Source organism: Oryzias latipes, chromosome 7 (assembly GCF_002234675.1).
Source record: "Oryzias latipes chromosome 7, ASM223467v1".
Classification (NCBI taxonomy): Eukaryota; Metazoa; Chordata; class Actinopteri; order Beloniformes; family Adrianichthyidae; genus Oryzias; species Oryzias latipes.
In genome coordinates this window covers 31840476-31950200 of record NC_019865.2, presented here as the reverse complement: position 1 = coordinate 31950200, position 109725 = coordinate 31840476, and the positions used below count along the sequence as shown (strand labels likewise).

General features: G+C 45.2%; 3 protein-coding genes across 5 annotated transcripts; 1 reads left to right on the top strand and 2 right to left on the bottom strand.

Moving 5' to 3' along the window:
• The first annotated feature begins 32302 nt into the window (after positions 1-32302).
• Positions 32303-52895, top strand: bcap31 (B cell receptor associated protein 31). Its single transcript, XM_004086333.4, has 8 exons — positions 32303-32433; positions 33875-33974; positions 36413-36513; positions 38558-38702; positions 48040-48175; positions 50484-50610; positions 51029-51129; positions 52387-52895. Exons 2-8 carry the CDS (start codon positions 33883-33885, stop codon positions 52411-52413), a joined length of 729 nt encoding a protein of 242 aa, XP_004086381.1. The 5' UTR covers positions 32303-32433; positions 33875-33882; the 3' UTR covers positions 52414-52895.
• A 6566-nt stretch (positions 52896-59461) lies between these two features.
• slc6a8 (solute carrier family 6 member 8) lies at positions 59462-91553 on the bottom strand. Its single transcript, XM_023957060.1, has 13 exons — positions 90668-91553; positions 76758-76889; positions 70778-71048; positions 70560-70692; positions 65986-66120; positions 65543-65646; positions 62751-62875; positions 62029-62141; positions 61740-61877; positions 61553-61655; positions 60608-60708; positions 60356-60526; positions 59462-60257 (listed from the first exon to the last, which is right to left on the bottom strand). The coding sequence occupies exons 1-13, from the start codon at positions 90972-90974 to the stop codon at positions 60123-60125; spliced, it is 1968 nt and encodes a 655-aa protein (XP_023812828.1). The 5' UTR covers positions 90975-91553; the 3' UTR covers positions 59462-60122.
• Positions 91554-96589: 5036 nt separating this feature from the next.
• Positions 96590-109420, bottom strand: slc35a2 (solute carrier family 35 member A2). 3 transcript variants are annotated; one of them, XM_011472975.3, is made up of 6 exons: positions 109039-109420; positions 107244-107426; positions 105085-105236; positions 104574-104696; positions 102575-103152; positions 96590-97877 (listed from the first exon to the last, which is right to left on the bottom strand). In XM_011472975.3, the coding sequence occupies exons 1-6, from the start codon at positions 109100-109102 to the stop codon at positions 97850-97852; spliced, it is 1128 nt and encodes a 375-aa protein (XP_011471277.1). In that variant the 5' UTR covers positions 109103-109420; the 3' UTR covers positions 96590-97849. The 3 variants fall into 3 exon arrangements, 2 of the variants coding, with proteins under 2 accessions (XP_011471277.1, XP_011471278.1); XR_908387.3 differs by lacking the exon at positions 96590-97877 and adding an exon at positions 100144-102288 and having other exon boundaries at positions 102371-103152; positions 109039-109418; XM_011472976.3 differs by lacking the exon at positions 96590-97877 and adding an exon at positions 100144-102288.
• Positions 109421-109725: the final 305 nt, after the last annotated feature.

Here is a 109725-nt window from a genome sequence, read left to right as displayed (position 1 = left end):
AGCAAAGAGATGTGCAGTCCTGCATAGCCGCTGTGGCCAACCCAGTACATTGGGAGACCGTGGCAAAAACTGGGAGCAGATTCGTTCGTTGTGGAAAATCACTGGAAATCGCTTTGCTTACAACTACAAAGTCATCAAACATCCTCCACTACTAAAAATTCATCATTGCACGCCACGGCATTCCAAAACAGCAGGGGACAGACAGTGGTCCTCAGTTCTCTGGAGCCATTTTTGCAGAGTTTGCCAAATTTTAGGGCTTACATCAAATTACCAGCAGCCCAAACTATCCACAGAGGAATGGTGAAGCAGAATGAGCGGTAAAGACCATAAAATATCTCCTGAAGAAAGCTGCTGATAACTAACTTGTACTGCTTGCATACAAATCTACTCTGCAGAATAGATGGAGGGAGGAGGCTTTGCACCACAGTGCCAACATTTCCAGCTTGACTACAACCTGCTCCTCCCGAAAAGCAAGATGTTTCTAAAAAGTAATAAAAGAGGAGGATGAGGGATGCACACCAGTAAAACCAACGCCATCGAACACAGGACCTTGACCAACTCATTCAAGGACAAGAAGTGTCGATTCCAGATCTAGGATCAACTGGAGCGGTAGTCAGCAGCCACACAGCTCCTCGCTTGTCCGTGGTCAAAGGAACTTATGGAACTTTAGGGAGAAATCGTTGTCATTTTATTGCCATGAAGACTTCACCTGAACAGAGCAAGAGTGACACAGAGGAACTGGTTTCAGGTTGTGCTCCAGAACAATAACCAACAGAGTCAATGATCTAGTACTCATATGAACTGAGATCCACACTGTTTTTTTCAGAAATAGGTTGAATATTGTACAGACACACTTTCCAACCACCAAGCAGAGTACTTTGTAAGGCTTATTAATCGATTGTCGTTTACCCATTGCTTGTTTTATTTTTTAAAAAGGGGAGATGGCCAACATGGCTCACACAACGCGCAAAAGAAACAACACAATGGCATAACCCGGAGCGCAACGACATAACCAGTAGTGCACAGCATAAGCCGCAGCACAACGGAAGTCGAATACAACGGAAGTGAAGAACGGACTTATTTACTGGGAAAAAAAATTATTCCGTTTCAAGCTATTCAGTACTGAGCCCGGGATCTGACAAATCTTCTTAACTCCTCTGCCGCTTCCCGCACGGATTCATACACTTTCACCCCAGCGTCCCAATGGATTTTCAGCTTGGTGAAAGGGGTCTGGAAACGGACCCCCTTTTCCTTCAGCGCTTTTTTTATTCCGCTGTAAGCTTTGCGCTTTTGGACCACCTCTGTCGGGTAATCATGGTCAAAAATCAGCCGTCTCCCCTCCTCCTCGATTTTCTTCTGCCAGGCTGCTTTGAGAACCATCTCTTTTGTTGTGGATTTGAGAAAATTGACAATGATGGACCTCGGGGGAGCATTGCGGTTTGGCTTTTGGGTGAGCACTTGGTGGGCGCGCTGAATCTTGAGGTTGGTTTCTGGAGGCAGGGAGAGTTTCTCCATGAGGAGTTTTGTAACGTAGTCTGTTGCTGAGCTTTTTTCCTTGTCCTCCGGTATTCCAAATACGCCTAGGTTATTACGCCTGCTTCTTCAATCGATGTCAGTGAGCCGCTGTCGTAATATTTTTTGTTGCTTTAGCGATTTAGAGAGGGCCTCCTTCACCTCCATGTTCCAGGTTTCTATGTCCGCGATGCGTTCTTCGGCCTCGACAATCTGGGCTCCGTGTGTTTGGAGAGTTTTATTGTTTGTCGCTAGTTGTTGGTATATTTCTTGTTTTAATTCCTTCATTTCCATCTTGACATCTTCTGTAATTTGCTCCTTCAAGGAGTTCATGTCCTTTTTCATGTCAGCTCTTAGGTCGCGGATTTCCTTGCTAATGGAGTCGAGTCCACAGCGCATGGTTTCAGCTAGCTGGTTAGCTCCAGAGAGTTCGTCTCCGTCTTCTTCTGTTTTATCCACATTTCATCCTTTTATCTGATCTTGTTTTTTCATTTTTCATCTGGTTTCTACTCCTCCTTTCATTGATTGTTTTTCTCTGTTTGTTAATAATGAATTTTGAGGAGTCTATTTGCTATTTTGTTGGGAGCAGCAAATTACACAGGCATCACGTCCGCCATCTTATCTGAAGTGTTGCTTTGTTTTTCTTATCGCAAATTTGTCATCAACCGTTTCTTTTAACTCTCTCCCACTAACTTACAGCTCCTCATAACCCTAAGCTGACATTAGCGGACTACAAAAGAAGCTTTTTAGCTGTAGAGTTTTGAGTCGGATTTCAGCTCAGACCAGGAAGAAAAAAGCGTTGATGGATTTGTTTGTCTGCAAGTGGATGCATTGGAATGGAGCAGAGAAGGGAGACTTTGGCCCGCCTGTGGCAGTTAATGTGTCACAAACCCGAGCTTTTTCTAACCGTAGGTTTTCATCTGCTCCTGATTTATCACGATTTGAATAAAGAAATACTCAGAAACGCAGTTTTAGTCTAAAATACCTATATATATGTCCTCCATCAGCAGTGAAAGGCTTCTAACATGTTAAAAACACCAAAACACCTTTTTCATTGAAGTCTGTCTTCAAGGTCTCCAGCTAAAAACTCAAAGGCAATGTCTTCTTCACAGTTAAATTTTTTTTTTAAATAGCCAACATTCACTTTCTCTAAATGGTTCTGCTTAATTTAATACACACATTTTATTTAATATATATATGAGTATTTAGAAAACAACAAGACTTTCAATTAAACATTTAAAATAGGATAAATAAATAAATAATTTATTATTAAATGATATCATAACTAGTGAGCTAAACTAGTGAATGATGTCATTGCTCCCAGAACATAAACCAGTGGACTCTGTTAACATGAATGATGTCATCATGTCATCATGATGTCATGATTTCATTTGACATCATGACATCTGGTAACATTTGATGTCATCAGATGTCATTTGACATCACACAATGACATCATTTGAAGTCAGAAGGCTTCCGAGAAAACTCTTGTATACGTGTGCTTTCAAGCTTGTTACAGTTCTGAATGAGCACGTGAAAAAAGCTGGACGAGAGCACAAAGATGTCCAACCACACAACAAAGACAGCCACCAACGTTCCAACCCAGACAAAGAACGGAGAGGCAACACAGAGTCTGGTCTTCATCAACACCCACTTTAAGACACCGTATCAAACACCAACAATGTCTGTGAACACAGATTTCAAAAAGGTGAACCCTAAGGTGTCCGTTCAAAAAACTGAAAGAGTGGGAAAACGGTCTCCAAAAAAGACAGACGCCAATGTTCCAACCCAGGTCAATAACGGAGAGGTCAAAAAGAAGAAAAAGGTCTTCAATAATGCCCATAAAGTAGTGTATAGTTTCATGTCAACATCTGAGAACAGGAACTTGTTCAGGACAGCCCCAGAGGGGAGCAATCACTACACTAAAAATAACACTAAACATGTTGAATATTGGACCAAAAAAGACGGATATCAGCCTCAGAAGAAAATGGAAACAGAGAACGACCTCCAAAAACAGATCGAGACATTGAAAGAGAAACTGCAGAAGAAGGAAATTTTTCTAGATCTGGAAGAACAGAGGAGACGTTCAGCTCAGATAGATTTGGACCTGTACATCCCAGTATTGGCACAGATGGAAAAAGAGTTCCAGGTGGAGCATGAACGTGGGCAGGTTTTGGAGAAGGAAATCTCCAAACATAAACAGGTCATTGGTGATTTCCAGAGTCATGAGGTTGAATTTACCAAAGAAGTTCAACCTGCTCAATCAAAACTCAAGAAAGGACAGAAAACTCTGTGTTTGAATGAGCTCGATGACTTTGGGGAAGTTGAAGAATTGAAAAATCTCAATTCACAACTTGATGAGTTGGTGATTTCCACTCTGGACCTGAAAACCAAGTTGAAGCTGCAGGAAAAGGAAACAAAAAGGCTTCAAGAGCAAGTAACTGAGCTCACCAAACAACTGGATGGTTTCAGCCGTGAGTAATTGGGATGTCATGGTTACGGGGGGTTAGAGTTGAAATGACTGTAGGTCATTCAGCTGTAAATGGTTAGGTTGTTATGAATACAGGGGGTCAGTTAGAGTTGAAAAAACTGGAGGTCATTAAGCTGTAAATAATTGGGTTGTCATGGTTACAACCCAACTATTGGTTAGGGTTTTAGACAATTTGGGCTGCAAAGAAAGGTGTGTACTTTAAAAATACTGTAAATCAGGCCTGCTCAATCCTGGTCCTCTGGATCACTTTTTAGATTATTATAGATGATAAAACACACAAAGGCAAAGTTTTTTATAATTGTGGGAAAATGAACTTAAAAAAGAAAGACTGTTCACTATGGGGGGGGTTGAAAAAACAGGGCGGCACGTTGATTTGTTTAGTCGACTGAATCACTTGTCAGGTACAGATACATGTCACCACACTAAACATTGGGTTAGATTAAGGATTTCAGAAGCTAAGTACACAGAGGTTTTGGCTGTGAATATATAATTGGCGCTTAAAAAAACAGGGCAGCACGTTGGTTTGTTGGGTCAACCTTATTACCTGACAGACCCGTCCGTGTCTGTGTGGGTTTTCTCTGAGGGCTTCAGTTTCCCCCACTCATCCAAATTTACTTGTGCTGACAAACTAAATGTATCTACAAACAAAACAATCAGTCACCCAAAATGATTGGTAACAAATTAAAAGAGGTTGAGCGGGCCTGTGGGTTTCCCCCGAGAACTTCGGTTTTCCCACACAAATTCTTAGTAATTGGCTAACAAACAAAATTTTCCCCTCCCTGAATCGCCACCTTATCGTGGTGGAGGGGTTTGAGTGCCTGTGAATGTACCCCCTGGAGCAATGTTGTTAGGTGCATTTGCCCTGCTCCTGCAGGACAAATGCCCCATCATGACGGTGTTGCTCCTGGGAGACTTCAGGCAGGACCAAGGGCGATTCAAAAGATCCTCAGAAAAACAGAAACAGCAGAGATCCAGTTCCCATGTCCTAAACAAAAGTCACCACCAACTCAAAAGGTTCCTTTCATGTTTGGTCAAAAAATAAAGAGACTGATAATGGTATGCCTGCTTTAGCAGGTTAGGGTTCGATTCCCTACGGCGCTCTGCAAATAGTTGGACTTTTATACATGAAAAGATGAGCATTGCAACCAGAAAGCTGGATCAATGCTTATGTCCACCTGAGGATCAGAGATGAGTATGAAGACGGCTTTCGTTAACGCAGTGGAAGGGTTTGAAGGCTCAAGTGATCCCAGGAGCAAAGCTTTCTGGGTCTTTTTACACTGGTAGGGTCTCCAATGCCAGACAGGCTAATTATCCCTTCATCAATGAGAGGTGGTGTGCTCACAACTCTGCATGAAGGTCACTAAAATGCAGGGAACTTGCACATCAGTTGCTGTGGTGGCCCGAATTATTAAATGAGTTAGATCTCTACTGCCCCATCTGCAGCAAAGAGATGTGCAGTCCTGCATAGCCGCTGTGGCCAACCCAGTACATTGGGAGACCGTGGCAAAAACTGGGAGCAGATTCGTTCGTTGTGGAAAATCACTGGAAATCGCTTTGCTTACAACTACAAAGTCATCAAACATCCTCCACTACTAAAAATTCATCATTGCACGCCACGGCATTCCAAAACAGCAGGGGACAGACAGTGGTCCTCAGTTCTCTGGAGCCATTTTTGCAGAGTTTGCCAAATTTTAGGGCTTACATCAAATTACCAGCAGCCCAAACTATCCACAGAGGAATGGTGAAGCAGAATGAGCGGTAAAGACCATAAAATATCTCCTGAAGAAAGCTGCTGATAACTAACTTGTACTGCTTGCATACAAATCTACTCTGCAGAATAGATGGAGGGAGGAGGCTTTGCACCACAGTGCCAACATTTCCAGCTTGACTACAACCTGCTCCTCCCGAAAAGCAAGATGTTTCTAAAAAGTAATAAAAGAGGAGGATGAGGGATGCACACCAGTAAAACCAACGCCATCGAACACAGGACCTTGACCAACTCATTCAAGGACAAGAAGTGTCGATTCCAGATCTAGGATCAACTGGAGCGGTAGTCAGCAGCCACACAGCTCCTCGCTTGCCCGTGGTCAAAAGAACTTATGGAACTTTAGGGAGAAATCGTTGTCATTTTATTGCCATGAAGACTTCATGAACAGAGCAAGAGTGACACAGAGGAACTGGTTTCAGGTTGTGCTCCAGAACTGTGAAGAAACTGGATTCTCTAGAAAGGACTGTATTAAATTTTAGTTCGTAACCCCCGTCAGTTTCTTACACACAGAAATAATGAATAACGACTCAGAGACAAAACTTATCTTTTGTGGAGGTTTTACTTCGCACAAACACGAAGGGGACAGACATGAACATGGTACATTCAAAGTCCGAACCAACGAGCTCAGGGATGGGCTTTGGTATAAAAACCCTGCATTTGCATATTCAGAAGATCGTCCGATGGGCCTCGTGTGAAAAACACGCCCACAGGTTACTGGTGGAGAGGAGCTCCAAGGCAGAAAATAACCAACAGAGTCAATGATCTAGTACTCATATGAATAAAAAAAAAAAAAAAAAAAAAAAAACAATCATATGAACTGAGATCCACACTGTTTTTTTTGTTGCTGTTTTTTTCAGAAATAGGTTGAATATTGTACAGACACACTTTCCAACCACCAAGCAGAGTACTTTGTAAGGCTTATTAATCGATTGTCGTTTACCCATTGCTTGTTTTATTTTTTAAAAAGGGGAGATGGCCAACATGGCTCACACAACGCGCAAAAGAAACAACACAATGGCATAACCCGGAGCGCAACGACATAACCAGTAGTGCACAGCATAAGCCGCAGCACAACGGAAGTCGAATACAACGGAAGTGAAGAACGGACTTATTTACTGGGAAAAAAAATTATTCCGTTTCAAGCTATTCAGTACTGAGCCCGGGATCTGACAAATCTTCTTAACTCCTCTGCCGCTTCCCGCACGGATTCATACACTTTCACCCCAGCGTCCCAATGGATTTTCAGCTTGGTGAAAGGGGTCTGGAAACGGACCCCCTTTTCCTTCAGCGCTTTTTTTATTCCGCTGTAAGCTTTGCGCTTTTGGACCACCTCTGTCGGGTAATCATGGTCAAAAATCAGCCGTCTCCCCTCCTCCTCGATTTTCTTCTGCCAGGCTGCTTTGAGAACCATCTCTTTTGTTGTGGATTTGAGAAAATTGACAATGATGGACCTCGGGGGAGCATTGCGGTTTGGCTTTTGGGTGAGCACTTGGTGGGCGCGCTGAATCTTGAGGTTGGTTTCTGGAGGCAGGGAGAGTTTCTCCATGAGGAGTTTTGTAACGTAGTCTGTTGCTGAGCTTTTTTCCTTGTCCTCCGGTATTCCAAATACGCCTAGGTTATTACGCCTGCTTCTTCAATCGATGTCAGTGAGCCGCTGTCGTAATATTTTTTGTTGCTTTAGCGATTTAGAGAGGGCCTCCTTCACCTCCATGTTCCAGGTTTCTATGTCCGCGATGCGTTCTTCGGCCTCGACAATCTGGGCTCCGTGTGTTTGGAGAGTTTTATTGTTTGTCGCTAGTTGTTGGTATATTTCTTGTTTTAATTCCTTCATTTCCATCTTGACATCTTCTGTAATTTGCTCCTTCAAGGAGTTCATGTCCTTTTTCATGTCAGCTCTTAGGTCGCGGATTTCCTTGCTAATGGAGTCGAGTCCACAGCGCATGGTTTCAGCTAGCTGGTTAGCTCCAGAGAGTTCGTCTCCGTCTTCTTCTGTTTTATCCACATTTCATCCTTTTATCTGATCTTGTTTTTTCATTTTTCATCTGGTTTCTACTCCTCCTTTCATTGATTGTTTTTCTCTGTTTGTTAATAATGAATTTTGAGGAGTCTATTTGCTATTTTGTTGGGAGCAGCAAATTACACAGGCATCACGTCCGCCATCTTATCTGAAGTGTTGCTTTGTTTTTCTTATCGCAAATTTGTCATCAACCGTTTCTTTTAACTCTCTCCCACTAACTTACAGCTCCTCATAACCCTAAGCTGACATTAGCGGACTACAAAAGAAGCTTTTTAGCTGTAGAGTTTTGAGTCGGATTTCAGCTCAGACCAGGAAGAAAAAAGCGTTGATGGATTTGTTTGTCTGCAAGTGGATGCATTGGAATGGAGCAGAGAAGGGAGACTTTGGCCCGCCTGTGGCAGTTAATGTGTCACAAACCCGAGCTTTTTCTAACCGTAGGTTTTCATCTGCTCCTGATTTATCACGATTTGAATAAAGAAATACTCAGAAACGCAGTTTTAGTCTAAAATACCTATATATATGTCCTCCATCAGCAGTGAAAGGCTTCTAACATGTTAAAAACACCAAAACACCTTTTTCATTGAAGTCTGTCTTCAAGGTCTCCAGCTAAAAACTCAAAGGCAATGTTTTCTTCACAGTTAAATTTTTTTTTTAAATAGCCAACATTCACTTTCTCTAAATGGTTCTGCTTAATTTAATACACACATTTTATTTAATATATATATGAGTATTTAGAAAACAACAAGACTTTCAATTAAACATTTAAAATAGGATAAATAAATAAATAATTTATTATTAAATGATATCATAACTAGTGAGCTAAACTAGTGAATGATGTCATTGCTCCCAGAACATAAACCAGTGGACTCTGTTAACATGAATGATGTCATCATGTCATCATAATGTCATGATTTCATTTGACATCATGACATCTGGTAACATTTGATGTCATCAGATGTCATTTGACATCACACAATGACATCATTTGAAGTCAGAAGGCTTCCGAGAAAACTCTTGTATACGTGTGCTTTCAAGCTTGTTACAGTTCTGAATGAGCACGTGAAAAAAGCTGGACGAGAGCACAAAGATGTCCAACCACACAACAAAGACAGCCACCAACGTTCCAACCCAGACAAAGAACGGAGAGGCAACACAGAGTCTGGTCTTCATCAACACCCACTTTAAGACACCGTATCAAACACCAACAATGTCTGTGAACACAGATTTCAAAAAGGTGAACCCTAAGGTGTCCGTTCAAAAAACTGAAAGAGTGGGAAAACGGTCTCCAAAAAAGACAGACGCCAATGTTCCAACCCAGGTCAATAACGGAGAGGTCAAAAGGAAGAAAAAGGTCTTCAATAATGCCCATAAAGTAGTGTATAGTTTCATGTCAACATCTGAGAACAGGAACTTGTTCAGGACAGCCCCAGAGGGGAGCAATCACTACACTAAAAATAACACTAAACATGTTGAATATTGGACCAAAAAAGACGGATATCAGCCTCAGAAGAAAATGGAAACAGAGAACGACCTCCAAAAACAGATCGAGACATTGAAAGAGAAACTGCAGAAGAAGGAAATTTTTCTAGATCTGGAAGAACAGAGGAGACGTTCAGCTCAGATAGATTTGGACCTGTACATCCCAGTATTGGCACAGATGGAAAAAGAGTTCCAGGTGGAGCATGAACGTGGGCAGGTTTTGGAGAAGGAAATCTCCAAACATAAACAGGTCATTGGTGATTTCCAGAGTCATGAGGTTGAATTTACCAAAGAAGTTCAACCTGCTCAATCAAAACTCAAGAAAGGACAGAAAACTCTGTGTTTGAATGAGCTCGATGACTTTGGGGAAGTTGAAGAATTGAAAAATCTCAATTCACAACTTGATGAGTTGGTGATTTCCACTCTGGACCTGAAAACCAAGTTGAAGCTGCAGGAAAAGGAAACAAAAAGGCTTCAAGAGCAAGTAACTGAGCTCACCAAACAACTGGATGGTTTCAGCCGTGAGTAATTGGGATGTCATGGTTACGGGGGGTTAGAGTTGAAATGACTGTAGGTCATTCAGCTGTAAATGGTTAGGTTGTTATGAATACAGGGGGTCAGTTAGAGTTGAAAAAACTGGAGGTCATTAAGCTGTAAATAATTGGGTTGTCATGGTTACAACCCAACTATTGGTTAGGGTTTTAGACAATTTGGGCTGCAAAGAAAGGTGTGTACTTTAAAAATACTGTAAATCAGGCCTGCTCAATCCTGGTCCTCTGGATCACTTTTTAGATTATTATAGAGATAAAACACACAAAGGCAAAGTTTTTTATAATTGTGGGAAAATGAACTAAAAAAAGAAAAAAAAGACTGTTCACTATGGGGGGGGGGTGAAAAAACAGGGCGGCATGTTGATTTGTTTAGTCGACTGAATCACTTGTCGGGTACAGATACATGTCATCACACTAAACATTGGGTTAGATTAAGAATTTCAGAAGCTAAGTACACAGAGATTTTGGCTGTGAATATATAATTGGCGCTTAAAAAAACATGGCGGCACGTTGGTTTGTTGGGTCAACCTTCTTACCTGACAGACCCGTGTCCGTGTGGGTTTTCTCGGAGGACTTCAGTTTCCCCCACTCATCCAAATTCACTTGAAGTTGACAAACTAAATTTATCTACAGACAAAAAAAACAGTCACCCAAAATGATTGGTAACAAATTAAAAGAGGTTGAGCAGGCCTGTGGGGTTCCACCGAGAACTTTGGTTTTTTCACACAAATTATAAGTAATTGGCTAACAAACAAAATTTTCCCCTCCCTGAATCGCCACCTTTTCGTGGTGGAGGGGTTTGAGTGCCTGAATGTACCCCCTGGAGCAATGTTGTTAGGTACATTTGCCCTGCTCCTGCAGGACAAATGCCCCATCATGTCGGTGTTGCTCCTGGGAGACTTCAGGCAGGACTAAGGGCGATTCAAAAGATCCTCAGAAAAACAGAAACAGCAAAGATCCAGTTTCCATGTCCTAAACAAAAGTCCCCACCAACTCAAAAGGTTCCTTTCATGTTTGTTCAAAAAATAAAGAGACTGATAATGGTATGCCTGCTTTAGCAGGTTAGGGTTCGATTCCCTACGGGACTCTGCCAAATAGTTGGACTTTGATACATGAAAAGATGAGCATTGCAACCAGAAAGCTGGATCAATGCTTATGTCAAGCTGAGCATCTTCATTGTTTTTTGTAGTGCTTTGTTCATGTACACCTTGATGTTGATTTTCTCCAGGAACTATTTGCATATTAAAGCAGAAAAATGTGAGCTCCACTCTCCTTTAATCAGCTTTCTTGGATAGATTTTGGTCTCTGAAACATTCAGTTCTCTGAAAAACAAGTTCTCTTCTGCACCAATTCTGACCCAAGCTGACCCTGAAAAGCCATTTGATGTAGAAGTGGACCCATCCGACTCTGCTGTGGGTTCTGTGCTCTCATCATTTTCTGACTGATCACAGTCATGTGCTTTCTTCTCCAGCAAACTGTCCTTTTCTGTAAAACCACAGCATACGGGACAAGGAGCTACTAGCCATTAAACTGGTGCTTGAAGGCTCTAGGCGCAGAACAGCCATTCACAGCCATTCACAATCTGGACTGGTCATAAGAACCTCTCTAACCTGAAAGACGGGAAATGCCTAAATCCCCGGCAAGCCAGAGGGTCTTTGTTTCTCTACCGCTTCCCTTTCCCTGTTTCCTTCAGAACTGGAACCAAGAACCAGAAATCTGATGCCGTCTCTGGACAATATTCCATGGACTATGACTTCCTTTGAACCAGAACCCATCTAGCCTCTCTACTGTGTCATTGCTGCGTCACCTGGGACATAGAATCAGTGGTGAAAAAGTAAAAAACCACTGAACCCAAAGACCAACGCTGACTTCCAGAAGCTACACGCTCCCTGATGTTGAAGTTATTTTTTATGTCATCCTGGATTTTTAGAATGATGGTGTAATTGTTTATACTAAAGACCAATTTTCCATGATCTTTATAAAAATAAAGCAATTAATGAACTTTAACTTGTACATAGCTACTTTAATAAAGTGTCTGAGAACATATAACTGCAGAAAAACTATCGAAGATATCTGCCCAGCTCTGATTGTGGAGTTAAAGACATCTGAGCAGACGGGATGTGGGCCATGTGCTGCTGGTTTCATCGTAGAAGAGGAAGTTCATCGCTGTCTGCAGCTCCTCAAGCTCCAGGTTACTCAGGAAGCTCCTCTTAAGCTCCGCCTCCTCTCCTTTTCCCATTGCAGCCCTTCAGGAGAACCACAGCAGACTGGCATAGTAATCAATCGGCCAGCTTTGTCATGAATCTATGGCAGTGGTCCCCAACCTTTTTGTCACCGCGGACCGGTACAACGCAAGACACGTTTACCGACCGCGGACCGGTGGGGGGGGGTTTGAGGTGCAACGCAAGGCATGTTTACCGCTGCCTGTTAAAGGCAGATTTCCCTTTTTTAGCGGGTGCAGGTTCCTCTTCTGTCCCTTCATTGGACCGTTTCCCCTTGTCAAAGCAACTTTCTAAAGAAGTTTGTTTTTTGCTCATTTTGGTTGTTTGGGTTTAATTTTAGCGGGGTGTATCACATGATGTTTGGTGTGTCGCGACTTTGACGTGCGTTAAGTTTAACGCATGTAACAGAGAGAATCCAGTCACTTTTCAAAATAAAACGTTATTTCGAGAAAAACAATAAAATGGAAATTATTTTTTCTTTCTGTTCGTCACGGTGCCAAAATTTCCCGGTGCCAAGTGTCCGCGGCTGGGTACCGATCCGCGGCCCGGTGGTTGGGGCCACTGATCTATGGTGTTGTAGTCTGTCATGCACTCGATGCCTCTCAACAAACTCTGGGGATTATTGGATGTAAAATGTTTCTGGATCCTCTGAGCACATGCAGCTTCCACCCTCTTCACTCCAGTGTGCAGCTCCCTTCTTCCTGCTCTGAGTGCCACCTCCTCAAGAGACCGGAACACAGCATTCCTAGCTTTCAGGAGAGAGCGCACATCTGCATTCAGCCAGGGTTTCTGGTTAAGGTAATCCGTTGCAGTCCTGGTGCTGATGATGTCCTCCGTGCAGTTCCTGATGTACCCGAGGACACCTGATGTGTATTCTTCCAGGTCCACCTCTCCCTCTTGCAAAGCTGCCTCCCTGAAGATCTTCCAGTTTGTGTGCTTTATTGTTAGTATAGCCTTGATTGACACTTCAGTCTATTTACATTTTGCTGTGACGAACATATCTGTTTTTTCATTTTTATTTAACCTTTATTTTTACCGGGAGGATGAGAACAAAGTCTCATTTACAATGATGACTTGGCAAGTAAGCCAAGTAAAAACAGGGGAAAACATGGAAAGAGTACAGTATACAGGCTGCCACTGACAGTGGGATGTAGCAAGATAAGTGCTTTTGGACTTAAACAGGCTGCAGAACTGGTGGTTGGAGGTAGGGTGCCTGTGGCCCTGGCTACTGTTATGTCTCCTTGACCCTTGTGCTATCCTAGATGACCCCCCCTCCCCCCTTACATTGACGTGTTCTCCCTACCATGACAAAGGTGGATAAAGGTGGAAAGATTTCATGTAATCATGGACACCAGTGAAGATCACAAATCATTGAAGAAAAAAGGTTCAGAGCACTGTCTAGTGGGTCTAGATGACTCAACTCCCAATGTTAAAGTGTCTAGGATAGCACATGGGTTAATCTGTGCTATCTCTGCAATAAGTACATATAAGAATAATTAAAATAATTTTAAAAAATACCAAATGTCCATGACAGACAAAGGTCTGTTGAGCCGGGTGGTGAGACATGCCCAGAGCACGTCCCTGGTCGCAGCAGCAGTTGTCTGGTTGGCCCTGTCGATCCTCCGGATGGGGTCCTAACCAGACAGTGAAAGCAGAGGCCAGTATTTCGTCCTTGACACACAATCCCCTGAGCGTCTCCAGTAGGATACTCACACACGTGGCAGGGATCATACCCTGTAACCACATCCGAGATGGTTGGATTCAGTGAATGTGAGACTCCCTCTAACAGAAGAGGGTGCTCCATTCTGTGGAGGTTGTTTATCAGACTCCAGAAGAAGCTGATCTCCTTTCACTAACTCTTCGGACCCAAGCTAATGTTTGAGCTAACCTTCTACACACAAAAGCCCCCAGTTAAGCACAATTAGGTACAGTGGAGTAGAGCTGCTGCCCCTTGAAGACCAGAGGAGCCAGTTGAGGTGGCTTGGGCATCTGCTTCCTGGATGTCAGCCAGGCGAGATGCCCTGGTCATGCCCTATTGGGTGGAGGTCCCAGAAAAGACCCAGGACTCGCTGGAGAGACTATTTCTCTTGGCTTTCCTGTGAACCCCTCGGGGTCCCCCCAGAGGAGGAAATAGATGGAGAAAGGGAATTCTGGGCATCTTTGCTTAGACCGCTTCAACCTGGTCCCGGATAAGTGGAAGAAGTTTGATGGATGGATGGATGGATGGATGGATGGATGGATGGATGGATGGATGGATGGATGGATGGATGGATGGATGGATGGATGGATGGATGGATGGATGGATGCATGGATGCATGGATGGATTGGTATTTTCACAACAAAAAAAATGTTTTTTGTGCTCTATTTTCAATCACTGCAGAATCAATTTTGACATTATAATTATAGAATCACAACTTTTCAGACTTTGGACTAACCATAAATAGGGACAAACTACATTGAAATTAAATACAAATTCTCACTGTTATGACTTTTGCATATTAACAAAGAGAAGAACCACAAAGGATATGAGAACTTTTTGGTCTTCTGCAGAAGGAGAAGCGGTCTGTCACAGAGGAGTCCCGTCTTCCTAGTGCGGAGCCTCTTTTTATTGGCAACTGAAGGTTGCAGACATGAACGTGGGTCATTCAAGCAGGCAGAACAGGAACATCATATCTTCTATAATCAGCACTTTTCACGTCAGTGTTTTTCTACTGAAAGATAGAACTGAGACAATGATATTATGGGGATAATAGAGTGTAAGTAAATGATAATTATGTAACCCTAACAAAAATCTATTTTTTCTGATTTGAACCTCAATCTAGCACAACCTCCTTGACTCCTGTCAGAATTTGGGATTAATATCCACCATTCAAAACTAAAGATTTGGTGGTAAATATTTCAGGAGTAACAGAGAAGAAAAATTAAACAATGCTTAGGTTTGTTAAAAAGAAAACAGAATATATAGTCAAAGGCAATGCAATCCTTTTTGGTTTGTCATGAACATCAGGATCTGTCTGATCAGAAAGCTGGGCAGGGGTGTGGTTTTTTTGGGGGGGGTGGAGGTGGGTTGCCATCATACACCGGGTTAATCAAAACTGGAGCAGGTGCACAGTTACCACAAGAGAAATGTTTTTCAAAGGCTCATCTTTATCTGCTTAACATTATCGAAAATGATGAATCATCAGTATTTAAAGACCAAAGATGTTTCTGCGTGTGTTTTTTGGTGCGCCCCCATCTGTTCATGCATCTGTTATTTCTGTCTTCTCATCCTTTCATTTCTTCTGTTACCCATTGAAAGCCAAATAAAAATCTCAACAAAGGAAGCAGGAAAAACACTGTTAAGACCAATGCACAAATGTGCACATACACAAACACAGACACACAGAAACACACATACACGTGTTGTTCTCAGTAGAGATGCAGTCAATTAGTTAATGGCTCGTTATAGATGATCTCTATTAAGGCTTTCTATCAATCAATTAAACAGAACGAATGAGAATTTAATTGATATACATCAGCTTTCCTATTGACCTCCTGATACTGTCACCATGGCAACCACATGGGACATAACTGATGACGAGGCTGAGTCAGCAGGATTCATGTGTGTGTTACACAATGAGAGTGCAGCAACATTTGTAGAGATGCAGCGAAAGGTTTGGGATTATTTTCACAAACATTTGGACCCTAAGATTACAAATTGAAGATGTTTTTTCAAAACAGAATGATTACCCCTAATAATCAATTTTTTCAAAAAACGATAAAAATTTTGGTAATCTCACAATATAAACAAAATCAAATTAAAAAAACAATTCTTTTCTTGAGGTAACAGTCTCAAAAAAGTAACCCCAGACCCTATGAACGTATCAACTGAACTGTTTTGAGTTTAACTGCTCTGCTGAAAGACGGGCAGTGCAGCACCGCGGAGGAATGGTCAGAAAAGCAGCAAGCTTTGAGACTGTGCTGCAGAGCAGAAACTCCATGTAGAAACGGAACTCAAAACGGAGAAAGTGTGTTTGAAAAACAGGAATCTCTGCTGCATGGTTATTTCACAGCTGTTTTTTTTTTTATGTGGAGTTTGCATGTTCTCTGCGTGGGTCTCCAGTTTCTTCCCACAGTCCAAAAACTTAGTTCATATATCAAATAGTGTGGAACAGTCACTAACGTTACAAAGGAAATCTGAGACTTTTACCGTTTTTACTTCCATTAATGAGTAACGAGAGACATACAAATCCTCCTTTAGTCTTACACATTTAAAACTTCATGAAGGGCTGCTGTAGTTGGTTTTGGTTCTGGGTCAATAGAAGGATGGCTAGTGATCTTCAGCTGAGACCAAAGTCCTGTTCCAGCTGAACTTCCTCATGGAACCACAGTATCAGGATGGAAGGTTCTTGCTGATTCTGCAATCCAACCAGGCTTTGTTTCCCAGGGGGCGCAATGAGCTTTTCCCAGTATGGCTACTTAAACAAGACCCCTCAAGCTACTGTCGGCACAAGGTGGCTCAAGTCTGGGTCTCTCTGTGCCTGTCCCCAGCCCGGATAAAATACAGGGTTGTGTCAGGAAGTGTGGAAACCACTGAAGGGATATGCAGAAAAGTGAACAACAGGGTTGCTGGAGCCTATCCCAGATACTGTTGGGCAAAAGCCATGGTAACACCTTGGAGATACTTATTCATGCATTTGTCTCCAGCAGGTTAGATTACTTCATACCATGGTCCGGGTGAATACTCGATTCTGATTGGCTGCTGGGTGTGCATTAAAAAGTGATAACTGCACGCCCCAACAAGAAGTTCCGGTCACATACAGTATCTCAAATCTTCTGTATAAGAAACGGTTCAGGCTTCCACGGCGTGCGTTAAAAAGTGATAATGCACACGTCGTCGGCCATAAAACCATCCAGAACGTTGCTGCTCGAGTCCTGACCAGAACCAGGAAGTACCATCACATCAGTCCTGTGCTGCAGGCATGCAGTCACACATAAATGACCTACCACACTTGAAGTTGATCATTTCTACACAAAGAAAATAAACAGGTTTATGCATTAAATGTATATCTGTATGTGTTTTCCACTTGCATCAAAAGGAAATTTGAGGGATAAGCTGCAGAGGCAAATAAAAACAGAGTCCTTGACCACACTATGGATTCAAACATATTCCAGTCTCAGGGCAGACACTCTTTCTTTAGGCCACTGAGCTGGTTGGGGTAGAAGTGGAAAGCAGAGAAGACATAGACTTGAAATGATGGAAGGAAGTGAAGCAGCCCAGGGAGATGAAGAAAATGTGTTGACAGCTTCCTTAACCCTTGTGCGATCCTAGGCACTTTAACAAAAGCTTACATGTAAAAGAAACAGTTAGTTTTGTCAAACAATCGTTCATTTGTATTATTCAGTTACAGTCAAAGATTCAACATATAGGACGTGGCAAACGTTCCTTAACCCTTGTGCTATCCTAGGCACTTTAACATTGGGAGTTGGGTCATCTAGACCCACTAGACAGTGCTCTGAACCTTTTTTCTTCAATGATTTGTGATCTTCACTGGTGTCCATGGATTACATGAAATCTTTCCACCTTTATCCACCTTTGTCATGGTAGGGAGAACACCTCAATGCAAGGGTGGGGTCATCTAAGATAGCACAAGGGTTAAGTGCGACTAAGACGGAGGGAGAACTTTGAAGAACTGATGAATGAAGAACACCTTGGAGAACCCAGAGGAGAACGTGTTGTGCATTAAATTAAATTAAATTAATTTTATTTATATAGCACATTTCAGGATAAGAAAGACAGCTCAAGGTGCTGTACATAAAAACAAAAACAAATACAATAAAATATATTAAATTAGCCCCGCACAATAAAACACAAAAAGACAAACATCAGTGGAAAATAAATAAATAAAATAAAGAGAAACCAGAATAAAGAGAAACCAGAATAAAGAGAAACCAGAAGGCGCCGTCTGCCCTGTCCTCCTATTGGCAGGGGCGTCAGTATAGACCCAAACACTCCAGCCGAGGGTGAGTAAAACACTCGTTAACAGTCTAATTTGAAATAAAATAAATATGTGGTAAAATATCATAAAAAGTATACATTAGGAAGTAGCATAGATCAGTGAGGCTGGAATGAGGAAGAAGAGGATGGAGAGCGGAAAGGCAGTTGGTTCTGAAAACATGTCTGTATGGAGGTATGGCTGAGTTTGAGTTGAGAGCAGAGGTGTTACCCAACTCTAAGGTCTTAGAGAATGAAACAGCATTTGAGGAGAGGAGCAGGAATGTACTGGTGCCCATTTTTCAAAACAAACTGCAGAGTTTTTAAAATATGAAGGAAAGATCAGTAGGGATCCTTTGTGAGCTGCAGAAGGATTTCTTTTCCTAGGAGGCAACATTTGATTTAAGAATGCTGGGAGCATAGCAAACTGCATCACGTCTTTGTAGATTCAGAGACTGAGGCTGATAGGAAACTGAGAGAGGAGCTGTGCTTCATGTGAGGAGGTCTGGACTGCTGTAGGACATGAAGGAGAGCTGAGAGCCTAGCAACACCAGTTATGATGACGTCAGCTCCAGCTTCAGCAGCAGAGGATGGTGACATCTAAAATAAGAGCAGAAAACTCTGTGTAGATAATGTACAAATACTCAAAGTTTTTGTTTCTGGGCAGAACATAAAACAGAGTTGGAGGAAGGAGCCAGAAATAGCAGAAGAACACCCAAATGAAAATTCCACACTCCAATAACCGGTAGCCACAAAGAGTGTGGGGTGATGGGTAACTTGGCGACCCACCCAAGACAGACAGAAAAGGCCCTGATGACCCCTCATTAGCAAGCACAGAGGAGAAACATAGCATGAACCCCCATGGGAACATGGGGAGGAGAGCATCCCTGGCAATCCTCTCTGGCACAGGTGAGCTGACGAAGGCAGCCACAGGTGGCCTCCTCAGAACAGGTGATCAGAAATGATAGGAGGCTTCAGGGACGTCTGGACATGGCGTGGCATGACATGGCAAACTTGCTGTAGAGTAAGAGGACTGACACTGCAGTGAAGGATCTCCTGCTGGCTCCATAATAGTCCCATTGTCAGGAAATGTTTAGTGAGGGGCTCAAATGCTTACAGAAACTTAAACACTTTAGGTTTTTTTATGCTTAATAAAAAACAAACTGTAAAGGAGCCACCACTCCCACATTCCCCCCATTTACTTACTCAGCCATCCTTGCTGTAACAACTGTGTTGTACTTGCACTACTGACTTGTGGGAACACAAATCATGAATGGGGGGGGGCAAAAGAAAAGCACTGGTCCACACAACATGAGCACAGGATTTATTACACTGATATTTTTAACACATTTCACAGTCCTTTTGTTTCATACACCAGGGGCTCTTTACTAGCTAATGTATTCTATATTAGACAAAAATACAGAATATCAATTTTATCCAAACATGCACCGTCAGCTTTTTTTTGGGCTGAGACCTACTTTTAACAAGTTTCTCTCACTAGAGCCCTCCCTTATGCCCTGTTTGGATGGAGTCTGAGAGGACAGACGAACACACACAAAAAAAAACGGAAAAATCTGCTATAACAACAAGACAAATGATGTTACTTTGAAAAATGCATTCATGGTTGTGAAAGGGAGGATAGAGGAGGTGTTTGGTGCAGACAACGGCCAGTGCATCCCAGAAAGCAGCACGACAAAAGACTCTGAATCAGTCTACATTAACATTAAGCTTCATTAAAATCTAACGCTAAATAAACAATGGACCAAAAGAAAAAAACACTTATTTTAGTATTGTACACAAATTCATGAAAAAGCAGAAGTTTGACGGACACATTCTCTGCTTTTTCAGAAATAAACAAACAAAAAGATAAACCTCTGATCTTCAAAGCTGGTGAATATGTCTGACAACAAAACAGTCATTTTACAAGAGGAAAAAAATACATGAAAAATGAAGTGGAGAAACTTCAGCTTTGTTCTCTGAAAATGAGCTTGTCTTGCCGTCTAAAAGTCAGGAGCTCCAGAGGTGACATCATGGCGGCATGAGTCATACAGAAGCTGTATCAATGATGAAGGCGGTCTCTGTGCCAGCATAGAATATTCTATCCGACTGTCCACTCAGTCTGTCATCATTAATACATGCCATCCTTTCAGCCTGAGTGTTTCCAGCCGGCACACATGTTTGAAGCGTCTTGTGCTTCACTTTCTAAATTCTGTCAAGACTATTCAAGCAGTTATAAAGACTACGCCAAATCCTCAGTTAAGGCAAACCCATTGACTGTATGTGAGAACTGGACTGAGTGACTCCACCGCCCTCGTGTTCCAATCAGGAAGTACCGGCTGGTTCAAAGAATTCAAAAACCCATAAGCTTTTACTTAGAAATAAGCAGCTGTTACTCAGCCACTCTATTGGTCAGAATGGTTATTCTTACTCAGATACCTTTCTTGATAGTCCTCTTTTTTTCTCTATAACTTTTCTGTAGTTAAAGTTATTTGGGTTTCATACCATGGTCCAGGTAATTACTAGATTCTGATTGGCTGCTGGATGTGCATTAAAAAGTGATAATCCACAGGGATGATGTACACCTAAAAAAGTAGTTCCAGTCACATATCTTAAATCTTCTGTAACACTGCTCTGGCTTCTTTAAAACAAACTTTATCATCATCATCTGGACAAAAACAAGTGGTTTGAGGAGAACTTTCTCTCTGATCTGATGCTTTATTTAACCATCGTGACCATCAGCATAGATATCGCTTTCCTAGCGTGTCGTCATGTTACCCTGACAATGCGCCGCATCACTTATCAAATAGTCCGCTTTTTGTGAAAAAAGCGATCTAATCCCAAAAAATAACAAGAATAAAGTAGTAAAAGCCGAATGAATATTTATGTTTTTTGTAAGTATAGGCAGGTTAATGACCCTCGAAGTGTGCATTATCAGAAAGTAACGCACTCCACTTTGTGTTGGATGGTTCAGGCTTCCACATCGTGCATTAATTTCTGATAATGCACACTTTGAAGGCCTTTATCCCTTACAGAAACTGACCAATCAAGCGCCACAAAAAAAGTAGGTGGTGCCCACTGGCCAACACGTCCAACGTTCGAGACATTTTGTTTGACAGATTCTCCTGAGCCTGCTTTCAAGTGGTAAGGGTGTGGACTTTCCACAAACTCACTGAGAGTGGTTTCCATAGAAACAACTCAGACCAATCATTGCTTACCGACATTGTCTGGCTTCAACATGGCGGCAACCATTTCAGGAAAAATGGACTTCATTTTGTTGTAACTAAAAGTAAAGCATTTTCTGTCATTCTCACTAGCTCCACCTCTCTTATGCAGTCAATTGTCTAAGCATAGACTCAACCAGGGGCCAGTAGAGTATTTGGAACCAAATGTCTTCCCAGTGGTACCCACCCAAATCACCAATGCCTTTCTGTTTGACTCAGCTTTAAGGATTGGGGCTCAACAAGAAAATGACAATGAACTAAATGTGGATATATTAAATAGGGGTTGAATTTGTGTAAATGTATGTACGCTGTAGGTCAGACCCAGAATTAATCTTGTGATGATGTCTCCCTGCAGAGTGCTGGTCAACCATAGAGCTGCTTCATATAGTTAAAGGCAATGTTCGGGTCAGCAGCGCCCCGCCTGTCTGTCGCAGGACTGTCTCAGAAAGCTTTCAGTAGCTGGGAAGAGTCTATGGGTCTAAACTGCCTGGCAACAGTAAAGAAGTTGCATTATTTATGATTGGGTGCGTGCTAGTCGTGTACTGTGCTGTTTCATATTTAATGAAAGGTGTCTAGTCACCATGTTCAAAATTTAAGTTACAGACACTGGTCTGTTTTTTAACAAAGCAGAACTCATTCCAGGTGTCAGATCACCTCTCTACTTTTTTATGAAAACATAAACAGCAGAAATTGCAAATAAAAGAATATTACATTAAAACACAATGTAGTTCTTCAAGTGTGGCAGGACCTTGTTTGTTGAGCATGTTATAGATAACAGTATTTTTTGCAACATAAAAACCTCCAAAATCACACAGTTCCACAATATTTGATAGATTCTAAAGACCTGAAAGTGGTCATTTGTTAAATTTACTGCATTAGACGGTAATATTTACTGAAATCCAAAGCCAGTCCAATTAAAAACATCTTAATTTTGAACATAGGAGCCCTTATTTTGTAGCAGCTTCACATTTCTTTAATCCATTGAACTTATGAGTTTTTGGAGTTGCTTGAATTTCTTTGCAGGATATCAGAAAAGCCTCCCAGAGCTGCTGTTAGGATGTGAACTCCCCCCCACCCTCATGGGTATTTTGCTTAAGGATGTTCCAAAGGTTCTCCATATGGTTAAGGTCAGGGGAGGAGGGGGCCCACACCATCAGTTCCTCTCCTTTTATGCCCATAGAGGCCAATGATGCATTGGTATTCCGTGTAGAATAAGATGGTGAAGCCTTGATTGAAAACTTAAGCCAGACTGATAGATCGGCACATACCTGCTGCCAGAGAGCCTGGACAGGCATGCAGAACCATAGTGCATGCATGTAATTGTCGGGTAGATTACCGTCACAGTGCTGACAAATGTCTGAGTTTCTGAGACCCATCTTGAACATCCTCTGTCCAGTGTAGTAAATTCTGTGAAGAGTTTTGAGATGGATTAGCTGCAGATTTGGACTTTTTGTCAGTTTAAAGGTGTTTAGACAAAGTTCTGACCAGAAGCTTTCATCTGTGCTGATGCTCAAATCTGATCCCATTTATTTATTGGGAGTGAAATATTATTATCTAGGTTGCATAAGAGTTTGTATATTTTGGAGAGAGTTTTATTCATTGAAAAATAATTCAAAGAGGTGACTATTTCTGGTAGTTTTAGGTTGTTGTCTTTATTGTTCCGTAGGGAGCTTGATATGGATGAGTCTAATGTTTTGAACCACTTTAATTGCAGTTGTGTGGGGATCATACAGAAGAGATAATTAAATTTTATATTGATGCAAATATTGCCACATGAAGTATCGGAATAGCCCCTCAGAACCATGGCATACATTGACCTATTAAATTCAGCGTTTAAGAAAATTAGATGAGGATGATGATCTTTTTGCAAAAATACTAAATATATTTCAAGATGCAAGTGAAAAACCATCCCATTATCTTCATCAACTGTAGACAGCCTTGACCAAAGCTTGAAAAGAGGTGGTGTTTCAGCCACTGAGGCAGACCGACACCTATTATGCCAGCTCTGTCGTGGATGTTGGAATAATGCTCTTCTTTCAGACCCCAGCTGAATGAAAGAAAGATCATCCTCCTCCCTTTGGCAGATATACTGCCATGGTTAAGGATAGAAGAAGATAAGTGGATGGCTGAGGAGAACAAAATGAAAAAAACATCTTGCAGCCTGTACAGGACCTGTTCAGGGCCGGCGACTTGGCAGGCCAGTCAAGCACTGTGACGGCGTGGGCATCAAACCAGGTTTTGGTGCTATTGGAAGTATGGGCAGGCCCCAGGTCCTCCTGGTAGAGGAAATCTGCATCTCCATCCAGCAGAGGGAATCATGTCCTCCAGAACTTTCTGCTAGACTGTTGCAGTGATTTTGGATTGAAGAAAACAGAGTTTACCAACACCAGTGCTGGACAAATTTCAGCCCAAATCCTGACTGACTGGAGATTTCACTCTGGACCTCCAGCAGCTTGGGTTCTGCTCCTCACCAGTCTTTCTCCAAACCCTTAGACCTTGATTCCCAAATGAAAGACAGACATTCATTTCATCAGAAAACAGGACCCTGGACCACTGGCCAACAGTCCAGTCCTTCTTCTCTTCAGTCTAGTTGAGGCATTTCCTCTGTGTGTCCAAGCTCAGAGGTGTCTAGACCCAAGCAACACAACAGTTTTTAGCCCATCTCCTGAATGTGGTGGTTTCTGGAGCTGTTCCTTCACCTCATTCCACTTTTTTTGAATGTCTGCCAGGTTCTTGACCTTTTGATAATTGACTGAAGCCAACGGTTGTTTCTTTTGCTGCTGAATTTTCTCCTGCCACATTTTGTAACCAAGGTGGCGTCGGTGTGTGCGGCTGCTCGTCTGTTTCTTTTCATGTGGTGTTGTTTTTAATGATGGTCTTCTGACTAGTTGAACCCAAATGAGACAACGGAACCAATTTGAACCAATTTACACGACACTGCTTAACAGACGAGCAGCACCTGGCCATAGCACCTTTAGGTTGGTAGCAGGCAGTCAGGTGTTGCAGGTGAACTTGGTGAGTCTCAAAGTTTCATCAGCAGATTTACATCAAGACACAGAACTACTGTCAGTTTGTGACAGACCTAGGAGTGGATCCCTGCCAGTGACAGACGACACACATGACCAGAACCTAAAGACCTCTGACCTCTGACCCCCAACCACCCTCACATGGGGATCGGGCTGAAACTCGGTGCCAAGTGACACCAGTACTGTGTAAAATACTGATTTTGGTGCTTTGTTTTGGACCAGTCAATTGGTTGTTTTCTATTCAGTTTTGCTGTACAATTTTAGCCAATCATGTATCTTTTCAGTGATTGTGGGTGGGGTCATAAGAATGGGTGGAGCTGTGAGGGTGTGAGGGGCTTCAGTCCAAATGGGTGGAGCACAGGAAGGTACAGTATATGCGTTTACTTCTGTTTTTGAGAAGACAGAAATGCAGACCTGTAGTGACTGTCAAAGAATGAAATACAGACCCATTTATGTGCTCTCCTTTACGATGTGAAGCTGCTTTTGGAAAATAAAATGGCATACTTTGTTATTGGTTTTACATTTTTGAAGCACCTATTCCACCCTTTAGAGACCATAAGTGTTTTAATTAACCATCAATCTTCATTTATGCAGCACTTTTCATAGTTGGTGACCAAAAATGTTCTGTACACTAAGAAAAATATTACAAAATAAGCAAATTAGTTTAAAGATAGGGTCACCCCCTTATCCTTCCCCCAACCCACCATGAAATCTAAATCCATCTTTAATCTTACCTCACTGATCAGTTTTCATCCTTTCCTAATTTTCCTTTGTGGCTAAGAAAAAAGAAAAAAAACTCAACTGGTATTTTTTTGCGTCCCCTAGATAATCCTGCCGGAGCAAATGAAGCTTCATGAAGCGTTGCACTGGAGTGAACCAATTGGATGAAAAGCTTCAATGCTTTGTGAAGCTTCATTTGCCCATTACTAATTCTTGTGACATTTGATATTTGACTGTTCAAAATCAGTAAACGTCAAGCTTCAGTTCTGTCCTCCATAATGGGTGGTTTGAACATTGTCTGATGACCTTCAGTGTGGAAGGTATTTCTGTCTTTTCCTGAAACAGTAAGAAGTACTTTCAGAGGCTTCAAACGAGCTCAGAGCTCCCGGATCATGGTCTTTGTGTGAAGTATGAGGTGATGACATTGTATGGTGACACAGCCCCATTTAAGGACTACAATGAAAATGAATGAGTTTAATCTACAGGATTTTAATTGTCCTCGTGTTAAGTTAATCAGCATGAAATGAGTGGCAAAGTGGCTCCCTTTTGTTTTCTTTCATGTCTTCTAAGCATCTAGGAAACACGAATGACTCCTTCCTTTTACCTTTTATATCTCCTTTCTTCTTTCCCTTATTGTTGTACCTGTTTCCTCTCATTTATTCTGCCTTGGTTCCCTCTATATTTCCTCCCTTTTCTTGCCCTCAATCATTTCCTGTTTCTTTTTTCCTCATGCCTGTTTTTCACTAATCGTTTTATTCATGCAGTATGATTCAAATGCACGCACGCACAAACACACACACTCACACACACCCCCACACACACACCAGAAGGGCACATTAGCCGCTGTATGAACTGTCTGAGCTCTGCCAGGATCGGGGGCTGCAAGGCACTGATAACACTCTCACTTGTCTCCGGTTTCACGCTGCAGCCAATCGATCGATTGGTCTGAAATATAATTCCCCCCGAACAGACTATTACTGAAAAACAGAACCAGAGATGAGATGTGCAGGATGGTGATATATGCAACCAACGGTAAACACTAAGGAACCGAACACGAACATGTAAAAAAAAAGATGTGTGACACCAGAGAGGATGGAGAACCACAGACTCTGGTGTCACTTTATCAAACACATCCTGGCAGAATGTGAAGCTCTGACACTGCCCTCTATAGGAAGTATTTTACATTACATATTAGATGGTCCTAAACGTCAATTCTGATTTACCTTCACAGCTGAAAAGCCTTTATGTTTTTAGTGGCCCTAAAGTTATTCAATTGGCTAAAACCTTTGTCTACAAAACTGTGAAAATTTCTTGTTTTATGTGCTCAACAATGCAAAAACAGTCCCCCTAGAAATAAGTCAACAAAATATTTCTAAAATGTTTCTTTATAAAAGGACAAAAGCCAAAGGGTTTAAGAAATGGTCTTACAAAAAAATCTTATTTAAAGGAAAACTCTGGTCATGTTTTCTTAAACTAATATTATAATTGTTGTGTTGGTGGCCTTTGGTGATGCACAAATCAATCATCAGGCGGACTTGGAAGCTCAGTACTTTTATCCATGCTCCACAGCTTCAGCACTCTCTTTCGTCTTGCTGAACAGTTCCTTAAAACATACAGGTGTCCCCTTATGGTCGCCAACATAATAACAGTTGTAGCATATAACATTTCCTCCCCACTTAAAGAGACTGTAGTTACAGAGAAGCTTCGACTTATCTTCAACAATAAACAACATGGTTGTAACCCCTTTTTCTTTTTTACTGTCCAAACTCTAATCACAGAATCCTGCAGGTGGTTTAGTTTTCTCAGTGGATAATGTCTTTACAGGCTCCATCAAAGGAGTGACTTCAGCCTGAGGTAACTCAGGTGCATCAACCAGCCCTGTCTTTGTGGATACTTGATTTGTATTCTCTCCCTCATTAGTTGTAACCATGTGATCGGGATAACCCTTAGCAGTGTTACCTGAGGGTAATTCCAGCTGACTAGATGATGATTTCACAGCAGAGTCTTGCCCATCCCGATGCTCTGGTTCTGAGCGTGACAGCATCTGATTAGCCTGACATCTCCACAATCCTTGCTCTCCAACTTTCACTTTGTAAGACACAGGCCTGGTTTGCTCCTGAACTACACCTTCTGTCCAGTTTTTCTTCCCCACTGCGGTATTCACGAATTAAAACTGGTTCACTCGCCACAAACTGTCTCTCTCTAGAGTGACCTTGACGACGTAGCAGTTGAGAATCTTGAGACTCTCGTAACGCTCCTCTCACACTTGGCTTAATGAGATCCAGAACAGCATTGCTGGAGCCTCCCTTGTTGTGGCATGGAGAGTGTTGCGATAAGTCAACAGAAAGGTGTTGAACAGAACCCATTCCTCTCAGCGATTTTAGTGTATGTTTAAATGTCTGGACAAAACGCTCTGCCAAGTCATTGGTGGCAGGGTGACAAGGTGCTAAGCGAATGTTCTTTACACAGTTGGACCTCATAAACTTGTCAAACTCCTCTGAACAGAACTGTGGTCCGTTGTCGCTGACTTCGTGCCAAACCTTTCATTTTCACCACACCCGGGTGAGCGGTTTGCAGCTCCTGTAACACACACGAACGTAGCTTGTGCGGTACCACAACACGACTACACCACATCAGGCATGCCCTGTTGTATTGTGAGCTCATCTCGGTGCAGCAGAAAAGGTGCCAACCCCTCAGCATCTTTGGTAGCAGGAAAACATCATGTCGCGACCATCTCCATCACTCTTGACAGGACAGGGTCAGACAAAGTCTCCCGACGGATCTCAGCGCTGATAATTGGCAATGTTTCTAACTGAGATGGATAGAACACCTGCACTGTGTCTGTCTTAGTTTTCTTTGAATGTGGGAGTGGCAACCTTGGGAGACCATCTGCATTAGCATGAGCCTCTCCTTTGCTGTACTCGATGGTGTACTCTTTAGCTGACAACAACAAAGCCCAACGTCACATTCTAGGAGCAGCCATTGATGGAATACTTTTTAGAGGGCTCAGAATGGAAGTCAGAGAGCGTTGAGCTAACTGGTCCAGTACGCAAAAAATCCATAAATCAGCCACATCATTGAATAAGCCGCAGGGTTGAAAGCGTGTGACAAAAGTACCGGTTTATAATCCGGAAATTAAAAATTGTGATTTGAGATGTTTTAATTCTTCAACTTCCCCAAAGTCATCGAGCTCATTCAAACACTGAATTTTCTGTCCTTTCTTGAGTTTGGATTGAGTAGGTTGAACTTCTTTGGTAAATTCAACCTCATGACTCTGGAAATCACCAATGACCTGTTTATGTTTGGAGATTTCCTTCTCCAAAACCTGCCCACGTTCATGCTCCACCTGGAACTCTTTTTCCATCTGTGCCAATACTGGGATGTACAGGTCCAAATCTATCTGAGCTGAACTTCTCCTCTGTTCTTCCAGATCCAGAAACATTTCCTTCTTCTGCAGTTTTTCTTTCAATGTCTCAATCTGTTTTTGGAGGTCATTCTCTGTTTCCATTTTCTTCTGAGGCGGATATCCCTCTTTTCTGGTGTGCTGTGTCTCTATTCCATACCACAGACCACTTGTCCTCTGAGCTGTGACTTTGAGGAACAACATTACAACAGAGGGTTATGAATCTTCTGACACACAAGATGTATAGTTCTATAAACTCCTTTTGTATTTGAGGCTAAACTTTAAACTTAATTTATATTCATTATGTGTGACCGGATGTAACAGAAAAAGAGAGGAAGAAAGTGGGATGTTAGAGATGGGGGATAAGGGTACAAAAGAAAGGTGAGAGAAAGCAGGTTAAAAAAGTTGGAGGATGGTTACAGAAGCGCTCGGGGGGTGTAAAATAAGAAAACTACAGGATGCTGGAAGTTTACAATCATTACTGTCAGGTAAAGATGTATAATAGATGTAAAAGGGGCGGGGCCTGTCCATACACAGTCAAATGTTACAAACACATCTGTTGGCTTTAAAAACATGTCAACATATACACAATGAAACTAACATTCACACGCACATACTTTGGCACGCAAACAAACACATGTAAAACATTTCATTCTGTCACGCATACTATTTTACCTGTGCTCAAGTGAGTGTTAATGTTCTGCTGGGGTGGATTCTTGCATGATCATGTTAAGACTTCCCTCTCTCCTATTATCACTGATTTAAATGGCAGCTAATTTTTGACCAAAAATAAATTTGAAAGCTAGTGCTGAGTCACTTAGTTTGGGAAATTTGACTCATCCATCTGAGCAAGTTGGGTTCTTGCTGTTAGATTTTCACACATTCCACACACACACACATTTTGTTTAGATTTCAGAACAAATAATGTATCATTAATCCTTTTTCTTTCGCTTTTACGCAAAGCTGTGCAGGTTTTGCAGTCGGTGCCCTGGATTTTAAAAGCAATTCTAATCGATATGAGTGTTTTTTAACGACTATTTATCTGTGATCTGATGATGAAAATGTTGATGGTTTATTAAAAATACACAAATGCCAAGTATGTCAGTGTCCGCTGATTTTGGCTAAAGACAGGACAATCCTGCATTTCTATTTTTTGTTTTGTCCATTTTGCTTTTGCACAGCCTAATCCAGGGGTCGGGAACCTTTTTGGCCAAGAGAGCCATAAACGCCACATATTTTTAAATGTAATTTCGAAAGAGCCATACAATAATGTAGCGTCCCTTTCCCACACTGAGGCAAGGAGACTTAACCTCTCTTAAGGTTCTTTATTCTGGTTACTGCAGACCTGCAGCAAACGCCGAACAATTAATTCAGCAACTCCTTATTCTCTCCCGCCGAGACGAGAGCGCTTCTCCCAACTTTATATTCCCCCCTCCCGCCCTCCCATTTCCCTTATTCGGCCCGTAGCTGAACCCCATTGGTCCAAATTACCTAACAACAGGCTGACCGACAGAACTGAGGGCCAATCAGATCTCTGCTTGATGCGTTCAATGAACTCCAGAACTTATAACGCGGCCCAACAGCCAAGTTAAACTCAGTCCGCGACAATATGTTAAAAAACTACAAATACAAATTAATGTGTGCATTTGATGTAATTTCAACACTTTTAAAGTACAATAAGTCTGTGGATTCTTTATAATAACATTGTTATGCTGTTGCTGATAAATTATGAGTATTTCTCGTGGTAGTTTTGCTGATTGTCTAGTCTGGTTGATACGTAGTGAGTTTCCACTTCATGCAGGCGTTGAGAATTTAAACGGGATCTTAGGTCTGAATGTTCTTCAGATGTGAGACAGACATGGAACCAAACACACACTCACACTCTGCAGTGAGTGACGGGCAGCGGGTTTACGTTTTTACCATCCCTGCGCGATTCACCTGCTGCGTCCCCGCATCTGCGCGCTCTTCCTCAGAGAGGGGAGCGCGCCGTTTTAGGCACTGCAATTCACAGGTTTCCGGGTGGTACACACTCTGTGAGATAATAGATAATAATAAACTGAAAGTTTGCTCTCCAAGCACCGCTACTACTGCGCGCCTCTGGCATCGCAACACGCCCGAGAAGGACTGGTCTAATGAAAAAAAAAGTATTAAAGATTTGTCTGCGAGCCACATCTGACCATCAAAAGAGCCATTTATGGCTCGCGAGCCATAGGTTCCCGACCCCTGGCCTAATCGGTATTTGTTTGTTCCAGGCAGCAGGTGGATACATGAAATTTAAAAATAAATGGAAACATTACTTTAGACATACTGCAACGATCCGGCCGGACCGTCACTTTAGTGGGGTAGCGAAAGCCAACTGCTCATGAAGAGGTTTTAATGGAGAGCTGTCCGTGCCCCATACACCGCACGACCCCGGACAGTCTCAGGTTGCAAGAAACGTAGAGAGAGGCAATATTAGCTTTTAAGCAACAAGCCTGTTTATTCCAGCACACATACAGCCCAAACAGCATGGAGGGTCACTTCAGCTTCCAGCCCTCTGACTCAATGTTTCACCCTAAGCTCCCCACTTCCCATGAGCCTTAGGGGCTGAAGGCGGGACTGACCCCCAGGTCGCTACACTGCCCCCACCTAAGAGGGTTAGTGTCCCCACAACCCTCACATAACTGCAGAACTGAACAACACAATTAGCAAAACAACACTGGAACCACACCTGGCTCAGGTCAACCTGGCGACCGGCAATGAGGGCTAGACACCGAAAGGGACTTCTCACACACTCAGACCTGGCGTTAGAGGGCCCTACACTGCTGGACCTCCCACCTGCGGAGCTGCGAGACCTGTCAGCGCGGACAGCAGAGCTTCGCTTTGGGGAGGAGGGTTTGAAGAAGCAGACCCTACAGCAGCTGGAGTCTCGCCGCCGTAGTGACGACGACGATCGCCTGGGATGCCTGGGGACCTTCTGCTGCTGGTGTGCAGCTCTTCACTTGGAGAGAGTCTACTCCCCCATGGTGACGTGCACCCTGATGGTGGTGCTTCCACGGAGGCGGGGACTGGTTCTCCTGGCTGGGCACATACTGGCATGGAACTGTGTCAGTTGCAGATGTGCTAACCCAGCCAGTTAAGAGGAGGACTGTACACGGTGGCGGTCGAAACCCAGGATTGTGCGAAGGAGTCTCCAGCCAGTGTGTTCCTGTGTTTTGCTAATTGTGTTGTGAAGGTTCAGCTGGGCTGCGCACCGTCATCACAGTCTGGTCCGGATGTTCTAACGTTGGTGCCGGGCAGGGCCAGGCTGCGGATGACGGTGGGTGCTCGATCCATCAGGGTGGTGTCATCGCCCTTACTCCTCCCTTGTCCCAGACTGCCACCAGGAACAGCTGCTCCGTCTCACCCTCCATGGAGATGCTCTCCATGTTGTAGCAGCGGCTAAGCAATCCCTCTTCTGACACCATTGTAACGATCCGGCCGGACCGTCACTTTAGTGGGGTAGCGAAAGCCAACTGCTCATGAAGAGGTTTTAATGGAGAGCTGTCCGTGCCCCATACACCGCACGACCCCGGACAGTCTCAGGTTGCAAGAAACGTAGAGAGAGGCAATATTAGCTTTTAAGCAACAAGCCTGTTTATTCCAGCACACATACAGCCCAAACAGCATGGAGGGTCACTTCAGCTTCCAGCCCTCTGACTCAATGTTTCACCCTAAGCTCCCCACTTCCCATGAGCCTTAGGGGCTGAAGGCGGGACTGACCCCCAGGTCGCTACAATACCATTAAACAAAATAATTGTATTAATTACTTTTATTAAATCTGACGCATTGACTCCATCACATATGACTATATATTTATTATATTTTATTGTCAATGTCCTCACGTCAACTGTAGAGTGCAGTTCCTCCTACTACATTTGAATCATCCAATCACGTTAGACGATGAGCTGGCATTAAAGAGCCGGAAGTGGACCGGAAGTTGTCACAACAGGCTAGCAGAGCAGCATTTACAAGCTTTTTTACGTCTCTTTGGGCAGGAAGGCATTTTTCTCTTGGTCTGTGTACTTGAGGTAAGTCTAGTCAGCCTTCTGATGGCAACCTTGTTCGGTAAAATGCGGAGTCATACCATTGTCGTCAGCGGCTAGCATGCTAGCAGCTGCCCGCCCGACTGCATTTCAAAACATCGCTTATGATTTGACAATAAAACGGCTTCTGCCGAGAGTGGACGGCGTCAGTGTCTTTTAAAAACAAGAAACATTCTAATCTCAAAGAAAGCCACGGTTTCCAATTTGGTTAAACGAAAAATAAAGGTCAGTTAACCAGTTTATGTACTAAAATATAGAAATCAAATTAAGTTAGACGCATTCCAGCAAATACACGGTCCCTAATCGTCTTGTGTTTAACGCGCATTTTTGCGGTGTAATAAAGAACAGCTAACAAGTTGGCTACCGCTACTTAATAAAATATTGTCTTCAGTCATTGGCCTCAGTCAGACTTTTAGGGGTTTGCAGAAACCATCTATTTTAATTTACAGCGAATGATGATCAAGATGAATCTTAACAGAGTAATCTAAGTCAGAGGACACAGCTGAGTGACGCCGGTTCAGATCGGCTGATTGCTGTCAGGCGCTGGTCTTAATCACGACTGATCGCTGCATCGTGACACAGCTGTCTGAAGCTGCCACGCCCCTCAGCACCAGAGCCCCCCAACTGGCTCCCCATCTCAGAAGAGTTTCCTCAAAAATACGCCGAGTTTCTGATCAGTCTCTGTCCAGCTGGACTCCTGTGAGGTTCTGTTGGTGTGGAACACTCCAGGAACTTTCTCCTCCCTGATGCTAACACACAGGCCGTGGAGCTGCCACAGGAAAGGAGTTTATTTTGACAGCCTGGTCAGGTCTGTGGTGAGGTCCAGTGTATTTTTGTTGTAGTTCAGGCTTTGGTCTCCACATCGACCACTGTATGCTGTTTATCTTGGTGAGTCGCTCCTCTGTCTCTCCTCCTATAGATCTGAGCTAAATGTTTCTGCTCATAGAGGAAACATCAGGATGAGCAGAAGGGAGTCAGGAGATAAGAGAAAACATAACTGCTCTGAGTCAATGGGACCTCTGAGTGGAGTTTAGACCATAGATATCAGCTCATCAAGACTAAAGTGTAGTTATGCTGAGATTAGAATGTAGAGCTGGAGATGCTGGAGGGCAAGTATGGATAACACCATAAAGCATATAGCTGTGAGCTTCTGGTGTGTGTAAAACAGATGACTAATCTGATGAAATCATCATCTGGAGGAAAGCTGATTGTGAAACATGGATTTCAGAATCAGGCTCAAATTGAACAGAAATGCTTCTTGTTTTCCGTTGTTTTAGTTTAGTTTAGTTTTAGTCTGGATGTGCATAGAAAGTCAAGATGCCTCCTGCTCTGAATGTGTGCTGTTGCTCTGTTGAGTATTCCGTTCTTGAACTTGTGTTTAACATGGACTCGATAAAGCACTCGCTCTCACTTGTCTTCTTCTCAGGAGTCAGGATGAGCCTCCAGTGGACAGCGGTGGCCACCTTCCTTTATGTGGAAGTCTTCCTCGTTCTTCTGCTCTGTATCCCCTTCATCTCCCCAAAGAGGTGAGTGCTCACCAGGACTGAACACCTCACCTGGACTTTATGATTTATTCCACGATCTTTATGATTTATGCCACGATCTTGTCTTCGGCTAATCCTTGTTCAGATATTTGTCACAATGAGCTCTGCTTAACATGGCCTGTGATGATTACCTCTTCAGATGAACAAATGGGTAAAACTACATTTAGGAGTTTTCTAAATGCAGTTTACCGGTAAGTCTTTCCAAATGCACTTTGTGTTACCCAAATGTAGAAAAACCTGTCCAAAGGCCCATGGCAGCGTTGGAGGCTGATCTAATCATAGAGTTCCTGTGTATGCATCTGAATGGGTGGATGTCATGATTCTTACGAACAACTTTTGAAGCTCCTTAGTTTTGAAATGATTCAGCAGAGCCAAGTCAGTCAAACCTTTTTTTTTACATCTCAACGACATCTGCAGACTGTCAGCAGCTGCAAACACAAAATTTCCTGCCTGGATTCTGCAGGCATGACCAGCTGATGTTTTCAGTCGTGGCAGACATCATAACGATAACCAAGCTCAGCATCAAAACAGAAACGTGACACAGAACCATGAAGGTGGCTGGAAAGTTCAGGCGGGTTGAGCTGCTTACTGGGTTTCTGTCCTCGCGTTTGTCTTTGAACCCATCCCCTGTGGACCTCTTCCCCTGCAGGCCACATTCTCTCTCTGTGGGGTTTCATTAAGCCGGAAGCTACAGACACACTGGGCTTCTGACGCGTGTTCAAGAACATGCTGTATGCATTTCGGTGTTCCCACTTGACAAGCAGGGAGGGGCTTCCTCCTCTTTTTCTGTTTTCTAGCGCATGTCCGCCACCGACATGAGGCTAGGTGCAAAATGTTGAAGCGGCGTGAATCTCGAGTTTGGGCATGAAATGGAAACGGTCTGGTTCCTTGCTAGTGTCCTTGCAATGGTGGATATGGATTCCCATCCTGTCAGGAGAGTGGCCCTGGTTTATGTTTATTTAAAAAAACCTAATGCAGGCTCGTCGTTGTGTCTGGGTTCACAACATAAACAAGTGAAGAATAACACAAATAAAACAATATTTAGAAAGAACTTTGTTTGTTTGTGCGCATCTAATGGGATTTCAACACAATCCTTTAAACGGCACCAACAGTTCAAAATGTTAAAGGCAAGAAGGCTCAACGCAACCAAAATGCATCAACCCTTCAGGAGCACAGTGATGCAGTGATGTACAACAAAGATGCAGACAAAAATCCAAATCTCAGTTTAATCCTGATATTCTCTGGATTGGGGAACATTCCAGCAGGAACGTGGTGGAGACTGTTTGCTGCTAAATCCATTTAGTGGCTGCTGGAATTCAGCTTACTGCTTCGTCATAATCGTTTCCTTCAAATGGCTTTTGAAATTCCATCATTTTCTATCCCACTTTGTGCTCTGCAGAGGTGGGAGGAGCCAGCACTTATGTCTGGGATATCGGCAAATGATACTTAGGTAGAAGGAACTTTTCTTAAATCTGGCATCATTAGAAATCAGATGTTCTGTGACAAAAATATCCAGCAGCTTTCTTTCATGATTGCAGCAGAACAGCACTGAGGGTGTGGACCCCCACTTAAGAAGGGATGGAAAAAGAGCTGCAACTCTGTTTGCCAGAGGCATGATGGGATTGTTCTAGAGTGATCATATGGCTCATTCCGTTCAGTGTGGAGGTTTAGTAACTCGATGAAAAATCATGGGAATCCTGATATTTAACAGTTTTAGCTCTGACTTCTTGAATGTATATTTAAACATGTTCTAATGCACATGTGTCAAACTCAAGGCCCGGGGGCCAAATGTGGCCCTCCATTTTAATTTATGTGGCCCGCAAGAGACATAAGAGTTTTTAATTTCTTAAAATAAAAATGTTCTTTAGTTTATTACATATTATGTATGTGTAGCTGTTGTAATTGTTCAATGTTTGCAGGTCTGTATGCAGAAAAATTGTTGTCATCAAACCATCAGTTGGATGCAAAGCTGTGTGCAGCCTTTTTTTAGTAAAATGTTACACTATAACACATGTTCTTTTTAGCTCAGTTTTCTCTTATTTTTTTTCATTCACTTGGACAGTTTGATCCTTCATTAATGGAGTTATGTGGGTTTTAATAAACGGACAAAATGTAAAAGCATTTTTGCTAAAGTAACAAGCAAACATATGTTTTCTATGCAACTGTATTTGTCACTTTAAAAAGTTATAATAAATAAATAATGAGTTGTTTAACATTAAGGAGTAGTTACATTTATTTTTCATTACATTTAGTTACAGGTATAAGTTATATCTGGCCGTTTGAGGACAGCCACTATGCTGATGTAGCCCTCAGTGAAAATGAGTTTGACCCCCTGATGGGCAGAGTCCCAGCTGGTTGGAACTGTCTGCACTGGTCCTCTCAGGCTTCTGTCTTCACTTCTGTTCTTTCCACTCTCACAGGTGGAGCAAGGTCTTCAAGTCTCGCATCCTTCAGACCATCGCTCTCTATGGAAACACCTGGTTCATGGTGGCCATCGCCATCCTCGTCTTCCTTCTCATCGGTATGAGACTGTGTGAAGACAAAGGAAACGTACAGCTGCTGATGGCTGCGTTATGTTGACCTCTGACCTTAAATACCTTGATCAGTCTAAGGAGGATTGAAAGCTGAGTCTGACAACAGATTTTTTGTTTTTGTTTCTCCGTGTGAGGTATTAACCTGTTTTTTTGACACCAATAAGTTTGTGCAAATACCTAAAAAAAGAAGATACTTTTAAATAAAGTGAGAAAAAAGTCATTGAAATCGTTAAATGGCGCTTCTACATAGATAAATGGCACAATTAAAGATTTTACTCTTTTTAAAAAGTATTTTAGAAAGACAATTTTGATCAGAAAATAATTATCCTTGTTTTATTTAACGTATTGTCCAAAACTATAACATACAGCAATGCTTTTGGAAAAAGAATAAATAAAGAGGATTTTCTATTATGACGGGCAGACGTGCTCCAGTATGCAGCGGTTGAAGCAAAGCCCTCCTGGCTCTGCCTGCAGGGTGGAGAACCCTTCAGCCATGAACCGCCGTGAAGGAATCCACAGCCTCCTTTCTCCAACAGATCTCTGTTTGCTCCTCTGTCCGTCTCTGATGTGGCAGCAACGTTCTGAGGAGCGTGGGGCACTTGTAGCTTTCTGCCCTCCAGGGGGCGCTGCACTTTGAATGAGGAAAGCTTTTTACCTTTCTTCAGTTTAAAAGAAAAGCTCAGAGCTGTGAGCACCGTAACCATCCAAACATTCTCCAGATTTCTATGAAAAAAATGCTGTGAATTTAAAACACAGAGACGTAGCTTAGACTGCATGGAAGAGTGGACGTGCAGTGAACAGTGATGGCTTTATCACCGTTGTTTGAAAAGGTAATTTAGCTTTATGCCATAATGGAGGTGAATACTAGATGCTGATTGGCTGCAGGATGTCCATTAAGTAAGGGCTAATGCCTGACCTAAAGAGTCTGTTATCATAAATTTACGATAACGGACACTTTAGGTCAGGCAGTTTTCCTTACTTAACTCTCCCCTCTTTGTTTACTGGCAGCTGCAGTGTGGTGATGCTGCTCTATCCGAACACAAACGCACAACTACAACAGCTGAGCGCTCGCTGTGATTCAACAGTGACGTCCTACACGCTCAATGCCTGAGACCTGGTAGAAGCAGTTTCCAGTTTGCCAAACACATTTTTGCCATCCAGTTTCATTGAAACAAGTCAGAATCGATTAGTTTCTTCATGTTTCTCATCTTCTGTAGAAGAAGTTAAAGGGAACTGTCATTGATGCTGCGTTCACCGGGCTCTGCGATGCTCGTTCAAGCGACCACTTCCAATGAAAAGTCTACGTAACATATATGCACGTTTCAGGCTTCTGTGCTTAAAACGCTTGTGTTCAGGCGTAGCTAAGCAATTTTGTTTGTCCGCTTTCGAGCTCTACATACAAAACCTGCTGCCATTGAACATGTGTTGAAAGTTAAACCAGTTGAACTTTGACTAATCGGGGATTCTGATTTGACGGTGACGTGCGGGTAGCGTCCTTTCTAATCTCAGGGTGCCGACCGTTTGAAAATTGGTCATAAAGGAGGAATTAATGATTGCTGTTTGTACCCGGCCAGAATTCTGACACCAAGTCTCTCTAATATCAGAAAAATGTAGCAAGATGCACGTGATTTGCACTCCTTTGACATTTCGCACAAAACCTCCTCCTCCACATGAGCTAGTCGAATAGCGACAGCCTAGTGAGCACGTGCTAAAAGTGTACTCAAGAACCCGTGTTCAGCACGTTCTTGTTATGCGGGTCACATGTCCAATGTGTACTTACCTTGAGAGGTCTGTGTCGTTTCAAGCAGGCCATGTGGCCATCCTGTTTCCCAGCTTTCCCTAACTTACTGTGAACATTTCAAAAATACACGTTCACTGCAGCATCACGCCCTACTGAAACGATGAGGAGGAAAGAGCTTCTGTTCTTGTCAAGGATGAGTTTTTGACCCAAACTTTGAACAGCTGACCTTCAGGTTGTGCGTCAGCAGTGTGTGCGAGCGGTCACTGCATTGAAGGTGTGTTTGTGTGCAGATGCGTTCCGAGAGGTGAGGAAGTACAGTGTGTCGGACAAAGTGGACGTTACCAACAACCCAACCGCCATTGAGCACATTCACATGAAGCTTTTCCGAGCCCAGAGGAACGAGTACATCGCCGGCTTCGCCCTGCTGCTCTGCCTGTGAGTCTCCACACACTCCCACTCACCCATGGCACACTGATGGTATAGATCAGTTAATGTGTCTGCATTTCATTCAGATGACAGACGCGTTAATTTAAATTAATAAACACTTTCCTACTGTGGGGCAGCAGCAGCACAGAGTTCCCTAGCTGAACTCAATCTTTTCTGCTTCTCATCTTTGTTTTTTGATTATTATTGTTTTTGCAACAATGGAAAAAAACTCAAAAAGTTACAAAAGGCTTTCATTTCAATTGTTGTCACTCTAAATTAACCAACCTGTTCCTAAGTTTGGGTTTAGACCATAAGCCAGTGGGACAATCCTTCTGTTTCACTGCCTATTTTTTAACTTGTCCTGTCTCAACAGCTGAGTAGCTCTTGTGTGGATGTATCTTACTGTTACAACAGGGGATTGTGGATCTTCTGACACACCAGGTGTATATTTGTATAAACCCCTTTTTGTATTTTAGGCTAAACTTTATATTGATTACATTTGTGTCCTTAAAATGATGTTGAAGTCGTATGAAGGGCACAGAAGAGAGGGGTAAAAGGGGAGTTAAGGAAATCTGGAGGATGACTACAGAAGTGGTGGGGGGGTTGCAATCATTAAGCGGGGGCGGGGCCTGTCCACACACATACTCAAGTGTTACAAACATACCTGTTGGCTCCAAAAGTCTTCCCATACAATCGTGTCAACACGTACACAACACAAGTGCAGTTCACACACACACACACACACACGTCACTTTCATCCTTCAAATGGAGCAGTACGATGCCATCGTCAGGGCTGCTGCTGCGGGACGCTCTGACTGGACCAGAATAGATGTCCAACAGTCGGCAGCAGTTCTTAACTCAGAGGAATTTAATGACTGTGTGGAAAGAATGAGCAGCTGGTCGTCTGTGCATTTCAACTGTACAGCATCGATCCTCCTGATAGGACTGATGGCTCCCAGGTATAAATCTGTGCTGGCCTCTGATTGGATCATCCAGGATTTAGTCAACATGTAGGTCCATCCTGTTACATCTGATTGGCTTGACGGCTTGGGGAGTGGTGCAGTTGGAGCTTGTAGTTGGGCTGGAGATGCATCCAGCTTTTGACCATTAATTCTGCAGAAACTGGATCATTCTGCAGTTTCTCCAACAACAAGCTCCATAGGTTCAGTTCTGGCTTAAAGTTCAGATATTACATTCTGTAAACGTGGGGGTGTGACAACAATCAGCATTTGGTCTGTCGTCTGCAAAAAAATCTGGTTTGAGTGATCTGTTCTGACGATGAGCTCTCCCCCCCCCCCCCCCCCCCCCATGGGGTCATAAGGGAAGGGTCCATTCACACAGCGCTGTTACTGTGACCCCGCCCACCTCTGGAAATACCGCCACATACTGCATCAGCCTTCATGGACGGCCGATGAATTAATTAATTAGATAATAATGAGCACCATAGAATAAACAACTGTTTCACAAAGGTGAAAAGAAAACACTGTAATAATGACCCTGTGATCTAAACCGGGGACGGAGGCAGCCAGTTTCAATGTTAAGTCGATGGTACAGACGCCATCTGAGCCTGTACACGCTGGACGGGGCAGTTCAGGGAGCTTGCACAACGCCCGTTCACTTCTGGGCTGTTGTGATGTCACAACAGCCCGTTAATTCGAGCGTCTTTGGACAGTTTGACAGCGATTTTAAAGGAGAAATACTCAGACATGCAGAAATGATTTATTACATTAGTTCTTTCCTAAGAAAAATACCACAAGTACATGTCAAAAACATGATTTTCATCAGAAGGTGACATTTATGATTTTTGTTCTGATGTATCCAATTGTATCTGTAGTTATGACAAACCACAAATGCTGTACCTTTGGTTTCAAACTAGGGCTGCACGATATGAGGAAAACTTGCGATATGCGATATTGGTGATCAATATTGCGATAACGATAAATTTTCGGAAAATAAACAAAAATATCATTCCCATTTCATTGCAACAGTTTAAAAATTATACAGTGATCCCTCGCTATAACGCGGTTTACTTTTCACGGTTTCGCTACTTCTCGGATTTGCATCGTGCATTGTGTTCTGCATTCTGATTGGCTAAAAAAGTCACTCCGCTTCTTCTCTACCTGTGCGTCAATAATGTTGCAGTTTAATATGTACACGTACGTAAATCAGCTTTCCAAATTACGTATATGCAAATCATCTCGCAATTTCAAGTTTCTCTAAAACCCATAGAAAAAGAGCAACACCAACTGTCAATCACTATGTTCTTCTCCCGATCAAACAAACACAGCTGCACCGCGGGCTTGAGAAGGAGAAAACACTGCAGCTTCTCAGACTGAAGAGCATTGAAATACACCTGAGCCACTATTTGTCCGTTTGTACTTTGTATTTTTTTCATGATCATCTAAATTTTCTCCCATTTAATTTAATTACTCTCGGGTCGCGGTGGGCGGGGCTTATCTCCGCGATTTGAAGCCTTCTGTTTACAGCGATGTTTCAAATTATTATTTGACAGTACAGTACAGAAGTTATTTGTTGAAAAAAAAAAACGTTTCTAAAGTACTTTGATTTGTGAAACAATTGCTTGAGCCTGTAAAATGGTTTGTTTTTTCTTTTCAATGTATAATAGAGTATTTAATTGTATAATAACTGTTAAAAAAAATAGAGGTTTCTACTTCACGGATTTTGCCTATCACAGGTTCTTTCTGGAACGTAACCCCCGCGAAAAACAAGGGTTTACTGTACTCCAAATGACCCTCATCGACATGGGGGACAAACATCTAACATAATAGGCCTCCATCTGATTGGTCAACAATGGGAAGGCGTCCATCTGATTGGTCAAAGCATAAAGGGATTTATTTGATTCGTTAAATGCTTCAAGCTGCTAGAAGATTGTTTAACACATTTTGGATTTGCGATTTATTGCGATATTCGCCGTCTTTTGCGATATGCATATTGCAGAGCTGGATATTGCGATAACGATAAATTTGCGGTATATTGTGCAGGCTTATTTCAAACAAACATAGTTACAAACATATTTTAACTTTGACCTGTTTTCCATGTGCAAGATTGTTATGAAAGCACTTTTGGGAGTTGATGCCAAAATATGTTTTAAGCAATTGAAACTGCTGTTTGTGAGTTAAATACAATTTCAGATCTATTGAAAATGTTTTTGTATTTCTTTGTATTAGAGTTCGCATTGCACAGTTGTTACGGAGAACATTTTGAATTGGGACCTCTTGTCATAAATGACGCTGCTGTAAACTGATTTATGCAGAAGTCCAAAACCCTTAAAGAATATTCATGTCGTCAAGGACAAAACCAAACAAATATTCATCTGTGTCCATCAATGGACTAAAAGAGGAGTTTATGCCTTTATTGAATTGAATGAGCAGCACTGACCATGACAGCAAACCCTCACTGCTCACTGAAATCACAGAGGAAGACTCTGAAAATCAGTTCCAGCCTCTCTCCAGGTGCAGAAGAGGGCTTAGATGGATGCAGGTGATTCAAAGACACAGCTGATGGGAAAAACAAGTTATGCCCTTACAGAAAACCTGTAACCTTTAGACAAAAGCGCTGTGGAGCCTTTCTGCCTCTGTCAGCAGGTATGCTGGGGAACAAACGTTTCCAACTGTCTCAGAGGGCTTTCTCCAGATGGAAAGTTTCAGCTCCTGATGTTCAACAGCATTCAGATCAGAAGTCATGGAAGGCCGCTTTAGAACAGTTGAAATGTTATCGGAATCATCCTTGATGTTTTTAGCGGTTTGAGTTTTGGCTTGTGGTTCTGTTGAAAGAAATGAAGACTGAGATGAAGCTTTCTGACATGAGAACATGTGGTAGCCTTCAAGTTATCCTGTTTCTTTGTCAGGTACAGTAAATACAGAGAGGTTGGTGAAAGCCCCACTGTCATTTGCATCCTAATGTTTGCAGTTGTTTTCACTCCGCTGAGGAGGACTCTGCTGCCTCGGCTTCAGCCGTGAGCTCCTGTGGAAGTCTGGTCTGTGAGCCGAGTGGCTCTGCTGCTCCAACCACTCCACCAAACACTGGGTGGTGCAGTTCTCCTGTCATTTGTGTTTGTTCCTCCTCAGCGCTGTATTCAAACGGCTGCCCCGCATGGTGACGGCTGGTCTCATCTGCTGTGACGCATGTGCCCGTCAGGCTGTGGACCTCAACTGCATTCATTGTTCTACATTCCTAATAAAAACCTTCATGGCTTTTTTAATATTAAATAGATTGCATCCTGTTCAAGTGTAACTATTTATCTTTAAAACCTTTAATCATCTTATTTATTTTATCAAATGAATAATAATGCTCCATTTTGATCTTTCTAAAACCTATAAAGAATGTCACGTCAAAGCTCTACCTTTCCTGGGAAAATGCGTTATTTCCATAATGGAACTGTCTGAAACTGCAGAGCGAGCTTCTTAAGAAAAATAATTTTAAAATCAAGTTTATTGTCTGTAGGACGAAGAAAAAACAAAGGGATGCTTTTTAACAATTCAAGTCTTTTTTTAGAGAGAATTATCTGAAAAGGAAGATTTCAACACATTTGGCTGTAAGTACAGTGCATGTGTTGGTCACCTTTCGGCACATCCCGTCAGGGTCGCCACAGCGAATCAGCTCTCACCGATTCACACAGCTGGTCTGGCAGAGAATTTGTATACCGGATGCCCTTCCTGACACACCACTGTTTATTTTGTTGTTTTATTTTGGGGGGGCTGCATAGTTGGGTAATGGCGTGAAGGGTCTTGCCCTGGGACCCACACTGGATGAAGCTCATTGTTTCCTATTGGAATAGATTTCCATGTGCCAGTCCTGCGCTTAACCCACTGGGAAATGCGGGACATGGACCTATTTAAATGAAATTGAACCAATGGGAACTTGTTTTTTCCAGTCCTGACCGCTGATAGAAATGTTTCTGTGACATGAGAGCTTCCCAATGGTTCTGGCTCAGACCGGAGGTTCGTACACTCGCATCTCAATTAAGTTATCCTACTGAGATGTTTGAATTGGTGTGAAGAGGGCTATGGCTTCATGTGCACAAGCTTTTATCTGCTCCTGGTCAGCAGGGGGCGCTCAGCTGCAGCTGTGACTCTCCGCCTCATGTGATGCAGCAGGTGCGGTAACCGTAGTCGTGCAGGAAGGGCTCCAGTGTTTCCCCCTAGCCCTTTAGTCTGGCTCACTGTGATTTGCAACTGGAGAATTTCCAGCCTCAGCCAAAAAGAAGAAGCTAGATGTTGGATGCCAGCAGCTGTTCTGGGTATTTCAGGCCTGTTGAGTAACCAGAGATCATATTTGGAACTAAGATGGGAAGAGGCTTCAGTTGTCCAAAGGAGTCAGTGGAGCCAGGAATAGTTTAGTTTGCCAAAACAAGATTCTAGCAAAGAAACTGGTTACTCTGACTAGTCTATGCTCTAAGTTCTGAAGAAATCCTTGTCTTGGATCAGCTCTTCATGTGGGAGTGCTTTACAACACTCCGTACACATGTAGTGTGGGAGAGTGCACAGCGGTACCCCTCTTTGTCTGACTGGGGTGACGTTCAGAGCTGTGTGGAGAAACCATGCAAGCACATGGAGGGAAAGTCTTCAGGCAGCTCGACAAACCTCCAGCCAACCTGCCCAACGGGTTAACCGTTTGGGCGGGGTCACATCTTAACACCTGTTAAGCACCAGAGCCTGCAGAGAACGTTTAATATTGATGTTCTTCTGAATTCTAGCTGTCAGCAGGAAGTGCAGAACAATTTCAGATGCTCATCTGGGAGCCCCGCTCTCGTTCAGAACAACACTGGAGGTCAGGAATATGCAGACACGTTGGGTCACTCGGCTTTAGTGCAGTCTAGAAGTGGAGCGGTCCTGACATGTGGCTGCAAAAGCAGGCTGAAGGTGAGGTCGCCTGCTGCCAGCTCCTGGCATGTGGCAGAAAGTCCCTGAGCGCCGCAGCGGCAGATATTTACAAACTGCACATGTTCATGGCGTCAGCAGCACATGACGCTGAACCACATGGGACTCCACTGCTGCTGAATGGACCTGCTCTTTACTAACCACTCTTATCTGTTCTGTGGTTGAGTGCACTTTGCAACTTGACGCTAAAAAGCTGATCCCTGTGCTTAGAGATGTAGAAAGAATGTTGTTTTTCCTGCAAAACCAAGGACAGTAGAATGTAAGTCTGTTAATGTAAGGGGAAGGACATCTGCTGTGTCTATCTGACAGAACAGGAAAGGGAAACGGGTTACTACTGGTGTTTGAAAAGAAAGAAGCAGGTTATGCAGTGCAACAATGAGATGACAGGAAAGGTGAATGAATAGAAAACCATAGGGCATCTAAAGAAGGACAAAAGAATCCAGAGAACACGTAACCATAGTATTTCTCTTAGTTTGAAAAGGTCGGGTAGAGGAATTGGTGATGGGATACGTGTCAATCTTTAACCACAGCCTTTGCTAAAATAGCCATGGCCTTTCTCTGCACCCCCTCCCTCTATCCCTAAATATAAAGGTTGGTGGGAGGGGCTTAAAGTCTGTCATATGGATCCTAAAATGAGCCCCAGTAGGCCTGCACGATATTAGAAAAATCTGCGATATGCGATATCAGTGTTTGAAACTGCGATGACGGTATGACTTGCGATAAATGGAAAAATAGAAAAGCAAAAATACCAATACATTTTGGTTTCAGTGTGAGTTTTATTCAAATAATTCAACACAACTTAAATTAACGTGCAAGTTTTATTCAAAAAGAAGAAAATATATTTACCATAGAACTTGCCAAAACTAAGATGAATGATTACAAAAATATATATATAGATGCCCAGGAATAAAATAGGTTTGTGTCTCCTACATTTCCATTTTACTGCAAGTGTTATTAAATAAGTCAACATAACTTAAAATCCAAGTCTTTTTCAAAAAGGAGAAAAGGTTAAGACCTATAGCTGTGGCCAAAACATAAATGAACAATGAAGAAAAAAGATAGAGGCCCACAACTTAAACGTGACCTAGGGCTGCACGATATGACGAAAACTTGCGATATGAGATATTAGCGATCAATATTGCGATAACCATATAATTTGCAGTAAATAAACAAATAGAAAAATAAACAAAAACATCATTCCCATTTCATTGCAACAGTTTAAAAATTATACTCCAAATGACCCTCGTCGACATGGGGGACAAACATCTAACATAATAGGCCTCCATCTGATTGGTCAAAGCATAAAGGGATTTATTTGATTCGTTAAATGCTTCAAGCTGCTAGAAGATTGTTTTAAACATTTTGGGTTTGCGATTTATTGCGATATTCGCCGTCTTTTGCGATATGCATATTGCAGAGGTGGATATTGCGATAACGATAAATTTGCGGTATATTGTGCAGGCCTAAGCCCCAGCATTCGGAACCTTTAGCAGTAACACTGAAGCTGTGGCTCAACCCCCCCCACCCCACCCCCCACCCCCACTCCCATGCCATCCTTACCTATAGAGCTTTAAAAAAGTTTAATTTCTACGGACTAAACATCAAGAAGATGTCTGACTCCAGAACTGAAGCCAACAGTCGAGTCCATAAAAGCTCAGAAGGCTCTGCCTCCCCCTTCTAGTTTAAGAATTTCTACAAAAATGTTATTCTGCAGACTGGGAGCAATGGTTCAGTCTAGAACACATGGAACTATAAGCTCTTTGAAACGGAGATGGAGCTTCTCTGGTTCTCTGGTCTATTTTGCAGACTCAACTATGATGTTTTCTACATGAATTGGTTGGGGATTTTTTTGTTGGGGTTTAGCAATTCATTTGAACAATGATTCCATTCATTTCATAATTTTTGTTCATAGTTGATATTGGTTCATTCTGATCGATCTGATTGGATCCAATCCACAACCTGAATTGGATCCAAACTTCCAGCAGTGAGACTCAGAAATTCTTGCTACTGAACAGTGAAGTTTTCCAGATTCTTGGATTTCTTCCAAATCATCAAGTGGAAATGAAATCTGTGTCCAAACAAACAAGTAAACTAGAATGAATGTCAAATCCATTCACATGTTAGTTTCCTAAAGTTCACCACTGTTGTTTTTCCACATCCAAAGAATCCAAAGGGAACATTCTTAGAACATTCTAGACACTGGATGGTCACGTGACTTTATTCAAAGTCTGTCCACACATTGGACTGGAATGATGGACTGATCTAAATGGATGTAATCAATTTATTTCATTTTGAAAAATCTTGTAACCCTTGTGCTATCCTAGGCACTTTAACATTGGGAGTTGGGTCATCTAGACCCACTAGACAGTGCTCTGAACCTTTTTTCTTCAATGATTTGTGATCTTCACTGGTGTCCATGGATTACATGAAATCTTTCCACCTTTGTCATGGTAGGGAGAACACTTCAATGTAAGGGTGGGGTCATCTGGACCCCATAGGATAGCACAAGGGTCAATGGTACTTGGCATAGGAATAGAAATTAATTTATCGATTGTTACACCCCTTGTTTTTTTTATACTGGTAAGATGAGGTTTTACATTTTTGTGTTTTGGCACCGACACCAACATGAAGCTAAATCAGGAGAGTTTGCTAAAACTTCAGAGAACCTGAGCATCCTAAGCTCTGCTCCTGCACACAGAGCTAAATGTATGTAATGCCTAAGAATGAAGGAAGGTTTTCTTCTCTGTAAGAACATCATCTGTTCTGAATTGTAGTGTGAATTCAGAAATGCTCAGGAAACATCTGTTTTTAGCAGCACTGATGTTTGAAGTGGACATTTTAGGTTTTGCCATGTTTGACTGTATGTGAGATGAAACTCCTTCTGAGAACTAACCTCTAATCATCAGAGCTGAAAACAATACTATTCTTCAGCCTTTTATAGTAAAAATATCCAAGTACATAACACATTTATTATTAAATGGGTTATTTTCCTGATCTCTTTTCCAAACTGGAAGTAATACGACTCAATCTCTGAGGCTCCGCCTTTTTCTCCTTTGGGTGCCGCCCATTTCATGACATCATCCTAGAGCTGGCCTCACCAGCGTCTGTGTTTCTCCACAAAAACAAACGACATCCAAACTATTGCAAAGATGGATGCGAGGTCTTTTAGGACAACACAAGGGAATGCATTCAAAAATAAAGATGCTCAAGGTGAATCAGGCCAATCAGAGAGCAGGATAGACCGTGGTGGTGCCTTACAAAAGGTGCTGACAGGCTTAAAAAAAATCTTTAATTCAACTTCAAATGATCTTAGAAAATCCTTCTTTATTTGAGCAGTGATGTGTTCTTGTTGGACCATATCTCTCACCCGTTAATGTTCTCTTTGTCTTGGTTTGTTCTGTTCAGACACTGACGTTGTTGTGTTCTGATGCGTGTTCGTGTTGCAGACTGCTGCGTCGTCTGGCGACTCTGCTCTCCCAGCAGGCCTCGCTCATGGCGTCCAACGAGGCCTTTAAGAAGCAGGCGGAGGGTGCCAGCGCCGCGGCCAAGAAGTACATGGACGACAACGAGCTGCTTCAGGAGGTGAGGCTTCATCTTCCCACCTTCCAAGAGGCAGAGAACGCTGCTCTCTCACCCAGAGACTTCTTTCCTCTGAGAAGCTTGACCAAATGAAGTCAGTTTATGGCTATAATGCCTTCCCCTCCCTCCCTCGCCTCATGCTTCATGTTAGTGCAGCGGCACACGGGTCACCCTGCAGCTGGGGGGACTCTGCTTTCCTCCGGGGGCTGCTTGGCCGCTGATCTTCTCAATGAGATGTGTTCCTGTTGGACTCAAACAGTGATGGACGTCCATCAACCTTCTCATCTTTCTGTTGACCCATGAAGCAGCTGCAGGTGACACTGTAATCCCTCAATCCAGTTGTTCCTGAACTCTGGTGGCATTCTGACCTTCACGGCGTCAGTAGAGGGGGGCTGGCATTGCCTGCAGCCACAGCTCACCTCCCTCACATGCTCTGAGGTAATGCGACCCGTGATCTGCTGCTAAAGACAGCCACCTTCATGCACAGGAAGCGGCGGGTTCAGAAACGCTGGGCAGCAGTTCCGCTGGAAAAATGCGTTCCTTCATACAGAGTGAGTTTCCCAAAAATGGTGATGATTCAGTGTCCAGGCTCCAGCGGGACTCAGGGGAAAATCCCGCTCAGACTTTGACCATCGCTGCCAAGTTTAAACCAAATCCTTTATTGACAACACTTGGAAAAATGTGTGACTGCCTTTGTCATGGAGCCAAGTCAGTCTCTGTTCCACGGTTTCACAGCCAAATATGATGACTTTATGAGCATTCCTGAAAAAGGTTGAATAAGAGTCAGCATTTGGAGATTGGAGATGCCATTGATCCCATCTGTCTCCTGAAAAGTTTGATCGACATCATCAGCAAACCTGCTTTCACTGGAAGATGGTCCTTCCGTGTTCTTCCCTCCTGTAGCATTTCCTCCACTGTCATCTTTTCACATTTATTCATTTACAAATCGCTGACCTTGTTGATCAAAGAGCAGCAAAGGGTTCATTCAGGTTGATTTCATGTTTGGTCACAGCAGCAGTTGTATCTCTCTGACACATGTTCAGACGCACACGCTCACAGGCGTGCACGTTAGAGGCAGCAGGTGTGCCTGCAGATCAGATGACCTGCTTCACTGTAACGCCTCACTGTATTTATACCCACAGGGGGCAGTTATGTCACCTTGAGTTAAGGTCTGCAGTGAAATCGGGGGTCCCTTCACGTGCGTGCGCGCGTGCGCGGTGACATGACCTCTGAATGGGTTCCTGTGACACTCTGCTCCTGTAAGAAGACCTCCTCAGGAACCTGACGACCTCATGTAGAGATATGTGGCAGAACATCTTCACGTTGGTTTCTGGACCTTCAGTCTTATCAGGAGCAGAATGTTTGTTGTTGTGCAGGTGACCGGAGGAGAATCTGGAGAGAACTTTCAGAAGGAATTGAATCATAAATCTGGAACAGAAAACTCTAGAAGATATGGGTCTTTTTATGAGCAGAAACTAAGTTCTTCCAGGCTCATTCACTGTTTGATTACTTTGGTTTCAACCAGCAGCCAGAATCATTTTCCAAACGGACTAAACAGACTTGTCCAGAATTGATGTAGACAGTGTCTACTTTTTTTCTGTTCACATTTTAGGCCTCTGCTCTGATCCCCGAACCGTTTCCCTCCATCACCCTGAGACGCCTGATAGGACCTGCAGCTGATCATAAACTTAAGCCTAACACTTGACTAAACACGCGTTAAATGCTCAGGAGTTATGTTTATGATGTGTTGGAGCTGGAACCAAACTGGATATGCAGAGTAAATTCAGCAGATGGAGGGTCTGGGGCTGCTGTGGAGTCACTTCTGATCTGCTCAGATTTTTTTTATCTTCTGTGATCATAGAGACTAATGGGAGAAATTGAGACAAAACTTCAAACAGCTGACACCTTCCTCTTTCGGTCCTTCCTCATTGCTTTCCTGTGAACCGTTTAGATGTTTGATTACATATCCAGCAGGTTCATCTGTTCAGAACTTCTTTTACTGTTTAACTTCCTCCTCTTTGACACGTTCACCATCAACTGCGTCTCCCTGAAGACGGCAGGGAGGCGCTCACTCACCAAACGCATGAGTCGGTCTGACCGGCTCACCTGCAGAGCAACAGCAGGCCACAGAGGTCACCTGCGTACCTGAAGCAGTCCCTGTCAAAGCTTCTTCTGCGTGTTTCCAACCAAGGTTCTGTGGTCACACAAACCGAGGTTCTCCTGCAGCTTCTTCCTGGCTCCTGTGGAGTCTACCAGGTTGTGCTGTGAGATCATGTTCTGTTCTGGACCACTTACGTGCACTTTTCTGCAGAAACTGCAGGCGGCTGGTATTGAGGTCCCAGAGGGCGGGAAGAAGGGAGCAGGTCCACAGGAGGAGAACAAAGTGCTGAAGGGGGAGCTGAAGACGCTGACAGAGGAGCTGGAAACCACCAAGAAAGGTGAGGACAACCAAAGAACGGAGGGCTGGGAGGGTCTGGGTTTGAAGCCTTGCAGAGACAGAATCTGCTCTTTTCAAAGTTACATTACATTGATGTGTTCTCCCTACTAAAGGTGGATAAAGGTGGAAAGATTTCATGTAATCCATGGACACCAGTGAAGATCAAAAATCAATGAAGAAAAAAGGTTCAGAGCACTGTCTAGTGGGTCTAGATGACCCCACTCCCAATGTTAAAGTGCCTAGAATAGCACAACAGTTAAGCAGAACAAAGCAGCATGAAGACATCGCTCATGTTTCAGTTTTGTTATGCTGGCAGCTCCAGCATTTAAATCCATTAGAAGACTCTTTAATTTGCTTTTAAATCTTAACACGGTTTCTTCCCGAGTGTCTGTCTGAGCTGAAGTGTTTGTGTCCTGCAGCTCTGCACAAGTCTGACAGTGACGTTCAAGCCATGAAGAAGCAGGCGGAGAACCTGACGGTGGAGTATGACAGACTGCTGGAGGAGCACAGCAAACTGCTGGTAACACACACAAACACAGACAAAACACAACTCTGGACACGCAACAAACACTCCTTTGACCTGCAGCACCTTACAAGCATCACTTAGGGGTCATTTGGAAACCCCACAGCTGTTCAGAGAGCGGCTGAGCCAACAGAAAGCAACGTTCATGTAGTGTCTGCTCTGCTGAGAAGGAAGGAGTTTCTCAGTCCAGTTTGTGTAACTACATCATGCGTTTTAGTTCAGGGCAAACGGTCTGCTGCTGCTGCTGAGCTGCAGTAATGTGGTGTTTCTGAGGACAGTAAAGCTGCTTCCATCCATCACTAAAGCATTCACTTTCTATCCACAAACTCCCTTAGAACCAGTGGAATGAGAAAGCGTTGACCTCACATTGAATGTACGTGTTCATCTCTAATCTAGGATGCTACATGAAGACATTTTTAGCAGTTACAGTTTTTTCTGCCCAGTGTTGCTGTGCAGGTTAGCAGTCATCAGAAACTAGCCAAAGCCAGTCAAAGCCCCGTTAGCTGTCACGCCCCCAGGTGTGTGACACTTGTTCTCCACATCTGCCCCCTCCCCCGGGCGAGCGGCGGGCTGCAGAAACAGAATCATTTGGTGGCTCCTGTTTACTTGCAGCAGAACCCCACAGACTGCATGTGGGTGTGTCCTCATATAGGTTATGCCATCGGTTCTCTGGTTCTGGTCCAAACTGAGCTGACTGTTCAGGTCCAAGCATTTAACCCAGGAACATCCAAACGGCATGGGAGACTTTTACCCGACTTATAATTGCCACAGAAACATGGGCCCCCTCTGAAAAAAGATCTGTGTGCTGTACCCGATCCCACCTTAGAAACTATAAACTTGGTCTGGTTGTTTGAAATCCATCTGCATTCACACTGAAGTGAACCGCACCAGAGTTCAGCTGCAAGTAAACAGTAACCCTCTTTCTTAAAGTCCAACTCCCATCATCCTTTGATCTATTGTCACGTTTTCATTGTTATTATGCCTTTTTCAGCCAAAACACAAAACCCTTGTGTTGTTTTTTAGGACATAGTTTCTGCAGAGCACCTGTAGTTCATTAGAAATTCACCTGAATTGTGGGCGGGACTGTTGGCAGGCAGTAAGTCTGCCTCCTCTTCCCCGTTGCTGAGGGCTCTCTAGCTTACAGCCCCTCACATCCCAAACTGACATTAGCGGTGCAACAAAAATAGCAACAACATCGGATCCCTGTGTTTTGTCTGCAGGCATCCTGTTCTTATCCCTGTGTTCTGTCTGCAGGCGAGCAGTGACAAGAAGTCGGACTGAATGGAATGAAGGTTGCTGCCGTCAGTGTTTCCAGCCAGCCTGGCTTGTTCGTCATGTCCCGGTGATGGTGTCAGCTGACTCTGCTCAGCTGTGATTGGATGATGAGACTGTCAGCCTTTTCTGTTTCCGTTTCTGCTGCTGCATTCGTTTTTCTGTTTTTGATATGATCGGGTTTGAGTTTCATCTGCATCAACCGTGTTTCTGCAGCATTCTCCTCGTCTGCTGGACTTTGTTCTCTGAAGGCCGCGTTCAGTTCATTCTGGGTTAAACTCAGACGGTTTCCTGAATGAGGAGCCGTCGTCCTGCAGTGAAGTCTTGGTCTTTACTGTCGACCCCATTCCTCTTCATCACAGACTGTAACAGGGAGGAGTTTCTCTGGTGCGGCGTGGACTTCTGTTATCCAAGTACAGACGGATGGCACGTGTCGACTCGCTGTTCTGAAGGTTTTTGTGAAACTGAATAAAAATATTTCTAAGGATCAACCTGTTTCTGCTGGTTTGCTTTTTTACCCCTCAGTAGTTGTGAAGAAGCTCCACCTGGAGCCTCTGCCTTCACAGATTTAACTTGACTCACCGGTCCTGATCTCACAGCTCACCTGAAGGGACGGTTGGCTTTTTTCATCTCTGCAGCATCACACAGCATCCTAGTCAAAAGCTGCTGTTGGGATCTGATGAAGGTACTGACCCGCATTTAACCAAGCAGGACGCAGAACGTGAACATCAGTCAGAACCTGAAACTCCTCTTGTCCCGTTGTTCTTACTGATGTCTCATTGATTATTGGCTGCAACCCTTTAAGTTCAACTTGGTCAGAAATGTTTCCCTGACGTCTCTGCGTTCCTTGAATTCAGGATCCTAAAGTCCCGCTCCAGTTTTACAGTGACGACAGATGCACAAAGATTCCTGCTGAGCGTGGTGGTTCCCCATCCTGTAGCATCGCCGTGGAAACGCTGATCAGCTGCTCGCCTGAGGAAAGTTTGTCTCAGACTGTTGAGACTCCAGGAGTCTTGCGTCAGCACGGAGTTGGTTTAGACCAGGGGTCTCAAACTCCCGGCCTCGAGGCCTGACATTCAGCTGGTTTTCCAAAACTCCTCCCCTATCTGCTGCTGATTACCTGGATCAGGTGTGTTTTGCCAATAAGGAGCTTCAACGGCAGGTTGATTGGAAAACATGTTGGCCCTCCAGGCCTGGATTCTGACAATCCCGTTTAGATGAAAGGAATCAAAGCAGGTGAACGTCTGCAGATCCGTACGAGCCGCTCTGTGGAGAACATTTAACTTCAGATGCAGTCTGCAATGGGAAAGTTGGATTTCATTCAAACTGTTGAAGCTGGACGTTCACACGAGTGTTTCCACTCATTGGACTGGAAATGGATCATGAACTGATCCATTTCTGTCATGTGTGTTGTCCGCTGATGCACTTGGTCATGTTTACCTTATAGTAAAATTAAACCTATGTCTCAATCCAAATGGTATTTTCTGATATTGATATGATCAGTCTATTTAATTTTTACATCATGTTATAATGGTTTAGGTCAATTTGATGAACAACATACCTCAGACTGATCAATCTGATTGGATCATAGGAATAGAAATGGATTCATCAATGAATCTAAAGCCTGTCACTGTCTGGTGATGATGGTAAACCATGAATGAGCGCACATCTGTACTTTTTCTCTGCTCTTCATTGCAGTTTCTCATGAATTGTGAGGTTTCTGGACGTTTCAACATCAACGTTAGTCTCCTTCACTTCTGCAGCTTTTAGTGCCATGGTGTTATGGAGGAGGCAGCGGCTCGCTGCTGTACTCGTATTACCAGGATGTTTACTCTGTTTCTGTTTCCATGCACATGTAAGGTGTTCACTGCATTGATCATTAATCGGTGTGTACTAAAGTGAGGGGAGGATGTTTTTTTTATCACAGCTGAGGGAGTAAAATGTGGGTCCAAAGTTTTTGGAGTTTCAAGTTCAGGCGTTAAAGATTTTGATCTAGCAGAAGATAAAGGAGTATCACAGCATCTCCATGACAACGGTGTCCATTACTTTATATCTAACTTGCACATCTTTATCCAGCCTTTCACTCTTCACTGATTGACTACCCTGTCTGGTTCTGTGTGCCAAGTTGAGCCCATCATGGAAACCTGAACAGATGTGTGGTCAGTTTTGTTTTTTTCCTCCTGACTTTTCTTTTTTGGCTTCTAGACTTTTTGCAGTTCATATAGTAAATCTGCAGGTTAATGATCGAAAATTGGTCTAGAACTTCCTAAAGATAACAGAGTAAGCTGAATTTCATAGGAATGTGTTTTGATAAATTCCTGCAATACTGTGAAGAACTCCTCCTTTTCCAATGTCATTGGGAAAATCATGGTCTCATACTGTGAAGATGGTCAGGCTGAACGGAGGTCGGAGGAAGATTAAGAAAATACCAACCAAAAACTCTATCATCAATAACAGTTCCTGTACAGCTTCAGGCAGCCCAGAGAAGGAAGTCCAGCAACACTTTAAAACATGTAAATACATTCCAGTAGGGAACGCCAGCGTTCCTGTTGCTCCTGTTTCAAGAAACTAAAAGCACAGATGGTTAAGTGTGATCAGGATGAGACAACAACCCTGTCATCTGTGAGAAGGAAATGTGGATTTGGGACTGACTGCGAGGGCTAAGCTGGTGAAAGAAACCTGCTTTTACCTTCAGACATGGGGGTCAGTCAGGGTTCAAGAGGAATTCTTTTGTGGAATACATGGAGTGAAATGAAATTGTAATTTCAAATGTCAGGTAATTCACTGCATTTATACTGAGACCCCACTAACGGTGTGTTTACCTCTTAGTTTACATTAGAATGGTTTGTTCCAAACAGTCCCATCTGACCATTGACTGTAAATGGGAACTGGACTGATGGCGCCCATAGAAAGTGGTCTACCAACCAAAACTGTAAAGCTTTGGGCCTTTGCAGGAAAGCAGAAAAAATGCTGAAAAGTAAACACCATGTACTATCCAACATTGACAGAAAAAAACTATCAGCACGCAGTGGTTAGCGCTCTTCCCTCACAGCAAGAAGGCCCCCGGTTCTAGTCCCGGCTGGGGGACCTGAACCAGAACATCAACGGGGGACCTTTCTATGTGGAGTTTGCATGTTCTCCCCGTGCATGCGTGGGATTTCTACGGGGACTCCAGCTTCCTCCCACCGTCCAAAAACATGCTTCATGGGTTCATTGGTTAATCTAAATTGTCCATAGGTGTGAATGGGTGTGTGATTGTGGTCCTGAGACAGACTGGAAACCGTCCAGGACGCCCCCTGCCTTCACCCACAAGTGGGAAAGGCTCCAGCAGCCCCGTGACCCCCGAAAGGCGAACAAAAAGCGGGTTTAGACGATGTACAAATGATGAATAAACTATCAGGTATAAAATGAGGATTATCAAGAAGATGTTAAAAAGTTATCAGATTCTAAATGGTTATTCTGACTGAGTAACAGCTGTTTATTTCTCTGCAGACGTCTATGGGATTTTGGCTTCTTGGAACCAGCGAGTACTTCCTGTTTGGAACACCGGGTGGGAGGGGCCACTCAGTCAGTTCTCACATACAGCCAATGTGTCAGACAGACTTCCATTAACCCTTGTGCTATCTTAGATGACCCCACCCTTCCATTGACGTGTTCTCCCTACCATGACAAAGGTGGATAAAGGTGGAAAGATTTCATGTAATCCATGGACACCAGTGAAGATCACAAATCATTGAAGAAAAAAGGTTCAGAGCACTGTCTAGTGGGTCTAGATGACCCAACTCCCAATATTAAAGTGCCTAGGATAGCACAAGGGTTACACAGTTCTGTCTCCTCCAAGCCAGAAGCTGTTTGTCATCAGCTGGTGGCACCGGAAACAGTGGAGAAGAACCGGTCAGAGAACATACATGCATGAGTCCAAACACGCGTGTATTTGTGCTTTCCATCTTGTCTGAGTGTGAAGATGTGTGACCCGTTTGACTTGATGTTATTGGGCCCTTTGCAGCTTTGGTTCTGTCTGGGGGTGAGGTTTCTTTTTTCCCTCTCTTGTTTTTTTATTTTGCACTCTTCCCTCCTCCCTTTCTTAGAAAAAGTTGATTACATATCTAAGAGTAGCAACCCCCCCCTTCCCCAGCCCAAAAACTCCACAGAGGCTGAGCTGCTCGTCATCACACGAGTTTATTGCCATGTATGAGTCATGGATGAAGAGCGGTGATCACAGCACTGTACAGCATGGAGGCGGTGGCAGCCTGGTTGGGGCTCACAGTGGACTCTTTCATAACCTCAGGGAGGTTTTGGCTGGTGACCGGTCACAAGGAGCCCCGTTACATCACTGCTACAGGTACACTTAGCTTCTCAATCATCTATAGTCAGCTTTGAATGGAAGACTGTGATTAACAGGAAGTCACTGGGATGAAGGGATGATGACAGAACGGCTTTTGGGCCGGAAACACGAGCGGGTGGAGACTCCTCAGACTGCACCACGGGGCAGGAGGCCTGATGGGGGATCTGATTGACTGCTCAGCAGACCATAAACACAAGAGTCAGCTGCTCATCTGAAATGCGATAAAAATTCAGCAGCCATCTTTAACTCCAGAAAATGGTAAACATGAAGCTGAAGTTGATCCTTTTGGCCACCAGGTGGCAGCAAAGCAGCCAGAGAAGATCCGACAGGAAAGGAAGAAGCTGAACTTCTCCTGAACCTCTGCACCTCACAAGGTTTTATGGTGATCTTCAGAGGTTTTTCATTTTCTAAGTTCTCGCTCCTGTTTCCAGCCCAAATGTCAACACCGTCCCATCGGAGGAGAGCGCCCCCTGCTGCTCCCTCTGCTGACATTTCCATCAGGTCCGCCTGCTCGACTGACAGATTGTTTTGACATTTTTGCTCTTCCACAATCATCTGTCATGTCAAGGAAACAAAGCATGAAACACAAAACAGACCCTTAAACATCTACATCTATCTCCCTTAAATGTTAGCTTGTTCTTTAGTTAAGATAAAAAACATTTGGCAATGTTTTTGGCTGTAAGTCAGTAATCTACAGTAAAATGGTTCTTCTGTTCATCAGGAGACTTTCAGCACAGAAACACACTCAGAGTGGACTGAAACGCTCAGACTTCCAAGAGAATTTTACAGCTTTGGACAATGATCAAAACTTTTGTCAATTCAAATGTTTTTGTCACCGATGAGAAGAAATGTGGATGTTCTCCTGAAGTTCTCAGCACCTTCTGTGCAGAATCCTTTCTGAGGTTCGTTTGGTCCCAGTAGGACAAACATGAGCTTCTGCTGGAGAGGAAAACTCACTCTGCAGGTTTGAGTACTGCTGCAGTGTGCATGTGACTGTGCACGTGGTTGTGTGTTTGTAGTCATCAGTGCAGCTTCAGACCCTTACTAGGTTGTGGGTCTGTTGTGTTGCAGCCCGGTGAGCCTCCATCACCTCAGTCCCACCTCTGCAGCACAAACACAACAAGAGGACTTTGTTGAAGCCTGTAGACCAATATACTCATATCATCATCCTATCCTCCAGCCTCCTCTGACCCCCTCAGGCTCCGCCCCCTGGCGTGTCCAGATGGAGAGCTGAGTCAGTCTGTTATCCTGAGTTGTTCTGGTGAGTCTGCTGTTTGTTAGTACCGTGAATCAGCTTTACCGCTGTCTCCTTCTCCTTTTTTGGTTCCATATTTCTGCAGACTGACTGACGACCTGGCATCTTTGCTGGAGTGTGCACGTGACTGTGCACGTGGTGTTGTGAGGAAGCTCAGACTGTGGGTTTGTTCTGATTTAAACTGAGGGATCATTCCTGGTTTCAGTGCAGCTCAGTCAGATCACTGAAGTGTGAATAGAAGCAGGAAATTAAACGGATTTCTACGCAGATGATGTGTTCTCGCTCTGAGAATTTAACTTTTTCTAAGATGAGTTTTCAATCCAAATAAAATCTGTCAGTTCTGCCTCTGTTCTTTGTGTTTCTGCGTGCGTCTCCATGCCCTGTCCCATTTTAGTCTGTTGCCACAACTGGAAGAAAAAAAACACTTGAGTCTCTACAGGAGGCAGTTAAAATTCATCTAAAAACACTCAAACATTTTTAAAGAATGTGACTAAAATATACAGAAGTTTCCTTTCTACAGCTTGACATCACATAGGCTCCACCCCCTAGCTGCTTGTTCCTGTGAGCCGGTTGGACACCACCTCAAGCTTCATGGCACCAAACCCAGTCGACACAATTTAGGAGGCTTGTTTGGGTTTCTGTTTGTACAGAGTCTGACGTCTAATGACGTCCCACAATCCTCTGCAGCAGGCTAAGGGGACTTTATTTTGAAACTCTTAAAAAGGAAGTGCTGCCCATCTCCACCGGCTCCACCTGAACAATCAGCAAAGACCATCTCAAGTGCAATCAAATACTGCATCAAATATAGATACCACTTAAATATATTCAATATATATCTATTTGTTTGATGTTTGTCTCAGCAAAATAAAGATTCATTTTACAATTTGTAAAACAAAATATGGTTTCTGTTATTATTTCTCTGAAAAGTGCAAGCGATATTATTTAACAACAATGTGCAAATGGGTTCGGCCTGTTCCACATTCAGAATGCAGCTCCACCCCCCCACTCATTGGATGCTCTGCAGGCTCTGGAGGTAAAACAATGATGTAAGGCAACACTGGGGGAGGGGGGGTCTCCAGGCTCTCATCTGACCCCCACCAACCCCCTGCAGGAGCATCTGAAGCATTTATGTGTTCCTTTGGATAAATCTCAAGCCTTCAGTAGCTGCTCCGGTTAGGAGTGGGGGCGCAATGTTCAGTGTGAGGAACACTGTGTCCATGGGGGGGGGGGGGGGGGGGGGGGGGGGCTAATGTTTTCCACCCTGCAAACTGAGTGTTTGGCACTTTAGCTGACCTCCACCGTCTGACCTCCAACCTCATCCCCACAGCGTCCTGGACCTCCTTCTTTCTACAATAGCAGTAAAATCATCTTCAGTCTGAAACGATGAAGGACAGAAGAAGCTTCTCTTCTTCAGTTTTCAGATACAGGTCGGATGTTTCAACCTGTTGAATGTTTTCTTGCCTAACTCATCTTCATCGTCCTGAGAGCTGACGTCAAACACAAATTGATGTGAGCACAGATGAAGATGATGAGCTCATGCTCACAGTGGGACAGTGGGAAACAGATGGAGAGTCAACCTGCTCTGGGAGCAGGAGGTGGGCGGGCCTTCATGCTCAGCGTTGCTGCTGATGCTGCGTTCAGCTGCACCCGAACTCAGGAGGTGAGTTCAGGGACCTTTTTTTTCATCATCAATCCAAACAAACAAGAGTGAGAGCTAAGAGATTCTACTCAGAGCGTTAGAGGTCATTCTATGAAACACGTCAGTTTAGAAGCAGCCTGTCTGTCTCTCTGTCTGCCTGTCTGTCTACCTGTCTGTCTGCGTGTCTGTCTGTGTGTCTGCCTGTCTGTCTGCGTGTCTGTCTGTCTGTCTGTCTGTCTGCGTGTCTGTCTGTCAGTCTGATCAGAGTTGCTGCACTCTCAGTTGGTTCCATTCTCTGACTCTCAGCTCCTCCTCCTTTGTTAAAGTGGGAGGAGCTAACTGCTTGTGCGTCAGCATAGTAGGGTTTGTTAGGCGGAGACGGTGGTGTTGGCGAATCAGCTGAGTCTGTGCCCCTTGAGGTGGGGTGTTCTTCCTTGCAGCATCCTTCCTTGCAGCAGGCGGGTAGGGTGGGGTCCAGCTTACATGACGCTCTCAAAGATGATGACTTTGTTGTCGTCAGTGCCGGGCGACAGCGGGCTCAGCGCTTTGACATCAGGGGCCATGTACTCCAGGTGATGAGCCCCCCACACTGGACTGGTCAGGTGGGCCCAACGCTGCAAGACACAGCAGGAGATATGAAGTCATGTGACCCCCAGAGCGGCGTCAGAGAGAACACAGGTCTGAACGAGCAGAGAGCTGGTGAGTGTCTGACCTCTTTGAAGGTTCCTCTGGCCCTGAAGAGTTTGTAGAGGACGGTGGTGGGGATGCAGAGCATGGAGGAGAGCGCCAAACACCAGCCAATCACCTCTCCCCACCACGGGTACACGTACACGTTGTTGTAGGTCAGCGGCTTGTAGTTGACCAGGTGGAACAGAAAGATGCCCTGAGGATCAAAGCGGGTCAGACCGGACCGGACCGGAGTGTGTATTTGTCATGAAGTTGTGTTTGTGCGGTTGAGCCTCACAATGCAAACACACGGAGTTATGAAGGACCAGCACCACTTCATCCAGGGGAACGGCCGGTAGCCGATCATCCGAGCCACGTCATCCATGAATCGATCAGCTCCTGTACCAACCAACAGGGGGGGTTATTTGGGGGTCAGAAAACGCTGAGTCATGGTAATGAAGGACAAAGAAGAAGAAGGAACTCCCGCCTCCACACTCACACCACTGAGGAACATTTGGTGGTTCAACCCCCCCAATACAATCCCCACTGCCAGTAAGGTAAAAATAGGTAAAACTATTTTACCATCGACTGTCTGTCAAATGCTTCTTTTTCCCCCCCCCCCCCCCCCATGTTAACACCTCACCAGCAGGTGGATCCATCATCCGCCCGCTGGCTCCTCATCTCTGCATCAGTTCTCTACTGATTGGTGGGTGGGACAGTCAGAGCAGGTGATCCCACCCCCCACATTCCTTCACATTCCAGTGTCATGCATCAGCTGTGATTTAGGCTACATGTGAGCTGCTGCAGCCTGTCACTCCGTCCTGTCGAGGCCCCCCCCCCCCCCCCCCCCCCCCCGAGCCCCCCACCAGAGAGGCCGTCCCACTTTACCTGGTTAACCCTCTGAAGCTCTCGTTCTCCATTGACTCTTATGATTTTTGACTCTACTCAGCCCCCCCAAAAAAACACGAGGGTGAGTGGTGAATGCTGGCAGACCCCCCCTCTATGAAATGTGATCACATCTCTGTCTGGTGTGGAAGTTTCTAAACTCATCCGTCTGAACAAATGTGGCTCCACACCTGTTTGAGGATCACTGACAACCCTGTGTGTGTGTGTGTGTGTGTGTGTGTGTGTGTGTGTGTGTGTGTGCGTGTGTGTGTGTGTGTGTGTGTGTGTGTGTGTGTGTGTGTGTGGGTGTGTGTGTGTACATGCATAGGTGTGGGTGTGAGTGTGTGTGTGTGCATACCATAGACCCAGGCAACTACTATACATTCCCAGAATGCCTGCCACAGCAGAGTCATGCCGCTGGCAGAGTAGTAGTCAAAGAGTTGGAAGACGTACATCCCTCCCTGCAGAGAGGAAGATGCTTCGGTTTAGGACATTGGATGGGATGGGGGGGGGGGTTGGCTGATCAGCCCAGCTTTCCAACTGACCTGTGTTACCATGGAGAGGTCAATAATAAAACACAGTAAGCAGCAAATCGCCACGGCGATCTCTCGTTTGTATCGGTGATAATGATTTCCAGGAATCAGGTCCAGGATGCCGGTGACGAAGCCCTCCACGCCCACAAACTGCAGGAAGACGGGACAACCGACCTTCAAGGTTTCAATGATGTCACTGTATGATCTACACTTTGGTATTTTGGTTTAAAAGTTGTCATATTTCTAATCCGTAGCTGATTTCGGATGCGCCTTAAAGGGAGGGAGGATAAGTTTCAGCCACCTGACTGTCCAGTCCGAGCAGCAGCAACATGAAGAAGAAGAGAGCCGCCCAGAGCGGGGCCACGGGCATCAGGCTGACCGCCTTGGGATACGCGATGAAGGCCAGACCCGGACCTGACAAACAAGAAAACTGTGAACTGCAGCTCCTTCACAGAAAAGCATCAAGAGAATTCACTGCTTCCCTGTTATGCACACGTGCACGCGCACGCTCACATCATCACCACGTTTACTATCATCAGTCCCGCTACAACACAGCAGACACCATGTGGCTCTGACAGAGTCCACATTAGGCTGCAGGCCTGAGAGGACAAACCAAATATATCTGTGAGCTCCAGTCATGTGCTGCACTGCTATAAATACACACACAGCTGGCAGACACACAAACGCACAAACACAAACAATCCTCTGGATTCATTCAGCTTTTCCTCAGAGAGCAGACATTCTCTTGTTGGCCTGTTTTTAACTTGCACTGCTTCAGGTGCTTCGGCTGCTTCAGCTGCTTCAGCTGCTTCGGCTGCTTCAGCTGCTTCAGGTGCTTCAGGTGCTTCAGCTGATCGTTGGATTTAACCACTATATGGGCACTTCAGACTGTTTCTTCTAGAAAACTCCTCAGTGGGGTGACGAAGAGGTAATGGTGTTGTCTGCGACCGTTACGCAGTGCTCGTCAGTAAGGTTTGAGTGGTGGATCCTTACTGACCGCGCACAAGCGCTGCCCGTCTTTACCTGATTCTGCCACTTGGGAGATGTCGACTCCCTGCTCAGCAGCCATGAAGCCCAGAATGGAGAAGACCACAAAACCAGCAAAGAAGCTGGTGCCGCTGTTGATGAGAGCCAGAACGAAGGCGTCCCTGCAGAAGAGAAAGACTCTCAGTCCTCAGGAGACCACAGCATCAGCATCTGCATCACCCTGACCCCAACTGACTGTCTCTCTGTGACAGAGGTCACAGAACTGACTTCTGCTGCTCCTGGTCTCTGTGCTGTTGTTTACACTGTTACCATGGATACTCATTTTATGCATGTCCTGTATGATTAGAAACTCAATTCAGTTTAGAGTCATCTGTTTTTGTCTACTGATTTTTGAAAGGAACAAGAAAAGCCTGGTCTTTAAAAGAAACACAAATCTAAAACCACAAATGAATCCTTAGCAACTTCAATAAATGAAACAACACACTAAAAAAGGAAAAATCAAAACACAAAGAAAAGCAGTTTCACTTAAATGACCAAACTTAGAATCCAGAAAAAGAGATCAGGACAAAGGAATTAGACATTCAGAAATCACAGATGTAGTTTTCACAGCATCCTTAAACCTGTCTACTCTAATTAACCCTTCTGTTGTCCTATGGGGTCAAGATGACCACTGACGTGTTCTCCCTACCATGACAAAGGTGGATAAAGGTGGAAAGATTTCATGTAATCCATGGACACCAGTGAAGATCACAAATCATTGAAGAAAAAAGGTTCAGAGCACTGTCTAGTGGGTCTGGATGACCCAACTCCCAATGTTAAAGTGCCTAGCATAGCACAAGGTTTAAAGGCCATGCTGAGGCGGGATTTAGTGAATTTATGAAAGTGGTAGGCCCCACCCTGACAGGTTGAGTCTGCAATTCAATTCAAAAAAATATTTTTTTCTTAACCTGTCTTGTCCAACAGCTGAGCAACCAGATGAGAGCTTAAGGCTTCTTGTGTTGGACATATTTTACTGTTACAACAGGGGTTATGGATCTTTTGACACACTAGGGGTATATGTGAATAAACCCCTTTTGTAATTTAGACTAAACTTTATTCAACTCACTCATATCTGTAACAGTCTTTTGTTGGACCGGACGGAAAAGAAAAGGAGGGAAGAAGAGAGAGGGATACCCGTGGAGGGGTTAGAACCGTGAAGCGGCATAAAGTAACAAGTTGCTGGATGTTTATAATCATTACAGTCAGGTTTAAAAGTAACATAAATCCAAAAGGGGGCGTGGGCCTGTCCACACACACACCCAAATGCCACAAACACACCCGTTGGCTCCAACAATGCCCAAAACATGTCAACATGTACACAATAAAACATGTGAAATATTTCATTTAATCACTCAAACTATTTGTGCAACTTCAATTCAATTTTGTCACACATAAAACAGTGCTATGCAAATGAAAATGCATCACACCAGGAAGCGCTGTTCTTAAATGTCATCCAAATTTTAATGCAAAGACAGCTTGGCATCTTACAATGCAAAACATTTAAGTTACTTTAAAATGAATTTAAAGTAAACCGTGTATTGAAATGTCATTTTTAAAGTAGTAAATTGTAACTTGCAAAATGCATAGTCATTTGAATTATGACATCAAAAACCCACGACAATTTAAAATGCAATTGATCCATTTCATTTTTAAAATTGTCATTAAATTGTAAATCCTAATATTAAATTCTAAATTGCAAAATATATTTTTATTCTCCGAGCATAAATTGCATATTTAATTGTCAATTGAGAATTACTTTGAATTATGTTTCAAAAAATGTAATAATGATGGATTGGATTTATCTGCTTTTCCAGACCCTCAAAGTGCTTCCAGTGTGTCCATCATTCATTCATACTTGGTGATGGTAACTACTGATGTACCACAGCTGCCCTGGGGCAGACTGACAGAGGCGTGGTTATCAGTTCACGCCCACGGCCCCTCTGACCATCACCGGGACATTCATGCACATTCACACACCAGTGGAGCCACACTGGAGGCAGGGAGGGTGAAGTGTCTTACCCAAGGACACAACAACAGTTGACTGAGGGGAGCGGGGATCGAACCACTGACCCTTTGATCATTGGCTCAATCAACCGCCTGAGCCACAGCCCAGGGAACGCAGACAACCTGGAGGATTTTTACTGCATGACCTAAAGCATAAGGCTGTGTCCAAATTCCCACCCTAACCTCTAACTACTAGTACGGCACTATGCAGTGCCCTGGATGTAAAAAGCAATTCGGACTCTATGCTCACTCCTTTTTTTTTTTTTTAACGGTGGTTGTGATGTTATCGATTTCACTACGTTAAAATCTATTGAAAATGAGTGTTTTGGGAAGATTATGAGACCACTGTCTTATGAAGATAAAAACATGGATGGTTAATTAAAAAAATACATTTAAATACATTTTTGGCAAAAATTGTTCCGACGCAATGCATGGTTGTCTATATTCGCCGATCCAGTGAGCATTGATGCACAGTGGTTTTTTGTAGAGACTTCTGGGAAATTTCTCGAGCACTGGCTTTTGTAACTGTAGATTCAGACAGCACTAGAAAATGGAGAACGTGCTATATAGTGACTATTGAAGGAAATCAGACACAACCTCAGTGCTGATGGAGGATTTGAGGAGGACTTTGTAAGAACAAGTCCTTTAGGCTGACAGAGAGCTTTAAGTTCAGTTTAAAGTGGAAACACATTTACAGTTGCTGCTGTGAACCCTGCGCTCTGTCTTCCAGGTTTTCTGCGCGTCAGAAAGGCATCCGAGTGCACGTGAGTGTGTGCGTGTCGTACTTGTAGCAGTCATTATTGAAGCGGTTGTAGCTGCCTAAAGCAGTCAGCGCTCCAAGGCCGATGGCGTAGGAGAAGAAGATCTGTGTTCCAGCATCTATCCACACCTGCAGGGGGAGAGGTCAGAGGTCACAGAGCTGCCGGAGGTCCAGAGACATATGTTTCATTTTTCAGTCATCGTGATGGTGCCTAATTCAATCTGAACACGCTCCAGCTCTCTTCTCCCTCAGGAGGACTGTTCAATCACAGCAGCAGGTGGCGTGGTTCCACAGCTTCCCCATAATGACAGTGAACACGTGTTCCTACCATACTGATACCATAAGATCACTAAGACAAGAGATTTTACCAAAGAAAACAACCATGGCAGGTTAAAACTCCCTGAAGATTCTCTCCTCTGTCACCTGACAGTCAGAGTTCAGGGCTGAGGGTCTAGCGTGGTGACTCACCTGCGCCTCCTCCAGTTTGGACCAGTCTGGCTTGATGTAGTACATGATGCCGTCGTACGCTCCGGGAAGAGTGACTCCTCTGACCAGCAGGATGATGAGGACCACGTATGGGAAGGTGGCGGTAAAGTACACAATCTGGAACGCACACACCAAACTGTCAGCACCATACACAGCCGAGCGCAGTTTCCCCAAACCTGAAATCTGAAGCTGAAGCAGCTGAAGCTGGGATGTTCCCATGAAAACTCCAAACTCCACCTCTGCCACTGAGAGGATGAGCAGAGAGGAATGATTCTGAAAACTCCCAGCCAGTGCTGTTGGGAACCAACTCAAACCAGATCACCTCCAGAAAAAGAGGTGATCTGCCAATTTAGGAGAAATCGCATTTTCAAGAGGTTGAGGTCCAGACCTCATCTGCCAGATGTTCTGGAGTGACATTCAGAACCAGACTTCAGACTTCAGTGACTCCACAAAGGCGTGAGGCTGTGAAAGTGTCTTTTCTACCAGCTGCTGAATCACTAAAACCCCTACCGACATTTTTGGTGAGCTTTTTCAAGATCACATGTTTGTTAATTAAATTTAGTCACATATCTGTCAAAAAAATGTTTTAAATAATCTGCCAAACACCAAAAGGAAGAGCTGCTGCAGACGACTGCAGAGCCAAGGATCTGAACTGGACCTTTAAGCATAAACCTTACAGTGAAATTTAGAAATGATAAAAGTTTATCTAAATTATTTTTATCTTCATATGTTATTCCTTTTTTACAGCATCAAGAGCAAACTCCAGATTCCTCCTCAAGAGGAGGAATCGTCACTTGCGACCTTCATGTACCTGACCTGAATATTCAGTTACATAAGGGAGAAGGAGGATGGGGAATGTGTGCAGTCTGTTTACATAAGAGCTCAGCGAGGAGCTGAAACTGTGAGAACCAGCTAACAAAAACAGGCCAGAGGGAAGACGATACGGCCTGATACGCGGCCTGCTGCGGCGGAGCGCACCAGCACTTTCAGCACCATGGAGAGCAGCCAGTCCCCGACAGAGTCCCGTTTCAGTCAGCTGTTAGTTTTACCCACAAACAGGGCAGCAGGACGGAGGGGGGCCTGACGGGAGCTGTAGCAGACCCCCGGGCTTCAGCAAGGTTTTCACTGGCAGCACTTGGACTGAAAAGCCTCAGCACACATTGTTCTGCACATGAGCTGGAGAACAGAACGCAGGTCCTCTGATGGAGAAGATCAGCTTTTGTGATGAGCTGCCGTGCAAACCCTCTCCTACAGGTCCCATCAATCCCAACACTCTGTTTGCACCCCAACTGCAAAGGTTCAAACATGTCGCCTGTGGTCCAACAGAAAATATCCATTCCAGAAAAAAGACTAGAAGCTCCTGAGCTGCAGGAGGAGGAGTCTGAGATTCAGCAGCAGCAGCTGAGAATCTCACAGACTGACATGAGGAGCAGCAGGAGGAAACGCGGAGCAGAACCTGCAGGCCGCTCTTCTCCAAGTTCACTTCACATTTTCATCACACTCCACAGTTTTCCTCTGAGCCCAGAAGAAGAGTTCCTGTCAGCACAAAGTCCCGGAGAACCAGAGTCCTTCTGTTGTGGACCAGGTCTGCGGAGTAGACAAGGCAGGTCTCATCCTGCTCAGTCTAGCTTTCAGTTTTCTAGTCAAAATTGTTGTCAGTATTTTTTAGTTTGATTAAAACGTCCTTGAAGTCTTGTAAACTGAGAGACATCAGCATAGAGAGGTATATCTGAGGATCAGAGCAACTTCCTATCATCCAGCAGATGAAGAGCATCCAGCTCAGCACACAAAAGCTGTTCCTTCATTTTCATGGATCATTTACAATTGATAGTAACAACATTATAACATTGTGAGTCAGGTTGTAACAATGGTATTCCCACTGCTGCACTGGACTGCTCATCCATGTCACGTAAGTTTATAACTTAAATAACTTGTAATAAAGAAAAAATGTCATGAAGAAATTAAGATCAAGCAGATGTTAAGAAAAGGTTTTAGATCAAGAACAGTTCTTCTGACCAATAGAATGACTGAGTAAAAGCTGTTTATTTCTCCACAGAAGTCTACGGGATTTTAGCTTCTTGGGAGGGGTCACTTTGTCCATTTCTCTGTATACAGTCAATGATACAAACACAGTTCCTGGAACTCAAGTAGGGCATGTTGTTGGCACTGTGTAAAACACAGCAGAGGTGGTGTAATGGTCTGGGTTTGCCTTGATCTGTTGCGTACATTAGGAAACAGCCTCACAAGTCCAGAGCTGCTTTGTCTGAATGACATGACTGAAACCCCAAAAGCACATTCTGAAGAACTCTCAGTGACTCATGAAGATGAAGAGTGAAAGGAGCATTTCTTCGTCATCACACAGAGTTCAGGACCACGCCTGAGAAGATCTAAAACATCAATCCAACCTTCATCTGACAATCTATGAGGAAATCCACAGATGAATCAGAGGACTGAGGTTCAGCCGGAGCATCAGCTGTGAGCTGCTTCTCCTCTCAGTCAGGCCGCTCTGCTTTTCCTCCAATAAAAGTTTTTTTTCTGAATTTAGCAGAAGTCTAACACTCCCTTAAAACCCACTGATGATCAATTATCTGCACATTCTGAAGAAATATCTAACAGAGGATGATGAAGATGATGACGGTGGCTGAGGTGGGGTGTTGCTTCAGACTTTGTTCACACGTCAGCAAACACATTCCAGGAAGTGCCCACCAAGTCATTTTGTTCTGGTTTTAACCCTTGTGCTATCTTAGATGACCCCCCCCTTCCATTGACGTGTTCTCCCTACCATGACAAAGGTGGATAAAGGTGGAAAGATTTCATGTAATCCATGGACACCAGTGAAGATCACAAATCATTGAAGAAAAAAGGTTCAGAGCACTGTTTAGTGGGTCTAGATGACCCAACTCCCAATGTTAAAGTGCCTAGAACAAGGGTTACGGATATTGTTTCTCTGTTATGTCTTTCACAAAGATACAACCATCCGACCTTCACCGGACCGGACCGGACCGGACTGGACCGGACCGAACCACGCTGCAATAGTCTGAGTGGGTAAAAACTCTGCACAGGCATCAGGGATTCTGGATCATTTTAACAGTTATTCATCATTTTTATTAAAAAATAACTTTTTTTAATTCATTTGCTTTTTCTGTGTTTCTTTGGTTCTAAAGTTTTTATGACTATTTTGTGCTTCTGTGTGAAAGGGGTTTGTTCTGACTTTGCGTTTTTTCTCACATAAGAGTGAATTTTAACTCCTTTAAACTCCTCTGTGTTTACGCTCATCTGTTGTTATGCTGCAAGTTTCTTCTCCGTGGCATGAACGCACACGCCGCTGTCACGCAGCGCCGTGACGCCTCAGCCTTCAGGCAAATCTGCAGACGGAGCAGGTTTCATTTGCCAGGGTGTCTCAGTCACGTCCCACTGCAGTCAGGCGGCCCTCCCACCAGGCGGCCAATCACAGTCTGCCACATCACAGGCTCAGCTGACCCCACACATGGTAGCCATAGCAACACTAAGCCAAGCCTGTGGCCAGTGTGTTTGGGTCTGCCGTGGCAGTGACACATGCATGCACATGCAGAGCGGTCAGCTGAAGGCGGCACTTTTGAAGGAACACTTCAGGTTGTCGGGTAAACTTTCTCTCAACCAATCCAGCTGTGGTTTCCCTGGAAGCTCGCTGAGGGACCGTCGGCCTCCTCCAGCGGGCCGCTTTGAGTTCATGCTCAGGATGGTTCTTCTGTCATTCTGACTTCTATCAGGACTTTAAAGACTTCATGAGGTTTTTTGGTTTCTCCTCAGGACCAACTATGAGAATCCTTTCTTCTCATGATGATGAACTCTGCAGGCTCATCAGCCAGAGGTGGATAACATTCACTGACAAACAGAGTTGTTATAAAAACAAGTCTTGAGCAGACTTGCCATCTCCTCTAAAGATGCAGTCCAATGAAAATTGTGTTTTAAACACGTTTTTGCAGCATTTGTCTCATGGTGGAGGACATTTATAATGAAAACTGCCTTTCTGAGTATTTCTTCATTGAAATTGTGGTAAATCAGGAGCAGACAAGAAATGCAGCTTGAAAAAGCTTGGAGTTGTTACATACAAACTACAAGCATCCGGCCACACGTTCTTTGCTCTGCTCCAGTTGTCTTTGTTTTCCTCGCCTGAGCTGGCATCTGGATCAAAACTGCAGCTGGATAGCTCCAGTGTTCCTCACTAATGTTAGCTGGGGGTTGTGAGGGACTGTATGGGAAGTCTGGGGAGGCTTACTCCACACCAATGGTCCAACCACAACTCAGAGGGGAATTTCTGCTGCTCGAATTCCTGCTGCTCTGCAGCAACTATGTCCTCGAAAACGACACAGGTTTTCCATATTTTGGCTAAAAATGACATAATTCTCATCAAAAGACCACTGGAAAATGGAAACATTTGGAAAATAGTTTAAAACATGATCAGAGTGGGGCGTTAAGCTTGTAGGTTTCTGTGCATGTCTGAGCTACTGAGCAAACATGTCTGGTTGTGTCACAGGCCTGTGAAAAACCAGACACAAGGACACTAAAGACATTACCTTCCCGGTGGATTTCACTCCCTTCCAGACACAGAAGTAAACCAGAACCCAGACAGCCATCAGGCACAGCATCAGCTCCCAGTTCAGCTTTCCAGGTTCGTCCAGACCAGATGAGATGTTCAGCACTTTGTTCCTGCATAGAGACCACAAACAGGACCACAATCAAGCTTCTGGTCCCCAACCAACACCCAGACCAGCAGGACAAGAAGGAGACTCACTCCCAGAATTCTATAATGGGGGAGCGGGCATCAACCAGGTCAGCGCAGGTCATGTTGCTGTTGCCCACGGTGGTGTTGGCAAGGCTGGCGTTCTTGCAGTCCTGGTGGTGGAAGATCTCTATGCAGCTGGGAGTGTTCCACTCATTGTCACAGGTGGACCAGGGCAGAGTAGAGCTGAAGGACTTGATCAGGTAGTAGAAGCCCCAGGCCAGAACCATGATGTAGTAGGTGTTGCAGAAGAACACAATCACCATGGAGGCAAAACCAAGTCCTGCAGGGCAGCAAGAGGGAAATCATGAAAGTTTGTGCATGCCTCAGCATGTGTGTGCATGTGTGTGCACATGTGTGAACATGCAACACTGCAAAGACAGGACCCACAGAAATAAGTCAACAATTTTTACCATTTCAACATTTTTCTTCCAACAAGCAAAAAAGAAAGAAAACAAAACCGGCCAGTGGGTTTAGAGAATTGTCTTACAAAGAAAAAACAACTCGTCACTAAGACGTGTTTCCTCAAACTGATCGTTTTGGAGTGAAGAGCGTGTAGTTTTGAACATGTAAGGAAAAAGAAAAGCTTTCTATCTTTTTAAAAAAAAATTCAAGTTTGAACTACAGAGATAAATTTTCCAACTCTGCTGGATTTTTTATTTAACTTGGTTTCCACCGTTTGGTCAAATCTCAATTTCACATTTGTCGATGACTTCTAACTTTCCCTCGGCCATAGAGCGGAACAGATCAAGATGGCACCAATGTTCATGGCACGCCATCGGTCTGTCGCCTAACGTTTGATTGTTTTTCCTAAGACTAGTGCAAAATACTGGCGCCCTCCTCACTTATGACCGAGCCACTGTTGGATCTGAACGTTTTTCTCCTTCCTCTGTGGTTGTCGGTTGGACTCTGAGCCACTACACTCGGTAAGCTTGGGAGTTCTGGTGTTTGTTTGTCGGACAGCTGTTTCTCGCCGCAGCAGTAGGCGGGAGAATTGTTCGCCTTCTGCCAGCTGTCCCAGTTCTAGGACTGACGTGTCCTGCCCCTGTGTACCTAGAGGTCAGCTGTTGACCTCGTTGAGACTGCTTTCGTGTCCAAAGCCGAGCCTGCTTTCTGTTGTTGGGGTCTGACTCCCTTGTCAGGCCGGCGCGGTATCGAGTGGGTTGGAGAAAAAGCGACTCATCAAATCTGCTACAAGTTCAGAGGGTGACGCTCTCTGCCGCTGAGTCATCACCAAAGACCACAGACTGTGCCCCAACATCAGGGAGCTTTGGACTAATCCATGCTAGATCTGTCATGAACAATCTTTTGTGTTGAAAGACTTTTTGAATTCCCAAAAGCTGGATTTTCTGGACATTGTAGGAAGCTGGATCCCTCCTGCTCAGTCAGGTGTTCTGCTGGAACTTTTACCGGCCAACTGTTCTGGTTTGAATGTACCCCGATCTGTGGAAGAGGAGGTGGACTGTTTGTGTTTTTAAGTCACACCTTACACCAGCTTTACTTTTTGACTTTTGCCTTTTTGATCTGGGCCCGTCCTCTAATTTCTTAGGGCTTTTGATTTATCGTCAAATGCTTTTTAATAGATTTTTCTGAATTGCTGCACACTTTCTGTGTTGATTTAAGGTGATTTTATCATTTCTGTGCTGCCCTGACAAACCAGCCGTCAAGGCCTTTCTTAATGTGTTGGATTCTTTTGGTCTTGTGCTGTGGGTTTCTGACCCGACACACAGTCATGGACATATTCTGGACTCAGATTTGTCTTTTGGGTTTCTTCTCACCTCAGTCAAGACTGTGAAGACAGCTTTTTCTGACCATTCAGCAGTTTTACTCGACTTTGTTCTGCCATTCATTATTGCCCCTAAGCCTGCTCCTGTCAGATGGGCGGGGCTTGGGCCAAGGAAAAGCTGCTGAATTTTCTGCTATATTTTCGCTGGAGTGGCTGACTTCATGCTCCTCCCCAATTACCACAGATGGTTTCCACAGTTTGAACTGCTGTGCTCGGAATTATTGGATGAGATTGCTCTTTTCACCATCAGAACACCAAGGCCCTCATCTGAAGGTTGGATCTCTAAGGAAGCTGTAACAAAAGCTAGAAGACAATTTTATACTGTCATTATCTCTTCTCCTTCGGGCAATCAGCAAATCCTTTGTAACCCTTGTGCTATCCTAGGCACTTTAACTTTGGGAAGGGGGTCATCTAGACCCACTAGACAGTGCTCTGAAGCTTTTTTCTTCAATGATTTGTGATCTTCACTGGTGTCCATGGATTACATGAAATCTTTCCATCTTTATCCACCTTTGTCATGGTAGGGAGAACACGTCAATGGAAGGGGGGGGGGTCATCTAAGGTAGCACAAGGATTCAAACTTTGGGCTCTTTATTGGACTCTGATGAGAGTAGAAGCTCTATGGAAGGCTCTGTGGAAAGTTGTGAAATAATTTTATGGACAAGGTTGTTGGTATTCGGTCCTCTCTTACACAATGTTCCACTTTTTCTCCACCAACTCCACTCTGATCGAGTTAGAAAGAGTGGTATCAATGTTAAAGCCAGCTGGGTCCTCTAGTGATGTTCTGCCAGCCTGTTTTTTTTGTCTTAACTATTCTTAACGCTTGTCTTGCCTCCTCTCTGGTTCCACTCAATTTTAAACAGGCGGTAGTGAGACAGACCACTGCAGCTTTTGATACAGTTGATCACGAGATCCTGATTGACCGGCTGGAACAATGGGCGGGACTTTCCAGGGAAGGCCTACAGTGGATGCTGTCTTACCTTACTGACGGGTCTTCCTGTGTTAGAATGGGTCTTTACTCATCCAAGAGTAACACTCTTCTTCAGGGGTCGGTTCTGGGCCCATTATTATTTTCTATCTATTTATTCGCTCCACTGGGAATGCTGTTTTGGAAGCATAAGGTGAACTTTCACCTTTATGCCGACGACTGCCAAATATATGTCCCTGTATGCAAGGGACCGTTTGCACAATTAACACATTAATCAACTGCCTTGCTGAAGTTAGGTCGTGGATGTTTGGAACTTTCTTGGCCTAAATGAAAACAAAACTTTGGTCATTGTATTTACCCCTAGTGGTGGAAAAGAACATGGTCTTGATCTGGTCTCTCTTGCCCCTCTTGAACAGTCTGTGGATCCTGGCTGTGAAACTTGTTGCAGCTCTGAAGCTCGACCTCCAAATAAACGCCGTGACCAGCTCCTGCTTTCTGCAGATGCAACGTCTAGCTAGGATTAAGTCTTTTATATCAAAAACAAACCTTGAAATTGTTGCCCATGCCTTTGTGGTTTCCAGACTAAATTATTGCAGTTTTTTAAATGCTGAGTTACTCAAGGCATCAATATCCAGACTGCAGCTGCTCCAAATTGCAACAGCCAAATTTATTTTATGGTTTGTGGGGCAAAAAACTTTGACCACATGACACCCATCTTGGTCTCTTTGAACCGGCTGCCAGTGCAATACTGGGTTTTATTCAAATTCTGGTCCTTAATTTTAGTCCCTGGCCGGTACGGCACCTTCTCACCCCTCCAGTCTGCTTTTAAGATACTCCCCCCTAAAGTCCTTACACTCCAACCACCAGTTTGTGATCATGGTTCCCAGAACCAAACCTAAGTTTCGGGGGGGACTGTGCATTTTCTGTGTTGGCTCCAAGACTGTGGAATCAGTTTCAACCGGCCATCAGAGAGGTCACGCTCATGGGTTTGAAAACAGAATTGGTCCTCCATTTCAGCGCCTTGGCATCAGTCTAGCCCTGTTATCATGCTAGTTTGAATTTTTTCTTTTTATTCTTTGATGTTTTATGATTGTATAATGTTCTGTTTGTTCTCCCTGTGTACAGTACAGTGGGCATCCTTGGCTGGTGGAGGAAGGTGCTTTATAAATGAATGGATGAATGGATGCACACCCCTCCTCTTTAGCTGCTGCTTTCAGTCCCTTTCTTGTCCTCTTTTTCCCTGCACCATGATGTCCTTCTTCATCAGGACTTCTTTATTTTCACCTCATTCTATAACCCAAATGAGTCCCAGTCCTGTGGCCCCCACAGCGGGACCTGGCACATGCTGTGCTGATCCGGCGTGGAGCCTTTAAAACCAGCAGGCTGCAGCTTCTGGCTGTGAGGAGGCGATGAAAACGAGCGTGGGGAACTTTGGTGTGACCTGATGAAGTCTGGACAACAGTTTTATGATCCTCAGTATCAAACAGTCTGAAGAACGGAAGAGTCAGCAGTTTAAAGGAGGTCAGACAGGTTGTAGAGGGGGTGATTAGATAAGATAAGATGAACTTTATTCATCCTAGAAGGGAAATTTATTCAAATTTTCTCCACATGACACGTGTCTTTATGCACAACACCTCAGCTGTACAGCGAGGAACAAAGAGAACTCAGAACAGAAGGAATAGTTACTTCTGAGTTAAAGACCCTTTACTTTCTGACATCACTCTCTTGGTGCTGCCATGATGAAAAAGATTTGCTGATGAAGTGATAAAGTCTTCTTTTATCCAAAGAAAACTATTTTCCTTTTCAAAGAGCTCAGCGTTGGGACTCGTGACTCGGGTTCTGAACCCGATCAGCCAGATCTGCTGGGAGGGAAGCAGCTCCTCCAGACTGACAGTGGAGTTCGGTGAAGGCGAGGATGTGCAGCAGCGATGGTGGAGGTTCACTAATGAGGAACTCCAGCTGTTTATCTCAACGGGAATGAAAGTTTCAGGCATTTTCCTGAAGCTGATCTCCCATCTGAAGACGGTTCAGCAGAAATCAGGTCAGCAGATGATGTCAGCCTAAGACAGCTAAGTCTGAAGTTTGACAGCTGATCAACTATTGACAAGTTACTATGGCAACCAGCATTTAGCTGACTCACACTGCTGTTTGGAACATCTGTGTTGTTGTGGTCACAATGACTAACAGGCTGGAGGTCCTAGAAACACTCAGTAAGTATAATTATTCTCCTCCAGAGACAATAAAGTTATTCTTTAACTCAAAGGTCCTCCTCACTGGTTTGTTAAATGTGAACTGGATGACTCCAGCAGTGAGGCCTCCCCTGGTGGGACTGCAAGCATCCCTCCATAGGGACTGAAGTGGGGCCTCTGCGGATCAGTGAGTTGAGCAGCTATTGACCAACAAACACAGGCCTAACAATCATTGGACAAAAGACATAATCCCTCTTTGTCCTGAGTTGTAAAAATTGTGTATCTTTGAAAAAAAACAAGACTAAATAGTAACAAACCTGAAGTATTCAGGGCAATAAAGCCTCTAAACTCACGTTAACACCAACAAAAAAATGACAAAAAGCACATTTTCTGATTTAAAGATAAAATGTGGTTTCTTTGAGAAAACTAGAGGAGCTTTGTGAAAAAGGTCTGAGGCTGACATAAGGGACATCCAACACTTGAAAAGGTGAGACGAGTCATCAGCTGCAGGGAGTCCAGGCAAATACCAGCCTGACCGCTGAGCTGTGGATGGGTTTCCAAGTGTGTTCCTCCACTCCGCTCTGCAGGAACTAGACCGGACCGCAGTTCTGTCCGCACAGAGCAGCCGGGACATCTGAGCTGGAGCCCAGTTATGAGTGCAGCCAGAAGAGTAAAGGGCTCTGCTGAAGAACGGTGAGAGAGACAGCACAACCCGCGTGTGTGCATGTGTGTACATGCACATGTGGTATCTGTGTGAGTGCATTCAGGCACGTACACCTCTGATAAACTTCCTCACAGGGCTGACAGAAGCCTTCAGTGATTCAGAGTATGAGCGATGCAGATCATGTGACTGTTGCCGTGAAGTTGTTTATTCTGCTGGACTGTTAACCAAATTAACTGCAAACCTTTAGGAAAAATACTTTTGACTTCATCAATATGACACTTTTTTTAAGGAGAATAAACAAACTTATGAACAGCCCCTTCAACTGATGAATAGAATAAATAATTTAAACCAAAATTATTCAGACAAGAACGTCCCAAAGTAGCTGAGAAAATGTGTGGTGCATCCACGTGGCGTACGGCTGTCACCTTTAAAGAGAGGAGCGATGTTCCACACATTGATGCTTCCAGCCTTCATGAACTGGCCCAGGGCAATTTCCAGGAAGAAGATGGGGATTCCTCCAACAATCACGATCAGCAGGTACGGGATGAGGAAGACGCCTGCAGGAAACACGGAGGAAGGCCGGTCTGTAAGAAACCTGCTGTGCTCTGACACCCTGACAGTTTCTGAATCCAACTTTCATCAGTTTGCTATTTTTCATCATCATTCTTATTTTATTTTTTCCTTTTTTTATAACATTCTTTAAGCTGGAAGTAATGTCAAAAACCTGATAAATTTTTTTTGAATTCCTTCATTATCCCTTTGCTATCCTAGATGAGCCCCCCCTTCCATTGACGTGTTCTCCCTACCATGACCAAGGTGGATAAAGGTGGAAAGATTTCATGTAATCCATGGACACCAGTGAAGATCACAAATCATTGAAGAAAAAAGGTTCAGAGCTCTGTCTAGTGGGTCTAGATGACCCAACTCCCAATGGTAAAGTGCGTCAAGACTCAAAACAAAACTCAAGACAAAGGTTTGTTAAAGATGTCAGACCTGCAGACTGTCCCTTTAACATGTCAGCGCCTGCAGTTGGAGTCTGGGTATCATGTTTATTTAGCTTCATCCTCACGCAGCTTTATGGAAGTGACAGTAACTCTTCATCCCTCTATCAAACTTCATCCTCCCTCCTTAAAGATCCAGGAAAATATCCTTCTTCCCTCCCGTCTGTGCTCATTGTTTTAACTCCCATTGCAGCAAAGCAAACAGATGACAAAAGATACAATAGTATGAATTAAAAACAGGCTGCATAGTGGCGCAGTAGTTAGTGTAGTAGTTAGCGCTCTCGCCTCACAGCCAGAAAGGCCCGGTTCGAATTCTGGCTTGGTTGGTTCTGTGTGGAGTTTGCATGTTCTCCCTGTGTCCAAACAGTTCCCTAATTACTCTAAAGTGTCCCTAGGTGTGACTGCAACTGAGCGTGTTATACCCTGTGCCAGGACGGCGATCTGTCCAGGGTGTACCCTGCCTTCACCCAACAGCAGCCGGGTTATAGGCTCTGGCAGCCCCCTGACCCCAAAAGGGACACAGTGGGTTAAGAAAATAGATGGATGGATGAAGAAAAACATGCAGTTTAATCACAATAAGCTGATACTGATGATCAAGACGTTTCTGGCAGATGTCTGGATTCCGTTTCACATTATACTTCCTAAGAAAGCATCAGGCTAACTGGTGCAGAGGACTGTGGTGGAGTGGTCCTCCTGACTGCAAAAGGCAGGAAATAAACTCCAAAATTTTCCTCACCCTCCGATGTGTTGGTTTTAACTCAATAATCATTAACCAGCTAGTGATAGGCCAGTAAAATGAGTCAAGCATTCTGAGCCCAAAGATGATTCTATGAACATTGAAGCCATGATGTTCAAAGGCCATTGTTGCCATTAGTAGGCCAAAGGTCTACATTTCAGAAACATCCTGTTCTGAACTTTGCTGAGCTGGAAGAAAGGGTTTATGGAGGATGAAGAGCTCCGGCAGAGGCCGGTTCAAGTCTGGAAGCAGACTTCAGCTCCGTCTCAACAGAAGTTATCTTTCTACTGAGTACTTACTTATTTTTATAACTTTCCAAACCCCAAAGATCAAACTTTACGACAGCTCAAATGTGTTGACATGGACTTAAATCATACATGTTACTGTCATTATTTTACCTAATTTATAAATGATTACTTCAGAACTTTGTAATCGTAGACATTCCCAAATGCAAAACAAAACTATCACATCAATTGAACAGGAAGGAGCTCCAGAGTTATCTTTGTTAGTGGTCACTGTGTTCTGCTCAGGGTCAGTAAGGCCTGGACGGCATGAGGAGGATCTGTGACGGCCTGACATCCCCTCTGCTCACATTTCATGGAGGTGGCATTGATGCTGTCACTAACTCTGTGTTTGCCTTCCTCACACAGCTACCTTCTCCATGTTTGATTCTGGTTGAGGTGTTCACTCTATTATTGTGAGAGTCCTCGTGCACACTTATTGGCCTGGACATCCTCAGAGTCCAGGAGAAGCTGTTGAACCCAGCAGACGGTCCTGCGGAGACCCAGGGTTTTATTCTTTTGAACTGGATTATGAGAAACTATTAAAATAGTTGCCCAACAGCCACTGGCTTCACATCCGTACGTGCATGAGTTTGCTAACACAATTAGCTTCAAAGGGCGGAAACGTAATGTATTCAAGCATGTGGTGAAGAAAGGACATGTAGAAGACTTAGCATGGATGACAGTGTCAGAGGGGTTAATTTAAAGGGTTCAGAAACCGCTAATCTACAGAGATTTTGTGTTCAATCTTATAGAAAAGGATTCAAGGACTAGACAGCATATCTTGGTTGTCAGTAATGAAAGTTCCCTTAACACTGGTTCTCCTGAAAGCAAAGGTTACTTACAGATGAACTCTGGTGGGGGTCACCTACAGTGTTCATTCATCTTCTTCCGTTTATTCCCTTTCGGGAATGATGGAGCCTATCACGGCCACATGTCTGTCGCAGGGTAGAGTGTCCACAATCACACACTCACGCACTCTCACATTCACACCTATGGGACAATTTACGTTAAGCAATAAACCTATGAAGCATGTTCTTGGACGGTGGGATGAAGCCGGAGACCCCAGAGAAAACCTGCAAACTCCACACAGAAATGCCCCCCATTGATGTTCTGGTTCAGGTCCCCCAGCCGGGACTTGAACCAGGGACCTTCTTGCTGTGAGGCAAGAGCGCTACAGTGTGAATCCAGAATATTTAGTCATTCCAAGAGCAGTAAACTAAACAGACGAAGGAGTATGAGCGCTGGGCATTAGAAGGTCCTGACAGATTCCCTGTTCAGCCTCAGTTCAGCCTTACAGAAGCAGCTGTTTTTCCTGTCTTTGGACGTACTGATTTGGAAAGTTTATCAATCCAACCAAAGGAGAACATGACATGTTTGGCACTGGATCTCCAGATGAACCGAGTCCTACAGCCTCTTCTGATCTGAATGTGCTTAAGGAACGTTTGCTACGTCCCACATGTTGAATCTTTGACTGTAACTGAATAATACAAATGAACGATTGTTTGACAAAACTAACTGTTTCTTTTACATGTAAACTTTTGAAAGTTACAGAAATAGTTTTTTTATTTGGAAAGTTGGTGAATTTGAATGAGTTGTGGGTAACTTTTTAGGCAGGGCTTTGGCAACTCCAGGCCTTATGGGTCACTGTTCTCTTCTTTCAGACCCTGACCACTTTGATCAGGTGACCCATACCACCTGTCCGGTAGCCTGACAAATGTCTGCCCCCACTATGAAAACTTGATACAAGAGCCCCCCTAAAGCCCCGGGGGCAGCAAAGAGAAAGAGGACTCCTGCAGCAGGGGAGAGCTCGTTGTTCACACAGTGGTTCCTCTGATTCCAACTCAAGAAGAGTTTGAAGTCTAAACCGGGATCACTGAGTGGCGATGGAGCACAGGGGGCTGGGGAGCTGCAGGCCACCCTGAAAGAACCCCGCCCTCTTTTTTAACCTTCAACTCTGTCTCCAGGTGAAGCTGGTGAAGTGAACAGGTGCAGGGATCTAGCTTTTGCTATCTGCTGATGTGTCCTTGGGCCAAAAACAAAGAGGAGGTGCAGAAAAGGGTTTAGTTCAGGGTTTTTCACAAACTTTCTCCTTGACAAAAATCGGCACACCAGCATCCAAACATTAGAAAAGGAGAAACTCTATAGTCTGGATTGTTCTACAGTCCCTCTATGATCTCACATGCATTTTTGTGATAATTGTGGCAGAAAAAGCTGGAAGTTGCAGCTGTTTTTTCTAAAAGATGTCATAGAAGTTAAGTTAGTTTTCAGTGATAATTTTCAACTAAATTATTTGACATTTTACCCTGGTAGTTGTTTTTCCCTCCAGTTTATTAACATGCAATTTTATGTAACCTCACAAAAAAACAAACTATATTTTTTCTAAATAGTGCTTTACTTTTTTATATTTATTTCAATGTTGGTGCAAAGGCAACTGTCATTTTTTAACAGGTATATGATCCCAATATGTTTGATAAAAAGACCAACATTATATTTATGTTTTCTGTAGCTATATTCTGTAGTAAACATGTTGAAGTTTTATTACTTTTTCTTTTGTCTTAATCAAAGATGAAGTCTTTGAAGACTTGAACAAAAATGTTTTATTTCTTTTTAGATGATTAAATTGTTTAAATTTAGTTTAATTGTGTCTGTTGGCCACTTCACCTTCATCCTGTTAAGGTACCCTGCACCTTCAAACGTCTGACTGTTCGATGCCGCTGACCTTCTCTGGCGGCTGTGCAGCATCGTCCACTCATTTACGGTTCCAGTAGGGGGACAATGTAAGTTGTGTGACGGCATTGATCTCCTGCTGAGAGGAGCTGCGTGAACGTGCAGTTAAGAGACAGAACCGGCGTACTGAAGCAGGTCGACCACAGAGAGACGGCAGTGATCTGCTGCTCAGCCCTGCTGGAATCCAGCATGCCCCCTGCAGACGCCACTGCCGCCCGTGTCCAGCACCGCTCCAGTCAGAGGATGACGATAGCAGTGACGAAGAGGATGATGGATGGGCTGCAGAGACGCCAGCTCAATGGCGCCGTCACCTCTGCTGTAAGTCGGAGTGAGGCAGCATCTGTGCACATCTGTCTGCTGCTTTAAACATGCTGTTGTGCTAGTATAGCATAGCTTAGACACGGCAGCGAGAATAGATCTCCATAAAAATCCCCCACATGCGAGCTCAGGCCCGGAGCTAAGTGGTGTAATGCTGTTAGCTCATCAGGACCCTGGTGTTGATGGGATTAGAGCGCTGCGGCTCAGTCCGCTGCACTCCAGCACACACGGCAGCAGTTAGGAGCGTGTTGGAGGTCCGTCACGATCTGCTGCACTTTGTTACTAAGCATTTTCAGAGGCCTGAAGACAACACACAATAACCTGGTTGTGTGTTGGCACATCAGCTTGGGCTGCAGTCAGACCATTGCTGGCTCCTGTTTGATGTGCATGAGGAACCCGGCTTGTGCAGAACGTAGATAAGAACGTCTGAGTTACACTTTTCAACCCTGAACTGCTTCACAGAAAACACATGAACAGAAGCTAATACTGGTCCTCACACACTGCCCACAAAACCTCCGGTTCAAGACCAGGACTGAGTTTCATTGTTTTCACATTTTCAAAGAAAAATACTGAAATCAGAATGAAGACGGTATGTAAATGTGCAGCAAAACCCCTCTGCCACCAGCCAGGTGGGGCCGGTTCACCTGTAAGGTTCTTACCTATGGTTAGCGCTGCAGGTGTTGTGACATGTGGGAGGGGCTAACTGCAGCCCCTGTAAGAATCTCTAAAAATCTCCTGAAAAACCAGCAGAAAGATCAACAGCAACAGTGGATGAAGATTTTCCTTTGGTGTCCACTGTTATGAGCCCCCCCCCAACCCCCCACAGGAGGATTTCCATCAAGTGATGTACGTGTTAGTATAGCATGTAAACTGGCTGTCAGGACCTGAACTCCCGTCAAGACCAGAATAAACAGGGAGTGGACTTAAGAGTGCCCTGATGAGGACAGTCTGCATTAACATGGGAGTGAGTGGGGGGGCTCAAGCCACCCCCCCCCCCCCCCCCATGCTGAGCGCCACCTAACATGGCCGACACATGGTCAGCTTAAGGTGAAAATGAGACAGAAACAGAAACGGTTAGCCCGCTAAGCTGCAGCGCTGCAGTTAGCGAGCTAAGCTGGCTAATCCGGGTAAGTCAGTGGGTTAAGTACTGCCAAGCTGAGGGAACAAGACTGATGACAGAGCTGCAGCATCGTCATCATCATCCTCACCACCACATCCACGCACCGCTTTCCTTTCACCAAACATCACAGAGACATCCACACCAAACCGCTTTGCCGCTTTTCTGTCATGTGGACCAAGACGAAAGTTCAAATCTGCTCTTTCAAACTCTTCTTTTTGCTTTTCTGTGGAAATCAAACTCTTTGAGGTAAACTTTGTGTCGTCAATTAAAGATTTAGAAAGAGAACTGGTACCAGCAGACTCAACTACACACAAAGTGATGTTGTGAATAATTTGGAACAGTGCCGCTCTGATAAGATGTCAAATATCTTCATTTTCTGGAGGAGGGAGCAGAGGTTGGTGCTGTTCAGCTCCCGAGAATGAACAGTTCCCTTTGTGTCTTAAAGAACAGGTCCAGACAACACAATCTGAGCCTTGGTCTCCACTATGACAACTCAGCAAACTGAAGTGAGGAGGTTGTTTTGGGCTGGAGTATGCCAAGGAAACCTGCAGAGACACAGGAGAGCCTTCACCCCCAAACAGAGATCCAACCAGCAACCTTCTGCTGAGGAAAAGCAGAGCGAACAAGCTTTTATTTGACAAAAAAAAGGTCATGATTGAATGAATGAATGAAGCAGAGACGTTGGGGGTTTTTTCAGGATTGGAAGAAAACCTCTTCAAACAAATTTGTCACAAAGACATTCTGCCCTCTGTTGTTTTTTGTTTGAAATATGAGTGTTTTTCCTTATGAAGTAGTGACAGTTATTTTTAAAAAGCATCTCTCAGGAATTTGAGCAGCTGCATGAACAGATGCCATTATGCTGCAAAAAATCGGAATGCAGCAGGTTTGCTACCAGCAGGTCACAGGTTTGATCCCCGTCCGATTACGTCAGGAAAGTCATTTAACAAAAACTTCATGCTAAGTCACTGCCAGGCAGCCGGGCAAACAGCCAAATACCAACAAAGATAAAAAGCAGACAGAACTCGGAGTGAAATGCAGCCAGGACCCTGCAGCTGCAGCAGTTCCTCAAAGCTTGCAGCATGAGAACTTTTCCAGCGTCCAAATGAAGCTCCGAGGTCACGGCAGCAGGATGACGTTGACTTTACTCCGCGTCCTGAGCTGCGATCAGCTGGCCTTGCTCTGACCTGCTGCCAGCTGGCTCAGGATCCATGCAGCTTCAGTGCCACAGACTGATGTGTCACATCACACCACGTGTTCAGCTGATTCATGGATTAATTACTCGCCTGCTGCACTCACCAGCAGCTGAATAGTCTGTAAATATTATAGTCAGTAACAACAGTGAGCAGTCTCTGTGGACATGTGTCCAAACCAACATCGCGGGCTGCCAGGGTCTGCATAGCTTTCTCTGCTGGCCTGGACTTTTCAGGAAAATACATTTACTTGTTGTGTTTTTTACACATTTCTGATTGCAATGACACAACAATTCCTAAATATACATACAGTCTTATTAGACTTTTCTCTGTGCAACGTATTATACTCACTATGTTGAAATGCTGACAGTGCTGTATATCATGGTGGATTCTTTTCTGTCATATTTCAGCTAGCTTGTGTTGTCAGGTATGATTGTTGTGACTGGAGTCATGTCTGGTTTATCATTGAACCTTATCATTAGTGCTATTATTTGAACTTTTATTCCTACTCAGCCTCCTTGGGTGAGCGGATGACTCAGATGTTATGGTTATTCCTTCACGATCATAAGTTCAGGAATAACCATAACATCTGAGTCTCACCGCTTTAGGCTGTAGGCTGTTTGTTCACGACTATCTGTTTCCAAAGCTGCTTCTTGGAAAACAGTTCATGCCCCAAAAAACAGAGAAGACAAACAAGACCATGGTTAGCATTCTCTCCTAACAGTGAGATGGTCCTGGTTCAAATCCCACCCGGGTTCTTTCTATGTGGAGATGCATGTTCTTCTCGTACACGTGTGGGTTTTCTTTGGGCACTCCAGTTTCTTTTCACAGTCCAAAAGCAGCAGGGACGTTGATGTTCAGTCATGGCATCTAGCTTAAAAGTGTTCTTTCTCCAGGACATATGTGGGGATGAACCCAGCATCACCTAGACTGATGAAGCCACTAAATCATAAAAAAAGAAGACTTTGAGTCCAGATGCTATTATTAAGCTTTAAGACAGAAACAACTGGTATTAGTGAAAGCAGTTAAACTAGCTGGGACACCAAGTGTCCTTAAAGTGTCCTGGAAGTATCCTGGAAGTGTCCTGGATGTGTCCTGGTTGCACCCTGGACGTGTCTTGGATGAGTCCTTGAAGAGTCCTGGATGTGTCCTGGTTGCGTCCTGGATGTGTCCTGGAGGAGTCCTGGATATGTCCTGGTTGCGTCCTGGATGTGTCCTGGTTGCGTCCTCGATGTGTCCTTGAAGAGTCCTGGATATGTCCTGGTTGCGTCCTGGAAGAGTCCTGGATGTGTCCTAAAAACTGTCCTGGATGTGTCCTAAAAATTGTCCTCGATGTTTCCTGGAATAGTCCTGGAAGAGTCCTGGTTGCGTCCTGGAAGAGTCCTGGATGTGTCCTAAAAACTGTCCTGGATGTGTCCTAAAAATTGTCCTCGATGTTTCCTGGAATAGTCCTGGAAGAGTCCTGGTTGTGTCCTAAAAACTGTCCTGGATGTGTCCTAAAAATTGTCCTCGATGTTTCCTGGAATAGTCCTGGAAGAGTCCTGGATGTGTCCTGGAAGACGACTGGATGTCCAGCACAAGTTCATTAGGACAGGAGAGCCTAAGCTCAGCTACTTCCACCTCCACTGGATCTGCAGTGAAGCTATAATGAAGGTGGAGGGGGGTATTTTGGTTATCACCGAGTTCCTGACAGGTGCCGATCACTAATCGTCTGTCTGGCGGTACTGGCTTGTAGGTGAATTTGGGGTCATATTCCGGATAATTGGGGTTATTTCAGGGACATCCCTGAAGACGGTTGGTGACCAGCTGCACTTACACGCAGCCATGAAAACAGTCATTCTGAAACCAAGAAACAAGCACTTAAGTTACACAACTGGAGACACTGTTGGTGATGAAGGTCAGTCAAAAGAGGAAGAGTGGTAACCGACGCCAAGCTCACTTGGTTTCAGTTTCATACTGATATCTTGGAGCTACAAAAGAAGAAGACAGGAAGTTTCTCCTTGGCCTCCTGCTGACTGACTGATGCTCAGCCAAATGTTTGACGCAAAGCGCCACACTTCTCAACTGCTTCTCCAAAATGCCTCCAAAGATTCACAGTGACACAAGTCATAAGTCAACACAAACATATTCTTCTGTCAAAAGAAAACCTTCTCCACCATGGAGCATCTGAGGCCATTCCTGTTTGCAGAGAATCCAGTCTGTAACCGGACTGGTCTGATCAGAAACGACCTAAAGTCATGCCCTCGTGACAGTGGAGGTGTCGTCACCATGGCAACGGACCTGTGGATGGGGTCGGTGCCAGTGGAGTGTGCATGTGTGATGAGAGGCTGCCAGCTGTGACATCATCATCATCCCCATCACCACGTGGACCAGAGATTAACAAGAGTGGCCTGTAATCTTTTAATCCAGTTGACAGGATTTACTGCTCCTCCTCTCCTCCGCCCTCGTCTCTTCTCCACCTTTTCAGTTTCCTTTCACTCCTCCGCCTTCATCTCCTTGTTTCACTTACTGAGACATTCTATCAGAAAGTGGGGGGGTGGGGCACCACTAGCTATTTTGTATCCTGTCTTGATTTGTCACAAGAAGCGGCCTTCATCCACTGGTTTGTTTGGGTGCAGATTAGATGGTGTCCGGACGTCACTGTCAGCATGTATATGCAGATGCATTTAGGTTGTTTTAATCTGATTACCTCTCGGGTCGTTATGTAAAACGACGGTTGCTCCCACACTGTCCTGCAGACTCTGTTAGTCTGGTTTGGTTTGTGTTCAAAAGCCACAACAATAAAGAAACAACCAACACATCAAACGCACTAAAGTGCACACAAAAGTCATGCGGTTCCAAATGCTGCTCACTTGGGGGCGCTATTGCCTAATAAGAGAGGGGAAAAACAACGTGAAGAAGAAAGCCAGCTAGTCTAGCGAGTCCTCAGTTTTTAAAGTCCTCATTTCCCCCCCTTTACCTTGCTAAAGACTGAACTTTTAAAATCGTTTTTCAGAATCTTTATTCTTCGTTTATACACTCTAGGACTTTTTGGACTCATAAAATGCATTATTTCCATCATGTATTCCCTTTAATTGTTATTGTTCACTCTTTGGTTTAGTCTAAGGTGAGCAGAGACAATTGTTCTCACTTCAGATGAGCTTTCAAACCCGACAAACAAAGCAAAGCTTCCTGTGAATCTGTCCCGTCAGGCAGTGAGTCACTGAGTTTTCCTGGTACCAGCATCATTTCCCGGGTTCAGTGACATTCCTGATCCCTGTTGGGATTAACCTCCCCTCTCTGTGGTCAGAATCGTTCGCTCTCATTCAGCCAGAACCTCCTGAACAGGTTCATCTTCTGAACATCTAAACCCACATTCACAGCCAGAGCACAGATGTCATAGAGACCCTGAATGCAAGTCCCAGGTCCTCCGGCCCATCACTGCTTTTGGTATTTGATCATGAACGAAACAGAAAGAGCTGAAGCTGAAATCTCTCAACAGACAAAACAGCCCGTCCTCACCCGGCTCGACACACACACACACACACTGTGACCCTTCACCAATCATAAACTGACCTCCAGCTCATCGTCGTCATCAGTGCTGTCCATTAGACCAGTGTGTGTGTGTGTGTGAGTGTGTGTTTACTGCAGCAGAAACACACTCACACTGCAGCGTAATAACTCAGATTTATTGGAGCGCTGAGGAGAAGCAGGACAATGTGACCTTTCATGTTCATCAGAGCCATGACTCCAGTCTCCTAGTTTTAGATCGTCCTTCATCACTGATCAAAAACTTCTTTAAAATACAGGGAACGCTTTTTGGAAACTATAGAACAAATATACAAACATTATTTTACAAATCTAAAATACTAAAATGAATTAATATCAATAGTTGTAACAGGAGGATTGGACTAGTTTCAGTGATCTTCTTCCACTTTCGGCTTCGCCCATCAGGGGTCGCCACAGCAAACAAGTCGCATGGTAAATCTGGCAATGTTTTACGCCGGATGCCCTTCCTGACGCAACCTTCTCAAACCGGGCTTGGAACCGGCACAGAGGTAGAGAAGGGAACAGGGAGCAGCCCGGAGTCGAACCCTGGTTTCACGGATGGAAGGCGCCGCAAACCAGCACGAGCTAAACTGGCTCCAGACTAGTTTCACTGATGGATTCCCAAATAAAATACACATTGATTGTATTAGTATTGTAAATAAAGTCAACAAATCCTCCAGAACCACAGTTTTTACAAAACATGCTTGAAGATTTCAGATAATGAGATCCTAAACTAAACCAAAGAAGTGATTTAAACGACCAGAACCAAAGACTCTGAGAGGAACGTCAGAGAAAGACTCTCAGCTTGAGTGAGTGGATAGAGGACGCTCCCTAGGTGGAACCGGCTTCCTCTCCTTCCTCTGCTAGGAACAAAAATGTCTGTAACACACAGGTTCCAGCAGCATCGCCTGCTCAGATGTTTTTTAGATTCAGAATTCAGTTCAGGTTCTGCTGGGTTTGGATTCCTCAATGGTTTGAGTCCTACAGATTCCTCCTTCCAGTTTAATAATTATGTACATGATGAGTTCAAGTGCAGTGGGAACATTTAAAGCCCTGGACATGAAGTAAAGTAAGAAAGAATGACTAGATCATGGCGGTGTGTGTGTGTGTGTGTGTGTGTGTGTGTGTGTGTGTGTGTGTGTGTGTGTGTGTGTGTGTGTGTGTTGGGGGGACAGACGTCCAAACATCCCTGTTCCGTCAGCTTGATGGAGCATGTGCTGGTGACCTTTTCAGAGATGTTTAGTGAGAACTAAGAAAACCTTTTCTGTTCATTCTGTGATTTAGGCTGACCTGCCCCCCCCTCCATCTCCTCCTCCTCCTCCCGGTCTGTGTGAACATACAGACCTTTCCAGCTTAAGGTTTGCCTGCTTGACCTTCTCCAGAGTTTGACAAAAAGGTTAGATGAAGCCTCATGAAGCCTCACAAAGCCTCATGAAGCCTCACAAAGCCTCATGAAGCCGCACAAAGCCTCATGAAGCCGCACAAAGCCTCATGAAGCCTCACAAAGCCTCATGAAGCCTCACAAAGCCTCATGAAGCCGCACAAAGCCTCATGAAGCCTCACAAAGCCTCATGAAGCCTCACAAAGCCTCATGAAGCCTCACAAAGCCTCATGAAGCCTCACAAAGTCTCATGAAGCCTCACAAAGCTTCATGCTCCTTGCTCTCCTCTTTTACTAACACCAGAAAAAGTTTCATATGATCGAATGGTCGTTATCTAAACCCCCCTAACAATGCTATCAGGGTACCATTTGAAATAAAACAGGTGAACCTTTGGCAGGTCCTGTTGAACAGGTAGGTGCAGCCTCCAAACTGAAGCTAGTGTTTAGCTACGTAAACACTGTATGAAAGACTTGCTGTCATGGAATTCTATCCGGGAACAAACTGCAGTTATTATTTTTCTCATGGTCAATTTTCAAACAGTTGGTTTTTCCGTGAATTAAAAACAACGCCGTCCAAAAGTCACTAGCAAATCTCAGTCTGTGATTGGTCAAAGTTGAGCTGGTTTGATCTGGAATCTACTTCCTCCACACGTGCAGCAGGGCAGACAGCCTGAAGGTTTCTTTCTGTTCTTTCCACTGCTGGGTTTCATTTTTGCTTCGACTTTCTGTCCAGGTTGTGTCGTCTTTGAGTCATGTGACGGTTTCGCTGGGGCAGCCAGAACTCGAACCCTCACACTCAGTCTGACTGAAGCCTCCACTGAACCTGCTGCTGTCAGTCTGATCAATAAGTCACCCGTGAACCGGCTCAAACGTGACCCCCTCCTCCTCAGGAGAAAGCCCGCCCTATTTTTAACCGCCCATCTGGTGTCCCTCGCTCCTGGTAAGGAAACTGCAGGAAGACACTCTCATGTTCATGAGACCCCCCCCCCCCAGGCAGGAGCAGCAGCTTCCAATGGAAAGTGGTTAACAAGATATGGACTCTTCAGAACTAAAAACCAACCCATCTGTGGTCCGATTCCATTTGGACTGAAACTCCAGGCCTCTGGCCAACGAAGCTTGTTCTTAGCAGTATTCATGCTAAAGAACCAGACTTTTTAGGTCGGTTCTGACCCGACCCAAGCAGTGTTCATCCAAACCAAAAGAGGAGGACATCCACCAGCCCGATCAGTGACAGGGAGTGTTGGTGGTTCACAAGTCAGAACTGGAAGGATCATAGTTGGGTGGGAACAGATGCTTCCCCACCCGGGTTACTTCCCCGTGGTGCCCTTGAGCAAGGCCAATGACTGTCGGTATGCTAGTGGAGCACTGGACCAGAAAGGAGGCGGGACTGGTACGGGTACTGCACATCTCCATGACATGCCTAAAATGACTGAGGGGCGGGGCAAAAAAGAGTGAAACTGTTGAAGAGTCTAGCACCTGTCAATCACAAAAAGCCGTAATCAGGATGTAATCATAAAAGATCAAACAAATTCAAAGCTCTACCCACACAGAGGTCATAAACGGGACATGAAGCAAAGAACAAAGAACAGCCGTTTGAAACCAGACGTTTATTTTTGGTGTATTTTGAAAACCTTTTGGTATTTTCAGATGAATGTCAATGAAACTTGCTTCCATTGGAGTCCTGCCTCCAGTGGTCGTTTGAGGAACTGCAACATTCAGACCTTCCAGGTTTAGATCTGGGGCTGGAAGGTGGGTTTGAAGTCTGAAACCTGGACCCTGTGAGGGTCTTCCTCAAAAACAGCCCCTCCCCTAAAAAAGGAGGGAAGACAAAGCAGCCTCCACTCCTCTGCTTCTCCCCCCTAAATGATTTCCATGAAGCAGAAGTCGTTTAGATTCTTCCTGGAAAAACGTGTCATAAAGTCCCTGAAAGGACCGTCTCACATTCACAAAAATGTCCACTCGGCATCCCTTCCGAGAGGAGACTGGAAGGGGCGTGGTCTGGGCTCTACTCCCCGCCCCCTCCAGGTGTGTGCAGGTGTGCCCAGCCTTACCTCCTCCGTTCTTGTAGCACAGGTATGGGAACCTCCACACGTTTCCAAGTCCCACAGCAAAGCCCACGCAGGACATGATAAAGTCCATCTGCCGCGTCCATGTTTCCCTCTCCTCGTATCCTGGCCCCGCCCCGTTGGCGGGCCCCACTGTCTTGTCCTGTCCCGAACCGGCGGCCCCGCCCCCAGAGCCCGCTAACGGAACCAGGGTGCCGTTGGCTGCAGGGAGGGGGTACGCGCCTGCGCCGTTGGACAGGTGGATCACCTTGGTCTCCTCCAGAGAGGAGGCGGGCAGAGCCTGCTTCTCCATCCCGAACTCTGGCTCCGGTTCTGACAGCCTCAGAGTCCGGAACAGCTGCAGCAGAAGTTTCTGCAGACAGAAACCAGAACTTCTCAGTCCAGACGCTGCTTTGGACCCTGCGGTTCCTCAGAGTCCCGCAGAACCTGCGTGTCCTGCTGTCGGATCGGGATTCGGTTCTGTCACAGCGAGTTCAAAGCAAATGTCTAAAATCGGGTTTAGTCCGGAGTCAGAAAAAAGGTCAAAAGAAGCGGGAAAGGAAAAGGACGGCGGCGGCGGCGGCCTCAGAAACAATCAACGAAGCACTTGAATGTCAGTCTGAAGAATCGCATGGGAACGGAGAGTCACGGAGGGGACGCCGCGGCCCGGAGCGGACGGTTCGGAAAGGCGCGCGGGTTCAGAGCCGCGGGCTGCGGGGGAGGCGCGGCTGCTCCATCCAGGGGGAGCTGCGGGACACGGAGCCGGGGGGGAGCGCCTCGTCGCGCTGCGGGGGTCCTGACGGGGCTGAGTCCGTCTGCGGGTCTGAGCGCGGCGCGCGGCGGCGACCTTTAAAAGGAGAAGAGCCTTCGGTGACGTCAGCGCCCTCCCCCACCACAGAGATCTCCCTGACGTCGCGCGCGCTCGCTGCGGCCGTGCATGAATGAGTGTCAGTGTCGTCACAGGCGCAACGCTTCATTCACAAACACCCCCGGAGCAGCGCGGCTGCTGATAGGCTAACGGGCATCCTCCCCCTCTTCTCCCCTCCTCCCCCCCCTCATCAACCTGCTCCGTCATGTCAGCTGGTCTGTGGCCGTCAGAACTGCAGGGGGCGCTCTTTCACCACAACACAGGCGTGAGTGGAAGACTGGGATACCGTCACAGTAGGGAATAGCACAGTAGAGTAGTATTATAGTAGTAAAGTCTATGAATAAAGTATAAAAAGCTGAAGAACGGTGCTCCGGTGTACATCCAGGGAAGTGACATGGTCGACAGTTTTTAGTACCTGGGTGCTCACCTCAACGATGAACTGGACGGGCCCACAACACTGATGACCGGGGTCTTTCAAAGTGTGCAGACCACTGCTCAGAGCCCTCTGCTGCGGTCACAAGGACAAAAGTAATCAAATGTGTCATGTAAACACGCCGTTCAGAATCCTCTGCTCCAATCAGACTCATCTGCATCAAAGTTTCTCTCTGATGGAGATAGGTGGGTTATTGATCCGATGGTGTTGCATAGAAACAGTTTATTCTGATCGTGGGTCACTGCTGCTCTGGTTTACGTCATGCATAGACGGTGTGGCTCCAGAGGAGGCTTTGGAGCACGAACAGGACCGGTCGCCCGCTCCACCCGTGTGAACCACGTCTCTGAGCAGAACAGTTGGACTCGTAGCTTCGTGTTTGCGGGCAGGGGAGGTGCTATGTTAAAGACTGTGGTCCGGAGGAGGCTTCAGACTGCAGTCTGGGTCTCCATGTAAAACTGTGTCTCCAGCAGCGTTTTTTGCCTTGCCTTTGCTTATTTTTCCTTTTTTTTTTATATATGCACATTTATAACGTTTGTTCACCCTAACTTGGTTTGTAGATGAGCATTCCAAAAAAAAGACACACACAGGGCTTATTACTATTACTGTTGTTTGGTCGCATATGTGTGTTTCATATTAACAATTGTTTCTTTATTGTGAAACTGAATGTGAATTTCTGTCAATTGAAAAAATGTGCAATAAAGTTTATTGGAAAAAGTAAGCAAAGGAGCGGCTTTGGGACGGTGTGTGAGCTAACAGAGGTGGATTTTCTAAGCAGAAACGCTGCACGGCCCTGAAAAACCGTGTAAACAATCACGTAAATTTGTGTTTCCAATCATGTCCAGAAAAAATTAAGACTGATGTTATTCCCACATATTAACGTGCAGCAAAGATGCAGATTGCAGCATTGACCACATGGATTTGAACTACAACCACAGCTAAAGGGCGACCTTGGGAGTTTTTCAGGCAGACTAGTCTAGCAGTGTTTTACGCAGAAAAAATTATGAGCGAACAGGCCCTTAATAGTAATCATAACAATAATAAAAATCCGTTTACAAGATTACCAGGGGGGTATTCCAGGAAGCATGTTTAAACTAGCCTGACTTTAAGCCTGAACTCTGGCTGAAATCCGCCTGAACTTGCTTACTCTGGGTATGTCGGTTCCAAAAGACCGGATATGAGTTGGCGTAATTACGCTCGACTTGGTAACCCTGGGTTAATGCACGTGCACGGCGTGTACATAAAGACATTCTCAATGGATCGCCGATTTCCAGAGTCACCATGGAAACGCGTGGAAAACCAAAGAGAGAGCTATACTTCAGTGAGACGGAGTCTAAGATTTTAATGACGGCGTATGAAGATTATACGTCCATCAAAAAAGTAACACGGCTGCATCATCTGCAAAAGAAAGAGTTTCTGCTTGGAGATAAAGAACAAAGTAAACGCATGAGTGTCTGATCTATATATTCTATATATATATAATACTTATGAAACTTAAATAAATTTATTCAATTGGTAACAAGTAATTGAGTTAAATTTATTCAACCTAATTTCTTATGTCTATCCAACTCAATATTTTTTTACACACAGCCAATTTACATATTTATCTAACTAAATGTCATATTACTCCAGTTCAATTAAATATTCTTCCATATTAATTTATTGTAATTCTTGAACTCTCATATGTCTAATTTAGAGGTTGCAGATTTTATTCATTTTTATTACATTAAAATACGATACAATGTGAATTTACAATATGTACCATAAATTTAAATATCATGACTCTGACTGTAACTTCAGTTCTTAAACCATACTATTGCACTAGTGGTGCTAAATAAACTCATCATCCTCTTCCTCCCTCTCACTCATGGTGCAGAAAGAATTAAACATAACAGGACAAAATAACTCAGCAAAACACAGTGCTTATACCATGGTCCGGTTGAATACTCGATTCTGATTGGCTGCTGGGTGTGCATTAAAACCTGATAACCGCACTGTGAAAAAAGAAGTTCCTGTCAGCTATCTTAAATGTTTTGTATCACTGCACCGGCTTCTTTAAAACAACCTTTTGCTTCATCATCTGGACAAAACAAGCGGTAAGAGGTGAACTTTCTCTCTGAACTGATGCTTTATTCAACCCATCGGGACGATCAGCATATACATATCGCCGAATCTGGACTGCATGTCACGCATCGCACAGCATCACGTAACATATAGTCCGCTTTTTGTGAGAAAAGCGATCCAAATCGGAAAAAAAAACAAGAATTAAGCACTAAAACCTGGTTCATATGTATTGCTTTTGTAACTGACCATGGTATAAGCGGCTTAACGGCCTTCGAAGTGTGCATTTATTACTTTTACATGCACTTCGTGGAAGCAACCGTGGAACGGTTTAGGCAAAAAGTAATAACCGCACACTTCGTCGGCCATTAACCCTTACTTATACCATGGCCCAGGTTAATACTCGATTCTGATTGGCTGCTGGGTGCGCCTTAAAAAGTGATAACCTTACCGGCCCCAAAAAGAAGTTCCGGTCACCTAGCTTAAATGTTCTGTATCACTGCGCCAGCTTCTTTAAAACAACCTTTTGCTTCATCATTTGGATAAAAACAAGCAGGAAGAGGTGAACTTTCTCTCTGAACTGATGTTTTATTCAACCCATCGGGACGATCAGCATAGAATAGATATAACGCTTTATATCGCCAAATCTTGACTGCAGAGATGGTGCGGCACCTTGTCACGTAACCATGACAAGGTGCCGCACCACGTAACAAATGGTCCGCCTTTCATGAAAAAAAGTTATCCAAATCGGGGGAAAAAAACAAAAATTAAGGACTAAAAACTGGTTAATATTTATTTATTTTGTAAGTGACCAAGGTATAAGCGGGTTAATGGCCGACGAAGTGTGCATTAACTCACTTCGCGGAAGCAACTGCGAAGTGCGGTTCGCGTCGGACAGTCCAGGCTTCCATGGCGTGGGTTAAAAATAGATAATGCACACTTCGTTGGCCATTAACCCTTACATGGAACACGCTGCTGTTAACAAAACCTAGAGCTCTGATGACAGAAATGAGGAATGATTGCGCATTTTTACATTCCACTGTCTTCCATGCTTCTTTGCAGCTCAGCCAAACCCAACCGTAACAATGTCCATTTAGGTGTGGAAAGTCTGTCTGCCTTTACACTGAAGTGAACCGCACCAAAGTTCATCTGCAAGTAAACAGAAACCCTCATTCTCGAGAGGACCAGAGGTCTTCTGCTTCGAATCAGAGTCCAGATGTCTTGAAGTTGAGTGATGGCACAGGACTTACAGTTCTCTATCTTGAAATGCTTCATTCTTTATGAACTATTGTAGACATTTTGATGACGTGTCTTTATTTTCCATCAATGTATTCTTTGTCTGCCTGTGGTTTAGTTGGTGTCAGTATTTGACAAAAAGACAGCAGGTAATGCAGGAAAACAGCTGCACATTATGACATCAGAAATAAACCATAGATTATTTTTTATGAAAGGATTGAAGGTTTTTGGAGGATTTCTACTGTTGGTGTTGCACAAAATTAGGGAAATGCCAAATATTTTTGGAGTAATCCCAGTGATGAGTTCTTTGATTTAGTTTTCAATATTTTATAAGATTTAAAAATGATATAAACAGTAACAGGTTTTTAAAAAAACAAATCCCTCTGATCTGTTTCACAAAGACACACACAGGACGTCAAACAAGCAGAAATGAACTTATTGCTAAAAATGATGGCAGGAGTCCAGCTCTAAAAAAATGAATAATTGAGAAAATGGAATGATTTGATTTGGTATTTCTTATCATTCATTTTGCTTTGTTTTGTTCTGCTGCATGTTCATATTTGTATCATCTGAACAGAATGTATTTTTATGGAGAGCAAAGTATCATACATTATTCAAGGTTTAACTTGATTTATTCTGGATTCATATTCCTGTTTTTATCCATATTTATGTTCAAAAAGTTCAGTTTTAAAGGTTTAAAAGTTGAATGTGTTTTTAAATGTTCATCTTGTTCGGCTGAAACCTTAAGTATGTTTTGGATTTATGCCTCCTGTGGAGCTGAGTTTGACCCCCCCTGTCATGCGAGTTTATAAAATTCATGCATTTTGTGTAACATGGGTAAATAAAAATAAGGAACACCGGGGAGTAAGTTAGAGTTGAACCGCCACTGCCAGAGGACCTTCCGAGGAAACCAGCTCTGTTGTGGTGGGTCATTGGATGTGACTACTTCCTGGTCCAGGAGAGGCTGACAGTGGAGTCATTGAGAATGAAGCTTCTCCTGCAGGAGCTTGAAGGGGATCTTCATTTTTCCATCTGCATTTAGAAGCTTTCATGAACACGTGAAGCACGCTGTCGCCCCCAAGCGGATCACCGTGGAACTGCAGCTTTCTAAGTTCTGTTTAAGTGAGGAAGTGAAGAACAAATACTTCAACCTCTTCTTCTCTGAGAGTCAGAAAACAACACAGAGAAGAAAAGGTCTCCCTGATGCATCCAAACACACAGACAAAAGCTGAACATTTGTGAGTCTGACTTCCTGCTTTCTGTTTGTTTGCTGAATCTTTATGACAAACAAATGAAATGAATCATCAGCGACAAACAGGAAACTGTAAACATCCACAATAAAACTTCAGTCTGCTTTTATTTTGTCTGAACATGAACTGCACTCGAATCTGAAGGCACTTTGAGAGAAACAAACAAACATAAAGGCAACTTTTGCTTGAATAAATGTTACAAGTTAAAAGATGCATGTCAGTCTGCCTTCCAATAGTAGTAAAATATCCTAAATCTACAAGAGTTACAAAGTTTTTTCTGAAATAAATATTTTTCTTTTAAAAAGAATTGATTTCTCACTTTTAGTACAAAAAACATGTAATCTGACTCAAAACAGAAATGCAAAATAAGATAAATAAAATGAAGCATAGATAACTGCCTGAAAGGTCATTCTGGTCAGGAGTTATGTTTTGATCGTGGTGAGCATGAATGCATCACGCAGCTGCAACACAAAACAAACCTGCAGCTTATGAAGCGCCAGAGAATTCATTCATTCAGTCTTCATGTTCACAGAAAAATAAGGTCTAAACACTGGTATGGCGTGAAATGAACCAACATTTCTGTGCATCCCTCACAAAAACGTCACAGAGGAACACTTTGTAGATTAAAGTGAGGAGTTTCTGGCTGTGGAAGGAAACGGTTCCAGAGGCAGCGCGCTTCTGCAACCGTTTGTTCACAGTGGAGTGAGTGTTAGTTCTAATAAAGTCTGAATGTAAAGTCAGTAAACGTCCTGAAGTTCATGTGTGATCTCACAAGAAGACAGAAAACGTCAAACATTCAAAGAGAAGCTGTTTCATGAGAAAACAGAGCTCCTTTGAAATTTGATGGCAGTAAAGTAGTAATGTGCGTGGAAGTCCCACGAGGACGGGGTCACCTGTGAGTGGGCCGAGCGTGAAGGGCGGAGCTTGTTGGAGGCCGCCAGGTGTCAGGTCTGACATGAGTCTGAGCCCAACTTTCCATTCAACATTTACTACTTTTCATGCTTTCCATCTTCTGCTGGGAAATCTGGAAATCCCAGTTTTGTTTCCATTTGGTGTTAACTTCCTCTGAACTGGAGCTGCAGAATAACATGATTTTGGTTCTTGGTTTTCTGTTGAAAGGCCTAAAAGGCTGATCATCAACAGAAGTTGATCAGCTGCTGCACTTGGTTTCTTGATGACGTCAGTCCGGCTGGTCTGAGGAGTGTTAAAAAGCTCTGGCTGGTAGATCATCTGCTGCTCACATAGTGGATCCCACTCCAACAGCTCTGCAGGAGTGGGACTGCCCTCTAGTTTTATTGTGAAAGGTTTGGAACCCGGCAGGCAGGAAGTGGCGGGCGGTCGTTTCAGGATCCCTTCTGTTTGGCCGTACACCTACAGGACAGAGACAGGAGGAGGAGGAGCAGGAGGGGGAGAGGAAGAGATGTCATGCTGGTGGCTCTGGACAGATGTGTGGTGCTGAAGAGTTGGGTGGGAGCTGTTTGATGAAGATGAGGCCTGTGTTTGAGGCTCAGTGTTCGTTTCAGAGAGGTCATACACGGACATCGGTCTCAAACAAACAAAGGGAACATCAGTGGGCTGAAGTGGAGCTTGTGAGGACCCCCGTCTACCGGGTTATCGCTGTGTTCTGCTGTGCAGAAATGACAGACACGCCTCCTGTTCCCTGACCTGCAGCGTTTGCTTCATTTACTCACTTATTCTCCAGTACTTCGGTTGTTCAGAGACCAGAACAGACCTGCCGCCTGTGTTCAAAGGAGCAGGAGGAGGAGCCCATGAATGCCCCGTTGGAATCCAGCAGGACTCCCAGGAAATAAACCACAAGCTCTGAGTCCAAGCAGCAGACGCATCCGGCCGTCCCCTGAACCTCCCTCAGCCAGCAGGACGCTGGAGCACAGTCCCACGGTCTACACCTCTGAGGAGAGGGAGCACCTCCTCTGTCCTGGAGCCGACAAACAGCCAAAGAACCGCTCCGTGCAGAGCAGCACATCTGATCCTCACTCAGCAGCTTTTCTCCAAACCACCGCAAAGAGCTTCACCTGGGGTGGTCACCTGCCCGCTTACCTTTCATGGTACATGCACACAGAGCCTTGGCTTCCTGCCAAACCCCCTCAAGACTCCACTTCTTCCTGTCACTCTCTTCATCTGCCCTCCTGTTCCTCCTCGTCATCTTTCTCCATTCGTCTGTTTTTGGGTTGTGACCCTACCAGGCATGAAGAACTTCATTATCCTTCATCACTCCCCACGATCCACATGGGTTCTTCCTGTCCTTCCTCCTCTGCACACAGTCAACGTCTAGTTAAAGCCAACATTTTTCAAAGCTCCACTTTTTCCTCCATTTGCTGCTGTAGAAGCTGGAAAAACCCTAAGAACCTGCTTCCTTCTCTTCAGTCAGATCCAGAGTCCATTTTTGTAGTTTTATTTCAGCTGCAGCGGTGACTCTGAAGAAGATATTTTATTTTTCATTTTCTGTCTGAACTCTGACATTTCTGGACATCTTGGGTGAAGATAAAGAGGGTTGAACTCATGCAGACACAACAGTTTCAGGTCATTTGCAAACTGCAGTTGTCTTCCAAGCCACCAGGGGGCTCTAAACCGAAAACTAGGCATCTTTTCAGCACAAAAATCAGGTTATCTGTCCTCAACTGGCAGTGGTTTTGTTTTATCTTAACAATAAGAAGCAGTCAAGTGTTTTCGAGTCAAAACAATAAAAACAATCACCAAACTAGAACATTTGAGTTTACTGATTTTTGGCCCAGTTATTCACACAAACTATTAGTAGTTTTTTTATTTCATGAAACTGGTGCGTCAGAAGTGAGCTTTTACTTTGAAAGTCTTTATTGCAGCACTTGAGGATTGTTCCTCAGCCTCATCCTTCTCCAGTGGATGCTGGAGGTTTACCATTATTTTTCTGACCAAGAGTTGTTAGATTATTGATAATCCACGATATTTTCACTGCCATCAAGTTTTCTCATCAGTAAATGGGATGTTTTAACGGCTGACTTTGATGAAAGCTGAGTGAACCGTTCAACCTCCACTGCAGGAACCCTCACCTCACGCCTGAGTCTTTTAACTGGAACCTGAAACTATAACCAAGCTAAAGTGTCCATGTTGGATGATCCTGTGATGCACTCGGACATTCCTGATGTGGCGCCATCTTTAGGACTTTAGCAGCTGAGAAGAGGGAAAATGTTTCTTCTGGTTTCTTCCAGACAGCAGGACGTCTGTTCATTCCAACGCAGGTGGGGCAGAAAAGCTGGGCCTCGTTTACACACCGATGCTGCTCCTGTTGTAATAGTGGTGCACGTTTGTCATCTGCATTGTTGCTTTTATGAAAGTTGAAGGCAACATTTTCCTCACAGAAGTGCAACCAGTAGCTCCAATACAGATGCTTACTTCTTCATAAAAACTCATAATATGAGGAACTGTTGTGGCTCATTTCAGGGATTCGGACAACAGAACGTGGCGACCGTTACCCCCGTGGAGCTCAGCGGAGCTTCTGTTCATGAGGGTTTGGCCTGTCCATCAGCGGAGCGTCATGATTTCCAGCTACAGACTAACCTGAAGGATTACGGACCCGCTGACGAAAAGGTGAATCCTGAGACGTTTCACTGATCCTCAAAGTAAAGACAGACGGCGCAGGTTTGAGTCCATGTCCTTGTTTATATAAAACGCTTCCAAAAGAAGTATGTACAGATTCAGAAACATCATTACAAACACAATCAGAGCAAACAGGGGGTGAAGCTGTCTGAGGAAGAGGAGGCAGACCCTTCCCTGAGACCCGTCCCCTCCACGGCCTCACCAGAATCCAGAAGGTTCTGACAGGATTTGGTCTGATCAGCGCCAGCAGGGCAGCAGAACCAGACGAACTGCATCAGCGCAGCGGTTTCTGCAGAAACATTTACGTTCCACAGAAGATGTGGTCTCCAAGAGCAACGTTTCAACTTCTTCCACTTTTCTTCTTTACTGATTTTTTTGACAAAAACATCCACCAGGAAGCGAACTATGATTTCAAAGATGCTGCTGGTGCTCATCACAATGATGACAGCTGAAGATGATTCATCTAAAGCTGAAGCCAGACTGAGTCGTGACGATCCTCTCCAAAAAAATCCCTGAGAAACGGAAAGTTGTCCTGAAGATTAAACCTCCTGCAGGTTAAATGAAGGAGTCTCTGTGCGTCCGCTCTTCCACACGTCAGCAACACAATCCAACCGCTGTCAATCAAGCTAACGATCAGTGATGAAGTCATGAACACTGCCGCCTCCTCCTGAGCCGCCTCCTCTTCCTCACTCACTCACCCCAAATCAAAGAGGAAGAGCAGTTCCAGCCCCACATTCAGGAAAATGGCTCAACCCCCCCCCCCCCTCTTAAAGAAGACCCTTTCTTCTGGTTCCTCACCCAGTTTAAGTTTTTCTGTCTCAACCTTCATCTCACACCCGTGTCTTCATCGTTCAGACATGCAGGAGTCCTCTGTAACATTTTCATCTCAAGAGTGAAAACTTTCAGAAGGCAAAGATACACGAAGGTCCGTCTGACAGAACAACTTCCTGTTTCCTACAAGTGCAGGCCTGAGGGGCAGCTGCATGGCAGCCAGCCGTCCACAGGGGGCGCTCTGACCCTTCAGCCCCCATCCATGTCTATGGGGCAGATCATCAGACATTCTCTCCAAGAGCTGTCGTCTACATCTTCAGATATTCTGAACAGCTTTCTTTCCTTTCATGTTTTGGTTCCTAAAATGTCATTCTTCTTGATCGCAGAGCAGATGGTGGGCTGGAAAAGCCGTCTGTGAGCGACGCATCCGCCGTCAGCTTTATTGTGCAGGAAGATTCACACGTGTGACACTCAGCTTCTTCATTTGACAGATTCAAAATAAATAACCCGCAGCAGGAGCGTCCCGCAGCAAGAGCGTCCCGCAGCAGGAACGTCCCGCAGCAGGAGCGTCCCGCAGCAGGAGCGTCCCGCAGCAGGAGCGTCCCGCAGCAGGAGCGTCCCGCAACCGAGCATCCCGCAGCAAGAGTGACCCGCAGCAGGAGCGCCTCACATCAGAGGGGCTGTTCTACTGCAGCGGTCATGTGGGAGGCCGTCTTCTTCCAGGAGAACGGGTCAGAAAAATGTCTTAAATGTTCTCCAAAGAGGAGCAAGCGCTGCAAACGACCTTTGAGGAGCATTTTGGCCGGGGACAGTTACAATAATTACAGACATGGCCGCCTCCACCAGAGAGATCAGATGAGAACCCCCCCCCCTAAACACCGTGAAGCAGATAAGATCAGAGAAGGAGGTTCAGCCAGGCGCCTTTGATGTTCTCAAACTGTTTTAGAGTCACCAAAGACCAGAACTTCATCACCATTTGATCATGTGATCCATCATGTGATCCATCATGTGATCCATCATGTGATCCATTATGTGATCCATCATGTGATCCATTATGTGACCTCCCAGCGCCACCACCGAATGGCTTCTGTACACGTGAGTGGAAAAGGCACCGAACACCAACCGTCCAGCATCTGGAAGGAAGATGTTTCTGCTCTGCAGCGCCCCCAGGCTGCAGAGCAGAAACCCCACCCGGAGAGCTCCGCCCCCCAGCAGCCAGAATCAGTCATCAATTCAGCGTAAGGCATCTCTCTTTCATTCAGTTAGTGAAGATTAAGGCAGAGCGGACAGACAGACAAAGGTCAGCGTTTCAGGCCCCGCAGCTCCTTCCTCCTCCTCATCCTCCTCCTGCTGCACTGTGAGAGGCTCCTGTGTGAGATGGCCAGCAGAGGCAGGAGGACTAGCGCCTCCCTAAGCTCTAAGGAGGAGAGAGCGGAAGGGGTTAGTGTTTGAGGGAGGAGGGAGGAGACCGTGCTTCTTCACCTCCTCTCACAACAGACCATAACAGCAGGGAGGAGGAGTCCGGGAGGAGGTGGAGAGTAGAAGGCTGACAGCAGACAAAGCGGAAAAAGGAGATTTCCTCCCGTGAGCAGCAGATGAAGCTCAGAGAAGGTTAGTTCCACAGCTGACCCCGCAGACAGAAACAGCAGGTAAGCACCAGGAGGCGCCACAGAGAAACAGGAAATCACTTCACCAGCACTGACTTTGGCAGAAACGCCTCCATCTCCACGCCTCTGTCCGTCCTCGGCAACGCCGAAGACTCAGAGGAAGATGAGGAGCTCGACGACACCGAGCTGCTGGGTGATCTGGGAAGGCTGTACATGTAGACGGCACCAATGACAAGCCCCGCCCCCGCCGTGAAGAGCAGGTCCACGTGGAAGCTGAACAGGAAGATCGACATCACCGTGGAGACGATGATGGAGAAGGAGGTGGCGAAGCCTTTCAGGATGTTGTCCGCGTACTTCACCACCATTGCCACCAGCAGGCCCCCAAAGGCCTGGTTGAAGATGACGCACCACACCATGCCGGTGTATCCGAACAGGAAGCCGCGTTCAGCCACGGCGGCGCCGTCGTTCCACCAGAGTCCCAGCAGGCCAAGCGCCGTGCCAAAGATGCCCAGCTGCACGTTCCTTATCCATACGGAGGCAGAGCTCCCCTTCAGGATCTTCTCAAAGTAAACGCCTGCAAATCCAGATGACAGGCAGCTGATCACCACGGCAACCACGCCCACCATGTAGTTTTGGTTTGCCATCGACGCCTCCTTGTTTCCTTCCTGCTGAACCTGCAGAGACCACAGACGCCCATGAAGCTGCAGCACACCAGGCGGGTCAGAACTCACAAGAACCAGAACCAAGCTGGACCAGAGCTCCGGCCGAGATTAAACAGACAGCTTCTACCCCACAGCAAATACATCCCATCATTTACGCAAGTCTACCTGTGGCTCTGTGTCCCTGCATGAGGACACTTCTTTCCCATTTGTGCTTGTAGCTACTGGACCTGTACCGGAAACCTGATCGGTACAGGAAAAACCCGATCGGTACTGGAAACCGTATCTATACCGGAAACCCGATCGGTACCCCAAAGGTGGGAGTCCCTTCCTCTTGTCTCAAACATTGTGACACTGGTCTCCCGGTTTCATTTCCCAACAGTTCGGATCGTCTGAGTCAACTTCCTTTGACTGACATAGAGAGCCGTAAAATAAGGAGAATGGCACCTAAATGCCACACGTATTATCCTGTGTAAAAGTATTTAATAATAATAATAATAATAAATGTTATTTAAATGGTGCCTTTCTGGGCAGCCAAGGTCGTCTTAGAGGTACAAAACAATCATAAATCACAGGAATAAAACTGTAGTTCAATTCATAAAATGATTTGAAAAAAAACATTGAATTGAATATCAAATTTAAATTTAATTTTAAATTTAATAATTTAACCCTAAACGTAAATATAATTTATTTAAAGTTAAAATTATTAAATTTCAAATGTAAATTAAAAATAAATTCATGAGGGTGGGTATGCTAAACTGAGGGAGAGAGTCTGGGTTCTGTAAATCAGAGGGAAGTAAGTTCCAGAGCTGGGGGGCAGAGTGGCTGAATATTCTGCCCCCCCATGGAGACGAGACGAGCGGTGGGGGCAACTGGCTGGAGGCAGACCTGAAGGAGCGGGTGGGAGCTGGTGGCAACATGGATAGGGTCAGACAGACATGGAGGGGCGGGGTCATGGAGGGCTCTGAGGGTCAGAATGAGGGTTTAGGAGTTGATCTGCAGAGGCAGTGGAGCTGCAGGACGGCCGGTCTACTGCTGTCGTTACAGACCATGAAAACCACTACCATGCTTGAAATAATGAAAGGTAAGGTAAGAGTCTCTCTTTTCTCCGTTTAATCTGGTTTTATTTACAGGATAATTGGCAACAGGGCGCCATCTGCTGGAGGGGGCGCCAAATCCCAATAATTAGATGTTAATTTTTTTAACAGTCTAAATATTAAAAATTAGTAATAAAATGTTTAAAAAAGATTCCTTTTCGCCTAGGGCGCCATACAGCTCAGGGCCGAGATTGGTTGGCAATGAGAAAAGAGGGGGGCCTTTTACTCTGCAGTACCGTGCTGCTTGAGGCCGTCGCTCCGCCCGAGGCTGTCGCGCCTCCGGCCTCTGGCAGCGCGGCGGTCTCTGGCACTAATGTGGCGCGTCTGCCAGACACTCACCTGGACGATTGCGACGCCGGCAAACAGCAGCAGCAGAGAAATCCACTGAACCCGAGACAAAGACTTTTTGAGCATCAAGACGCTGAAGAGAGCCGTGGTGAGGATCTTCAGCTGGTACGTCACCTGGGGGGGGCGACGAGGGACACTACATTAGCATTTAACACGATGAAACAGACTCAATCCTACAGAAGAACGATACTTCTGCCTCAGTGGTTTTCTCCTGTCTAGATCTCTTTGGTCTTAACCAGATGTTCCTGTCTTTCTGGGTTTGTCTCTTTCTGTCCATTCAGAATAAAACTTGTTCTCCTTCACTGAGACTGGTTCTGCTGGAGGTTTCTACCCAATCTTTCTCCCTTTAAACGCAGAGTCACGTGTACAGGCTGGTTTGCAGTTCAAATAATCTGGACTATACTGAATTTTTGGCTTTGTAGTGAACGGCTCACGTATAGAGAAACGTGTTCAGGAGGACCAGAGGCTCTGACAGCAGGAAGAGGTGAGGATGGAGGATCACCTGGAAGGTGGCGGCTGGCAGGTTAGAGATGGCGATGTACTGCAGGTTGTTTTGCAGCGTGTAGATGAGAGCTGGAATGGCGAGCTTCAGTGTGTCTCTGTACTGAAACACGATGGAGTTGAGCAGGAGGTGGAGCGTCTCCTTCAGGTTGACTGAGGAGACACACGACTCAAGTTAGGAGGGAAAAGGACTCCTCACAAGGAGCTGCCACAGGAGGAAATCATCTAGATGAGCCTGAACGTACCCTCTGCCGCAGACGGGAACGTACCCTCTGCCGCAGACGGGAACGTACCATCTGCCGCAGACGGGAACGTACCCTCTGCCGCAGACGGGAACGTACCCTCTGCCGCAGACGGGAACGTACCCTCTGCCGCAGACGGGAACGTACCCTCTGCCCCAGACGGGAACGTACCCTCTGCCCCAGACGGGAACGTACCCGCTGCCGCAGACGGGAACGTACCCTCTGCCCCAGACGGGAACGTACCCTCTGCCCCAGACGGGAACGTACCATCTGCCGCAAACGGGAACGTACCCTCTGCCGCAGACGGGAACGTACCCTCTGCCCCAGACGGGAACGTACCGTCTGCCGCAGACGGGAACGTACCCTCTGCCGCAGACGGGAACGTACCCTCTGCCGCAGACGGGAACGTACCCTCTGCCGCAGACGGGAACGTACCCTCTGCCCCAGACGGGAACGTACCCTCTGCCCCAGACGGGAACGTACCCTCTGCCCCAGACGGGAACGTACCCTCTGCCCCAGACGGGAACGTACCCTCTGCCGCAGACGGGAACGTACCCTCTGCCGCAGACGGGAACGTACCCTCTGCCCCAGACGGGAACGTACCCTCTGCCCCAGACGGGAACGTACCGTCTGCCGCAGACGGGAACGTACCCTCTGCCGCAGACGGGAACGTACCCTCTGCCGCAGACGGGAACGTACCCTCTGCCGCAGACGGGAACGTACCCTCTGCCCCAGACGGGAACGTACCCTCTGCCCCAGACGGGAACGTACCCTCTGCCCCAGACGGGAACGTACCCTCTGCCGCAGACGGGAACGTACCCTCTGCCGCAGACGGGAACGTACCCTCTGCCCCAGACGGGAACGTACCCTCTGCCGCAGACGGGAACGTACCCGCAGACGGGAACGTACCCTCTGCCCCAGACGGGAACGTACCCTCTGCCGCAGACGGGAACGTACCCTCTGCCGCAGACGGGAACGTACCCTCTGCCGCAGACGGGAACGTACCCTCTGCCGCAGACGGGAACGTACCCTCTGCCGCAGACGGGAACGTACCCTCTGCCGCAGACGGGAACGTACCCTCTGCCGCAGACGGGAACGTACCCTCTGCCGCAGACGGGAACGTACCCTCTGCCCCAGACGGGAACGTACCCTCTGCCCCAGACGGGAACGTACCCGCTGCCCCAGACGGGAACGTACCGTCTGCCCCAGACGGGAACGTACCCTCTGCCCCAGACGGGAACGTACCCTCTGCCGCAGACGGGAACGTACCCTCTGCCGCAGACGGGAACGTACCCTCTGCCCCAGACGGGAACGTACCCTCTGCCGCAGACGGGAACGTACCCGCAGACGGGAACGTACCCTCTGCCCCAGACGGGAACGTACCCTCTGCCGCAGACGGGAAAGTACCGTCTGCCGCAGACGGGAACGTACCCTCTGCCGCAGACGGGAACGTACCCTCTGCCGCAGACGGGAACGTACCCTCTGCCGCAGACGGGAACGTACCCTCTGCCGCAGACGGGAACGTACCCTCTGCCCCAGACGGGAACGTACCCTCTGCCCCAGACGGGAACGTACCCGCTGCCCCAGACGGGAACGTACCGTCTGCCGCAGACGGGAACGTACCCTCTGCCCCAGACGGGAACGTACCCGCTGCCCCAGACGGGAACGTACCGTCTGCCGCAGATGGTTGGGTGTGAGCAGCTCAGTAACCTTACCGCTTGTGTCATTCAACTATATTTCAGCTGCCAATAGAATGTGTCTAGAAAAGCTAAACTCAGGACAAACATGCGGACATCTGGAGTGATGCTGCTGGTCAAGGACGACCATGAAACAGCCACAAAGTCCCTGCTCGGAGCCCCTGAGCTGTGCGTCCGTCCGCTACCCCTCAGACCGCACAGGGACTGACGGATGCACTTACATCTCTTCTGCAGCAGGATGATGACCAGACACGTGCACACCTTCAGCACTTCTGCCATGACCACGGCCGACGTGCTGAAGAAGCGCTCGCCCGGCAGCGTGCGGACGTAGCGGATGCTGAGGATGAGCGATGCATTCTGGACCACCAGCACAGCCAGGCTGATGTACTTCAGCTTCCTGTTGACTGCAGGAAGCAGAGCAGAAACACGGCATGAGAAAAGAATCGTCATAGACGTCCCCCATGGCAACAACAACAAAAAAAAGCTGAAGTTTTTGCTTTAGACATGAAACTTGTGTAACAACGTCCTGCACTTGATGGACCTGCTGTTGCTTGGACTGTTGTTCTGCTACGACAGCAGAAGCCGGAGGACAACATCCTTTCCCTCAGCAACACCATCACACCACCACCACCATGCCCGGCCGGCTCTTTTCTCTGGAAGTCGTCCCGTCAGTCCACAAAATATTCGCCCTAAAGGTTTTGGGGAAGATCCGGATATTTGGGTTTGTTTAGCTCAGCAGTGTGGGTCTAAGGAGAAACGAGGCGGCCTGAGCCTCCTACTGGTGCAGCACAGAGAGGTTCTGTCTCAAGCCCGGCGGGTTCTGTTTCAGGGAACCAGCGACGGCTGGATGTGGTTCCGATCATGAAGATGTGGGTCTGAGGACAGACAGGGAAGGCGATGAACTGCAGCTTGGGGGGGGGGGGGGGGGGGTCTGGAGACGGTTCAGGGGAGTGTGTGGAAATCTGAGTGTGGGACACAAAGGGGGCGGGGCTTGTTTATCTCTGCCATCACCTTTATCTAACCACCACAGGGTCTCTGTGACCCGACCTTGGATTGAGATGCAGACTAGCTTCTCCACTGCTTTGACATCAGTTTCACTGATCGGGTTCTGTGGACGCGCAGAGTCCAAACGCCACCGGACCTTCTGAGTCCAAACCAACCAGGCTGAAGCAGAAACCCTGAGATTCTGAAGACAAGTCCTCTGGTTGATCAATGGAACCACGTTTCTCTTCCTCTTCTTTATGATGCATCCTCTCTGGATCCACTTTGGAACCGGTTCTGTTGCAGAAGATCAACTCTGCTTCAGTGCTTGACGCTTTCTTGGTTTGGGGATTTTTTTTACATTCAGTTTGGTTGACGACACGATCAGGAGAAGCAGGTTCAGGCCCTGAAGGTGTGCTAGAATTTGACCCGGTCCAAATACGGGTCCAAAAATCTGACCACCTGTTCTTTCTGATCACAGAGGAGCAGAACCAGTGAAGGCCTCTCCTCCAGCAGAGTCAGGCCCACATTAGAGTGGACCTGTGACCAGAACAGTTCTGGCTGAAGACACAGATTCCCTTTGGTTCCGTCTCTGGCAGCCTGAACTGACTGATCACAGGTTGGTTCTGCTCTCGGACGGTCATGTTTGCAGAAGGTCGGAACCCCTTCGCTCCATCCAGCTCTGAGTTCTGGTTCCGCTGAGCTTTGGTCCCATTCACATCCACTCATTTCCGGGCCCACGCAGACACACCTGAGGCTCCACGTCAGCAGCCGCTCACCTCCTCAGCTCACCTGAGCCGCGGCCCGGCAGAAATGGTTCGGTTCGGTTCTAGCTGAGGCGTGAAACTGATCCACTTCATTTGAGCTGCGCGGGTCACATGACGGACGCGGTTAGCGTCTGGGGTCCGCGTCCGCGGCTCAGTCCGTCTACGTCAACACGCCATTAACCGAACTAACCTGGTCACTCAGACCAGCCACGGATGTGCGCGCTGAGGAGCCCCGCAGGCCGCGAGGACTCACCTGAGCTCGACTCACCTTCGTTCTGGCTGCAGCTCGTGGCTCTGTCCTCCGCCCCTGTGTCGTGTTTCCCCGCGGTCATGGTGCGTTCCTGCGCCCTCCCGCCGGACGGACCGAGCCCGGTTACCTCCGCTAACTTTCTGCTAGCCTTCCGAGCAGTCCCCGCTCGCGGTTCTGACCCCCTGCAGGTTCGGCTTCCGGTGTGCTATTACTGCCTTGCCCCGAGTGAGAACCGGTGGCGGGTCTGCCGTTCAGCCGTGACCAGAGTGAGGAGGAACGGCGGAAGGAGCCGCCGGGACATCAGGAGCAACGGCTGTGAGGTGTCCAGGAAGTGGAGGACTGCGGGGAGAGGATAGCGGGGGGAAGACAGGAGGTCTCACTCTGCGCAGATTACGTGTTCTAGGACTACATTTGATCAATTAATGGATTTTTTGCAGAATAAATTAATTTTTCACACAACTTAGATTTCTATGTGAGTGTATTGACACGTTATCAGTCATTGTTTTGTTTTAGAAAAATGAACAAAGGAGAAAACAAACTTCTGCGATCAGACATCCGCCGTCAAAGGAAGATCTCTTCTTACATAAACGATCACTCACTTGTTTATCCTCAACGAAAGCTCCTATTGGCTGCAGGAGCCTGTGACGTTTGTGTTTGGCTCCATCTGCTGGTGATCAGTGATCCTACACACACACACAAACACAA

Bases quoted from the DNA above. Each gene is read 5' to 3' on its own strand.
- slc35a2 (XM_011472975.3), bottom strand. From the start codon at position 109,102: ATGACCGCGGGGAAACACGACACAGGGGCGGAGGACAGAGCCACGAGC. The intron at 104,697-105,084 runs GTGATCCTCCAT...CGCCCCCCCCAG, and splicing joins TGCCAGCCGCCACCTTCCAG to GTGACGTACCAGCTGAAGAT. The intron at 97,878-102,574 runs GTCAGTGCTGGT...TCTGTCCTGTAG, and splicing joins ATGGAGGCGTTTCTGCCAAA to GTGTACGGCCAAACAGAAGG.
- slc6a8 (XM_023957060.1), bottom strand. From the start codon at position 90,974: ATGGAGAAGCAGGCTCTGCCCGCCTCCTCTCTGGAGGAGACCAAGGTG. The intron at 62,142-62,750 runs GTAAAGACGGGC...CTTGTTTGTCAG, and splicing joins CTCCCAAGTGGCAGAATCAG to GTCCGGGTCTGGCCTTCATC. The intron at 60,258-60,355 runs GTCAGACACTCA...TGTGTCTTGCAG, and splicing joins CCAGAGGAACCTTCAAAGAG to CGTTGGGCCCACCTGACCAG.
- bcap31 (XM_004086333.4), top strand. From the start codon at position 33,883: ATGAGCCTCCAGTGGACAGCGGTGGCCACCTTCCTTTATGTGGAAGTC. The intron at 48,176-50,483 runs GTGAGGCTTCAT...ACTTTTCTGCAG, and splicing joins ACAACGAGCTGCTTCAGGAG to AAACTGCAGGCGGCTGGTAT. The intron at 51,130-52,386 runs GTAACACACACA...TTCTGTCTGCAG, and splicing joins AGGAGCACAGCAAACTGCTG to GCGAGCAGTGACAAGAAGTC.